This window comes from Vulpes lagopus, chromosome 5 (genome assembly GCF_018345385.1).
Source record: "Vulpes lagopus strain Blue_001 chromosome 5, ASM1834538v1, whole genome shotgun sequence".
NCBI lineage: Eukaryota > Metazoa > Chordata > Mammalia > Carnivora > Canidae > Vulpes > Vulpes lagopus.
The window spans coordinates 97607394-97751572 of NC_054828.1; the positions used below are offsets into that span (position 1 = coordinate 97607394).

At 38.7% G+C, this 144179-nt stretch overlaps 2 protein-coding genes and 2 pseudogenes across 4 annotated transcripts; 1 reads left to right on the top strand and 3 right to left on the bottom strand.

Moving 5' to 3' along the window:
• Nucleotides 1-1147: 1147 nt before the first annotated feature.
• Nucleotides 1148-106130, top strand: ANAPC1 (anaphase promoting complex subunit 1). 3 transcript variants are annotated; one of them, XM_041756891.1, is made up of 48 exons: nucleotides 1148-1393; nucleotides 3487-3723; nucleotides 4752-4913; nucleotides 7386-7437; nucleotides 7676-7776; nucleotides 8340-8422; nucleotides 9701-9774; nucleotides 11572-11717; nucleotides 11941-12161; nucleotides 12925-13131; nucleotides 15606-15701; nucleotides 17113-17203; nucleotides 17293-17358; nucleotides 21025-21159; nucleotides 24620-24760; nucleotides 25504-25564; nucleotides 27493-27680; nucleotides 33287-33361; nucleotides 35748-36016; nucleotides 37248-37339; nucleotides 38442-38590; nucleotides 41287-41365; nucleotides 42037-42073; nucleotides 42165-42235; nucleotides 44209-44387; nucleotides 47891-48105; nucleotides 50345-50463; nucleotides 54789-55060; nucleotides 57358-57592; nucleotides 60193-60284; nucleotides 61799-61933; nucleotides 62108-62190; nucleotides 63101-63179; nucleotides 63872-63946; nucleotides 74492-74568; nucleotides 75104-75194; nucleotides 75288-75341; nucleotides 76223-76416; nucleotides 81044-81130; nucleotides 83389-83506; nucleotides 84415-84492; nucleotides 84854-84921; nucleotides 86416-86554; nucleotides 89066-89152; nucleotides 90358-90453; nucleotides 92078-92276; nucleotides 100612-100746; nucleotides 105763-106130. In XM_041756891.1, the coding sequence occupies exons 2-48, from the start codon at nucleotides 3511-3513 to the stop codon at nucleotides 105876-105878; spliced, it is 5832 nt and encodes a 1943-aa protein (XP_041612825.1). In that variant the 5' UTR covers nucleotides 1148-1393; nucleotides 3487-3510; the 3' UTR covers nucleotides 105879-106130. The 3 variants fall into 3 exon arrangements, with proteins under 3 accessions (XP_041612825.1, XP_041612828.1, XP_041612827.1); XM_041756894.1 differs by having other exon boundaries at nucleotides 17296-17358; XM_041756893.1 differs by lacking the exon at nucleotides 1148-1393 and adding an exon at nucleotides 2286-2499.
• On the bottom strand, nucleotides 82274-82613 carry LOC121490934 (annotated as a pseudogene).
• Nucleotides 98378-98670, bottom strand: LOC121491714 (annotated as a pseudogene).
• Nucleotides 106131-113847: 7717 nt separating the features above from the next.
• Nucleotides 113848-117163, bottom strand: LOC121491860 (putative speedy protein E7). The gene is made up of 6 exons (XM_041756998.1): nucleotides 117007-117163; nucleotides 116642-116839; nucleotides 115101-115159; nucleotides 114704-114789; nucleotides 114001-114175; nucleotides 113848-113907 (listed from the first exon to the last, which is right to left on the bottom strand). Exons 1-6 carry the CDS (start codon nucleotides 117161-117163, stop codon nucleotides 113848-113850), a joined length of 735 nt encoding a protein of 244 aa, XP_041612932.1.
• Nucleotides 117164-144179: the final 27016 nt, after the last annotated feature.

Sequence of the window (144179 nt, forward strand, 5' to 3'; positions counted from 1 at the left end):
AAACTGCCTGGCGTATAAACAGCAAACTTTTATTTCTCATAGTTCTGGAGTCTGGGATGCCCAAGATTAGGGTGCTGGCAGATTCCGTGTCTGGTGACACCTGCTGTCTAGTTCACTGATAGCTGTTTTTTTTGCTGGGTTCTCACTTGGTGGCAAGGGCCAGGGAGTTCTGTGGGGTCTCTTTTAGAAGTACACTAATCCCACTCATGAAGGCTCCACCATTATGATCTAAGCACCTCCTAAAGACCCCATTTCCTAATACCATCCCATGGGGCATTAGTTTCAATATACGAATTTTGCTGGGACACAAACATTCAGTCCTCAGCAGCCTCTTTCCTGTTGGAGCGAAGGCTTCTGAGAAAAGGCATTTGAGCTAAACCCTGAAGGCTGACATTCCCAATAAAAGGAAGAGAATGAACCAAGATACCAGGGCCACGAAGTGCAAAATGTGTTTGGGGAATCCCAGAGGACATAAAGTTTCAGCCAACTTTACATTTCTGGTTAAATAACTTAAACTTTATTTTTAAGGCAATAGGATGCCTAACAATACTTTTAACCTGGAGATACCATGCAATGGGAGATTATAGCTCAAGAAAATTTTCTAGTTTTTGTTAAGTGTGGTACGGTACAGTTGCATCCACAGACACAGAGTGCGGGATAAAGCTGGCTTCTTAACCTGGATCTATGGATCACATGGGGGAAGTATGTATGAAGCTCAAAAAGTCACGCTACGTTTTTGTAGGAGCCTGCCTAACTTCAACTTTTCCAAGGCTCCGGAACCCAAAAAAGTTAAAGCGCACTGGCATATAGAGAAAAATCAGCACATCCCTTTCTGCCCCAAGCCTGGAAGTACATCCTTCCAGTTTGGGGGTCAGGAGGCTGAAGTGAAAGAGGCAGTTCACGCCTGTAATGACACCACCTGGAGAAGATCTGGACGCCAGGAGGGACCTCTCACGGTACACACTGCAGCAGAGACGGGAGCCTTCGGCGCCGCGGGAGCTTGCAGCGCCCTGGAAAGCCCGCCCCGCACTTTCTCCCCGCGGCTGCGCAGGCGCTAGGACCGAGGTACTACCGCCGCGCGCCTCCCGCGACGCCCCGCCCCTCCCCGCCCCGCCCCGCCCCCGCGCGAGGCAGGACGGGAAGGCTAAGATGGACGCGTTCATTTGAACATCTCGCCTGAGTGGCTTCTCCGCACGCCTGCCTGTCGTTGGCTGTCGCGCCAGCAGCCGCAGTCCATTCTTCCTCCGGAACAGAGGAGGGAGAGGGAATGAGAAGCTGCGGCGGCCGAGGCGTCCCCGTGACCGGCCCTGCCGCTGCCCTCGGGCCCCCTCGGCCCCGCGCCTCCGGGGAGCAGCCGGGGCTCGCCGCGCCTGACGCGTCCCGAGTCACACAGGTGCGGGCCGGGCCGGCAGCGGCCGGTGGTTCCCCGCGTGTCCCGTGATCCGCGCAGCGGCGCCGAGGTGGACCTCCGTGCGGTGACTAGATGGCTGGGAGCCCGGGGGCAGGCCCTGAGCACGCGTTTGCGCCTGGTGGTCCTTGGCCTGCGGACTGGGCTTCCCGGGGGCGGGGGGGCACCTCCCGCGCCGCGCCTCGCTGACTTCCTTCCTGAGCCGGACGCGGCGTCCCGTGGGGGCCTCAGCTTCCAAGTCGGCCCCCTGCTTCTCGGACGGGATTCTCCGAGGTCCGGGGGCTAGCTTGTTGGTTTCACCCAGCCCTAAGGAGGCTGAGGAAGCTCTGCCTTTTTGCGGAGACTCCACGCAAGATGCCTTTCCTGTGCACTTGGGTCTCTCTCTCTCTCTCTCTTTTTTAAGATTTTATTATTTATTCATGAGAGTCAGAGAGAGGCAGAGACACAGGCAGAGGGAGAAGCAGGCTCCATGCAGGGAGCCCAACACGGGACTCGATCCTGGGTCTCCACGATCAATGGGTCTCTTGAAGCAATTTGGTGGTTACTTTGGGCAGCGTCGTTTTTGTTTCTAGTAAACGATGCTGATAACTTGATTTATAGTCTATTTAATGTAATATAGTACTTTTATATGTCGCTTTTTAATGTTGCCCCTAATAAGTAAACACAAAAATTTGGGGCTGCTATGAAACTCTTATTTATTTATTTATTTATTTATTTATTTATTTATTTATTTATTTATTGATGAGAGACACAGAGAGAGAGACAGAGCACAGGCAGAGGGAGAAGCAGGCCCCATGCAGGGAGCCCGATGCGGGACTCGATCCTGGGTCTCCACGATAACACCCTGGGCCTAAGGCAGCGCTAAACCGCTGAGCCACCCGGGCTGCCCTATGAAAGTCTTCAGTATGTTTTAATCGTACAGAAGAATATTGCGCTGTTAAAATAATCACATAATAATGTAATTTTCTCAAAGTTTTAATAGAATAACATTTCGAAATTGCACAACTGAAGTTGGATAAAGTCGCAAGTTTAATGCTGGCTCTCCTGTTGACTAGGAAATAGGAAGAGCAGCAGAGTTTTGTTGTTTTCCTGTAAGTTTTATAAGGCACGTTATTAGTTATGTCCTAAATTCACCTGTTCTCAATTCTGAATTTTAGCAGGAGGAAATAAGTGCCACCATTTTGACATACAGTAATCTCAGGAATAATGTTAATTCACAGCAAAATAGCTTCGCAACTCTGGTTGCTGTATAGGAACTTGCGTAGGAACTACAGATGCTTAGTGCAGCAAGGAAAATGGATGCCAAAAACCCTCACATGAGAAATCACAGTCAAATTTAATTAAACTCCTGTCTGTAGTGCTGATACCAAATGTTTGTTTTGATTTCCATGTTCGAGGATTGCAGTTTAAATGTGATGCCACAAAGCCTATTTCTAATGTAGGTATTGTCTCAGACACAGAACCGGCATCCACCTTATATATCACACGGCAGAGCATCAAAATTTTATTAGCTGTTGATTACTGTATATAGAAATGTTTTGGAGATAAAGGAGCATTTTTCCACCCATAGCTCATCTACTAATGAACTGTATCTTCATAGATTGTACTAATGTAAGCTAGCAGTCTTTTTTTTTTTTTTTTTTTGAAGCTAGCAATCTTAAATTTACTGCCAGCATGACTATTCTGTGGCCAGGGTTATTCATGCATTGGTTCTGGTTTGACCAAAAATTTGGAATTGGTTGTAATTATATGTTTAAATGAATTGAAGTGTCAGAACTGCTGATGACATTTAATGGATTATTCGGTCTTTTGTGGACGGGTCAACTAAAAGCAGTACTCAATTACTGATGAATTAGAAGTAATATTTTTTTGTTTCATTCCAATATGCCATTGATCCTTTAGATATGCTTTTCATGGAATCTGGAATGCCCTTTGATACTATGATTACTTGTATACCTACAATATGATAGAATTATTTGACACTCATCTAAGGATTAATGACTTCTGTAAACTTTTATGGTATTTTTATTCTGGTTTTGACTTTAGAAGCTGACCAGAATGTGTTTGAATTCATGCAGAAATAATGTTGATATTTGGAACCCATGTCGAACTTCTATGAAGAAAGGGCAACGATGATTGCAGCCGGGGATTTGCAGGAATTTGTTCCTTTTGGTCGAGACCACTGCAAGCACCACCCTAATGCTTTGAACCTTCAGCTTCGCCAGCTGCAGCCAGCCTCTGAGTTATGGTCTTCTGATGGTGCTGCTGGCTTGGTGGGATCCCTTCAGGAGGTTACAATCCACGAGAAACAGAAGGTTCCATTAAGTTTCCCAGTACATTTTTTGAAACGTAGAGTGATGTGATCTGTTTATAATTTAAGGCTACTCAGATGCATCTGAGAAATGAATATGATGCAACTTGTAGAGTCAAGATTCTTATTTGGTAATTTCAATCAAGGAAGTAATAACATTGTATTATAGTGCCATAGTTATTTATTTTAGACATGTGTAAATCATGGTGTCATAGTAAGAGTCCAGTTTGGTAGTATGATTATGGTCTATTTTAAATCTCCTTCTCTTCATTTAGTATGTAGAGTCCAGATTTCATGTTTTGGGGAGTAGGTGGTAGAGTTAGAAATAGTCCCCGCTGCAAAAGATCTGCATGTTTCTAGAGGAGAAAAAAAATTCTGCACAAGTAGGTAGAGTAGTAATTCTTAAATAGAGGAATGAGATGTAAGTGTGTATCAGAAAATCAGTCTTCTTTCCTTCCTTATTCCTTTCTTGTATCCCTTTGGGTTACCAAAATCTCAGGGAAGGGAGGTTTATGTAGTTAGAAATCTAAACCTTTCTTGTTCTCATTCATTTAATGGGTAGGACAAGTGAAGGAAGGTGAATGTACATGCAGTTGTGAAATGGGGAAGTCTGCATTATTACCAGTAATTCCTGTGTATACCTCACTACTCCTTTTCCATCACCCTCACATATACTTAATATACCTTTTTAGTGTCCCGAGTATGTTGGTTTCATTTTTGTATCTTATAGATAAGTATAATTTTTGTTTATATTTTCGGCAGAATAATATAGTAACATAAGGCAGTTAATACAGAATTTTTGAGTAAATTCTCGTTCATGAAACCTGTAAGATTTATAATACACACCCACTGTCCGTTAATCAGTGGCACCAAACTTTCTGAGAGTTAGGTTTGGATTGAGTCTTACTCCATAGGCAGAGAGAGAGTAGGAGACTTGTATCTGGATGACTCTTTTACTTAATTAATAAATCTTGTTCCATACTATTGAAAAAGAGAGTGCTTTAACATGTCTTACATATGTTAATTTTTAAGGAAAGCTGGCAGTTAAGGAAAGGCGTCAGTGAAATTGGAGAAGAAGTGGATTATGATGAGGAACTCTATGTGGCTGGAAATATGGTGATCTGGAGCAAAGGAAGTAAAAGCCAGGCATTGGCTGTTTATAAAGCGTTTACAGTTGACAGTCCTGTTCAACAGGTGAGTTGGTTTGAATTTTAGCATTTAGTTGACTGTTTAACACTTTTTATAAAAAAAGCTTTTGTCTTAGAATTTAACAGAAATGCTGCCTTTAGCCCAGGGTGTGATCCTGGAGACCTGGGATCCAGTCCCATGTCTGGCTCCTTGCATGGAGCCTGCTTCTCCCTCTGCCTGTGTCTCTGCCTCTCTCTCTCCTTGTGTCTCTCATGAATAAGTAAATAAAATCTTTGGGAAAAAAAAAAAGAAGATAGAACTAACAAGTTAAAAAAAAAATAAACCTAACTGTTCTGAAATTGGTAATTAAAGGGAAAAATTAAGCATTTGCCATGCGGTTTTGGAAGATGTGCAGTTCATCTCCAGTTGTAGATGAAACAAGAATGGCCAAAGTTTAATAATTATTGAAGCTGGTGGATGGGAATTCATTGCTATTCTGTTTACTTAATATTACATTTGAGATATCTCATAATAAAAAGTTTAAAGAAAAAAACACCATGAGAAAACAATTAGGGGGACAGTTTATGTTCTGGTCTCTTTAAAATGTCAGGGAGAAAGAAAGAAAAGGTGAGGACTGTTGTAGATTAAAAGACTAAAAGGGCATTACCAAATGTAATATTTTTTTGAAACTTGTTAAATGAACTTTGATTGAATCTTGGTTCTAGAAAATCAGCTAAAAAAGACATTTTTGGGGGGACATTTGAAAAACTTGCAAATGGACTAGATATTAAGTGATGTTAGAAAGTTATTTTTTTCGGGACACCTGGGTGGCTCAGTGGTTGAGCACCTGCCTTCGGCTCAGGGTGTGATCCTGGAGTCCCGGGATCAAGTCTTACATCGGGCTCCCTGCATGGAGCCTACTTCTCCCTCTGCCTGTGTCTCTGCCTCTCTCTGTGTCTCTCATGAGTAAATAAGTAAAATCTTTTATTTTATTTTATTTTTATTTATTTATGATAGTCACACAGAGAGAGAGAGAGAGATTTTTTTTTTTTTTTTTTTTTTAAGATTTTACTTATTTAGGGATCCCTGGGTGGCGCAGAGGTTTGGCGTCTGCCTTTGGCCCAGGCCGCGATCCTAGAGACCCGGGATCGAGTCCCACGTCGGGCTCCCGGTGCATGGAGCCTGCTTCTCCCTCTGCCTGTGTCTCTGCCTCTCTCTCTCTCTCTCTCTCTCTCTGTGACTATCATAAAAAAAAATTTAAAGGGAATGAAGTCTTGATACATACTACAACATAAATGAATCTTGAAAATATTATGCCTAATGAAAGAATCCAGTCACTAATGGTGACATATTGTATAATTCCATTTATATGAAATGCCTAGAATAGGCAGATCTTTTATTTTTTGGTAAGATTTTATTTATGTATTTGAGAAAGAGAAAGAGCGCAGGCACTTGTGCAAGCTGGGGGAGGGGCAAAGGGAGAGGGAGAGAGAATCTGAAGCAGACTCCATGCTCAGCATGGAGCCCTACATGGGGCTCCGTCTGACGACTCTAACCCTAACCTGAGCTGAAATCAAGAGTTGGATGTTCAACCAATTGAGCCACCCAGGAACCCTGCCAATGATCTTTTTGATGATAATTTTTCCATATATAATCCATATGGTTAGTGTAGACATGAAAAATGGATTTGATGATGTCCAAATAATTCTTTGCTTTTGTGTTTCCATCTTAATTTCTCCCAAGAATGATTGCGTGTTTATTAGATTCCATAGATATGTGGTTAGACATTTTATCTCTTTTCTCTTACCTTCTTTTAAGATTGCTTGTAAATAGGGGTGCCTGGGTGATTCGGTCAGTGAAGCATCTGACTTTCAATTTCTACTCAGGTTATGATCTCAGGGTCGACTTGGGAGTTGGGCTCTGCACTGGGTGTGGAGCCTGTTTAAGATTCCCTCCCTCCCTCCCTCCCTCTCTCTCTCTCTCTGACCTTCCTCTCCCGCTCTCTCTCTTAAAAAAAAAGGAAAGAAAAAATAGTTAAAGTGGTAAGTTTTATGTTACATATATTTTACCATAATTTAGAGAAACAGAAATGCCACTAAATAATTTCAATAAGTAATTGTCAAGCATGCGGATTGAAGTCTAATAACTTTTCCTAGTTTTTATTTTATGAGAGGGGGGCCTTTAAGAAAGGAAAATGTTAGCTTTTCTAAAGTTTTTTTTTTCTAATGTGAGTCTAATACAGTCTGAGAATGATAAGATCATTAGGTAAGTCTGGAGATTATAAAATAGCTTTGTAGTTTTGAACACTTCTGATAACTCTTTAGCTTTCTAAAACTTATTTGCAAACATAGTTTGTCTCTCCTTACAATATTTATTAATTAGTCTAATTTTATTTTATCTTACTCTTTTTTGTTCCCATGGTATGATAAGGAGGTACGGGTATTACCTAGGTGTCATTGTTATTAGTCAGATGCCACTAGTGAATAGGTTATTATTTAGATAAAATTTTCTCAGGTAAATATTTTGTTTTGATTTTAGGCATTGTGGTGTGACTTCATTATATCACAGGATAAGTCTGAGAAGGCCTACAGTAAGTTTTTTTTTTTAAATTTTATTTCATCTTACTCCAGATGTTTATCTCCTTGGATTTTGTTGTTGTTCAAAATAAGTAGCCACTAATGATAGTGATTTAGCCTAAGCAGTTTTTTTATGGTACATAAAAGAATTTGTGCTATTGGGAATTGCAGTTTGTGATTGTTGAAAAATTTTTTTTTTGAAAAAACAAACAAACAAAAAACCATAAATCTTGTTGTATCCTTTCTTTTCAGGTAGCAATGAAGTAGAAAAATGCATATGTATATTGCAAAGCTCATGTATTAACATGCATAGCATAGAAGGAAAAGATTACATAGCTTCTTTACCTTTTCAGGTAAATTGAGTGTTTTACTGTTTTTGTGTTTAGTTGTATAATTCTTGAATTAATTGGTTGCAGAAGTATTGCTATCCTTATGCTTTGTAGTAATCAATAATGTCATTTTTATTCAGATAAAGTAACCAAATTTTAACAGCTTTAATTCTTACTGTTTTTCTATCCTTTGCATAAAAAATAAAATTTTTAATGAAGCGAATTATGGAGTTTTTTTTTATGAGAGTTTTTTTTAATAAAAAATAAAAAGAAATTGTAATATTAAAGCACAAGACCAAGATTAGTCTTTTTCCTGTTTCTCATCATCTTTTTTATACCTAGTGTTATATTAAAATTTTATCACATTGTCATTTTGGTACTGTTACTAGCCAGTGGCAGGAATTTCTGATTGAATTCTTTCTTAGGTTTGATTTTGTCTTGGACTTTAAAAAAATACAGTTAATGATCACATTGTTTTGTAAAACTTATTAAATTGGAACAAAATCTAATGTTTTATAGTTTCCTAAGCACATGTTATATAGAGTAATTTCTTTTACTTCTGTTTTTTCTTGTCCTTTACCTGATAGGTTGCAAATGTTTGGCCCACCAAATATGGATTATTGTTTGAACGAAGCAGTTCTACACATGAGGTACCTCCAGGTCCACCCAGGTATTCGTTTTACTCAGTTCAGTATATTATTTGGGCTTTTTTTGGTGTTGGTTTTGAGGTAAAATTACCTAAAAGTTCAGGATGATGGGGGCATCTGGGCAGCTCAGTGGTTGAGGGTCTGCCTTTGGCTCAGGTCGTGATCCCAGGGTCCTGGGATGGAGATCTGCAGTGGGCTCCCTGCGGGGAGCCTGCTATTCCCTCTGCCTATGTCTCTGCTGCTCTCTCTATGTCTCTCATGAATAAATAAAAATCTTAAAAAAAAAAAAAAGTTCCAGGTGATGATAATTTCCATGCTAACAGCGTAGATAAATGCCATTTTCTCTTATCTCAATATTGTATACTTATGAGCCCTACTTCTGTTTTGGCATTTAATTATCTACTGCTTCCCTTCTCCCTTCCATAGTAAAATTAAACAAGCACATACTGAAGGATAAAAAAGACTCTGTTATTAAAGCTGTCATTGTTTCATTGTGTTATTTTGGGCAAGTCATTAGAGCTTTCTTAGCTTTAGTTTCCTTATCTGTTACAAAAGTACTATCATTAACTTCTTGGATTTATGCAAAGATTAAATGAGCTAATGCACATAATCTTTGATGTAGGATTTAGTACATATCAGGTGCACAATAAATGGTAGATGCTTATTGGTGGCATGTTTACCTTGTCTCCCTAATAAATTGTGAGCTTACTGAAAGGCAGTAACATACAGTACCTGCCATAGTCTGCTGCAAGTAGTAGACACTGGTTTTAAAAATTTGCTTATAGATTTTAATCTTTCTGTGTTTAGGTAGAAGACCTATTTTTTTTCTCCTTTTTAATCATTCCTTAAAAAAATGCAGCCTTTTTATTTACTTGAAGTTTTTCTTCCTTTTTTGGGGGTGGGGCACTTTGTAAATGGAGGTAGGACTCTAAATTTCTTTCTTAGCTGCCAAAGACACACTGCCACTAAGAGAGGTTTTAAAAAAGAAGAAAAAGACTGCCTTATGGTTATTACTCCGTTGGTTCTGTAATGTGATGACTGCTGTTTGTAGAGATTTCCTGGGCTATATTGATTTCCTTGTGTGTGTGCATGCATGGAATTACCATGTACAAGAAGAGCGATTTCCAGGAATGAAATAGAAGATACTGTAAAACGTTTAGAGGCTTGCTTTGTGAGATGGTAGGTTTCTAGTTGCTTGTATATTCTGGAGAAGATACTTCTTTGCAGGAAAAAAGTGCATAATTTGCGCACAAATGGAATGATTCTGTGTTGGTGATCACTGATTATTTGTTTATTACTAGAGAACCTTTACCCACTATGTTCAGCATGCTGCATCCACTAGATGAAATAACTCCACTTGTTTGTAAATCTGGAAGTAAGTGTATTTTTATAAATTCTTTCACATAAGTTCATTTTAAGTTCTTTTTTTTTGAGTTTAGGAGATGGGAGGAAATGAAGGAGCTTTTTGAAAATTGAGTTGTTTTTTTTTAATTGGCTTGTTTTATAGAAATAATGTAGTTTGAACATTTTTATTATGAAAATTTATATTAAAGCAAGAACTTACTGAATACCAACTATTGAAACAGTATTATTGAAACAGTATTAACTGAAACAGTATTAACTGTTTTAATAGTTATTCTTTTATTAAAAATAGGGCCTATAATCAATCAGGAATATTGATAGATTTGCTAACCTATCTGTAGATGACTCTTGACTCTGTTCCTTGGTAATTCCTTAATAAGTAAATGAATAATACTTAGATGAACTAAAATTGTTTTTTGTTGTTGTTGGAGAAAAAAGTATAGGTTCATAGACTTCTGTGTAAATTTTAATCATTTTTGCTGTTCATAATAAACTAATTTGCTGAGATGCAGAACTTTTAGTATTTCCTATGAGTATTTCCAGATGCTTATCTTAAAAAAAATTTAAATGTGGCCAAATATGATAGGTAATTATAAATAATGAGGACTTGGAAACTGAAAAAAATACTTATATATATATATATATATATAAAATTATTATTATTTTTTTTTACCGGTTTCACTTGTAGAACTTTATCCTAAGCACATATTCTGAAATTCCACTGAGATTTTAATCTTCTGTATCAGGGCTTGGCAAACTGCAGCCCATGGGCTAAATCCAGCCAACAGCTTGTTTATGTAAGGCTTATGAGCTAAGAATGGTATTTATCTTTTTAAAGAGTTGTAGAAAAAAACATTATGCAGCTGTCAGTATGTGGTTCACAAAGCTAAGCTATTTATTCTCTGGCCTTTTACAAAAACGTTTGTTGATAATTCTATATTATATTGGTAATGATTACAGACTATCTAATTACACACATTAGACCCTGTGACTGAATGGTGTGAAGCCATTATTGATCATGCTTTTGAAAAATAATCTCAGGAATTGCTTATTCATAATGTTAAATAGAATATAAAACTGAATACAGTGTGATTCTAATTTTGTAAAAGCATAAAAAGTATGTATATGTGTAGGAAAAAAACACTACAAGGAATACTCCCTAATATAGTGGATATTTTGAGATGGTTGAATTACGAGTGATTTTTATTCATTTCTTTATAAAATACCTCTCATTTTATAAAATAATTATTGAAAATTAAAAAGTATTTTAACAGAGGGAAGCATTTAGGAAGCTGTCAGATAAGGTTATAGATAGAAATCATTTCAGGGTACTATAGAAGTAAAAGTTAAACTCACTAGGGAAAACTTATTTTGCATGTATGCTCAGTAAAAGGTGTACTGTTCAGCTGTGTTTGAATAGTTATTATAGAGGACAGATTTCATAGAGAAGAAAACAGTCAAGAGGTCAAACTTGGCAGAATAGTTGATTGCAGTTTACAGGTCAGCTGTTGGGTAGTCACGGACCTTCTGCCTGTGGCCGATGGGACATTGAGTGAGCATACATCTTTAACATGTAATTGCATGTGTGTGAGATTGAAACTGGTAATGTATTTTTATCTTTATCTTTACGTATCTTGAGGAAGTTGATGCCCAAAGTAAATTTAAAAATTCAGGGTAATTCTATGTTAATGGATTTTGTGTCTTAATTGGCTGAATTTCTCTTTAGGAATTACAGGAAGTCACTTCATAAAGAACTGTTTTTACAAAGTTCATTGTTCAATACCTGATCATTTCTGTTTTATCTTTAAAGGTCTTTTTGGTTCATCAAGGGTGCAATATGTTGTAGATCATGCAATGAAAATTGTTTTTCTCAACACTGACCCCTCCATTATAATGACCTATGACACTGTTCAAAGTTTGCATTCTGTATGGGCTCTCCGGAGAGTCAAAACAGAGGTAAGGATAAAGGCAAGTCACATCTTAGTAGGAAAGGATAGCTAACACTGAAAACTTTCACATGTGTTTGGGAGAATCATTTGTGAAATGCATTGAGCTTTATAGGAAAAAGGAAATATTGTGTCTTTAATAACTGGCTTCTACCCTGAATTCTCACCAGGAAATTACCCTTTTAATCTAATTATTGCCTTTTTTTCCCCCCTTCTCATCATTTTGACTTAAGGAAGAGAATGTTGTCTTAAAGTTCTCTGAACAGGGGGGAACCCCACAGAATGTGGCCAGTAGTAGCTCCCTCACAGCACACCTCAGAAGCCTCTCCAAAGGAGATTCTCCCGTGGCTTCACCTTTCCAGAATTACTCCTCCATTCACAGTCAGAGTCGCTCGACCTCCTCACCCAGTCTACACTCTCGTTCACCTTCTATTTCCAACATGGCAGCTCTAAGGTGGGAATTAAGTGTGGAAGTGTTTCCTTGTTTTAACAGGATCTCCCAAGAAAGAAATACCTTCTTTTCAAACTTTCTCTTATTGTTACGAAAGATTTATGATCTCTGTTGACAGCTCTTGGGTATTTTTTTATAGAAAATAGCAATTATCCCAGTTGTGTTACTTTTACTAAGTAAAAGCTAGTTTTTTTTTAAAATGAGTCCTATTTAGAAGCTGGCTGTGCTTGCTGTAGGATTGGTTGCCTCATTACCACTAAATGGCAGCAGTTTGATGAATATTAATTGCAAAAATATTTTGGTTTTCTTTCTTTCTTTCTTTCTTTCTTTCTTTCTTTCTTTCTTTCTTTCTTTCTTTCTTTCTTTCTTCTTTCGTTTTTGTTTGCATTAGCTTTTTCATTTTTATTAGTGTATACCTGGTAATATGGGGACATAGTTTTGTTGGTATGTACGTATCTGGATATATAAGAATATAGTTTGGACCTTTTGGAATAATAAAAACAATTCATGTTCTGAGGCAGAAAATGAACTAATTTTCAGTTTTAAAAGTAAAGGATGAATTCTAACAATAATTTTAAATCTTTGGAACGTAATAAAGCACATTAGCGTGAACCATTTAAGTAGTTTTTCCCTTAAAAAAATATTTCTGACTGGGATTATGCCATGAATGCACTTGGTACCTAGAGTTTTAGAAATTGTGATTGCAAAGTATGTTCCATCAGTCTGCCTTGTTAATTGTGATGCCCTTTCTCTGTTTGTTTTGCAGTCGTGCTCATTCTCCTGCCTTAGGAGTGCACTCTTTTTCAGGGGTGCAGAGGTTCAACCTTTCAAGCCATAATCAGTCTCCAAAGAGACATAGTATTTCCCACTCTCCAAATAGCTCTAATGGCTCCTTCCTTGCACCAGAAACAGAGCCAATTGTTCCTGAACTTTGTATTGACCATTTATGGACAGAAACGATTACTAATACAAGGTTTGGGATATATATTTTTATATTCGAAGAAAAATGTGGGTAAAAGTCTTAGAAAATATTTAGTGTTTTACTTAAGGTTTCCTATTAATCTTTTAATATAACTAATTATATAAAAACAGATAAATATTAAGGCTACCTTAGTTTCAATAGAGGATATTAATGATATTAAAGTGATTATAAAAGTATTCTCTTATCATTTCTTATTTCTTCCTTAGTAGTAAAAATCTCTCAGATTTGAGGTGTTTGATGTTTTAGGGAGAAACAACTAATTTCTGTATATTAAGAAACTTGGGATTTTCTAGTATTTTTAAAAAGTTTTATCTTTATGTTAGTTGAGTGTCAGCTGTTTTTGGGAAATGCAGCTCAGATCTCTGTTCTGTGTGGCCTTTCTCCTATTATTTTCTCTTTGATCATTCATTAATTCAGCCAATTCCAGTGTGTGTGATAGTGGCTGTGGGTTAATAGGTGTTCCTCTCCTGAAAAAGAGACAGCTGAAGGATGGTGACACAGAGGCACTGCCTACTTTACTGATAGGGTCTTGGGAAGATGAATAGGTATTTGTTGGGGAATAAAGGGAAGAAGAGCACAGTAGGCAGGGCGATCAGAAGTTTAGAAGTATGAGTGTGTAATATGTGCAAATACTCTCTGCTTATGCTGGAAGGAAGGGCAAGGTTTGAGAAAGGGGAGGCTTGAGAGAAAGATTGCCCTTTAGGGCTGCTGTATATGATAAGGGCTGTTAAGAGGGTGCTTTATATGTATGGGTCATAAACTCAGAGGAAAGAGCAGAGCAATAAATGTGGGAATTGTTGGCTTATAAGTGGTGATTTGGGCAAGAGAGGTAGATTGGAAGTCAAAGAGTGTGTAGATGTTGGTTTCCTGGAAGGCCTCTGGATGAGTTTGCAGTTGGCAGAGGTTCCAGTAACGTAGCATTATATAGTAATCATGTGCACGTGTGATGTATAGGACTTTTCCTAAGGAGAGGGTTTTAACATTCATTAGATTCTCATAGGGGATCTGAGTCCTCCAAATAATTGATCTGGTGGTTGTGAGTCAGAAGAGTGCTAGAGACTAAAGTCTTGGAAACTTAAGATTTTGGGGGTAAAAAGGGAAAAAGAGACAAAGCTGGAGAGGTCAAGTGGGAGAAGCAGCAGAAGTGTCATGGAACACTGGAAAAGAGAGCCTTTCAAAAAGAAAGCTGCCAGTATTACCAGGTGCTGATGGGGGTGGCACTAAGTGATGAGCTCAGGGAGGTGGTACGTAGGTGGCAGTGAGTTCACTGGTGACCTTGGCCAGAGCACTTGGAGAGGGGCTGTGAAGTGGAATGGGGTGGAAGAAGTGAATGGGGAATGAGGAAGTGAACATTGACATACAGATTATCTTAAGGATTGCCTTTGAATGGGGATGAGGAAACAAACTAGAGGGAGTCTCAGGGTCAAGGGAGAATTTTCTTGCTGAATTACATTAGAGAAAATTAGTCTTTGAGACTAAATATCTTGGCATGTATCTCTAAAATGTAAGAACTAACCACAAGGCCATTTTTATACCTAGCCAGTTAACAGTACTTTATATCATTTATTATTCAATCCATCTTCATATTTTAAGATTTTTATCTTAATATGAGAGAGTAGGCTGCAAGGACTATATCCAAAGTAGGGAAAGCATTGAAAATACAGGAGAGAGGAAATGACTGATAGAACTAGGAACCAGAAAGGAGCACAAGTGGAGAGATTAGCCTTGGGGAGAAAGATGAAAGTCAGTGGTGGTTATTAGATACATAGGGAAGAGGTTGGGCTCAAGACCAGTTTTCTCTGTGATGCAGAAGGCAAATGTATGTTGTTAGGGGATAGGTATAGTTGGAGGAAAGTAAAGCTCTGAATACAGTGTTGAAGTAGCTTCTCTGTTTTTGTTCCTCATAAATAAAAATTTCCTTATATTTAAAAATCATTTGTCTTTAAATATTTCTTGCTAAATTGAATATATTGCAGATCCTCATTTTACAGAATTATGGTCTTCTGTACCACTCCAGAAGGAAATCTTTGGAAATTAGAGATATGATTTCCAAAAAGGGGGATAAAGTAGAGCCTAATCTGAGAGAGAGAGGTTGGTTAGGTTAGGGTGGAGGTGACGTTATAAGAAATGTGAATTCTTACACCCTTTAAGGGATAGGAATTCAGGTTTGCAGCTTTAGCGGTAGGTAACTTTAATTATATGGAATTAAAAAGATCATTGATAATGATTAAACTTATTATAATATATTCCCAGAAAAGCTGTGAAATGGACTTCTCAGAATCAAAGAACTAGAAGGAATCTTAGAGATCAGGAAATTCCAATCTTAGAAGTGTTGTGGGGTCTTCAGTGTTACTGCTTGGTCCAAGTAGTTTTAAGATTTCTTGCAAGATATTTTCATCAGTAGTTAACGATGGCAGATTTTGGAACCAGTGTTGACAGTTATTTTATTAATGTATCTACTACAGAGAGAAAAATTCACAGGCCTCAAAAGTGTTTATTACATCTGACCTATGTGGGCAGAAGTTTTTGTGCTTTTTAGTGGAGTCTGAACTCCAGTTACGGTAAGTGCGTGCATATACTTCCCCTGATTCTTTGTAAATAAACTTAGGGCTGCTTATTCTTTTTTTCTTTTTTTGACTTAAGTAGCTTTATTGAAGTAATTTACATACCAAAAAATTAACATATTTTAAGTGTATAGTTAAATGATTTTAGTAAAATTACAGAGTTAATGCAACCATCAGTACAATCTGGTTTTATAACTTTTCTATCCTAAAAAGATCCCTTGTGTTTGATTTACAGTCAGTCTCTCTTCTGATTTCTAGCCTCAGGTAGCCACTCTGTAGGTTTTCTGCATAGTATATTTGCCTTTTCTGGTGGTTTTATGGAATCATACAAAATGTAGTTTTTTTGTGGCTAGTTTCTTTCACTTAGCGTAATGTTTTTTAGGATCCACCATGTTGTAATATGTATGAATATTTTATTTCTCTTGAGGTAGTCCATTATGTAGATACATACATCACTTTATATATTTATCCATTCATCTGTTGATGGACATTTGGTTTATTTCCACTTTTTGATTATTGTGAATTATGGCCCTGTGAACACTGGAGCAGAAGTCTTTTGTCTGAATATACATGATTACTTTTTTCTTGAGATATCTAGTAGTGGAATTGTTGCATTGAACACTAAATTCATGTTTAACTTTTTAAGAAATTGCCAAACTTTTCCAAATAGGCTGCATCCTTTTATATTCCCACCAGAAATCTGTGAGGGTTCCAGTTTCTTTATTGTGTTGTCATCTCTTTGTAGCTATTTCTAGTGGATATGAATTTGCATTTCCCTAATGATTAAGATGTTGAGCATCTTTTCATGTTTTTATTGGCCATTTATCTTTTTAGGTAAAAATGTGAATTAAGATCTTTTATCCACTTATTTACCTTTTTATTTTGAAATAATTTTAAAACATAGGCAGTTGCAAAATAGTAGGGGGGGGGGCGGTCCTATGTACCATGCACTATTTATCTCCCGAGGTAACATCTTATATAATTATAGTACATTATCAAAACATGGAAATTGACGTAAGTAGAATCCACATACCTTATTCAGATTTCATCAGTTTTATGTGTACTCATTTGTGTTTTTATGTGATTCCATGAGGTTTTCTCACATGTAGATTTCTGCTAACATAATAGTCAAGATACAGAACTTCTTTATTACCTCAAAGATGTCCCTCATGCTACTCCTTTGTAGTCCTATACACCATACCTACCCACCCTCATCCCTAACCCCTAGCGACCACTAATCTGTTCTCCATTTCTGTGATTTTGTCTTTTGAAAATGTTACATAGATGGAATCATAACAGTATGTAACCTTTCAAAATTGGCTTTTCCCAGTCAGCATAATACCTTTGAGATCACTGTAAGTTGTTGCACATATCAGTAGTTTGTTTCTCTTTTTATTTTAAAATTTAGCTGTGTAAAGTTTCAAGAGAGTAATGATAAAACTCAGCTCATCTTTGGTTCCATCACCAATATACATGCAAAGGATGCAGCGCCAGTGGAGGTAAATGCAAGCACATTTCTTGAAAAGTTGAAAATTACTATGTTTTATGATTTGCACAGATTGGCAAATAAAATTTTTGTTTCTCTCAGAAGATAGATACCATGCTGGTCCTTGAAGGCAGTGGAAACCTGGTGCTGTACACAGGAGTGGTTCGGGTAAGTAATAAATAGCATTTCATCCTTTTGTAGGACCACTTCCTTGATGATTATTTTTTAATGTTAATTTAGTTTAATATTAGTGACCACCTGGGTGTAGGATTTAGCAGATTTTTCTAAGAGCTGAAAATGAAGTCTCCAATTAAGGTTGGTCCCAATGTGGAAACCTAAGACACACCGCTATTATGGATTGGTGCTATGAATCTGGCACAGCTGGGGAACCATAATGAGTATAGGTAGATTATTAAAAAAAAAATAAAAAATAATTTAACCTGAAGTTTTATAAATAATGTAGTTTTGAAATTGATGTATGGGTAGCTTTGTTAGGTCTCCAAAAGTTTTTGTGAAGTTTCATTAAATGTGTAATATAGTGGCCATATATATATATATATATATATATATATATATATATATATACTTTTTTTTTTAAGATTTATTTATTTGTTTAGGATAGACATAGAGAGAGAGAGAGAGAGGCAGAGACACAGGAGGAGGGAGAAGCAGGCTTCATGCTGGGAGCCCGACGCGGGACTTGATCCTGGAACTCCAGGGTCGCGCCCTGGGCCAAAGGCAGGCGCTAAACTGCTGAGACATCCAGGGATCTCCAGCCATATATATTTTTTAACAGTTGTGAAATTTACATACATAATTACGTAAATTTTAAAGATTTAAACTATGAAATTTAAATACACACATACGCACACATAATTTGAAGGCTAATGGAGTGCCCCTTCCTATGACTACTGTCCAGATTAAGAACTAGAACATTGCCAGTATCTTTATAGTCTGCAGAGTGTTGTTTCCTTACTGCATCCTCATCTCCTTGCCTCCCCCTGGATAGACACAATTCTGACTTTTTTGCAGTAAATCTTTTTTGCAATGTACAACATGTTTTACTGAGAAGTAAATTTTTTAGTTTTCCTTAAATTTGAATTTTTATATAAAGGAAATCATACCATCTAGTCTTCTCCAGATGTCATTATTTTCTTCAACATTATTACTATTTTTAGATTTACCTATGTCCACATGTAGCTGTTTACTCATTCACTGTTATGCAGTAGTCTATTGTATGGTTATACCAAACTTTTACTGTTTTGTCATCACTGGGGGTATTTATTTTACTTCTGCTATTTCCTCTAGTAACACTTTTAAAAAAATTCTTACACGTGTCTCTTAACCTTCAGAGTATATGCATATTCATGGGCCAAATTGTCCTCCAAGGTGTAGGTTGTACCAGTTTACAACATCTCCCCTTACTCCTTATCTCCAGCAGAGTATGAGAGTTCTGAGTACTGCTTTACATTCTTGTGAATCTATATTACTATTTTTTTTTCTTCTTTTTCTCCCCCCAAATTGGCTTCTCTTTAAAGCCAGGTGAGACTGGAAGTCTAGGCACCCCACTTGGCCTTTGCTGACATGACTGAGAGATGGGACACAATTGTTCCCATGGTGTTTGTCTGGAGTAGGTTGCTTACTGCCTCAAAGTTTTTTATCTTGTTAGGCTATTCCTTTCCTGACTTTTTTGGCCAAGGAGAGCAGTATTTCTGGGGCCTATTTTTTTGTTTGTTTGTTTGTTTGTTTTTTTTTTGTCTGCTCTCTTAATGAGATTGTGGTCTGACCCAACTTTTGTGCTACCCAGAGGCCAGCCTGAGAACTGAATGGTGTTACAGATCAGTATTTAGTTCTCAGATCTTTTACTGTGTCATTGTTGGTCAGTTTCAACACGGCTCACTCAAGAGGCCTGCCCAGGATTTTATACACATATTTAAGAAATCCTTTTCTCTACTTACTTCCTTTCTATTCTTCATCTCACTCCCTAAATGGGACAGGGAGGGGTTACTGCCTTGTTATTGCATGGTGGGGGTGGAACACAGTACTCCACCAATAATTTCTGTGGAGGTTAGAAGGGGAGAGGTATGCTGCCTTATTATTTTAGAGTAAGGATGAAAGACCGTGTTCCTCCCCCTCCCTACCATTGGGAGGTTTAGAGGCGCTGCCTCTTGGCAATGAAAACAGCAGCACTCTGTCCATAGTCTTTGTACCTGCAGTGCCTGATGAGGGGAGGAGATACCACCTAGTTACTGCCGGGCAGCTGTGCAAAACAAGGTTGGCCCACAGTCCCTATGCCTAGGGAGGGATGCCACCTACTTCTCAAAAGGGGAATGATAGAACTCTGCCTGTAGTTTCCAGACTATAGCTCCAGAGGAAACTGAGGACTATGGCTTTTTTTTTCTTAGTGTTTCCTGGAATGGGGCAGGTATGGTGAAGATGTTTGTCTTGCTTGGTTCCTCTTTTTCTGCACTTTGTCTAAAAAGAACAAGGTTTCCGGGGCATCTGAGTGGCTCAGTTGGTTAAGTGTCTGCCTTTGGCTCAGATCATGATCTCAGGGCCCTGGGATCAAGCCCTGCATCAGGCTCCCTCCTCCTCAGGGAGCCTGCTTCTATCTCTCTTCTGGCTGCTGCTCTCCCTGCTTGTGCTTATGTGCACACGTGCACACATGTTCCCTCTCTCTGTCAAAGATAAAAAGAAGAGCAGAGTTTCTCTTGGTTTGTACCTGTGGCCATTTCTGGGTTGCAGGCCCTTTGAGAGCTCAAGGCCTGTTACGGAAAAGTGAAAGAAACAAAAACACCTAGGGAATTCTTCATAGGTTCATTCTTGGTTCTCGTGTCCCTAGCCAGTGTCTTCTTTTCCTCACCTTTCAGAGTCTTGCATTGCATTATAAAATCTGTACAGATTCTATTGTAAATAGTGGGAGGAATAGAATGAGATGTACTTACTCCATATTTTCGTTAACTGGAGGTCTCTGTAGCTTTTTAAGAACTTTATATATACTGGTTCTCTCATTTTGTTTTCTAATCCTGAGGATTTTATTTGGGTAACTTTTGTAATTTTATTAGCTTTTGGGTAGTATATGGACATAAATACGGATTTTGTTAGAATTTCACTTGAGTTCTGAATATTTCCTTTGAGTCTTCTCGGGAGTTTTCAGCTTGTGTGGGTGTGAACCTTTGTTGTTTCTCCTGAAGACCCCACAGATAGCCAAAATAAGGGGTGGTTAGCATGGGTTGTCAACTCCCTCTTTTAATGAAGAATTTATATAACGTTTCTTGAGGAAGAAATATTTGAGAGTTTATGAGGGAAGAAGGCAGATTATGAGCTCAAGAGCAGTTTGGATTATATTGGGATTTAATTTCTGGAGCATCAGTCAGTCTCATTTATTTATTTTTTTTAGCCCCGTGAAGGTAATTGATGTTCATTCTCTCTGTTTGCAGATATTGTTAAAAAGATTGTTGCTTATAGTCTCTGAAAGCTTAATGTCTCTGCTGTTTTTACCACTAATATGGTAGGAAAACGCATGATACATGGAATTTTGTATAATGTTCTGACTGTATTAGCATTCACCTACTTTCCTGCCAGAAATAAGTCTTTAGTAATGAAGAGAAGGAATCAAACCAAGAGAAATTATACCAAGACATTTGTAGTTGTATGGTTGGAATTAATAAAATTTTAATTCTTTTCGTTTTTTAGATGTGTTTGGAATATTTCAAAGCTTATTTAAAATTTGAAATATCAAAAGAAATTAATGCTTATGTGCCATAACATTTTATTTAAGGTTATGATACATTAAAGCCAATATTTTTTTCTGCATCTTTGTATTGCTTAAAGGTGGGAAAGGTTTTTATTCCTGGACTGCCAGCTCCTTCCCTAACAATGTCTAACACGATGCCTCGGCCCAGCACTCCACTTGACAGTGTCAGTACTCCTAAACCTCTTAGTAAACTACTTGGATCCTTGGATGAGGTGAGTAATGAATTAGGTATTGTCAAAAAAAATAGAGAGTTTTTTTTTTTTTTTTTTTTAGATTTTATTTATTTGAGATAGCAAGCAAGAGGATAGAGAACATGAGCAGTGGGGAGGGGCAGAGCAAGAAGCAGGCTCTCCATTGAGCCAGGAGGCCAATGTGGGGCTCCATCCCAGGACCCTGGGATCATGACCCAAGCCGAAGGCAGACCTTAATCAACTAAGCCATCAGGGGGCCCCAAAATTAGAGACTCTTTTTTTTTTTTTTTTTTTTTTTAAAGAAAGATTTTATTTATTCACGAGAGACACAGAGAGAGAGAGGCAGAGACACAGGCGGAGGGAGAAGCAGGCTCCACACAGGAAGCCCGATATGGGACTCTATCTCGGGTTTCCAGGATCATGCTCTGGGCTGAAGGTGGCACTAAACCACTGAGCCACCCAGGCTGCCCCTAGAAACTCTTAATCATAGGAAACAAAAGGAAGATTGGTGGAGGGGAGGGGGTTGGGGCGGTTGGGAACCTGGGTGATGGACTTAAAGAGGGCACATAATATAATGAGCACTGGGTATTATATAAGATTGATGAATCACTAAACTCTTTCTGAAATTAATAACGTACTATATGTTAATTTAATTTAAATAAAGAAATAAAAAATTAAGTAAAATTTTAAAAATGTATTAGTGTTTTAAAGAAGTTTGGTTCAAATATTAGTTCTTCCCATGGTTAACTCTTTTCTGTTTTAAAAATGACAGAATTGGGGGATCGCTGGGTGGCTCAGCGGTTTGGTGCCTGCCTTTGGCCCAGGGTTTGATCCTGGGGTCCCGGGATCGAGTCCCACGTTGGGCTCCCAGCATGGAGCCTGCTTCTCCCTCCTCCTGTGTCTCTGCCTCTCTCTCTCTATAATAAACAAACAAACAAATAAATATTTAAAAAAATGACAGAGTTGGAAGTTAGCTAATACTTGTAGGGTATACATATTTTCAAAACAAATGGTTCAGTGAACGTATTGACCTCCCTTGTGATGCGTAAGGTATTACAGAGATGAGAATGATACATTCTTTTTCATCTAGGAATTTCCTAATTGATTTGGGTGGAACAGATGTATTGTCTACATGAGAAGTTATAATTTAAGATAGACTGTTAAGACTTATGAATGAGGAACAGAGAGTACCACAGCAGATCCACTGATAGGAAGATATATCCTGATGGGTTGATGTAGCAGAACCAGAGGCTCATGTCTGAGGGGCTTGTCTGACTTGGTGTAGACCTTCAGGATAGTAGGCTGTCTGTAGATAGAAAGGGGGATTTGGGGCAGAGAGGAGGTAAGCAGGTAAGTACAGAACATTTCTTACGCATATTTATATTACCATTTTGTAGCATATAAGACTCAAGGTTGTGGAGTGAATGAACGCTTGTAAAAGTACAAGTAGCCTGTTGGGTGGGACAGGGCAGGGAATCGTTGACAATATCTTGTTTTTGAATGTTTTCTATGTGCTAGGCACTATTCCAAGTGTTTCATTTGTATTAACTCATTTAATCCCTTAGAGTGGCTTTGTTGGGAAGATACTGCTCCCCACTTTATGAATGGGTACATGGAGGTATAAGAAGGTTACTTGTCTAAAGTCATATAGCTAGTAAGTGTTAGAGCTGGGATTTATACTCTTACTAACATGTTCTTAAAGGCAGAGAGGATGAAAAGGTTTTTATTCTAAATGCTATCACCAGAACATTACAGGATTTTGAGGTTGGAGTTACAAATGCTAGGCTCTGTGTTTTATTTATTTTTTTTATTTTTTATTTTTCAAAGATTTATTTATTTATTCATGAGAGACACAGAGAGAGGCAGAGACACAGGCAGAGGGAGAAGCAGGCTCCATGCAGGGAGCTTGACATGGACTGGATCCCGGGTCCCCAGGATCACACCTCAGGCTGCAGATGGCGCTAATAAGCCGCTGCGCCACCGGGGCCGCTCAGGCTCTGTTTTAGATGTATGTCTTGGGACTTAGACCTAAGAGATTCCAAGTGTTTTCTGTGTTAATTCAAGAGATGCGAAGGGGATCTGAGTTATGGCAACAAATTGGAAAGGAGGGGAATGACACGAGAGGTCTGGAGAATTGGAAATGGCAGAGTCTGTAGCTGATTGATTTTGTGCTGTGCTGGTAGAAAGAAGTGTGGGTAACAAGGCTCAGAGTTCTTGAGCAAGCTAGGTGGATACCCATGCATACCAAGTTAGGAATCCTGGAGAAAAGAGTTCTGTATTTGAGACATTTGAGTGCAGATGTTGAGGGGAAGTTGAAAGTGGAGATTGGTGCAAGCAGTTGATTGTATTGATCAGTGTCTAGGCCCTGGTTTTATTTTTTAAATATGTGCAGCATTGAGTTCTTTCCCTTTAAGTCAGGACATTTGAAGAACTTTCAAATGGGAGCTGGAGAAGTGTCAGGGTTTTGTGTAATTTGGAAGAATTTTTGTGCTTTAAAATGTAAAATGGTTCCTAACTTTTTTAGAATTCCATTAACCCAGGAATGGTTAATATCTCTGGTAGCCATGGGATCACAAGATTATAGTATTACACATTGGCCAGTGGCTTTCTATGCTTCTGGTTGATTGTGCAACTAAGATTCAGGACCAGTGGAGCTCAGTTTTTTTGTGGCATCTGTGGGAGGTGAAGCTAAAACATAATAAATAATCTTATACTTGATGGGCTGGCAATGTCGACAAGATATTTACTTAAGAGATGCCCTATAATTTGAATTTGGGAATACAGAAAGAGTCAGTGGTTAGGACTGGATCTAAAACTGGAAGCATCTACATGTAAATAGTAACTAAGATCATTTAAGTTTTTTGTTTGCATATCTACAGTCAAGCACGTAAATGTTCTCATGTTTTCAGAACATAACAATTGCCTATAGGGGAAATACCACTATGTGCTTATCTTAATCTTGTTTTCTTGTTTCTTTTCTTTCTCATTACTCTCCTTTCTCTGGGGTCTTAAGATCCTCTCTACCTTGGCTGCCTCAAGTTATAGTTTATGTGTCTAGCTCTGTAAGATTGCCGGTTGTCTTCTTCCTCTTAACGTTGGCTTTCCTTGTACACTCACTGTATCCATGTTCCCTTCCAAATCCCCATTAAATATTGCACATGCCAAGACCAGGAAAAGCAGTGTAAGAATTTCCGGCCACCTCCCTATGACGCCCTTCTTTCTCTCCTAGATCTTGGCCCCTCGGGTTTAGGTTGTTCCATGGCTCTCCAGTGCTATTGATCAGAGGTTTTGCTATATTACTGGCCTCTTCTAGTTGCTTTAGGTGAGGGTCTTGGTCTGCTGTAAGGTACTTCATCACATCCGGAGAAGAATGATTTTAAATCATTACGTACAGTTGTTAGATTATGTACAAAAAGAGATTTCTTTAACCATAATTCATCAAAAAATATTTCATATGTGTTGTATATATGACTTTTTACAGGTGGTTCTGTTCTCCCCAGTTCCAGAACTGAGGGATTCTTCAAAACTTCATGATTCTCTCTATAATGAGGATTGTACTTTTCAGCAGCTTGGAACTTATATTCATTCTATAAGAGACCCTGTCTGTAACAGAGTAACTCTGGTAAGTATATTTATTTTTAAAAGATAAGGTAGTTCTCTAAGAAATATGACTATCAAATTTGTCAGAATGCAGAATTTGTCTGAAAAATGAAAAATATTTTTCATGATTTTTAAAATCTCTTGCAATGTGTCATTTTTTGGGTACTATTTTACTTTAGAAAATTTTTAAAAAAGATTTTATTTATTAATTTGAGAGAGAAAGCAGCGTGCCAGCACAAACAAAAGGGAAGGGTAGAGGGAAAGGGAGAAGCAAGCTCCCTGCTGAACAGAGTCCAACATAGAGCTCCATCCCAGGACCCCGGGACTATGACCTGAGCCAAAGCAGATGCTTAACTGGCTGAGCCACCTAGGCTCCCCCTAATTGTGCTTAACTTTTCTACAGTTGCTTTATTATTAAAAAATTACTGAAAACAAATCTTGTTATAGTTGAATTTCATATTGACAGAATTTTGTCTTTTCATTAGAAGTTAATCTTTTTTAGTGCTGGTGACTCTTTGTGTCTGTATAAAAATTAGACATTCATTAAAACAACTTTTGGAAATTTTTTTTAAATAAGCACATTTATAGTTTCTGAAATTTGAAAGTATTTAGTTCCAGTTGAAAAATAATTGTTTTTCATTTATTTTATTGAATTTTGCTTTGACAGACAGTCTTGTAAAGCATAGCCATTTTTAAGACATTCAAAGACTTAAAATGCACAAATTCTGTTTACTTGCTCTTGTTTATTTCCATTCTTTTCCTTAGGAATTGAGTAATGGGTCCATGGTTAGGATCACTATTCCTGAAATTGCCACCTCTGAATTAGGTATGATTGAGGTCAGACCTCACTTCCATTTATTCTCAGATTGTTAAGATTTGTGCTATTTGCTGATTTACAGTAGTAATTGGGATTTTAAAAAATCTGTTGTATTTGAAGCCATGGGATTGCAGAGAGGCTGTGAAGAGCTGGGGAGCTCTTTTTATTGTCTACTCCATGTGTGCTCAAAGGCTAGGCGTATACTTGGAAGATATGCTAGTTCTGTTTCCCTGAGATAGCTTATGTTGAAGAATGCTGTGTGGTGAGATCAAAATATATGGACATGCCTCTTGCAAGAAAATCTGAGAAACAAGGAAGCCTACGCAACTAAAATAGTTTTTGGCATATGTGATAGGTTTTAATCATACAATGAATCTCTCAATTGTTAGATAAATTGAGAAATTAACATAATTGCCTTAATTGAATAAAACTTAATATTGCAGCCAAAATACAAATCAGGTGTATTTCAATAAAATTAGAGTCTGCTGAAATTATTGAAACAATTTGGGAAATACTAGGTGGAAAATATTTCTGAATAGAGAATAGTAAAGAAAACTTTAATTTGAAAAGATTTGTCAACAATTGTAGTAAGTTAAGAATGTATAAGGAAATTCACAACATCTATTGGTTTCAAAATCTAAGTGGCAAAGCAAAGCATTGGTAGATTGTGTGATTTCTGGAATTTGATAAGTAGGGTAGAATGACTTTTCCATTTTAGGAAATATCTTTCTTGGTGTGGTAAAATGATGCTCTGAGTAGGTATAGAGATACCTTGCTTTTCTAAAAGGTGTTTAGCCAATAATTTCAAAGCCATGTACCTTAGAAGTATAAGCCTGAACAAAATATATAAAAACAAATAATGGATTAAATAAAATAAATGAAAACGGAAAAAATCTTACTCTCATCAAATAGAAGTCACATAAATTTCTGTCCTTTATGTATAAAGCATTCCTTGGCCCCTCAAGCAGTATCTGATTTACACTTATTTTGGATTCAACTGTGACAAACTTAGTTTTTTAGTTTTTTAACATTTATTCTATTTGACTCTAATCTTTGCTATATGTGTACACACATAGCAAATTGATGAGAGAAAGGATGTGCTGCTGAGGATAGGCCTGGTGACAGTGGCAGTGGGAAGTGAAGAAGAGAATCCTCCAAAGAGAAGATGTGAGAATACAAAAACACTGCAGTTTGGGACCACTTACTATAAAAAGCAGACCCAGGCCTCTTTAGGACAGTAGCCTGACAGTGTAGCTCTGTGACTGCTATTTGTACAATGGCACTGAGTCATTAAGGAAGGTAACAGTTATGTAGTATTGGCTGATACATTTCAGACAAGAGCATGTAAAACATTTATATGGTGTCAGAAATAAAAAGTGAATGGTGTCAGAAATAAAAGTTGTAAAGTTTTGGTTAACAGGAATGTTAACTCACTGAGAACATCTTTTAGCAATAGTTAAGCATTTGCTATTTGAGGTTGCATATATTGAATATTACATATTTACTGAAGTATTTCAGCAGTATTTTGTATGAATTTATTCATGTAGGCATTGTATATTTTTGATAGAATGACCTTTAGTTTATTGTCCAAACTAGAATATTTTTGAGAGTAAAATGGGATGCTAATAGTAATTGCTGGAGCAGTGGGTATAAATCAGTTCTATCTCAGGTAAGGCGGACTATTGGTTGTCTTTATTTCTGATCCAGAGTCAATGAGTGGAAACCTGCCTGAGACCTCCTACAAGCCGTGTTGAATTCAGTAGTGGTTTAAGTTTCAAATGATCGGCAGGGAATGTTTGCATCCTCCTGGCTCTGTAATGATAGTTCTCTTTTCAGAGTAAATGGCCTTTACACAGAAGTTAGAAAATCTTTCTTATTAAAAGGGGGAAAAATGGAAATATGGGAAGCATACTAAAATTAATCTTTGCTTTTAATAGTGCAAACATGTTTGCAAGCAATTAAGTTTATCCTGCCAAAGGAAATAGCTGTTCAGATGCTTGTTAAGTGGTACAGTGTCCACAGTGCTCCAGGAGGACCCAGTTATCATTCCGAGTGGAATTTATTTGTGACTTGTCTCATGAACATGATGGGTTATAACACAGACCGCTTAGCATGGACCCGAAATGTAAGTACATATAATTTCTTTTTTCTGAGTTATTCTTGTGTTACCAATGTAATGTTTGCATAATTGGTAGTACAGTATTTAGGGTATATAATGGATCAGTTTACTGAAAGGTATACCTTAATCAACAAAATGATATAATACTAAGGCTTATTCTATCTCTATGGTAAATCACATGTCATTTAATATTTAATAATAACATTTTACTACTAATTATAATTATTGAGTTTTATAACATGGGAAAGCATGTTTTGATTATAATTTCTCATTTCATCTTTATAAAATGACTGCAGGTTATGCTAGGATTAGTAGTAATCATCTTGGTTTTATTAATGAAGAAAATGAATCACAGAGAGATCACAGACTGGTAACTTGCTCAAAACAGGGCCTAGACTAGGTCTTCTGATTGATGGCTTACTGTTGTTCTCTTCAGCCCAGACTGTTTTCGCACACAAATTACTTGGTCTGTGGGGAGGAAGGTTTGATTTGAGGGCGATTTAGAGGGCTTTAGCCTAAGTATCTACTCTGCTAATGATGCAAAGGTATAGTCCTAACCCTCCACTCCAGAAGCTTTCTTACAGGTCCTTAACAAGTGATTTACAAAACCAGCAGAGTAGTGTCTTATTTTTTTTTTTTTTAATTTTTTAAATTTATTTATGATAGTCACAGAGAGAGAGAGAGAGGCAGAGACACAGGCAGAGGGAGAAGCAGGCTCCATGCACCGGGAGCCCGACGTGGGACTCGATCCCGGGTCTCCAGGATCGCGCCCTGGGCCAAAGGCAGGCGCCAAACCGCTGCGCCACCCAGGGATCCCCCAGTAGTGTCTTAAGTATTGGTGATTCCTTTTGGCTCTAGAGATGACTCCTAGGGCAACCTTGCTTGGGTCACTCTGAAGAAATCCCTCTAGAATACACTTAACGTTTGTCTGGGTAATTCAGCTGTACCTGTCTGTACATTTTAGTCTTATACTAGCAAATCCATTTAAAAAATCATTTTTTTCTTCATTATGAACATACGTGCTTACCGTGGAAAATCTTGAAAATGGAAGATTTAAGAAGAAAATATTACTACTCAGATAACCACTCTGAGCATCTTTATATTGCCTTTTAGATTAACACGATGTAAATGAAAAGTTCCAATATTATTAAAAATTCTTAGGAAAAAACCCCTCATTTTATCATCTTCATAATAGGCTGTCATGTGATTTTATCATTAACCAACTGCTAATAATAGAACATTATTATTATATATTATATAAAAATGTTAAATCACTCTCACTTTTTCTAATTAGGAATAACTTGAAGGAAGGCCCTAGTCATTTCCTGAGAATATAACCTTAGAAGAGGTATTATTAGGTCAAGTAATTTTCAGAACGGGTTTCCTGTTGACATTCTCACTGGCTTTATTTAGAAGTGCCCACTTCACTACAATGTTGATTTGTGGTTTGGTGAACCTTTGGAAATTAGACTTTTTTTTTTTCCTTTTTTTAAGATTTTATTTATTTATTCATGAGAGACACAAGAGATAGAGAGGCAGAGAGAGACACAGGCAGAGGGAGAAGCAGGCTCTATGCAGGGAGCCTGATGTGGGACTTGATCCGGGGAATCCAGGATCACACCCTGCGCCAAAGGCAGATGCTCAACCACTGAGCCATCCAGGCGTCTCATTTTTTCTTATTCCTAAGTAAATGGGAGCGTTTTTTTCATATTCTCATTGTTTGTTTATGTATATACGTATGTACGTATGTAGGCAGGCTCCATACCCAACGAAGGGCTTGAACTTATGACCCTGAGATTAAGAGTTGGATGCTCTACTGAATGAGCGAGTCAGGAGCCCCACTCATTGGTCATTTAGAGTCACTATTTTTTGACTTGCATTTCCTGTCCTTGTCTATGTTTCATTCTTTTCTCTGCCAGCAACCAAAGTAATCCTGTCTGACAAAGTCAGATCATGTCTCTGTTCAGAGTCCTCCAGTATCTTCCCTTCCCAGAGTAAAAGCCAGAAACCTGCAAGGTGCCATGTGACCCATCCCTCTCTTACCTTTCTCATCTTATCTCCTCATCCCTGCCTTGCTCACATTGTTCCTAGCTGTCCTCCTTCCGTTTCTCTTCTTGGAACACACCAGGCGTGTTCCTGCCTCAGGTTCTTTGCACTTGCTATTTATTAACTCTGGAGGAAAAGCCTTCCCCCAGATAAGAGAAGCTTAGGCCTTTTTCAGATAGCACCTCAGTGCAGCATGCTCTGTTCATTCCAGTGGAATTGTTACCTCTCCCCATGCTTTTTATCCCCTTTACCTATTTTATTTTTCTTTTTGTGCTAATTAAATATGCTGCATATTTTACTTAATTTATATTGCTGTGTGGAGTTGTTACCTCTCCCCATGCTTTTTATCCCCTTTACCTGTTTTATTTTTCCTTTTGTGTAATTAAATATGCAGCATTATATCTAAGCAGGAATTTTTGTTTAGTTTTGTTTTCTATCCCTAGGCCCTACAGTAGTGCCTGGCATAGATGGATGTTCAGTGAATTTGTTGAATGAATGCCCTTTTGCGTCTGAATGAGATATTATTTTTAAGAATTTGTGTTTATCATATGAAAGAATTTCCCTCTGAAATTTCCTTGAGAAAAACCTTCCTGGGAAAATAGAGATAATTTTTAAAAATTTTAAACAGTTGCATGAAAGCTACTTTATTCCATATTTTCCCATTCTTCATTTAAATATGAAGAAATTGAGCCTTATTAGAAACTAAGGATTTCTACAATGCTTCAGCTTTTTGCAGTTTGTGTGTTACTCTGCTGTGGAACTTGCTGATGAATACAGGTTGTTGTGCTCCATTCTCTAGCAGAGATCCAGGGCCCTCTTAGGTTTTCATATTATGGGGAAGACTGAGCAGCCACCATTTTTTCTTTTGTAAAATGTGGCTCTCTTACTTATTTATTGGATAATAGTTCTAAAAGAAGGAATGAGGAAATCAGTCCTGAGGCTGAGTTGCTTTCACATTTATTTATAGAACTGCATAATAAATCTCTTGCTATACTTTGGTTCCTACATCAAAGCTCAGGATGAAATGGTCTTCAGTGGCAAATGATTTTCATTTTGTTTTCTTCAAATATATCCTTTTTTTGTTTTCATTTAAATGGGTAGATAGGGTGCCTGGGTGGCTCAGTGGTTGAGTGTCTGCCTTTGCTCAGGTCATGATCCTGGGGTCTTGGGATCAAGTCCCACATTGGGCTCCCCACAGGGAGCCTGCTTTTGCCTCTGCCTATGTCTCTGCCTTTCTCTCCCTCTCTCTCTCTCTCTCTCTCATGAATAAATAAAAATAAAATCTTTAAAAAAAAGTAATGGGGTGGAGAGTAAGAAGTACAGAATTTTTCCCCATGAGTTACATGATTTTTGGCATTTCTTTGGGCCTTCCTTAATTTACTGATGTGTTAAATGAGAGCATTGAAAAAAAAATGAGAGCATTGGACAGATGATGTTTCCTTCTGGTTCTCACATTCTATGAATGGTTGTATCTGGGGTTAACATTTTGTATCCTCAGGATGCTCATATTTTTGTTAGGTAGAAGTTGAGCCTCTGCTGAAGGCCAGGTGTGTGATGCCAGGCTTTTCAGATTTGCATCAGGCAGGGTAGTTTCTCTAACGGAATTGACAGTCTCAGGAGAAGGCAGATAAGTATTTTATATCAGGTTGTGATAAAGGTCAGGGATCTACAAAAGCATATAATAGGGTTGGGTAGCTTGCAGAATATTAAAATAATGAAAATAAGATAGATCCATATATGCCACAAAGAAGTATCTGTATCAGATAATTTCTGTTGTTTTTCGTAACTCCAGGTCTTATAAATGTGATAACCATAGCAAGAACATTCTTTATGACATTTAGAATGTTTGTGAGAGAGAATGTGTATATATAGGCATGTTAGTATGTGCTAAATTTTGGTTGAAGGTAAAATAGCTAACAAATGGATTTGTTGCTTTGATTGTACTCTTGTCATTTTCTTTTTTGATAGTATTGTGTGTGAACTGGACTGTGTTTTCTTTGAATGCTTCACAAGAAAACCTTTTCTCTTGATCAGTTTTAAAATTACTCAGTTCTAAAAACTACTTTATTCCATTTTATATTTAATATTTAAATATGACATTTAAATATTCAGCACATTAAAATTAGTTTTTTGCTATGTTTACTTTTTTTTTAAAGATTTTATTTATGTATTCATGAGAGAGAAAGAGAAGCAGAGACACAGGCAGAAGGAAAAACAGTCTCCATGCAGGGAGCCCGACGTGGGACTCGATCCCAGGTCTCCAGGATCATGCCCTGGGCCAAGGCAGCGCTAAACCACCGAGCCACCTGGGCTGCCCTATGTTTAGTTTTTATATAGAAATCAACTTTCTTTTTTTTTTAAAATTTTTTAAAAAATTATTTATTCATGATAGTCATAGAGAGAGGAGAGAGAGGTAGAGACACAGGCAGAGGGAGAAGCAGGCTCCATGCCGGGAGCCCGATGCGGGACTCGATCCTGGGACTCCGGGATCGCGCCCTGGGCCAAAGGCAGGCGCTAAACCGCTGAGCCACCCAGGGATCCCAGAAATCAACTTTCATATGAGTGAGATTGATTGATAAATATGTACGTTTTATAAAAACTTTATTATATTATAAATAAAGCATAGGAAAGTAGCCATTGCCATTCATGGACTTATGGTTGATTAATTGGTAGTTTAGTGCCCATGTGAAGTAGCAGAGGTGGCAAAGGTGATGCAGGGGGGAACTGAATAAGATTAATTAGGATAGACTAAATATATTATAATGGAAAATTCTCAAAAGATGTAATGGCTCACACAATAAAAATGTAGGTCTTCCTCATGTAACAGTACTTAGGAGGTAAACAGGCTGCACAGTTATTACAGATCCAGGCTGATGGAGCATCTGCCATCTTCAACATGAGGCTTCAAAGATTACCTTGGGGTTGACTCCATCCAGTCAGGTACAAAGGAGAAAGAGATTGAAGGAGCACACACATGAGTTTGTCATGAACAGGGCATGGAAGTGGTAACATCTACTTTCATTTATAGTCACACTGTCATAGGGCCGTACATAACTCAGAGGGAGGCAGGGATATAAAGCCTGGCTGTGGGTCCAGGAGAAAGAGGAGAACTCTTAACTTTGAAGAGTAGCTATCTGTCTCTGCCATAGAATTGTTAGCCTGTCTACTAGAGTCTATTATGTAAACTCTAAATAAATGTCTACTTGGTTCTGACATTTGGCTAACATTGGGTTGTACTTAGTGTATTTGGGATATGGCTAATAGCTCTTGTTTTACTAAAGTAGTGGCGATCTGTGTCATCACAGAAGTCAGGAAGGAAAGGAAACCACCATTCTAGTGCCTGTGAGCCAAGGCACTGTACTAGGTGCTTTCCATATATGATTTCATTTCTTCTTCACAGTGACCTGAGAAGAAAAGTATTCCTACCATATTTTCCAGATGAAAAAATGAGTATTGGTGACTTACCTTAGTTTCGGTAATTGATGGAACTGATACCTGAATTCTTTAAGTTGATCAGTTGACTGATAAATTTATATGATTTTGTCTTTTTTGGGATTGTCTTTCAGTTTGACTTTGAGGGATCACTTTCCCCAGTCATTGCACCCAAAAAAGCGAGGCCTTCTGAGACAGGATCTGATGATGTAAGCATTATTATTTCTTGCTACTATAAATTAATTTGTGGGTGCTTGTACTAGAGTCTACAGAAGTGGTACTCTTGTTGATTTGTATTTCTAACATCCTTTATTTTAATACTGAATAGTATTTATTTTGAAAGTTGGATGTGTTATGTTTTTGTGGTTATTTATTTACTTTTGTCTTTAATAATCATTTAAAAATTACTGAATATACATAATGCTGCATGATTTGAGTTTGGATGATAGATGTTTTATTGCTAATTAATCCTCTGGTTTTAGGTTCTCAATCATTAGATTCTATGGGTATATTCTTTTTTTTTTTTTTTTTCCTATGGGTATATTCTTAAGGAGTTCAAAGAAATTTTTAAAAATTGAGGTATAATTTACATAAATGAAATGCTCAAGATCTGAAGTTTATAGTTTGATCAAACACTTATGTAACCCACACCCCAAAACACAAAACCTATCCATTATTCCATAAAATTTCCACGTGCCATTTTTAATCATTTCTTCCTTCCCTTCCTCTATTCTTGAAGCAGTCATTGATTTCAGTTCTATCACTATATGTTATTTTTGCCTGTTGTAGAACTTGTTATATATGAAATAATGTGGTACAGAATCGTTCGTATAAGGTTTCTTTGATTTAGCATGTTTTTGAGATTCATCCCAGGCATTGCAGATGTCAGCAGTTTGTGCCTTTTATTGCTGAGTAGGATGAATATACCGTAGTTTGTTTATACATTTTTCTGCTGATGGATAAGATACCTATGCCATTTCCATTATTTTACTATTATGAATAAAGCTGCCCTCAGTATTCAGTGACAAGTGTTTGTGGACATATATTTTCATTTGCGTAAATACCTAGCAGTGAAATTGTTAGGTCATTGCTGGTTCCCAAACTCATTGTACTACCTTACACTCTGAGAGTTCCTTTTGTTCATTTTGGCCAGCATTAGCTGTTGTCAATCTTTTTCATTTAAATCATTTGAGTTTGTATAAAGTAGTTACTCTTAGGTTTTAATTTGCCTTTTCCTCATGACTAATGATATTAGACACTTCTTTATGTGCTTATTAGCTACTTACATATCTTTTTGTCAAGTTTCTGCTCAAACCTTTTATAGTTTTTTATTTTTATTTATTTTATTTTTATTTTTATATTTTTTAAAGATTTTATTTATTTATTCATGAGAGAGACACACAGAGAGAGAGAGAGAGAGGCAGAAACACAGGCAGAGGGAGAAGCAGGCTCCATGCAGGGAGCCTGACGTGGGACTCAATCCCGGGTCTCCAGGATCACACCCTGAGCTGAAGGCGGTGCTAAACTGCTGAGCCACCTGGGCTGCCCACCTTTTACAATTTTTTAATTGGATTTTTAAAAATACTCATTGAACTATAGAAGTTCTTTATATATTCTGAGTATGAGTTCTGAGTTCTTTGTTGTATGTTTTCTCTTAGTATATGGCTTAATAGTGTCTTTTGATGAACAGATTTTAAAAAATTTTAGTTACTCTTCTTGCCAATGTCTTATGGTTTGTTTTTTCTTTATCTGTTCCAAGAGATTTTTTTTTTTAATTTTTATTTATTTATGATAGTCAAAGAGAGAGAGAGAGAGGCAGAGGGAGAAGCAGGCTCCATGCACCGGGAGCCCGATGTGGGATTCGATCCTGGGTCTCCAGGATCGCGCCCTGGGCCAAAGGCAGGCGCCAAACCGCCGCGCCACCCAGGGATCCCTGTTCCAAGAGATTTTAAGTTAGAATAACACACTGTATGTAGTAAACCTTTCAAAAGTGTTAGAAAATTCCAAGACCTGAAAATAGCGTAAACCATATTCTCTCAATACAATACAGTGAATCAAAACAGAAACCAAAACAGACTCAATACTTGGAAAATGGAGGACAATCAGTGTGAATATAAAATTCAGTTGATGATTAGATTGTAATTGCTAGCCCCAGCATCTTATAAACATAGATAAATATACTAACTAGATACAAGTAGACTTTTCTCCTTACCAAAACACAGATAAATATATTAGTCACTAAACTTGCCCATCTATTCTTATGACCTGTTATTCTTTACTTTTGGCTTCATAAGATATCACCTAGGATAATTTTAGTTTTCTTTCTTATTCTCTCTATAAGTAATTGGATTCTTCCCCCAATCTTTTTCCTAATAGGGCATAACTAAAATTTTTCAAATGGGTTTTGAAGTGGTTTATCTTAGTGTCTATTGTTGGCATCTGGAAATTGCCTAGCTAATTTGATATGGGGATCTGATTTTTAGGTATTGTGGTTGTTTTTTCAACTTAATGTGAAAATGAAACTTAAATTGTTCTAATGATGACATTACAAGGGGGCATTATTTAAAAAATTAATATCATCTTTATTTTTCTCAGGACTGGGAGTATTTACTAAATTCAGACTACCACCAGAATGTTGAGTCTCATCTTTTGAATAGATCTTTATGTTTAAGTCCTTTGGAAGTTTCACAAATGAAGGATGAGGATTTTTCACAGAATCTCATTCTGGATTCTTCTACACTTCTTTTTACTCATATACCTGCAATATTTTTTGTTCTTCACCTTATCTATGAGGAGCTTAAGTTGAATACTCTAATGGGAGAAGGAATTCGTTCACTTGTTGGCCTTCTTGTTCAGTTGGCAAGGTAAATCTTGTTTGTAGACTAGTAACTACCAAGAAGTCCTTAGATGACCTGATCTCAGCCATGAATATCATATAGGAACCTTGTAAATAAATTTATGAACTCTACCTTTTCAGAAAACCAGAATATTTTCTATAAACCACAGAAATGTTTGAAGGTACTGGCTATGTAAAGGCCTTGTGGGCTGTTATGGGGTTCTTAATCTTTGTCCTAAGATCAATGGGAAGTCACAGAAGTGTGTTAAACAGTGGTGGTGACCAACCTACTCAGCTCTTCATTTTGACAAGGTGACTTGGCTGTGCTATTGCGAAAGTTCTGTAACACCTAACTTCCTTGCAGTAATACCTAAATTCAAAGAAGAGGTATAGTTAACATAATCATAGTTTACATATATGAATTGTAGCTATTATCCCTGTATTAATGATGATGAAACTTATCTAAGTTTGTTTCTATGAACATGAGTAGTATTTGCTAGCTGAGGATTCTTTGTGCTGTTTTTGTTGTCTCAATCTGTCGTTGTCTCTGCCTTTGAGGCTTTTTTAGTGTATCCAGAATAAGAATCTGTTTGGCCCTGAATTCTGAAGGTCATATTTAGGTGTTGTTTCAGCCTTTATTGAGCCTTAGTGATAAAGAAAGTTGAATTTGAATTAAAATGTCAACCACTGACTTAAGATTATAGAACATTTTCTGATTTCTGTGATCTTCCTCAAGACTTAAATTCTCTTTTGAGGTGTGACCATTTTAATTGATGATCAGTTTCTCTTATGACAAATCATTACTGTCATGAAAATTCTTTTGTTATGAAATGACTTCCAAACTCTAATCATTATGGCTTTCTGAAATTCCATTTTTTAGATATTACATGTTTTAAGGTATTCTGAACACATATATCTTATTTAATTTTCAAAACTTCTGAGTGAGTGAATAGAAATTTTCCTATTTTCTAGAAGAAAATACTGAGGTTCATAGAGATAACTTGCTGAAGATCACTAAACTAACAAATAATAGAGCAGAAACTAGTTTTAACCCCATAAAATTTATCTAGCACAAGGAGTTTGGGTTGCCCAATAGGGCACTTCAAAGTCCAAAAATAGAATAAAAAGATTCTAGATTTGATGATCTTTTTTGTTATAAGTTTAAATTGAAAAATTGAACCGATGAATCCTAATTTTGTGAGGGAAATGCTTTAATACTTTCCTTATGATTTCTTTTTTATATGCTCTTACTGTTTTAGGGATTTAAAATTGGAACCTTATGTAGATCATTACTATAGAGATTTCCCAACACTTGTCAGAACTACTGGACAAGTGTGCACAATTGATCAAGGTATGTGTTTGTGCCATTAAAAATTTTCTTTTTCTTTTTTTTTCTTTAAGATTTCACTTATTCATGAGAGACACAGATAGAGAGGGCAGTGACATAGGCAGAGAGAGAAGCAGGCTCCCTGTGGGGAGCCCGATATGGGACTCAATCCTAGGACCCCAGGATCATGACCTGAGCCAAAGGCAAATGCTCAATCACTGAGCTACCCAGGCTCTCCATTAAAGATTTTCTAAACAGTGAGTGACATTTGGTTGTATCTTTCTTGGTGAATAGCACTGTATTTCTTACCTTTAGTCTCTAAGTTGGAAGTGGTTTCTTTCCACCGGTAGATTTCAGTTTGTAGTGTTTGCTCTCTGACTTATTGTAAGAGATAACATTAACTTCTTCAGTGTATGGGAAAAATTTTACCCATCCCCAAGTGCTAAGGATGCTTTGTTCTAGACCTGTCTGATAGTAGCTAACAACTATGTATTATTTAAATTAATTTATATAGAAAATTCAAGTTTACATTTCAAGTAGTAAGTAGCCACATGGGGCAGTAGTTGCCATATTGGATAGTTCAGGTATAGAACATTTCGATCACCACTCTATGGCATTAGACCTTGAGCTACAGGAACTCAGGGTCAGGGCCCAATGGTTAGAGGAGAATCCTAGGTGTCTCTTGTTTTCTTGCCTTTAGGATTAGGGCAGTATTTTGGTTAGATTCTTTATATGGCTTGAGTACAAGAATTTGCTAAATTTCCATCCAGGATGGATAAAATAGTAGTCATTTAGATGCTACATATTATAATATAGTCTGTTATTTTCTGTGGCAAAAAACATGAAGCATTTTGAATAAAAATTTTATTCTGATTGTTTCCAAATGGCAGACAATGATCATTTTCCCTTTAGAATAAAATGGCATTGCGGGATGCCTGTGTGGCTCAATTGGTTGACCATTCAACTCTTGATCTTAGCTCAGGTCTTGAGCTCATGATCATGAGTTCAAGCCCCATGTTGGGCTCTGTGCTGGACATGGAGCCTACTTAAAAAAAAAAAAAAAGATTAAAACAGTAGTATCTTAATGTATTCTTGTGTTTTTATAAATGTGTATCTAATTCTAAAGGTCAAACAGGATTTATGCATCATCCATCATTTTTTACTCCTGAGCCACCAAGTATTTATCAGTGGGTGAGTTCTTGTCTGAAGGGTGAAGGAATGCCGCCCTATCCTTACCTTCCTGGAATCTGTGAAAGAAGCAGACTTGTAGTATTGGTATGTATTGTCTACCTTGTTTATTTTTTTCTTTTTAAAGCTTCATTTTAAAAATTCTGCCAAAAAGTTAACTTTGTTTTGTGTACATTTCTGTGAATTTCAACAAATGTATAGATTCATGTAATTACCACCATAATTAGGCCACAGAATAGTTCCATCCCCCCAAAACTTCCCACAAGCTTTTGTGACTCTTACAGATTGTTGCCTGTGTTAGCAGTTTGTTGTATTTAATTGCCGAGTGCTAGTCAATTATGGGGATGTTTCATATTGGTTACCCATTCACCCTTTGAAGATACTTGGACTCGTTTCAGTTTTTAGCCATTATCAATACAGCTCCTATAAACATTCATGCCCTAGGTTTTTGTGTGAATGTAAATTTCATTTCTCAACGGTAGATACTCAGAGGTGAGATTGATGGTTATGTAAGTATTTTTCAGAGCGGCCATACCATTTTACATTCTCACAATCGCTTGTGAGAGTTCTGATTTCTCTACATCCTTTCAGTGTTTGGTGTGGTCGTGGTTTTTAATTTTTGCCATTTCTGTTAGATATGTAGTATCTTGTGGTTTTAATTTGCATTTCTTTAATGGCCAATGAGGTTTTGAGAGTTCTGGATAGGAGGTTTTGTCAGCTATGTGGATTGTAAATATTTTCTTCTGGTTTGTAGCTGTCATATCATTCTCTTAATATTTCTTCTGCAGAACAAAAATGTTTAATTTTGTTGAAGCCAGTTTATCCATTTTTTCTTTTATGGATAGTGCTTTTGGTGTCTAGGAATTCATTAACTTCAGGTCACAATTAGGGTCTCCTCTGTTTTTTCACAGAAGTTTTACAGTTTTTGCTTTATACTTAGATGTATAATCTATTGTGTGTGTATATATGTATACACATATGTATAATACATTGTATATATATAAATATACATATATTTATAAGATGTGAGGTTTAGGTTGAGGTTCTTACTCTATTTGGATGTCCAGTTCTTTTAACACCATTTGTTGAGAAGACTCTCCTTTCTCTCTTGCTTTTGCACTTTTCTCAAAAATTAATGTGCCACATTTTTGCGGGTCTATTTCTAGACTATTGTAGTACATTAATCCATATTGCTGTCCATACTGTGTTGATTACTGTAGCTGTATAGTAAGTCTTAAAATTGGTTAGTGCGATGACTCCTTTTGTTACTCTTCATTTTCAAAATTGTTTTAGCTATTTTGGTTCCTTTGCCTTTTCATTTAAATTTTATAATCAGCATGTCTATAGCTACAAAAAAATTCTTCTTGAAATTTTTTCCCTAAAAAAACACATCTTTCTTATTTTAAAAAATTAGTTAATTTTGAATAGTTAATACGTGTCTGAGGTCAAGACTTCAAATAGAACCAAAGGACTTTGGTAAAGGTGAGTTCCTTCATGCTCCCATTTCTTGGTCCCTTCTCCCAGGAGCAGGCAGCTTACAGGTCCTTTGTGTATCTTTCCAGAGATGAGGCCTTCCCAGGCTTATAGGAGAACCTCATGCTTTTATCTCCTCCATAAATATCATTGGACTGTAAAATGTTTATACCCACATGTCTTTTTCTTTATTATGTATTCTGCTTTGCTTCATGTTGAGAAAGGTTTCAGAGTCCCCTGTGGCTCTGAAACAGATATGTAGAATAGTCATTCTGCTTTTTAAGAATGGTGGTAAAATATGCATAATATTATTTTAACTATTTTTAAAAATACAGTTAATTCAGTGGCATTAAATACATTCACAAAAATATCAAGAGCAGGTTTGTCCCAGAATTTTCACATCCCTTGATGCTTGTGTCAAAACATTTAAGTGAAATCACCTGGTATATTGGTCCTGCCCTACTCTGCTTGGGGGTTGGGATCGGGAGAGACTTGGTATAGTATCTAGCCACACAGAGGAATCAGAAATATGAATATACCAAGTTGGTCAGCCTCCCAACTTAAATTATATTAGTCAACTTGTAGATATTCATATTATGACTTCTCTTTGTTAGATATGATGTCAGCTAGGTTCAGGAGTATGTCATTTGCAGTGGTTATATTGGTTTGGAATTTAGGATTTTTAAGATGCTCCAGCATAGTAGTAAAATTTTAATAGAATCGTTTTACCTTCTTAAAAAAAAAAAAAAAAGCTACTGCAGGTTCAGCTCTTGGTAGTAGTAGCAAGGAGCAAATATTCAAATGAGAACTTTGAAGGCCACAGGAAGAAATGTGTGAGTTAGGGTTCACCTAACCAGATACAATCCAAGTGTCTATCAGTTTATGAATAGAGAGAGTTTGGTACATCTGTGCAATGGAATACTACTCAGCAATAAAGAGAAACAAATCACTGATACATGCCGTAATGTGAATGAGTCTCAGAGGCTTCCTGAGTTAAACAAGTAGGACACAGAAGATTACATATTTTAAGATTCCATTTATTTGACATTGTAGTATAGGCAAAACTATGGGGAAAGAAAACAGGTGGGTTGTTTCCTGTGCTAGGTGAAGGAGGAGTGGGGTGACTACAGAGGGTATAAGGGAACTTTTTGGTATGATGGAAGTGTTCTATATCATGATTATAGTAGTGGTTATATTATTATATGATCTTTGTCAAAACTCAGAGCTGTACATGTAAAATGGATGAATTTTCCTATATGTAATTATGCCTCATCTGTTTAAAAAATAATGTTAATTTTCTTCTTTTGCAGAGTATTGCACTCTATATACTTGGTAATGAGAGCTCTGTTTCTGAGGAATCCTCACAGTATTTATCAAGAATAACTATAGGTAAGTCAGTGTAATAATGTTAGGTTTCCCAAAACAATTTTTTTCCCCAAAACAAATTTTTATGAATGTTGATATCAGAATTGAAATTAAAAAATGAAAAATTTCCTAAGTGTTTGCTTTAGAGGCCATTTCTTGCCTCATTTTATTTATTTTATTTATTTTTATTTTTTTTAAAGATTTTATTTATTTATTCATGAGAGACACAGAGAGAGAGAGGCAGACACAGGCAGAGGGAGAAGCAGACTCCATGCAGGGAACCCGACGTGGAACTTGATCCCGGGCCTCCAGGATCACATCCTGGGCTGTAGGCGGCACTAAACCGCTGAGCTACCTGGGCTGCCCCCAAAATGAAAAATTTCCTAAGTGTTTGCTTTAGAGGCCATGTCTTGCCTCATTTTAGAGGTGACCTTTTGTACTGTTACAGGCTGTAGTCCATAGCTGATTTTCAGAGACCAGTACTTCAGATCTAACAAATTTTATTTTTCATTGTATGTAAAAGGACTATTTTATAGCCTCAGGGAAGTTATTACACTTTCCAGCCTACCAGAGGACTGCTTATTTTGTTTTTTAGGAGTTGTTCATTAATGAATTTTTATTTCCAAATGTCTTCTACATGTGATATGTTTTCTTTGTGAAGATAACTATTAAAATTTCATTTTGTTGCCTTTTAGCCCCCCAAAAGTCACAAGCAGAACAAGAAGAAAACAGGTGACTTTTATTCAGATTGCGCTTATATATTAAAAATATAAAACACTATTATGTTTACTGTTTCATAACTTCATGTTTTATTCCCTCATAGGTTCAGTTTCAGGCATTCTACATCACTTTCTAGTCTAGCTGAACGATTAGTTGTCTGGATGACGAATGTAGGTAAGATAGTCCTTGTTACTTTTTTCATGTCTTTGAGATGCTGGTGAGAACCACCTGCTTCGTCCATTGGCCCTGTTTCCTCACAGTCAGCTAGAACAGAGAGGCAGAAAAGGAGCTCTCACTCTGTGAAAGGTCCTGCAGGACCAAGATCATGGCCCATCAAGCCACACTTCCTTTCCCTGTCACACCTTCCATATCATAATGCTGGCATACCAGCTTTTTATCTCTTGGCAGGTAAGAAATGTTTATTTGCTCTGCAGACTGGCCTCTTCAGAATGGAGACCTATAATCACTCCATGTTCAAACTTGAAGCCATTGTAATACTTAGGTATCAGAAGGGAGTATGTCTGGCAAAATCTAAAAGTAATTATACAGAGACTTCAGGGAATGCTTTTGAAGGATCTAAGCTAGTGATTTAGACTCCAAGATGAGGATGTAGCTGGGAAAGGGGAAGGGGAGGAAAGGAGTTCCTTATTCTTTTGCCAAAGCCAGTGCTTTTAGGCTTTAAACGGAGTAAGATACTAAAGACATTTTTTTTTTTTTTGAAAGTAAAGGACTAAAGAATTTTTTTTTAAATTTTGGATATGAAGATACAAAAAATGATAGATAGTATTATGTAATAGTATGTTATAAAGTAATAATTTGTTGAATGTGGTGTAATGAATGGTATAATGAATTTGGATTTCCAAATTCTTATTTAAGGAATATTCTAAATGATTTAGTTTTTCGCTTTTTTTTATATGCTCCCTTGAAAATTACAATAATTGTCATATAGTATTGCAGGTAGGACACTTCTGCTGAAAAATATTAGATGAGTTCTGTCCATTGGTATGTCATATAATATTTAATAAAAGTGTTATTCTCATATAAGGAAATGTTTTTACCTCAATAATTCCTCAACTTTCGATATTAAATAATAGAAAATCACTATAGGAAAATAAATGTTAATTTATTTGAGATTTGAAAATTTTTAAATATGAAGTTTGGTATAATACAACAGAATGTATAAAATATATGTTTAGAGAATAATAATAAAGTGAAACATTTTTGTGTACTAGTCACCTACCATTAGTAATAGAACATTTCTGGTGTACTAGAAGGCTCTGCATCTCTGCTTCAGGTGATAATCTTCCTCTCATATACCCTATTGCTACAGGTACTCTTGGCCCTACCTAAATTTTGTATTATCTCCTTTCTTTCATAGTTTTATCATCTTCATATATTGGTTGGTGTTATATGTCTTTGAACTTCATATAAATGGATATAGATATAAATTATTTTTTTTCACTCCATCCATGTTGATTCCTGTAGCAGTAGGTCATTCATTTTCAGTGCTGCATACTCCATTGTTTGACTACAGCACCATTTATTTATCCATTCTATTGGATGATAGCAGTGGGGCTGCTTCCTCCCTTCCCTTTTTGTCATAGTGAAAATATTCACTACTGAATATTTTAGTACTTATGTCCTGGTGCACATGTGCACAAGTTTCTGTGTGGCCGTTAATGGGCCACAGAGGGGGACCTATCTGTACATGTCACATGTTTTCCAAAGTGATGATACTACTACCAGCTGTGGGTGGGGATTACTGTTGCTCCATTTAGTTGCAAACATCTGCTATTGATTTGCTTTAATATTTATCAAGTGAGTGTGAAATTATATTTTTAGTAGTTTTAATTTGAACTTTCATAATCACTTTTCATATGTTTATTGCCCATTTGTGTTTCCACTTTGGGAAATGTCTTTTTGTCCCTCCTGTCTTTACAATTGGGTCGTTTCCCTTTTTCTTAAGGTTTTTAGGAGTTCTTTTAAAGGGGCCTTTTATATTAATGCTTGATGGCAGGACACTAGTCTGGTAGTAAGATGAATAAAATTGATTTCTGTTTTGTCAGGATAGATGTCGATTAACTTTAGTTAGGATAATTGGGACAGTGGCAGGTCTGAATGAGAAATATTCTCCCTTTCATTATAAGGTTTCACTTTAAGAGACTTGGAAACTCTTCCCTTTGGAATTGCTCTTCCTATCAGAGATGCAATTTACCACTGTCGAGAACAGCCTGCTTCAGACTGGCCAGAAGCTGTCTGTCTCCTGATAGGACGTCAGGATCTTTCCAAGCAGGCCTGCGAAGGAAACTTACCCAAAGGGAAATCTGTGAGTGTCAACATAGAAGTTCAAAGTTTAGCTTTAGTCTCAAAATCAAAGTAGAACTACTCGTTTTTTCTCTTGTCTTTTTACAAGTATATATGTTTGTCTTTTGTATGCCATATGGAGTTTATAATTGTGCAGGTCTTCTCCTTTATAAGTTGAACATGGGAACAAGGTTTATGAAGGCTCTGCCTTGCCTAGATATTTCTTTGAGTCAGGATAAGTGCTGAGTCAGTAGATCCACTACCATGACTCTTTCTCTACTTGTATCATATTGGTAATTAACTACTTTGTAACTATTACATAGAAAAAAGGTGAGTACATACATCCTCAATTTGAATATCTAGCTCTATTCTCTTTTATATATTTTTGATGTGTTGAATTTCTTGAATTTAACTTTTTTTTTTTTTTAAGATTTTATTTATTTATTCATGAGAGACACACACACACAGAGGCAGAGACACAGGCAGAGGGAGAAGCAGGGAGCCTGATGTGGGACTCGATCCCCAGATCCAGGATCACGCCCTGAGCTGAAGGCAGATGCTCAACCGCTGAGCCACCCAGACTCCCCGAATTTAACTTTTTAAATAGGTATAGATATATTTGTTTAATCATAGAAAACTAAAGCCCCAGGAAAGAATTTTTTTGGGAACTGGAATGGGGGATACTAAAGCTGTTTAGAAGATGTCTTAGGGGGCAGCCTGGGTGGCTCAGTGGTTTAACGCTGCCTTCAGCCCAGGGCGTGATCCTGGAGACCCGGGATTGAGTTCCATGTCAGGCTCCCTGCATGGAGCCTGCTGCTCCCTCTGCCTGTCTCTCTGCGTCTCTCTCTCTCTCTGTCGCTCATAAATAAATAAATAAATAAATAAATAAATAAATAAATAAATAAATAAAATCTTTAAAAAAAAAAGATGTCTTAGGTTATTTGTCCTGAAATTCTAGCCTTTGCCAGTCTTCCTCTGCTTTTATGAAGAATGGGTTCTAAGAAGCCTACAAATAGAAAATGAAATGCGTCATTATTCTCCAATTATCTCTTTTAATAATTAGCCTCTTTTAAAACTTAAAAATGGAGTTTTAACTACTTTTTCTAGAACTGTTTAACTTAAAAAAATGTAAATGGTAGCACTGCATTACTGTAAGGATCATAGAGGATGCAGGGATGGCTTTCCCACTCCTAGTGACTCTTGTACTTTTTTTTGAGAGGAAGCCAGCAGGGGTGGGGGTGGGGTGAGCAGGAATAGAGGGAGAGGGACGGAGGCGAGGGGAGAGTAGGGGAGGGGCAGGGAAAGAGGGAGAGAGGGAGAAAAAATCCTGAACAAGCTCTGCCCAATATGATGAAGCTGATCTCACAACCCTGAGGTCATGACTTGAGCCTAAATCAAGAGTTGGATGCCTAGCCAACTGAGCCACTGAGTTGCCCTGCTTGTAGTTAGTTTTTATATTCCCCAAGAGAACAGCACAAATTTGCCTCATCTCATATCAGCTTTGAACCAACACATATCAATCAAAATATTGTAACTTTGTAATCCATATTAGGACTTAGGCTATTAATGCTTCTTTGGAGCTCCAAAATCTATATCAAAATTTTATTCCTAACATCATAGTTGCCTACTGGATCTGTGAGAGAAGCAGTTTCCGTGGGACCTCATCTCCACCTCGATTGGCCCAGCACATCTCTTTTAACCCATACTCCTATAGTAGTTGAATTAGTATTTGTCCTACTTTAAACAGAAAACCTTTTTTTTTAATGCTAATAATATGATTATACTTTGCTTTACCAAGATAAATTTTAGCATGTAGACCTCATTTCTTACAGTGAGTGAGAGCAGTTGAACATCATTAGCACTAAAACCAAATGGTATTGATAATCTTTGATCTGTATTTATTTATTTATTTATTTTTTAAGATATTTATTTATTCATGGGAGGTACAGAGAGAGAGAGGCAGAGACACAGGCAGAGGGAGAAGCAGGCTCCATGCAGGAAGCCCGATGTGGGACTCGATCCTGGACTCCAGGATCATGCCTTGGGCCGAGGGCAGGGGCTAAACCCCTGAGCCACACAGGAATCCCATTTGATCTGTATTTAGATGTCATTTTAAGTAATTCTAATCTAAATTCAGTTTGTTCAGTTGTTTGAGGCTACCGTTTAATTTTATTTGAGGCTACCTTTTATGACTCATCTAAATTCAGTTTATCAGCTATTTGGATCTATACTTTATAGCTAACTCATACGGGAGAATAGTTTCTTTTAAGTTAAGTTATATTCCATAGGAACCATAATGAATATTTATGAACTAAATAAGAGGGTAAGTCATTATCTGCTATCATTATTTTTAGGCTTCTACATTATGTTACGAAACTTTGGCGTTTTAATCTTTTGTTAAAGGAGTGTAAAATTCTTTCCAGGGTGCCTGAATGGCTCAGTCAGGTAAGAATCTGCCTTCAGCTCAGGTCATGAGCTCAGTGTCTTGAGACTGAGTCCCACATAGAGCTCCCTGCTCCAGTCTGCTTCTCCTTCTGCTTCTCCCCCCACTTGTTCTCAGTCTCTTTCTCACATAAATAAAATCTCTATAAAAAAAGAGGAGTATAAAGTTCTTGAGGAAATGAGAAGATTTCACGCTACTCACATCTAGGTTGCAGTGTGATTGAATTATTTGGATGGGGAAAGCTCATAGAAAACACATGTTGAGCTTCTGAGGACAATGATAATCAAGGGATTAAACCTCTTCATTTGTTTTGCTGCAGCTGCTTTCTGATTAAGAAAATTTTAAGACATCTTTATTTAAAAACAAGGTGAAAATTGATCATGGTCCATTTAAAGTATTAAAGTAAGAAAATATTGTTCAACTTCCTCTAGTCTGTGACATATATCCTTCCAGGTTGTTTTTTTATGTTTATATTGATCGAATATAATATTTATGTTTGTGTGGGTTCTTTAGTGATAGTGAATGGGTTTCATATTCTGCTTGCAGTAATTTGTTACCTTTTTATGATATTTAGGATGAAGTTAGATTTTTTTTTAAATTTTTATTTATTTATGATAGTCACACACAGAGAGAGAGAGAGAGGCAGAGACATAGGCAGAGGGAGAAGCAGGCTCCATGCACCGGGAGCCCGACGTGGGATTCGATCCTGGGTCTCCAGGATCGCGCCCTGGGCCAAAGGCAGGCGCTAAACCGCTGCGCCACCCAGGGATCCCTACAGTTAGATTTTTATAATTTATTTAGAATGTTTCTCTCAATAGAATCAGCTTTCTGATTATTGTTCTGAATTTAATGTTTTCCGTTGGCTCAGTAATTTTCCGAAGTGGGCAATATAATTGTACTTTTAAAAAAGACTTCTAGAGTAGAGTCCTAGGATACACTGTGAACCCAAAACAGCCTTGCTTTAGAATACATATATTCTCTGTATGATAGAGTCACAGTACATCATCCTGTATATTCTAGTGATCAATAAGTGCATGGTGATTGGTTTTTAAGTTATTATTACAACCAAGTCTGTTACTCAGGTGCTCTCATCAGATGTTCCTTCAGGAACAGAAACTGAGGAGGAAGATGATGGAATGAATGACATGAATCAGGAGGTTATGTCGTTAATATGGAGTGAAGATTTAAGAGTGCAGGACGTGCGAAGGCTTCTTCAAAGTGCACATCCCGTCCGTGTCAATGTTGTACAGTACCCAGAACTCAGTGACCATGAGTTCATTGAGGAAAAAGAAAACAGGTGAAGGAAACACGTTGTTGTCTCTTGTCAGTGTTTTGTAACTCTAAAAACCCTAAAAGAATAGTTCAGAGTTAAAAGTACCGTGTATTTTAAGTTTTTATCCAACCTCAGTAAAACATACTGTTTTTTCAAAATGTTTTGGCATTTGATAACTTAAGAGTACCTGATGATATAAGTGACCCTACTCCTCTCGAATTATAGTTGTGTGCTATTTAAAAAAGATGACTCAGACTATTTTGCTTAGTTACCTTAAGAATTTACATCAAAGCAAAACACTGAGCTCATTCTTCTGTATTTTGATGAGGAAAAAAATGTGTGTATATGTATAAATGTTTTAGTGTAGTTTCAACTTGATATCAGTATTTTTTTCTGATATTATAGGGAATACACTATAAGTCTTCTCTATTGCCACTTTCTAACATATGTTATATCCCTTGATAATTGTAATATTCAGTAGTAACCATCTCATGAGATTCTAGAGTTGTTGTCTTAGGACAGTTCAATTTATATTTGAAAATTCTCTCCTGTCCTGTTACCTGTCTTGTCTCTGTCACCTGTTACTTTCCACTACTATTTTCTGGTTCTCCTTGCTTTGTTCACAGTAGTCCTGCTTTAAGAGGAAGGAGCATCCACACATAGCCACAGGGTGCCGAAGATCTGAGTTAGTCCTAATCTGCCTCCCTGTTTCCTCTCTGCCTCCCTGTTTCCTCTTCCATGTGTACCTAGGTGTTTGTCACCTGTAGCTGAGGAGGCTGAGGGACAGAGAAGTTGTGTGGGAGCATAGTGGCTAGCATGGGCTCTGGAGCCTTTCTTGGCCACTGGATGTCTTTGGATGAATTACTTAACTTCTTGCTGCCTCAGTTGTCTCAACTATAAGAATAGGCATAATTATAGCATTCATACCTCATATGGTTGCTCTGTGTGTAGAGTGAATTATATCTATCTAGTGTTTAGGACACTGCCCAGTACGTAGTAAAGCTCAGTGCATTAGCCATGATCATTAACTGAGCTCATTGATTCTGTGATGCTAGTTTAGTTTTTTTGTTTTGTTTTTATCTTTCTAATCATTGATATCTCAGATAGAAGGGATTACAGTATTATTGTTTTCATTACAGTTTTGTGGATTATGTTTAAAGTTTCTGCTAAAAAGTTCTTTGGCCTTGGATTTTTTTCTGATTCTAAATTAACATGGGGCAGTGTTCCTGAAGAATCTTGGGACAGCAGATTTTTCTCACCAAAAAAACTAGAAAAGCAGCTGTATGTATAGTTAGGGAGAGAATGTGCTTATAAATAGTTTTGTCTGCAGAGAAAATGTTAGCCTCTGATGGGATATTTCTGTGTCTTCAGGCATAAATTTTGTTAAGTGTTTTCCTGATTTTAACTGCCCCTATTTCCACAGTTTGTTTGATTTTGCTTTAAGTGGCTACATGGAATGTGATTTAACATAGAAAAAATTAAGAGTAGTGTACTAGTTTCAAAATATGGCCCATAGAAGCCATTTTAACCCTGAATATAGCAACTTATTGTATTATTAATCCTATAAGTCTTAGTTATTATATAAGTGAAACTAATTATTTTTCCCCTGGAAATACCAGGAACTTGTCACCTCCAGTATAGGGACTTACTTTCCTTTCTTGTGTACACGTCACATAGGCGGCACTCCTGAGACAAAATGAGGAAATGTAAATGTAGTATTTTCCTTTGAGCCTTTTAGCATCAGAATGGAATTTTTTTTTTAAGATTTATTTATTTATTTTTATTTATGAGAGACAGAGAGAGAGAGAAAGAGGCAGAGACACAGGAGGAGGGAGAAGCAGGCTCCATGCCGGGAGCCCGACGCAGGACTCGATCCCAGGACTCCAGGATCGTGCCCTGGGCCAAAGGCAGGCGCCAAACCGCTGAGCCACCCAGGGATCCCCCCAGAATGGAATTTTAGATTTTTCTTTTTGGTTGCCGAGGGAAAGTTAGCTTGGTTTATAGACCAGTTGGTTTTCACTCAAAGCAAATATGAAACAAAAGAAAGGAAATGTATCTCTCCCTTAGAGTTTCTAAGGGGAACAAGAATAAAAGTGAGAATAACCATGTTTGGATGATTCATCCACATCTTTGTGTGAATTTACTCTGATGTGATTTCATCTTACATAGAAGTTCTTCTTTTGGAATACTTAACTGTGAATTGCATTCCAGTTTTTCTTTTGCTTACAAATTTTTTACATGTTGGTTTTGATTTTAATTATAGATTGCTCCAGTTGTGTCAGCGAACTATGGCCCTTCCAGTAGGACGAGGAATGTTTACCCTATTTTCATACCATCCTGTTCCAACGGAACCACTGCCTATTCCTAAATTGAATTTGACAGGTATGTTAAATTCTGGTCTCAGTGAGAAAGGAAAATGATTAAGTATATTTTTAGTGAAGTTATTGAATTAGTTAAAACCAAAGAAATGTTCTTTCTATCCCCAGTGATTTCACATATCAACCACTCTAGCAGTTGTCAAAGCTCAAATAGCAAATCAAACTAAATATTGTGGGAAATAGCATGTAGCCCATTACTAAATTTGCTTTTAATGAGATCATTTCATGATATGGAAAGGCACTTGGGAAAGTTTAGAAAGATATTGATGATGGTGAGATTACTGAACTTTAGTCTTAAAGTATAATATGTAAAAACTTTGTATCTTAATGTGTCTTGTTATATGTTATTACGAATATATCATCTCCTCATTCAGAAACAAAAAAAAACTAAGCATAAAGAAAAAATGCTCATGTGTAATATAGTAGTCCTGTTTGCTAGAGTGTTAGCGTTTTGGTATATATGGTTCTCAGTTTTATTTTTCTAGTTTGTAATATTATATATTCTCGGAAAAATTAAATCTGTTTTAGACATTGTTTTTAAATTTACTGTAGAGTGAGCATCCTTTCATATCTCGTACACATAGATACACAATTATATTATGTATATGTGTAGGTAGGTATTGTGTACAGATATTTTTATTCAATAACTTAATTTTTATTTGCTGTATTTTACACAAATAGTTGTAAAATAGTTTATGTAAAGAATCTGATTTTGTTGGAAATTATCAGGTTTTTTTGCTATTATAACCATGCTGTCAGAGTATAGTTATTTAGGTTAGTTGCTTTAGAACTCCTAGGACAGCAATATTTTAAGGCTTTGATGTAATATACATTCATATTACCTTTCTGATTGGTTGTGTGGATTTTTACTTCTGCGAGATCTAAGTGTGCTCATTTCCTAGTATTGATTTCAATGGGTTTTATAGTGCATGTTCACCTGATGCTTGTGTGAATATGTTCTAAAGGTGACAGTTGTGTGCAATTGAAATTATTGAAAATCCCTGAAGTATAATATGTGTGGTTTTATGAGACTTGTACGAAATGTACATATCATACACACAGTCATGTATAGTATAATATATCAGTATAATTCCACAATGTCTTAAGTTTCATAATTTAAAAAAATCCAGGGTCCCACTCAGGTATGTGGAGAGCATATACTTTTAATAACATATGGAAAATGAGATCACATTTCATCTCCAAATTATACCTATTCTGGAGCACTAATCTTATTTAGAGACAGAAGAAGCAGAGTTACCTTCAGTACTTGAATGGTTCTCTCCCAGAGATGAAGCAGTGTGGCAAAATCTGAATAATAACTGAGTCTTCATGGTGAAAGGGGCATAGAGGTGTTCATTCTGTTAGTCTTTCAACTGTTAAAAGGTTTTTGTTTATAAAGAATTTGAATTAAAAAGAAAAGAACCTCATGCAAAACTGGCAAATGTTAATGTATTAAGTTTGGGCAGTGATAAGTGGATGGGTATTAATAAATATATATGAATCACTTTTTTTTCCTTGAATACATTTAGTTAAATTTGTATATTCAGAATGTGTTTCTGACATTAGTCCAAACTTTTATTTCTTTTAGCCATTCTGGTAAGCTCCCCTCCAAAAAACTGTTATTATCTTATTTTAATAATAAATTAATTTAGGACAAGATACTTTCTTAAGATAGCTCCTTAACTTACACTGGTATTAGTACTTTTGTATGTTATTCTTATTGAAGAAAATTTGCTTTACCCTTTGCCAGTCATTTTCTCTTGTGTAAATACTCTTGTTTTATGCACATGATGAATTGTTTTAGAAAGTTCACTTGTTTTTTCATTATTAATTTCTGCCTTTTTAGAAGTTAAAAGTACACCTCATGAACTTGTCACCCAGTGTGACACTGTCATATACCAGCATTTGAGTTAGCTCTTAGGTACTCAAAGCATATGGTAAAAGCAAATATATTGTACTTTGTGTGTGAGTATGTGCATACACACTCTAATTAAGACATTGTGGATCTATCTGAAATTTATTTTACATAATTTCAGAACTCCTTTAAAACCGTATTTTCAAACTTGTAGTGAACTGTATAATTTTATGCAATATTTATAGAATAGTTATTTTAATATTCATCTATGACCTGATGTAGTTAATACAGAGCATTAAAGATATAAAAAGAATTTGGTATTTGCCTGTACACAGTGGAGATCCAAAAGAGAACTAAAAGACTCAGGAAAAGGAATTCACAGAGCATGTAGAATCATGAACATTTAATTAACAGTGTTCTGACAGAAGTTGACCATAAAACTTAATTTAGCAAATACTCTTTATGGTTCACTGGGTAACTCAGGTCTATAAAATGATGCTTTTTTTAAAATAGGGTTTTCTGAATGCAATTTGGCATTTTTAACAAGGGCATATAATTACTTGTACAGAGGGAGAAACACATATAGTAAGAGAGCAAATTTATAAAGGTCCTCATCTCATTTTACAGTGTATTTTTCATTAATGTCCAGAGACAACTGTAGGATGGCATATATGAAATTCACATCAGTGTCATCAGTCACAGGTTGAAATTTATTATTCATATAGTTTAACTGTGATGTTAATCTTCACTTTATATTAATAAGCTTACTTCTGTGTGAAAGAAAGATTTTGAAGTAGTGGGTATCCTAGTCAGATCTGTATAAAGTTAAATTGGTATCAGTTATCTTATAGCCCCATGTATTTTAGCCAAAAGGAAAATGAATTATTTTATTCTTAAAAATTTTTTTATTTAAACATTTTATTTGATTATAGTTGATGTACAACGTTACATTAGTTTCAGGTATACAGCATAGTGATTTAGTAACTGCATGTTATGCTCACCGCAAGTATAGCTACTGTCTGTCACCATGCAGTGACTGTATTTCTAGTGCTGTACCTTTTATTTCTATAACTAGCTTGTTCCATAACTGGAAACCTGTATTTCCCACTCTCCTTTATCCATCACCTTACTCTTTTCTCTGGTGATCATCAGCTTATTCTCTGCATTCCTAGGCCTGATACTGTTCTTTGTTTACTCTTTTCTTTTGTTTATTAGATTCTACATATAAATGAGATCATATGATAATTGTCTTTCTCTGACTTATTTCACTTAGCATAACATCCTCTAGGTTCATCCACGTTGTTGTAAATGGCAAGATCTCGTCATTTTTAGCAACTGAATAATATTCCTGTGTGTGTGTTTGCGCGCGTGCGTGCACACACTACATCATTATTCATTCAACTGTTGATGAATGTTTGGGCCGTTTTCCTATATTGGCTCTTGTAAATAATGGTACAGTAAACATAGAGTGAATGTATCTTTTCAAATTAATGCTTTTGTTTTTGGAGGGTAAATAACCAGTAGTGGAATTATTGGATCAACTGGTATTTCTGTTTTTAAATTTTTGAGGATCCTCCATACTGTTTTCTACAGTGACTGTACCAATTTATATTCTCACCAACAATACGAGGGTTACTTTTTCCCCCCACATCCTCACTAACATTAGTTAATTCTTGTCTTACTGATTCTAGCCATTCTGACAGGTGTAAGGTGATATTTCATTGTGATTTTGATTTGCATTTCCCTGATGATGAGTGATGTTGAGCATCTTCTCATATCTGTTAGCTATCTGTATGTCTTCTTTGGAAAAATGTCTATTCAGGTCCTCTTCCCGTTTTTAATTAGGATTTTTTTTTAATGTTCAGTCATATAAATTCTTGATGTATTTCGGATATTAATCCCTTATTAGATATATGATTTTCAGATATCTTCTCCCATTCAACAGGTTTCCTTTTTGTTTTGTTGATGGTTTGGATTCCTTTGCTTTGCAAAAGCATTTTATTTTGATGTAATCCCAGTAGTTTATTTTTGCTTTTGTTTCCCCTGCTTGAGGAGACTTAGCTTAGAAACACATTGCTTTGGCCTGTGTCAGAGAAATTACTGCCCATGTTCTCTTCTAGGAGTTTATTGGTTTCAGTTCTCACATGTAGATCTTTAATCCATCTGGAGTTTACTTTTGTATATAGTGTAAGAAAGTTGTCCAGTTTCAGACAAATGAATTATTTTATAATTATGTGCTGCCGAAGCAAGCATCAGACAATGACTTATTTTGAACGAGGCTTTTCCACTTTGCATCAGATTTAATGCACATGTATTAAAGTCTAAGTACTCATAGTAACCTAATATCATTCCAATTATTATGGGGTTAAGGGTTTCGAATGTAGAAAAACTAATCTCTATTCTTAAAAATATAAATTGAATAATTTTGGATTTATGAATTATTCTGTCAATTTTAAATTTGTTTGCCTGAATAGGACGAGCCCCGCCTCGGAACACAACAGTAGACCTTAACAGTGGAAACATTGATGTGCCTCCTAACATGACAAGCTGGGCCAGCTTCCACAATGGTGTGGCTGCTGGCTTGAAGATAGCACCTGCCTCCCAGATCGACTCAGCTTGGATTGTTTACAATAAGCCCAAGCATGCTGAGTTAGCCAATGAATATGCTGGCTTTCTCATGGCTCTGGGTCTGAATGGACATCTTACCAAGCTGGCTACTCTCAATATACATGACTACTTGACCAAGGTGAGCCTCCCAGCTCCTGGCAGTGTGCCTCATTCTGGGTCACTACAGTAGCTCCTAATTGTTCTGTTTGTTTTTCCTTCTTCATTCTTGTACCCCTCAATCCATTCTTCCCATAGCAGGTAGAGTAATCTTTCTAAAGTATAAATGGGAATATATCACTTCTCGGGTCAAAACTGTTTAAAGAAGTACTTCATTGTTCTTGATACACATTCTGCATATGTGATCCCACTTACTTGTCCAACCTTACTTTGTACCACTCAGCTCCTTGTTACCCACACACCAGCCACAGGGACTGGCCATTTTAGCCCCTTGGCAAACCACATTCTTCCACTTCAGAGTTTGGCAAACCAAACTTTCTTGGCATAAACTCTTCTACCTTTATGCCATAAAAATTCACCACTTAAAGTATACAGTGCAGTAGTTTTTAGTGTGTTCAAAGAGTTGTGGATCTATTACTGCTGTTACATTTATTTTTATTTTTATTTTTTAAATATTTATTTATTTATGATAGACATAGAGAGAGAGAGGCAGAGACACAGGAGGAGGGAGAAGCAGGCTCCATGCCAGGAGCCCGACGTGGGACTCGATCCTGGGACTCCAGGATCGCGCCCTGGGCCAAAGGCAGGCGCTAAACCACTGAGCCACCCAGGGATCCCCACTGCTGTTACATTTAGAACATTTTTATCAGTCCATAAAGGACCCTCAAAGCAGTAGCAGTCGCCCTCCATTCCCTCTCCCTGCAGCCCCTAGCTACCACAGATCTCGTTTCTGTCTCTGTGGATTTGCTGAATCTGGGCCTTTCATATAAATGGAATCCTTCAGTAGGTGGTCTTTTATGACTGGCTTCTTTCTCTTATCATAATGTTTTCACAGTCTGTTTATATTGTATCATGTATCAGCACTTCATGCCTTTATATTGCTGAATAGATATTTTATTGTGTGGATATACTGTGTTTATCCATTCATCAGTTGGTGGATAGCTGGGTTATTTCTACTCTTTAACTGTTATGAACAGTGCTGCTATAAACATGTATGTTTTTGTGTGGACGTATGTTTTCATTTCTCTTGGGTGTATTTCTAGGAGTAGAATTGCTGGGTCATATGGTAGCTGTTTAAATTTCTGAGGAACTACCAAACTTTCTAGAGAGGCTGTAACCTTTTTACAATCCCACCAGCAATACATTCTAGTTTTTCCAGATTCTTACCAACATTTATCTGTCTTTTTAATTATACTCATTCTAGTAGGTGTGAAGTAATATCTCGTTGTTTTGGTTTGCAATTTCCCTGATGGCTAATGATGTTGAGGACCTTTCATGTGCTCATAGGCCATTTGTAAGTCTTCTTTGGAGAAATGTCTATTCAGATCCTTTGTTTATTTTAAAATTGGGCTATCTTACTGAGTTGTATTCTTTGTATACTGGATACGAAGTCCATTAACAGATAAAGGATTTGCAGAAATTTCTGCCATTTGGGTTATCTTTCACTTTCTGATGGTATCTTTGAAGCACAAAAGTTTTTAATTTTAATGAAGTCCAGTTCATTTATTTTTTTCTTTGTTATGCTTTGGTGTCATATCTCATTGCCTAACCCATGGTCCTAACCCATTAACACATGTGTTTTCTTCTAGGAGTTTTATAGTTTTAGCTCTTATATTTAGTTTCGTGGTCCACTTAGAGTTAATTTTTGTGAGTGATGTAAGAAAGTGGTCCAGCTTTATTCTTTTGCATGTGGCCTACAATTATCACAGCACCATTTTCTGAAGACTGTTTTGTTCCCATTGAATTGTCTTGGCACTCTGTGGTCACTTGGCCATTACTGTGAGGGTTTATTTCTGGATCACATCAGAGCCATTTACATGTTTTCTCTCATCTGACCTCATTTTCTCCTACTTTCTAAAGCTGAGTGCCTCCTTTTCTACCACTTTCCTGGCTAATTTATATTAATCCTTGAGGTCCTATTATATAAGTTTTGCTTCTTAGAAGAGTCCTAATAATTCTTCAGCTCCTCCTAATCAAAATAAGGCTTTTAAAAAATACTGCTTTGTATTATTTTATATTTTTCAATATATTGCTTTTCAATAATATGTTTGTGTATTTTTACTTCAACATTTTTTTCCCCATTGGGGGTCTAGCATCATGAGAGTAAGGATTGTGTCTGTTTAGTTTGCTATTGTATTCTTGGTGCTTCTCACTGTGCCTGTCAAGAGTACTTACTGAAAGTACTGGCAGGCAGTACTTTATTTAAGACTACGTATTTATTTGGTAGTGACTGATATTTCATTCTGCTTTCTACCTTAGGGTCATGAAATGACAAGCATTGGACTGCTCCTTGGTGTTTCTGCTGCTAAACTAGGCACCATGGATATGTCAATTACTCGGCTTCTTAGCATTCACATTCCTGCCCTCTTACCTCCAACATCCACAGAGCTTGATGTTCCTCACAATGTCCAAGTGGCTGCAGTGGTTGGCATTGGCCTTGTATATCAAGGAACAGCTCATAGGCATACTGCAGAAGTCCTCTTGGCTGAAATAGGTATGGCAATTGTAGTACTGTGTCTTTGTCAGCATAGATTGCCCACTCCATAGGGACCAAAGTAAAAATGGTAATAAAATTAAGGAAAAACAGTAGCTTTTGTTAGAATGTTCTGACCCATATAAAAAGATGGTATAAGTAATATTTTCCAAGGCTGATACTAGTGAGCAGATTATTAATCTGCACGTTTATTTGGCCAGCCCATTGTTGAGCTCCAGAGATCCTATTTAATGAGGTAGGCTGTGGTCTTTTTCTTTTTTTTAAAGATTTTATTTATTTATTCATGAGAGACACAGACACAGACACACACACAGGCAGAGAAATAGGCAGAGGGAGAAGCAGGCTCCCTCATGGAGCCCAATGTGGGACTTGATCCCTGACCCTGGGATTACGACCTGAGCCAGAGGCAGACTCTCAGCCACTGAGCCACCCAGGCGTCCCATCCTGTGGTCTTAATTATACGTGAGAGTGCTATTTATCCTGCTTTGTCTTTACTAGGCAATATCTAGCAGTGATCTGCACTTGAAATGCAAAGTTGAGTATTTTGATCCCTAGAAATGGTGTTCATTCTGTTGGACAGTAGTACTTCCAAGAGAAAGGAAGTGATTGACTCTTGCTTTTCCAAAAATCCTTTATGTGCTGGTGGGTATGTTGGTAATGAAATGGATTTTCTCTGTTTTTAATGGAGCCTAAACCTTTTGGAAATGTGTCTTCTGTATTATCTTTTTCTGACAATTGGAAATGCTTTTGGCATTATTATGTTCACTAATTTATATAGTTCCTTGCTTTGTTCAATCCTACTCAGGATCTTTCCTACATATATTTCAGGATGTATTGTTGAAGATATATTTTTCTTTGGAATGATTGTTAGTTAGCTGTTGCCACAATAATGCTACATAACAAATAGCCACAAAATTGGCCTAGCATCTCAGCTTTAGGCTGTAGATCTGTGGGTATGCTGCTCCAGCTGTACTCCAGATGACTTATTTTTGGCCCACACTTGTTTTATGGTGATAACAAACGGTCAAGAGGGAGAACCAAATAATGGAAGCACATTTCATGCCATTGCTTACATTATGCCAGCTAAGATCCCAGGCCAAAGCTAGTCATGAGTTCAAGTCCACCATAAGGCTATTGTCAAGAGTATGGATGTGTGTGTGTGTGTGTGTGTGTGTGTGTGTGTGTATATATGTATACATATATATATATATATATAAGCACTGTTGAGCAGTGAAAAATTGACACCAACAATATAATCTACTACAGTGTGAAATATTCACAAAACTGGGATTTTTCTATTACCAAGATATGTTATAGCATAAGTTGGTCTAAGAAACATTTATTCAGAAGAAACTCAAGATGAACCTTGGAAATAAAATATAAATTCTAAAAAAGAAAAAAAAAAAAAAAAGAAGAAACTCAAGAGTGGCTTTTAAAGCTTGTTCATCTGCAAGGTGAATCACAGCACAGCCTTTTCATGTTGTATATGGAGGATTTCATCTAGATTCATATGCGTATACTCTTATGTAATTACAGTCAGAATGTATATATATACTGTTTTTATATTGCCCTTTCCATATATCGTCATAAATGTTTTTAAAAATTAATTTCATATTGTGTAATATCTCATTGAATTGGTGTTCTGTAAATTGCTTCTTTTTTAATTTTCAGTTTCTAATTCTTTGCTATTTTTGTGTAATATTGGTTACATTTGTATAATATATGTATTTTTTTAATTCCTTTTTTTCCTGTGGGTAAAATGCCAGGACTATGAACTTTGTCTTTGACCGAGAGCTCTTTATGTATAATACATTTTGCTGCCCTAAAGGGTAGAGTTAGAATTAGGGGGTGCTTTTTAAAAGTATGAGTTTTGTATTAAGCCAGAGTTGTAGGATCCACACACACAAATTCTACCATAATAGAGTTCAGTATCATATAGATTCAAAATAAGTGTCTGAAACATAATATTTAGCTTAAAAACTTATTATCCTTCCTTCCCATTATTAATGTTTGAATATGTGTTTACCATAACTAGTGAGTAGATTGAAAATAGCAAAACAAAAACCAAATGTAAGATTTAAAAATTAAAACAGTTTGAGCACTCGTCCCTTTAAATATTTTTTTCTACTTCTTGATAATTTTTTTTGTTTTTCTCTAAGTAAAACCCAAAGTTTCACAGTGTCTAAAAGTCACTGCTTTCAAATTAGTACATTCAAAGAACCATATGGGGCTTTATTTTGTTGTAAACCAATAGTTGTGAATACCATTTGTGATAATGTCCTGTCTTTCTAGTGGGGTTGTATAGAATCCATGGTTCTTAGTAGAAAGCTAATTCTAGGGATCCCTGGGTGGCGCAGCGGTTTGGCGCCTGCCTTTGGCCCAGGGCGCGATCCTGGAGACCCGGGATCGAATCCCACGTCGGGCTCCCGGTGCATGGAGCCTGCTTCTCCCTCTGCCTGTGTCTCTGCCTCTCTCTCTCTGTGACTATCATAAATAAATTTAAAAAAATTTAAAAAAAAATTAAAAAAAAAAAAAAGAAAGCTAATTCTAAAACATACAATAGAAGGCCTGCTTGAACTGTGTTATTTTCTGTTTTACAGGACGGCCCCCTGGTCCTGAAATGGAATACTGCACTGATAGAGAGTCCTACTCTTTAGCTGCTGGCTTGGCCCTGGGAATGGTTTGCTTGGGGGTAAGTACTCTCTGAAACTTCAGATGCTTCATTTATGACATTTGCATGTTGAGACAAATGATATTAACATTTAACTCTGAATACCACTCTACCTCACTATGACTTAACCTGATTCTCGTCTTTTTTTCTTTCCTGGATATTCTTCAAAGTGTTAGAATTGTAGTGAAGAGTGGAGCTTTAAGATTTTTATCCCCTTGGCTTAGAAGTCAGTGTTCATAAATGAACCTAGGGAATGAAATATCTTGAAGAATTTAAGATATGAGATGAAGTGATAACGCCCCCCAGACAGGAAAAAGAAAACTGTGATAATGTATGTATGATGGGGAGCTTTAAGTGTCTATAGTAGTTGCTGGAGATAAACCATGACCTTCTTTTGGCACCCTGGTATTCACTGGGATCTCAGAATGTTGCCATACTGTTTGCTTTATGACAGAATACACTACCACCTTGATCCATCTTAACCATATCCATGAGACATAGTATAGAATTATCATAATTCATTATGAAATGAATTAACATTTCATTAAATGACTGTGTCACCTGGAATGTGGGTTCCTTAAGAGCCACCAATACAGTGTTAACACTGAAACTAAATTGTATAAAGAAAGTTCACCATCTGTTAGGTTTTTGATTCTTTGCATTTGACACATGAACTAAAGAGGCAGATGGTGCAATGGAAAAGTAGCACACTGGGAATTGGGATCTTGATTTGCTCCTGACCAGTGAGTCCTATCCATTAAGTGTTGTTAAGTGGTTAAGCAACTCCATGGATTGTTTTATATCCTTGTTTATAGCCAACTTTGCTGGTTATTAGCTTTGTAACCTTGGGCTTTGTGTGTGCTTTACTTTCTTCATCTAAAATAGTAGCTATTTGGTAGAATTATATTAGGTAAATTAATCCATGTTAAACAGACAAGTACTAGAAACAGTAAGTGTTCAATAAGTTTATTATTATAGTTATTGTTGCTGAAATACTTCATAGGCACAATAATAAAAGAACTCAGGTGTTTATAGTTCAGGTTTCATTTGCATACCTAATATTTTCTTTTATTGTTAGTATAATTAACTGTATTTTGAAGCCTTTATTTGTGAAATGAAAGTTTTAACTTAAACATATATGTATTGTAATTCATTTTTTTTTTAAGATTTATTTTTTATTTTAGAAAGAGAGTGTGCAAGACCAGGGGTGGGGAGGAGCAGAGGTAGAAGGAGAGAGAGAGAGAATCTCCAGCAGGCTGCCCACTGAGCATGGAGCCTGACGCAGGACTTGATCTCATAACTGAGATCATGACCTGAGTGGATGCTCAACCTATTGAGCCACTCGGGTACCTCTAAGTAATTCTTAGTGTGAATAATTAAGAACTTGTTTGAATATTAAGTCTTGGGTAATAGTTATTTTAATTTAAAAAACCCAAAATACCTTGCTTTGAAGTTAGTTCATTCTTTTGTCATGGGTATTATGAATCTTATTCCATAAGCTTTCCTTTTTACATGTTTGTTATTTCATTTTCCAGCATGGCAGTAATTTGATAGGTATGTCTGATCTCAATGTGCCTGAGCAGCTTTATCAGTACATGGTTGGAGGTCATAGGCGCTTTCAAGCAGGAATGCATAGGGAGAAGCATAAATCTCCAAGTTATCAAATCAAAGTAAGTCCAAAATAAAGCAACAAATCAAAATTCTGGAAGTTAAGTCAATGTGAAAGTAGTTTTCTTACCAACGTTTGTAAATCTGTTAATTTTAAGCATAGGCTAGTATTTAGAAAAACTTGTAACAATTCAGAATTCTTTTACATGAATAAACTTTTTTTTTCTTTTAAATAGGAAGGAGATACCATAAATGTGGATGTAACTTGTCCAGGTGCCACTCTAGCTTTGGCTATGATCTACTTAAAAACCAATAACAGGTATCACATCCCCTGACTCTATCCCTTGCCATGATAGTATGACTTCGTTTTTGACCTCAGTAGTAAAACTAAATTATCTGAATGTGTTTATTTTCCTTATACTAGATTAACCTGATTTTGATTCTCTTCAGTACTATAGGTTATATAGATTTTTTCTATAAACAATGTTTTACTATATTAGTCTTTGGCAATGTAATTGCCAAATTTAATTTATTTTTGTTTTATAGTTGATGTCACTGACAATTAAAAAATGCCCAAAATTTTTTTTATTAATTGTGCATGTTGTTTCAGGATTGGTTAAGCCAGAAACACTTAGCATTATTCTATTCTTGGTTACCATTTACAAAAATGATTTCTACTTAGTTCAAGAACTTTCCTAATAATCTCACCATCTTCCTTCCCAACTCCCAATAATTAGTGCTGGACACTTGAAACTAGACTTTTCTAGAATAAACTGGTGTTTATTTTATATTTTACATGGAAGAGTAAGTTGGGTAGGAGACATTAAACCATGTTTTAAATGTGAAGCCTTTTAAGTTAAAAAATATTCTAAGGTTCAGGAAAATTTTCAGTATTGTAAATTTCTACTATTAGAAAAAGTGAATAGATGCAAAATTAACAAGTGGTTAAAAACAGGTATTCATCTATTTTGATGAATATGTATGTCAATGTTTTCTTGGTAATGGAGATATTTCTGTGAACAAAACAAAAAATATCTCTTTTCATAAAGCTTATGTCATAGTAGGATAAACATTCATACATATCAAATACTGTATTAGAGGATATAAAGTACAATAGAAAGCAAATAGGGTAGTGGAGGGAATGGGGATAAGTGTTTTGAAACCTGTCTTGGGATTCCTGATTATTCTCTCCTTGAGCAATAATGCTTATTGGTATCCTCCACGAACAGATCCATTGCAGATTGGCTTCGAGCTCCTGACACCATGTATTTGCTGGATTTTGTGAAACCAGAATTTCTCTTACTTAGGGTATGGTACTTTGTAATTTTTTATTTCTGCTAACAGGAATCTATTGTGTTTTTCAAGTTAGCTTGTGAATATTAATGTTTCTACAGGGGAACCTTTTACTATTAATCCATTATCTAGTTGTAATTTGTAGTATTCTTTTGAAATTTCCCTGATGTAACTTGTAGGAACGCCAGGAAGCATAACCATGTTGCTATATAATACCTGGAGTTGATATTTCAACTTCTTGCATTATTCAACAAGCAGTAAGTGGCTGGGTCTTCATTACTGCCTTATTTTACATTCTTTATCAAGGATGCAGCATTACTATTAAGAGTATAATTAATGACAATAACTATTTGACATAATTACCTACATTTTTCCCTTTATTCTTTAATTTTAAGCTTGTATATTTTTAGCATATGAAAGCCTTTAGGTTATATAGACAGTGCTAAGATTCTTCTCTTTGATAAAGCAAGTTTTTAAAAGTCCTCTAAACTTTGATAACAATCAGCTCAATTTTAGGGTATTTTTTTGTGTTAGAAATCTTAATCTGCAATTTATTTTAATATGAATTTAGCTTAGGTTGATATTATGTACTGTATTTTTCAAAATTGCTGTCAGTGGGAACTGATTTTTACCTTTTAATACTACCATTTTTATAAAATCTGTGAACTTTGCCTGCTCTAATTAATTTTGTCTGTTACATTTTTAAGACACTTGCTCGATGCCTGATTCTGTGGGATGATATTTTACCAAATTCCAAGTGGGTTGATAGCAATGTTCCTCAGGTGAGTATGTATAATAAATATTGTTATACCTTTAAGAGCATAAGGTATGATTTCTTGTGGGATTTTCCAAAACCCTATAAAATACTTTTTTAAATAAAGGCAATATTGATGATATGATGATATGTCTTGAAAACAGGAACTTTCAGTTTGAGATTGCTGATCACAGTCTTCCCTTTTGGCCCCAGATCCTGAGAAATTGTAGTATTAAAAATTAAATATACCAAAGTACCCTAACAAGGTATTTTTTGACATTTTTATCCTTATTAAGCCCAGATTTATTTTAAGATACTATTTTATTTTGTGACAAGTTTAGATCTCATATATATTAACTGGTTTTAATTACTTTATAGCCTATTTATTTAATAAGCCAAATAGTTAAAAATAAGCAGACACTTTTTTAAAACTCCAGATCAAATATTGTAACTAAATATTGCCCTTGCAATCAGCTGTCCATGTCTGGTGGTTTCAGGTCCTTTTTCCTTATGAAATAAATCTGTTTATCCTTGAGAACACTGTAGTGTTTCATCCAATATTTTAATAAGAAAAATTTCAAAATGAAGGTTGAAAGAACTTTATACAACACTCATATCACCAGTTGGATTCTGCAGTTAATATTTTACTATGTAAACTTGTTTAATCATACATTCATTTATTCTCTATCCAATCCATCATTTTTGATGAATTTCAAAGATAGTTGCAGACAGTAGTATACTTTTCCTTAAATATTTTGGCATATTTCCATAAATATTTGGCATATGTATCATTAACTAGAATTCAGTATTTACATTTTCTTTTAAGATAAAATTTATATATGATGAAATCCACAAGTTTTAAATACACTATTTGATAAGATTTGACTAATGCATATGCTCATGTAAACAAAACTCTATCAAAATGGCCAGAAGTGGGCAGCCCGGGTGGCTCAGTGGTTTAGCGCTGCATTCAGCCCAGGGCCTGATCCTGGAGAGCCGGGATCGGGTCCCACGTCAGGCTCCCTCCATGGAGCCTGCTTCTTCCTCAGCCTGTGTCTCTGCCTCTCCCTGTGTCTCTCATGAATAAATAAAATCTAAAAAAAAAGGCCAGAAGTGCACTCCTTCCATGTCCCCCTCCATCTATACTCATCCCCCACTCCCAAGGCAGCTTATTTTCTGAAAATAAATTAGTTTGCCTTTTGTAGAACTTTGTATTAATGGGATCACATACAGTATATATCCTTTCATATAAGACTTCTTTCACTCACCATGATTTTGAGATACCGAGTGTATCAGTAGCTCATCCTTTTTAAGTAGTATTCCATTCTTTGAATAGTCCACAGCTTCTATTTCCATTGTCTTTTGTTGGATACCTGGGTTGGTTTCAAGTTTTAACTATTATGAATCAAACTACCATAAATACCCTGACACAGATATTTTTGTGGATTTATATTTTAATTTCTTTTGAGTAAATATTTAGGATTGAAATCTACTTAGAGTAGATATGTTTAGTTTGATAAGAACTGATAAACCTTTTTCCAAAGAGTTTATACCATTTTACTCTTTGACCAACAATTTATAAAAATCTAACTGCTGCATATTTTGTCAGTATTTGGTGATGTTAGTCTTCAATTTTAACTCTGCTGGTTAATATGTAATGATATCTTACTGTTGTTTTACTTTGCACATTCTGTCACTCCTTTCTCAAAAATTAGATGACTGGATAAATAAGGGTTTATTTCTGGGCTGTCTGTTCTGTTTCTCTTTAATCTGTTTGCTGATCCTTATGCCAGTATCAGACTGCCTTGATTACTATAGCTAAATGATAAGTCTTGAAGTCAAATAGTGCATATCTTCCAGTTTTGTTCTTTCTCATGATTTTTTGCATACTCTAGGTCCTTTGCATTTTGTGTAAAATTTAGAATCATTTCATCCTTACTGATTTAAAAGTCTGGCGAATGTAAGTGAAATTGTGTTAAACCTATAGATAAATATATGGAAGATAGATACGTAAGGACTGAGTCTTCTAATCCAAGAATATAGAAACTATTTAGGCCTTTTAAAATTTTTCTGAGAAAGGTAAAGGTCTTGAGCAGCTTTTACTGTGTACATTCCTAAGTATTTTATGTTCTTTCATTCTATAGTAAGTGGAATCTTTATGTAGAATTTCATTTTCCAGTTGCTTGCTGGTATACAATTGATATAAAATAGGAAATTGATATTTGTATGTTAACTTTTTGACCTTTGACATTTAAATGCATGTATTCGTTCTTATAGTTGTTTTGTAGATTCTGTGGGATTTTCCATGTAAATACTAATGTTTTCTTTAACATGATTTACTTTTTAATTTTTATGCCTTTTATTTCTATTATTTTAACTTAGTGAAATGGCTAGGATCTTTAGTAGATTGTTGAATAAAATTGAGAGTGAGCATTCTTGCTTTGACCCTAGTCTTAGATGAAAAGTGTTCGATATTTCACTAGTAAGTATTTTTCACTATAAATGTCCTTTATTAGGTGTTGAGGAAGTTTCCTTCTATTTTTAATTTTTAAAGAAGTTTTATCATGAATGGATGATGAGTTTTGCTAAATGCTTTTTCTATATTTAACATTTTTCTACATTTTCTGATATAGATAGATTTTCTCTTTTATTATGGCAGATTGCATTGATTGGATTTTGTATATGTGCTGCCAAAGTAAGCACTGCATTAATTGAATTTTGAACCAGCAGAAAAACACTGTATTCCTCGGATAAATCCAACCTGATCCTTGTTTATTATTATTATTATTATTATTATTTTTATATATTGCTTCATCTACTTTGGTAATAAGTCAGAAGTCTTGAATCTCTTTATGTATGCTTCTAATCTATAATTCTACTTTTTTAAGGAATATTTTTGTAAGATTTTGATAGTAGGGTTATATTGGCTTCATAAAACGAGCTGAGCCTATTTTATCTGGTTTTCTGAAAGAATTTTAATACTGATGTTATTTTTTCTTAAATTTAATGTTTGATGTTATTTTTTCTTAAGTTTAATGTTTAATGTTTCACTATTGAAACTAGTTCAGGTGTTTTTGTAGGGCAAGTCATGTAATTTGTTTTGCAAATTTGTAATTTTGGTAACATAGTTGATTTCTTTAATAGGTAAGGGCTATTCATACTTGTGGTTTAATATTTTGTCAGTTTTGTGGTCTTTCAAGAAATTTAGTTCAGCTAAGTTGGATTTGTAATAAAGTTCATACTACATGACTATGTATGAGAGAGAGAGAGAGGCAGAGACGTAGGCAGAGGGAGAAGCAGGTTCCTTTTAATGTCATTGGGATCTATAGAGATAACCTCTTCCATTCTTCATAGTAATAAATTCTTTATTGGTCTAACTAATTCATTTTGATCATGTTTTTAAAGAAGAAATGCTTGCTTTTCATTTTTTCTGTTAAGTGTTTTCATTTAATTTCTGTGCATACCTTTAATGTTTTTTTCTTCTATTTTTTTGGGTTGACTTTGCTTCTATTTTTCTAGATTCTTATTGTAGGAGCTTAGATGATTGCTTCATAGACTTTCCTTTTCTACCTGTAAAGCAGTAAATTTCCTTATATGTATTGCTTTAGCTGCATCTACAAATTTCGGTATACTATTTTTTTTTTTTTTTATCATTTAGTTGAAATATTTTCTAGTATCCCTGTAATTTGTTCTTGACTCATGGATTTCTTTAGAAATGAGTTTTTTTAAAAAAGATTTTATTTGTGTATTCATGAGAGACACACAGAGAGATAGAGAGAGAGAGAGAGAGAGAGGCAGAGACATAGGCAGAGGGAGAAGCAGGCTCCAAACAGGGAGCCCAGTGTGGGACTCAATTCCGGGACTCCAGGATCACACCCTGAGGTGAAGGCAGATGCTTAACCGCTGAGCCACCCAGGTGTCCTGGAAATGGGATTTTTAATATCCAACCATGTGGGTTTATTCTGACTTCCTTATTATTAATTTTGTTCAAATTTAATTTCATTGTGGTTTTACTGAAACTTGTTTTATGACCCAGCACATAACCTTCTTATTAAATATTGTGTATACACATAAAAAGAATGTGTATTCTGCAGTGGCTAGATATAATATTTTATATACTTGAATTCTTTAAGATAGTGGTAATATTTAGACCATTTGCGTTTTTACTAATTTTTAACTAGTCTTTATGAACTTACTAAGAGAAGGATGTTGAGATCTCTTAGTATGATTGTAGAATTATCTGTTTTACTCCCATTTCTTTAAATTTTGTTTAACATATGATGAAACTCTTACTAGGTTTATGTATATTTTTGATTTTTTAATGTTTCTGTTGAATTGACCATTTTACCATTATTAACTGGCCACCTTTTTCTCTGATAATATTCTTTCTCTTGAAGGAAATTTTTCTTATTTAATGATAACATAGTCACTCTAGCCTTTTCTGTTTGTTTCTATTTTCTTTCTTTTTTTTTTTTTTTTTGGTTTCTGTTTTCATGATCTACCCATTTCTGCCCATTTGTTTTGCAACCTATTTGTGTCTCTATTCAAGATGCATATTTTAATGACAGCATATAGTTGGATCTTGTGTTTTATCCATTCTGGTAATTTTTGCCTTTTTTTTTTTTTTTTAAAGAACTTTATTTATTTATTTATTTGAAAAGGAGGGAGAGGGAAGGGGAAGAAGGAAAAAAGAAGGGAGGGAAGGGACAGAGGGAGAGGGAGAGAGAATCTTAAGCAGGGCCCAGTGTAGAGCCTGATGTCAGGCTTGATCTCAGGACCCTGAGATCATGACCTGAGCTGAAAACGAGAGTCAGATGCTTAAGCTACAGAGCCACCCAGGTACCCCAATTTTTGCCCTTTTAATTGAAATTTTTAGCTTTCTTTGACATTTATATCTTCTTAGATTTTATTATATCTCATTATCTCCATTTATGTTTTTAAGGATTCATGTTTCCCTCTGATGAAATTTTTTTCAGGCTAAAGAAATTTCTTTAGCTTTTCTTACAAAGCAGATTTATTGGCAGTGAAGTCTGTTTTTCTTTTAGCTGAGAATGTCTTAATTTGAAATTTGTTTTGAATGGTTATTTTTGCTAGATATGGAAATTTGGGTTGATAAGTGTTTTGGAGCATGCCAAAAACACTCCAAGGTTTGGTAATTCACTAGAAGGACTCAGGACTTAGTATATAGTCATTCTCAGATGATATAATTCAGTGAAGGAAAACAAATGAAAATTAGCACTTGAAAAGTTGGGTGCAGAGAAGTCTAGAGAAAACTGGGCCCAGACTTCCAAGAGTCTTCTCCCAGTAGAGTCACATGAGACACAGTTCTTCTAGCATTGAATTGTGACAGCATATGTGAAGTGTCATTAATGAGGAAGCTCATTAAAGACTAAGTGCTCAAGATTTTTATTGAGAGCTGGTCATATAGGCATCCTCTGCCTACCATGAAGCAGACTCTTAGAAGATAGCTTGTGTCAGTGTAACCCACATTTTGTACAAATAGTTGAGACACAGGAAGCCTCTTGTCCTTTAGGGAAAGTTTTTTTTACAAGTGTCAGGTTCTCTTTGCCATTCAAGTTTCCAGATGCCAACCAAGGGCCAGCCTTGCAAGCAGGTCTTTCTATGGGTAGCAGTCTCAGGCCTGCTAGATGAACTGTTTACTGCACAACAACAAAACAGTTTTTTTTCTGAGCACTTAACAGATGTTCTTTGTTTTTTGTTTTCCATTATTTTTGGTGAGAAGTCATTGAATTTTTACCGTATTTATTGTGTCATTTCTTTAGCTGATTTGAAGATTTTTCTTTTTATATGTGGTTTTCAGCAGTTGATTATGATGTATTTAGTTGTGGTTTTCTTTGTATTCTTAAGGAACTTTTTGAATCTGTAAGTTTATGTCTCACATTAATTTTATATCTTCCAACATTTTTTTTCTCCCTCATTCTCTCTTTTCTCCTATTCTTAGACTCCAGTTATTTGTTTGTTAAAGCCTTTGGAAATCATCCTAGAGCTCCTGTTGTCTTCTGTTCTTTTTTTTCCTCTGTGTTGTGCAGATTGCTTAATTTCTGTTGATCTATCTTTATGTTCACTGACTTTTTTGGGCATTTCTATTTTTTCCTATTAAGTCTATGATGTGAATTTTATTTTTATTTTATTTTATTTTTCCCATCAAAGATTTTATTTATTCATGAGAGACACAGAGAGAGAGGCAGAGACCTAGGCAGAGGGAGAAGCAGGCTCCCTGCAGGAAGCCAGATGCAGGACTTGATCCCAGGACCTCGGGATCATGATCTGAGCTGAAGGCAGACACTCAACCACTGAGCCACCCAGGTGCCCCCATGAAGTGAATTTTGAAGTTTCATTTACTTCTTAGTTGCAAATTTTACATTAAAAAAAATAATTTCTACTTTTTCTGATGAGATTTTTGTCCTTTTATTTGTTATGAGCATATTGTTCTTCATATCTTTCTAGTTACAAGAGCTTCTTTAAAATCCTTCTAATGTCAACATTGTGGTCATTTCAGGACTGTTTTATGTTGTCTTCTAAGAATAGGTTTCATTTTCTTATTTGTTCTTATGTTAATAATTTTGAATTGTATCTTAGTCATTGTGAATGTTGTCTTTTGAAGATTCTGGATTCTGTTGTATTCCTCAAAGAAGTATTGATACGGGTGTGTATGTGTGTGTTATGTATACACAAATACATTTTGTTTAAAGCAGACAAATAATTTATTTGGAATCAAATGTCAAACCCTGTCTCTTGGGTGCTAACTCTAATTTCAGTTTAGTTCTTTTATTCTGTGGGCACCTGGAGTCTGCCCTGCTCACATGTGATTCACATGTTAGGCAGACATTTTCACACAATTAATGCACGGAATTTGTGATTTGCCCTCTGTAGCTCTCTCCTTTATAGTATTCCATTCTCACCTTCTAGTGGCCGTGGTTTCCTCAGCCCTGTATTCTGTTTGATTCATGCCAGAAGGACCATGGATTTTTTTTTTTTTTTTTTTTTTTTTTTAGGACCATGGATTTTTAATTGGAGTTTTAGCTGCCCTTTATAGCAGAGTAGGACCTGCCCTCAGGCCAGAAGCCATGAAAAAGGAAACTTATTCTCTGGTTTTCTGGTCTTCCAAGTGTTACCTCTCCTCTAGAAACTACTTGCTTTTGTTTAATATCTAGTGCCATTAGGTCAGGGATTGGGGAACTATAGCCCACCTGTTTTTATAAATAAAGTTTTATCGTAACAAACCATGTCATTCATTTACTCATTATGTATAGCTGCTGTTGTGTTACAATAGCAGAAATCAGGAGTTACTTTAGAAATGATATGGTAAAAAAAAAAAAGAAAGAAAAAGAAACGATATAGTCTACAACTCAGGAATGTTTACTCTTTGGCCCTTTAAAGACAAGTTTGCTGACCCCTGCCATGAGTTTGTTTTTTTATTTCCCCCAGAATTCATATTTCTTTGTAAGAGAGTCAGTCTGATAGTTTATTTTTACTCCTAGATTTATTTTTATTTGTTTGATTCTTCTGAATCAAATTTTTGATTCTGAAGTAGAACTCCTAAATTTATTTTTGATTCTTCCAGTTTGTTAACCACTAATTTGAAACAGGAAGAGTTGTTTTAATGGACTCAGCCATTTGTCACCAAAATTTTAACTCCCAGCACATCTGGATGTCAGAAATGTCAGTTCTTTCAGAAAATGCCCCTTAAAATATATATTGTAGGATAAAATTATGCTTTTTCCTTCCATTCCGTCTTTCAGTATGTATTTGTTGATCTTCTGTAAATGACCTCTGTAAATGCTAAACTCTAGGCTACATTTAACATGCATCTGACATGTAGGCTGTCCTCAAGAAACTCTAGTAAATTTACTAAGTTTAGTTTACAAAGTTAAACATGGACACAAATAATTGTATTCCAGAACAGAAAGTGTGAAAATCCGTGTCAGAGTTCTCTTTTTAATTTTGTGGAAATGTGATCCTTGGGCTTTTGATATAATTTCTTTTTTAGAAAGTTATCTTTCTGATATTTCTTTTGCTTCAGACCTAATATTTTAAAATTTGGCCTTGTTTACTTCAAGGATCCCCAAATGCATGTAACAAATTCATTCTTCTATTTATTGATATTTCCTATCACTCTCTACTTTTTCCCTAGTTTTACCCACTCATTTCATTAATTCTGTAGCGCAGGGCACCTTGTAGGGAACAACCTAGTGTCCAAAGAGATATTAAAAAGGTTACTTTGCTGAGCCACCCAGGGATCCCAAAAAGGTTACTTTTAAAATGGCTTTTTTGTTTGTTTGGACTTAAGGCGTATCTAAAATAACAGTGTCTTCAAAGCACTTTTTTTTTTTTTCATTATAAGCTTTAATATACAATCTTATGTTATGCTCTTAGGCAGTGCTGTACTGTGAGTTGTTCAAGTGTTGCCCTCAGATTATGGATGGGCACAGTGTGCTATTTTTGTTTATTATCAGTATATCTGTACACCCATTAGATTATGAACTCTTCAAAGTCAGCTAGAGCTACTGTTAGACCGTTACAATGTACTCTTAATTGAAAGAAGACAGACTGTCCAGAGTTACCCAACTATTAAGAGGTGAAGAAAAAGTGAAACTAGCTATTAGGACTTCATATCTTAAGAATTTTCCATTATACCCTGTTCAAGGCAGAGGAGTTTGGTGGTCTTTTCATGTTCACTTCCTGTGTGGCTTACCTTGCCCTTAAAGGGTTGTATTACTCCCTTTGATTACTCCTTACAATTTTGATTTTTTTTTTTTTTAAACTTAGGAGACCATAGGAAAGATGACAAGGACCATATTGAGGAAGGTTTCTCCCTCCTCTCCTCCCGTTATTTTACAACAACCGAAGTTCTTAGTGATGGTTTTAATGGCTTATGATCAAGTATAGTGTTACAATACACAGGTTAATGATATGGTGATGATACCAACCAACATTTAAGATTTAGTATGTAGCAGACATTAATTTAAAGAGCTTTGAGTAGATTGAGTCTTCTAATTCTCACAGGAATCCTTAAGGGTGGGGACTTTGTGCTCATTTCACAGATGAGACACAGCAGTCAAGAAAATTGCCTGAGGGGATGCTTGAGTGGCTCAGTTGGTTAAGCATCTGCCTTTCAGTCAGGTCATAATCCCAGAACCCTAGATTGAGCCCTGCAACAGGCTCCCTGCACAGCAGGGGGTCCCCCCCTGCAGCTCCCTCTGCCTTTGCTCCTGTGCACATGCACTTTCTCAAATAAAATCTTTTAAAAAACCAAAAAGAAAATTGCCCATGGTCACAGAGCTAGTGTGGGCCTTGCTGAACCTAGGCCTTAACCTCTAGGGCACATGCTCTTTTGAAGCCCGAGGAGCTTATAATTGCCTGTTGTCAAAATAGAAATATTCCATTCCTATATGATGTTATAATAGTATATAACTTATGATTAGGTTATCTATGTGTATATAAATTATTCACTTTGGAGTTATATTAGTTTTTCAGAATGTCATTCAATTTCTGAGTAAATAACATTCAAAATTAAAAATAAAGTCTGGAGAGGAAGGAAGGAAGAAAGATGGACGTAGTTCTCAGCCTGTATTACACAGCCAGCATAATTGCTTACCTCATTGAGATTATCAAAGATAAAAGGTTTCAAGTTTTTGGTTTGGTGATGTTCAGTACATAAGATTATATCATAAGTGAGTTTAGAATATTTTTTTGTTTATTATTGAAAGCATCCTGAAATGTTACTCTCCTAAAGAGTCTTCTAAAAAATTAAAGAATGATTTTTAAAATTTAAAATTAATTAAATGATTTAATTGGATAATTTAAATCTTATTTAAATCTGTTAAAGCTTTGCTTACTTATTTACACTATAAGGAAAGGGATGTGTTTCTAAACAGTAGTTACAGATTAACGTATTGACAATTTAGTTTAGCTTGGGTAATTTAGTGACTAATCTTACTCTGGTAGGCATAAGGCTAGAAATCCCTCATGAATAAAAAGTATATGTCTCTGATGAGAGTTCTTTCCAGTTGCTTTTTTTCCCCCTTCCCCACTGCTTTCCCGTATCCTTGCCCCAGCTCTATTCTACAATCATCTTTGTATTTCAGTTCACTAGTGTGAAATACTATCACCCTGTTATTGACTCAGAATATACTTCAGTCCTCCAGTTCATACATATTCAGTTCTATTCAGCTATTGTTGAGCCCATCTTAGATTTGAAATTGGATTGCATTCAATGTGATTAAAATATATGTATTTGAATGAAATGGCTTATGTAATTACGGCCGTGGAAAGCTGTATGTTCTTTTTCTTTTTCTTTCTTTTTTTAATGAGGGAGCTTGTGAGGAGGAGCAGAGAGAGAATCTTAAGTAGGCTCCACACCTAGTCTGGAGCCCTATATGGGGCTTGATCTCATTTCACTGAGATCATGACCTAAGCCAAAACTCAGAGTTGGATGCTTAACCAGCTCAGCCACCAAAGTGCCCCAAAAGCAGAATGTTATTTTTCAAATCATTTAATATTTGTAACTTGAATATTAATGTCCAGATATTCTTACTTTCTGTCTTGACAGATTATAAGAGAAAATAGTATCTCTCTCAGTGAAATTGAATTGCCTTGCTCAGAGGATTTGAATTTGGAAACTTTGTCGTAAGTCATGAAATACATATATTTCAAGTGAACTAGCGTAGCATCTCATAAATAAATAGAAGTATACTGTGGTAAAAGTACTGTCCTTGATTTAAATAATTCTGAATCCCCCATGTTTCTAATCATTACTTCTCAGATGCTTACAGAGTTGATTTTTATTTTTGTTTAGGTCACTGAAGTGTAGAGCTCTTGCCCTCAAAGTAGAGCTCTTGCCCTCAAAAAACAGTATCAGAGATTTAGCTTGTACATATTCCTCTTTTATCCTTTTCATTAAAAAAGATGGCAGTTATTTTTAAAAATTATCTTCTTTGCTGTGTGTGAAACATGCAGTCAAGAGGCATACTCTATCAACGAGGGCTGCATGATCCTGCTGAAGAAATCTGCTGATTGAGTAGAGGCACAATTGAGCATTCCCAAAAGAATATAAACTAGTTTAGAGAATGGGAATATTTATTATTTTTACCCTAAGAAAAGTAATAATGAATTTTTAAAGCCAAATAATGGTAGTATTAAATTTCTTATAATCTGTTTTCAGGCAAGCCCATGTCTACATAATTGCAGGAGCCTGTTTGTCTCTGGGTTTTCGATTTGCTGGCTCAGAAAACTTATCAGCCTTTAACTGTTTGGTAAGAAGTATTATTAGTTTACTCTATTCTCTTTTTTAACAAAGCGTTGATATACATCTCTTAACTTCAATTTGTTTTTCTTTTGTTTTCCAGCATAAGTTTGCAAAAGATTTTATGACTTATTTGTCTGCACCTAATGCTTCTGTAGTAAGTCTTTTTATGATTATTCTTCTTGGGAATAAAATTGAACTTGAAGAAAATTCACTGATAATTCGGTTACTTATGTGTTAAATATCTCTGCAGTTTGAGTTTAGAATGGGAGATTTGAAGTTTTGGCTCATCTTTGTATTTGTGTTCTGGGGTACTAATTAGGTGAAAGTATACTGACCCGTGAAAATCTCTAATTCTTGTGATAGCAAAAACCATATCCTTCATGAAATGTCATACTCTATGCCATTCTGTCGCAGGACTGATATTGGTAACTGCTCTTTAAAACATTAGCGCTTAAAAAAAAAAAATTAGCACTTAGTAGAACTGCAATTCCTTTTGAGGCACTGCTACTCTACTGACAGGAGATTATAAGATTTTATTTCCTAATGAAAACCACACAGATTTGTGCAACATTATAATATGAGAAAACTGAAAAATCGAAAAGTCTGAAAGTAATTAGGTAAATTTGCTTATGGTATATCTGTGTGTTGTTATACAATAGAGCTATCAAATCTTGTGCTGTAGGAATTTTTCCTGAGTGAAGATTGTTTACATATGATAGATTTTAAAAAGTTAAAAATATCATGTATAGTAATATCCCAATTTCACTTGAAAAGAGATTCATAGATAAAAGAAAATATTTGGGGAAAGGCCAAAATGTTTATGGCAGTTCTCTTTGGGTGTTAGTATCCCAAGGCATTGTTATTTCCAATGTTATGCTTTTTTTTTTGAATTTTCTACATTGAACTTAAATTTCATAATCAGAATTTTTTTATAGCTTTTTAAAAATTATAAATATTTGTAGTCTAATAGCCAATTTAATTTTGATAATAAATGTAATGCAGTAGTTGTAGTATGTCATCTTTTTGCATTTCCAGACAGGTCCTTACAACCTAGAAACCTGCCTGAGTGTGGTGCTGCTGTCTCTTGCCATGGTAATGGCTGGCTCGGGGAACCTGAAAGTTTTGCAGCTTTGTCGCTTCCTACACATGAAAACAGGTGGTGAAATGAATTATGGTTTCCACTTAGCCCATCACATGGCCCTTGGACTTCTCTTTCTGGGAGGAGGAAGGTAAATGAATATATATTTTTTTCTTCAATGAAGAGATCTCACGAACAACATCTGTAAGAGTGATTTATTTTGGTTTTGAAGATACTTATAATTTTTTGATCCTGACTAGCTGTTGGCATATCAAGGAACATTATTACTCTTTAAAAGGGCTTTTAAAAAATAGTTTAAACATCAATTTATGCCTTACTTAGTAGACTTACCATCCTCGCTCTGTATTTGTAGAAGAGTCAGTACTTAATTCTTCAGGGCATTGCCCCTTGTTCCCCACTGTTTAATGATTGCCCTTCTACTGAACTGCTCTCTCGTAAAGGCTATGAACACTATTAGTCATCAAGTCCTATGAGAGTTTCTTAGTTTTCTCTTCTTTTTTTTTTTTTTTTTTTAAGATATTTATTTATTCATGAGAGAGACAGAGAGAGGCAGAGACACAGGCAGAGGGAGAAGCAGGCTCCACGCAGGGAGCCTGACTTGGGACTCCATCCCAGGTCTTCAAGATCAGGCCCTGGGCTGAAGGTGGCGCTAAACTGCTGAGCCACCCAGGCTACCCCAGTTTTCCCTTCTTTGGTCTCTTTCCAACATCTGTCATTCCTGACCACTTCATCTTTTTATGACTTCCCTGTAGACTACTATGTAGATCAAGATAGAACTCAGAATACCTCTCTCTACCCCTGCTATGCCTCTCCTGTTAGCTATTACTTCACTTCTACCCAAAGATAATCACTCTTTAGTCTCCTAACACCTTGGACTGGCTTTGCCTGTTTTTGAAATTCAAATGGAATCATACACTGTGTATTATTTCATACTTACAGTTGACCCTTGACCAATATGGGTTTGAACTGTGCAGGTCCACTTACACACGATTGTTTTGGTTAAATAGTACAGTGCTGTAGATATATTTTTTTCTTCCTTATGATTTTCCTAATACTTCTTTTCTGTAGCTCACTTTATTATAAGAGTACAGCATATAGTACACATAACATACAAAATATATGTGTATCTACTGTTTATGTTATCAGGAAGGCTTCCAGTTAATAGTCGGCTAATAGTTAAGCTTTGGGGAAGTTTAAGGACTTTGGACTATGCAGAGTGATTAATACCTCTAACCCTCACATTGTGCAGTGGTTAATTGTACTTCTTTAACTCAACATTGTTTGTGAGATTCATCTGTGTTGCATGTAGCAGTGATGTATTCATGTTTCTGTGCTGTTAAATTCCATTGTGTGATTATACCACATTTATCATCTACTCTGCTCTTAACGGATGTGTTGTTTCTAGTTTAGGGCTATTATGAATATTCTTTTTTTTTTTAACTTTAAAGATTTTGTTTATTTGAGAGAAAGATGGCATGTGCACACAAGTAGGGGGAGGGGCAAAGGGCGAGGGAGAACATGACTTCCCACTGAACAGGGAGCTCGAGATTGGGCTCAATCTTAAGGACCCTAAGATCATGACCTGAATCGAAGGCAGATGCTGAGCTGACTGAGCCACCCAGGCACCATTGTTATGAACATTCTTATGTATAACTTTGATTTTGTTGTATATAGATCTGTGAGTATCTTATGAGCATATATGTATGCCTAACTTCATAGATAATGCCATCAGTGCTCCTGATAACCCATTAGTGTTGTGTGACGTTCCAGTTACTCACCATCCTTTTCAACACAGGTTTTATTGTTAGTCTTTTTAATTTTAGCCATCTGGTAGTAGTTGTGGTTTTAATTTCCATTTCTCTGAATAATGATATTTAGCACCTTTTATATCTTTAATGGCTAACTGGAAATCTCCTTTCATGATGTCTAAGTCTGCTGCTACCCATTTTCATATTGGCTTACTTGTTTAAAAATTTGGTTTGTGATAATATGCACATAACCTAAAATTTATCTTCTTAACCATTTCTGAATGTGCAATTCAGTAGTGGTAAGTGTATTCACCAATCTCCAGAATTCTCCCTTGCAGAATAGAAGTTTTGTTTCCTTTAAAAAGTACCTCCTTGTTGCCGCCTTCCGCCAGCCCTTAACAGCTCTGTTATACTACTGTTTCTGTTAATCTGACTATCCTATATTCATTTATCGGCACTGAGGGGGGCACTTGACAGGATGAGCACTGGGTGTTAATCTGTATGTTGACAAATTGAACACTAATAAAAAAAAATTTATTATTAAAAAAAATAAAAAACACCTCCTTGTTGCCGCCTTCTGCCAGCCCTTAACAGCCACTGTTATACTACTGTTTCTGTTAATCTGACTATCCTATATTTATTTATCATTATGATCCTGAACCACTTGTCACTCTTAATGTGTTGTACTTATTTTCTCTTGCTCAGTGGCTCACCTTTTAACTCTCAATGGTATCTTTTGATGAACAGTTATTAACATTTTTCTTTTATGATTTGTACTTTTTTGTCCTTCTGATGAAATATTTCCTTACCCCCCCAAAATGAAGATATTTTATTTTCAACAAGTTTTAACTTTTTCACTCATATTTGGATATAAAATCTACCTGTGCCTGATTTTTCTATATGATTTTTTGATAACTGATGCCTCACTATTATTGAAAAGTTCATCTTTTCTCCATTGTTCTCTGATACCATTTTTATTATAAATTAAGCGTCTGTATACAACATATATTTATTTCTGGGCTGTTACTATATTTAGCTGGTCTATTTTTCTATGCTTGTACCAATACCATAGTCTCAATGATTATAGTTTTATAATAAATCTTGATATCAGGTAGAATAAATCTTCCAAATTGGGATTTTTTTCTTCAGAGATGTGGTTTTCTGTTTTTGTTCTTTGAATTTTTATATTAATATTGGAGTTTATGATTTTCCATACTAAATAACCTCATAAAATAGTCATAATTGCATTGAGTCTATATATTGGTTTGGGAGGAACTGAAATGTTATATAATACTGAGTTTTCAATCTATGAATGTGGTGTATCCTTTCATTTATTTAGCTTTAGTGTGTGTGACCTTCATCAACTGATAAAATTTCTACAAGTCATATCGGTTTATTTTTCTCTCTTCTATAAGACTGACTTAAACATTGTAGCCCACTTTTCTAGAAGGATAAAAGGTAGAGATTATCAGAATGGTGTACATTTCCTTTTAACAGGTTTTGTAGAATTGTTCTTTCTTTAATTGTTTAGAATTAAGAATGATTAAAGAAATCTTATATTAAAATTCTTATTTTATAATTTTTGAGATTTTATTTTCCTTTCTAAATAAACCTTTGTATCTCTTTTTTACTTTATTCATTCTTTTTTTAATTTTAATTTTGTTATACTCTTATTTAATATTTTGTTTCACACTGTGACCCTACTTGCTCTGCTTTCATATTGAGTAGATTTTCTCCCACTCTGCTGCCACTTTTCTAATGATTCTTGACCTTTAAATGATTATGCATACTTTGTGACAACATTTAAATTTCTCATTACATATCCACATCCTATGTTTAATCTCAAAATTTTTAACATTAATATCTAATGTTTATCTTTGGATTTTGGCTTTGTCAAAATGGTAAAGAGAAAATGGCCTATTTTATGCCTATGTCAGAGTAGGTATATTTTCTTAGATTTTGAAATCTCTTCTTCCTAATTCACTAAATAGGTGTATATGTGATAAATGCTAAGTTCTTGAGGACATATATCTGTATATAATAAAATAAATATTTATATTGATTATCTACAACAATGGTTTTATATGATATCCGGTCTCATCTTTATTTCAAAATATTTCTAAGAAAAACTAGCATTTTAGAGTAATTTCCTCTTTGCCATGTAGAGTTTGAACAACATTAAAATATAAGGAAAATCTCAAAAGATTTTATTAAGAATATGTGGCCTTTATAAAAATAAGTTTATCACATTGATTAGAAAAAAAGCTGTTTGTACTTGGAAGGATAGTTGTTTATACATTAACTTTTTATGAAAACTTTTACCTTTTTCATTTAGTCCATCATTCTGAGGAGATGTTCAGGCTTTACAGAAACAGAATAAAAAATTGAGATACCCAGTCAAAAACCCTGTATTTTTAGAAGTGAGGTTTATTATTGTCTAAGGAAGTATGTGTAGAACTAGAGAAGAAGTGGTGTCCTTCATATGTGATTTTTTTTCAATATCTGTCATCTCTAGGATTACATTCATGGTCCTCACTACTGTGATATTTTAGGTTAAAAACTCATGTTTATTAAGTCAAGTTTTGAAAATTAACATCTGTGAGATGTTCCTTTCACTTTTAATAGTAGATGATCTTGAAATGGCTTAAAGACTCACTGGAAAGTGAAATGTTGACAGCATTGACACACTTGTATCTATCAAGGCGTTTTATAAGTGAGCCTTGCCACAGTTCCCCAATTTCCTGATTCTTGGGAAGGCCTTGGAGGTTTGCACAGTATAATTAATAATGTCTTTCTCAGGCAGCCCAGGTGGCTCAGCGGTTTAGCGCCGCCTTTGCCCCAGGGTGTGATCCTGGAGACCCGGGATCGAGTCCCATGTTGGGCTTCCTGCATGGAGCCTGCTTCTCCCTCTGCCTGTGTCTGTGCCTGTCTTTCTCTCTGTGTCTCTCATGAATAAATAAATAAAATCTTAAAAAAAAAAATAATGTTCTCTCTGCATTTGGTTCACAGGTACTCTCTGAGTACATCAAATTCTTCCATTGCTGCCCTCCTCTGTGCCCTTTACCCGCACTTCCCAGCTCACAGCACTGACAACCGGTGAGTCTAGTGATTCTCTCCTCAGTGTGATCTTTTGTAAGCTCTCCAAAAGGGGGTAATTTGATTGTTTTTTGGTTCCATGGACTCATTTCCAAATTAATTTATTTTCTTCTTGGACTTGGTTCTCTTTCTGACTAAGCCTTTGAAAATGTTTCTCTAAGTATTAGACCAAAAGAGAACTTTGGACATCTGATGGATGGATTCATCAGTTTTCCACCATTTTTCAATCAGTAGAACTGCTGTTAACCCAGAAGTGGGCCAAACAAGGTTATCTTTAGGGAAAAGTTCATCAAACAAAGGATAGTAGCCAACAGAAGCAAGACATTATGTTTTATAGTATAATTGTTTAATTCCAAGAGAGAAATTGGTCTGATTTAGTGACAGTGTCTATATGAATTCCTTTTTTCCCTCTTTTACATGAATGTTGAGAAGTTTTATATAAATGAAATAGAAGGGACACAAAAAAACAAAATGCAGCAAAGAATCAAAGACAACTTAGAAGTGGCAGTGAGCCATTCACCGTCAGATATGTAGGAAAGGTGTGAGAATACAGAAGCTCTGCTTTGAGAGCATGAAGAGCCATCAGCACTGCAGTCTCCCTGGCAGTTTTAGGCATAGTTGATTTCTGCTGCATGTGGAGGAGGGGAGAAAATAGCACCTTATTATTCCCATGACATCTGAGATGACCAGTGTGTTCAATTCATTATCCAAGAGAAGCATCAGGAGATGGAGCCACTGACTGTAGTAATTAAGCTGTTACGCTCTAGTGCAATGTAGCTTAAAATAGTAGTAATAAACGGAAGTTGTTGTTTTATAAAAGTGGACTGACATCCGAACTCTGATGATAGGCAGACAAGCGTATTCTCCTGTTAAATTAATGCATCTCTGACAAGTGGTCTCTTGCTTGTCATTTTAGGAAAGACTATTTGAGTTGTTATTGGTGGTTAGGGTACAACAAAGAGCCATACTCCTATATTGCTGGGAGAATCATTTGGTTTAGCTATTTTAAACAAAGCAATTTGGTTTTAAGCACCAAGAACCTTTATGTAACTGATAAATACCGTTTTTTTTTTTTCCTGGCTTTGATTGCTTTTAATTCTTTTTTTAAACAACATCTACACCTTTATTTATTTTTCAGTAAGGTTAAATCCTTGAGGGGTACAGTATCATACAGATTCTGTGCGCAATAACTTTAGCAGGAAGGCTGCTTCAGAATTTGGCACAAATCATGCCATTGTTTCTTCCATGAGTTACTTTTCCCCCAGATTACCCTGGTTTTGTTCACTTTGCCACCAGGAGTCACTGTGTTGTTCTTTGCTTTGTATATATAAGCATATCCCTTGCCTAGGGAGAATTCAGTTTCACTTCAAGCATAAACACTTTGAATTTTAAGAAGAGCTGTGTGCTCCCTATGGTTTCAGAGACCCTGCTTATAGTCAACAAAAATGGCCTTGGACAACAGCCTTCTAGACACATTTGTCATTTTAGGAGTCCTGTACTCAGTAGGCTCCACTTACTTGCACCTGGAGTTCAGCAGCAAGAGCTCCCCTCTGCTTTAATTCTAATCAATTTATAGGAAAGGGAAGGTTTGGATGGGAAGAGGAAGGCTACTGCTGTTACTAAAATTTAAAAAGAAAACTTTGAACTCTCATTTTATCCTTTTATAGCATCCTATAATGTAAAAGCTTTTTTGTGTCTAAATGCTAAAATATAAATTTTTTTTTGAAAACCCAGAAAAGCACACACACAGAAAAATATAATCTTACCCATTAGTTTTTTGTGTCCTGGATTCCAAGTGTGTATATTTGCGTACAAGTATGTATCTGTAGAATAGCTTTCCTTCTCTCTCTCCCTACCAGCCCTTGAGCCAAATAAACAAATAGCTAGAAGTAAGTTCCTTGGAAGGTAAATAGATGCCTGTGTGCGGTATTAAAGGATTATCTGAGAACTGATTTTATAAGGGATGAATTTTTCAGTAAATATTTTCATGTTAGGATAATTTTTACTTCATCTGTAAAACTTCTTAAATGTGAAATTTCAAGTAAGGAATTTTAGGATCAAGGCATATATCTTACGATTTTTTAAAGAGAATCATTCCATTTGTTTTTAATTGAATCTCATCTTCCTTTAGGATTGCTGTCATGGGAAGATAGCAACCCGAGCTTCTGTCATGGGTTAGTGTGTTAGCAGCAGCAGATTGTAGAGCTCACGCTGTCGTCATCTATTTGTCACCTCCTCTCTGTGTTTTCTGCCAATAGGTATCATCTACAGGCTCTGCGGCACCTGTATGTACTGGCTGCAGAACCAAGGCTTCTAGTGCCTGTGGATGTGGATACAAACATGCCCTGCTATGCCCTCTTAGAGGTTACCTATAAGGTAATTCTTTGCTCCTTTCATTTATTTGTAATTTTATTACCACTCATATGTCTTTGCAGGTCAAAATATTTTTAAAAATGCTGTCCTTTAAGATAACAGAGTGAATTAATCTCATCAAAATTGAAGCTTCTAAAATTTTTGTACATCCTGCCAGCCATTTGGGCTCATTTATAGTCTATGGAGGTAATATTTTAGAGATCAGCAGTTGCTCTTTTGTTCCTAGAGCCTATTGTTTGAAAATGTCCTTGTTCATTAACGTGTTCTTAAGAATGAGTTAGAACTATTCTTAGATTTGTTTGTAGAATGCTTTAAGACATATATTTGATGAGAGATCTTTGATTTTGATGCACAGATTATAAGTCATATATCCTTCATTTATTCAGAATATTAAGTACTTTCTGTGTATCAAAACTATGCAGAGGCTCTGGGGTACAAAATTACATCGTTGTATTCCTTAAGGACCTCTTGTCCATTGGGTAGCCAGGCATGGATGCAGTAAGAATAGAGTGTGGGGGTATGTATAGAATGCAGGGGGAGCAGAGGAGATAGGCCCCATCCAGCTGTTGAAGGTTGGGGAAGTTGTGACGGTAGGCACAGTGTTTGGGCTGAGATTTGCAAGCTGAGTGAAGGCACATTCCCAGAAGATGATATGTGCAAAAACCCAGAGGCCTAAGAAGTGCAGATGTTTTGTACTGCTAGCATGTGAGGTAAAAGGCTTGAAGTGGGTATAAGGTGATGCAGGCCCTTCAAAAGATTGTAGACTTGGCCCTTTAAGACTTGATACCAGAGAACATTTTATGCCTTTTGACAATCTGTGTAGAAATTGTTGGGAAGAAGTATAGAGTAGAGATGTTTCTTCTTTGTAGCTTCCCCTAATGAATTGTGGCTGTTCTTGTACATTTGTAAAGGGTACTCAGTGGTATGAACAAACCAAAGAAGAATTGATGGCTCCTACCCTTCTTCCAGAACTCCACCTTTTAAAGCAGGTGAGTGGAATGCGATTTAGGGATATCAGTGGAAGAGGTAAATTCAGCCAGAACAGTATAGCATCAAAGGTAACTAAGTAAAAGTCTATTCATTCTCTGTGTTCTATAGGAAATAGGAAAGCAACCCTTGGAGAAATTGTCATGAGAAACAGAGAAGGTCTTTACTTGATGATCTTTACTAATGGGTTAGATGGCCACAGAGCTTGATTCACATACATTTTTGTCTGGAAATGGAGCTTGTTAACTTTTCAGTTTTTCCAGCCCAGTTATTTTTATTTCCTCTGAGAAACTTGGGTTTTGTTTTGTCAAACTAGCATTTTTTTTAGCGTTGGATTGACTGTGTTCACATTTATCTTGGCAGATTAAAGTTAAAGGCCCACGATATTGGGAACTGCTCATAGATTTAAGCAAGGGAACACAACACTTGAAGTAAGTATATTGAATTTTTTAGATATATCTGTGAAGGGAATAGAAGTATATGGGAAAGTAGAAATTGCAGATTATTATCTAGTGGTTCCTTGTCACCCTTTTATCTCATGCAGGGCAGTAGAGTATATATTGAATAAAATGGTCTATAACTTTGAAATAGAGTTTTTATTAGAAAATGAGTTTTAGTTTATTTTTTTATTTTTTATTTTTTTAAGATTTTATTTATTTATGATAGACAGAGAGAGAGAGAGAGAGAGAGAGAGAGAGAGGCAGAGACACAGGCAGAGGGAGAAGCAGGCTCCATGCCAGGAGCCCGACGCGGGACTTGATCCCGGGGCTCCAGGATCGCGGCCTGGGCCAAAGGCAGGCACTAAACCACTGAGCCACCCAGGGATCCCCTGAGTTTTAGTTTAGGAAACAAACCCTAGGGCAGCCCCGGTGGCGCAGCGGTTTAGCGCCGCCTGCAGCCCAGGGCATGATCCTGGAGACCCTGGATCGAGTCCCACATCGGGCTCTCTGCATGGAGCCTGCTTCTCCCTCTGCCTGTGTCTCTGCCTCTCTCTCTCTCTGCATCTCTATGAATAAATAAATAATAAAATCTTTTAAAAAAAAAAAGGAAACAAACCCTATTATATATTTTTATAAATATAGTTATATATAAATATATAAATATAGTTATATCCATTGAGAAACTTGAGGTGACATAAGTTGGTACAATAATGGAATTGTCTGTTGGAGCAATAATGAAAGATCTTCAGTGTAAGAAAGTAAGGCTGGCAAAAAAAGGGAGTAAGGCTGCTTTGTATGTCCTTTTATTAAGGGAGCTTTATAACAATTGATGTTTGTCAGACCACATTTTTTGCATGTTTTTTCATTGTTTTGTTGGATTGTTCTCATAAATTTAAGGTTATGGTAGATTGCTTTTGAGTGGAAATAGTCATATGCAAGTAATTACTGTAATGAACAGTGTTGATTTTATACTTTGAGTAGTGTGTAAATTAAATCTTTAAATTTCCAGAAAGTTTAACAAGCCCATAAGAAATTTTATAGTTTGGTCCCAATTTATATTTTCCTTAAACTATTTATATAATAGCTATTTTCTGTATTGTTCTCTTTAGATTTGCCACATCATTTTTATTTTTTATGCTGCACACCAATCAATAGATATTGATATTTAGTACCTCCAGTGGGTAAAGGGAATGTGAAGAAGTGTTAGATAAAATATTGCCTGTGAAGAGTACACTTGAACAGACAGTGCCTTTTTACTTAGCAGGTTCTGTGAACCCAAGAAGAGTAGAGCTTTATTTTGGCTTTCTCATAGGGATTGATTTAATTTTAGGTACAGTAAATAATTGTATACCTTACTGGAAAATGATAAAGACTTTATCTGATGTGAGCATGATGTTGGGAGGCACTATGTTTCCACCCGAGAAATACAAATAATATCTCATGTAAAATTTATTCTTGTTTTTTTTTGTTTTTTTTTTTTTTTAGATCAATCCTTTCTAAGGATGGAGTTCTGTATGTTAAGCTCAGAGCAGGTCAGCTCTCCTATAAGGAAGATCCAATGGGGTGGCAAAGTTTGTTGGCCCAGACTGTTGCTAACAGGAACTCTGAAGCTCGGGCTTTCAAGGTAGTATTGATTGGTTAAAAAGTGAAGGATGTGATGGACTAATTTATAAATCCCATTAGCCCACTGGAGCATGTACTTCTGTATAACATTTATGATACCGTTTAGGTGAACCTACTCTCTCTCATCACTGCAGATTATAAAGACTGAATGGCCTTGGATCTCTTTGTTGTTTTATGTTGCAAATATAATAAAATATGAGTCATCTGCCAGGACTGTAAGGATGATTTACATTTAGCATCAGGAACAGTATATCTTAACTCTATAAAAATGTTTTAATATTTTTACTTATTAATCTTTAAATCTGTTAAGATTTGCTTAATTCGTAGCAGAAATAAAGATTTTTGCAAGGTAGCATTAATTAATTACATTAATAAACACTCCTATTTGTTGCTTAAATCTTGGTAAGGATGAAATGATGACAGATCTTTCAGTTTGCTTTATTATTTTCATAGTACTTGACTGCTAACACAAGAGTATTTATTTATTTATTATTATTATTTTTTAAGATTTTATTTATTTATTCATGAGAAACAGAGAGAGGAGAGAGAGGCAGAGACAAAGGCAGAGGGAGAAGCAGGCTCCATGCAATAAGCCCAACATGGGACTCCATCCCAGGTCTCCAGGATCATGCCCTGGGCGGAAGGCGGCGCTAAACCGCTGAGCCACCCGGGCTGCCCCCACAAGAGTATTTAGAATGAAAAAGTAGTTGCAGTTGGAGTGTATGAAACAATCTCATTCCCATCGTGGTCAGTATAAATTTTACTGCTCCTCACTCTAGAACTCAAGTTTCCCACACGAGAAATGTGTTCCATAAACTAACATTAAAATTTCTTAGTTTAGGGCAGCCCCTGTGGCTCTGCGGTTTAGTGCCGCCTTCAGCCCAGGGCGTGATCCTGGAGACACGGGATCGAGTCCCACGTCAGGCTCCCTGCATGGAGCCTGCTTCTCCCTCTGCCTGTGTCTCTGCCTCTCGCTCTCTCTCTCTCTCTCTCTCTCTGTGTCTCTAATAAATAAATAAAATCTTAAAAAAACACATTTTCTTAGTTTAAGTACAGTTTTCAGAAATTCCATGAGCAAATGTGCTCCTGCTGAAGATATACCAAGTGGCAAAGTAGTTAGGACCTGTAGGGGGTAGTGGTAGAGGCAAAAATGTGGCCAGTGGACTGGCTAAGTGGTGGCCAGAGGACTGAATTAACATCCTTTATTTTTCCACATTAGGAGATAGTATTTATTTTAATTTAACTCATATTTCATTTTAGACCAGTTACTTATGGCTGAGCCTTTTCTAATAGTTCCCAGGGTTTAAGTAGATGTAGTTGAACATCAATGAATTTTGTTTGGCAGTATTTGATAGGTTGTCTGTAAAATGGTTTTGAAGGACTTTTTTTTTTTTTAATTTTATTTATTCATAAGAGAGAGAGAGAGAGAGAGAGAGAGGCAGAGACATAGGCAGAGGGAGAAGCAGGTTCCATGCAGGGAGCCTGATGTGGAACTCTATCTCAGGACCTCAGGATCACACCCTGAGCTGATTGCAGATGCTTAGCCACTGAACCACCAGGCATCCCTTGAAGGACTTTTGGATACGGTTACCTTAACTTAAGCACTGTTACTTGTATGAATTAGAGCCCATCTCAAAGACCCTAATCTAATTTGTAAAGAAAATGAGAAGTTTATACTTGATTTTAAATTGGAAAATTATGTAAAGATTAAAAGACATCTCAATTTCCTTCTTGCTGGAATTCAGAAATAAAATATAAACCTTAATGGAAAATGGTCATACTTCTGTATTCCGTGTATTCCATATTCCATTTTCTTGAACTTTGTTCTTTTTTTCCCAATTTTTTTTTATTGTGGTAAAATACAAAATTTGCTGTTACAACCCTATAAGTGAAACCCTATAAGTGAATTCAGTAGTATTGTCCACTCATATTGTGCAATTATCACTACTATCCATCTGTAGGACTCTTTCATCTTGTAAAACTGATCATCTGTATCCACTGAACAGCAACTCCTGTTCCTTCTTCCTCGCAGCCCCAGTGCCCACCATTCTGCTTTCTGTCTCTGAATTTGATTATTCTAGGATCCTCATATAAATGGAATCATACACTGTTTACCTTTTAGTGAGTGGCTTATTTGAGTGGTAGGTTTTTTTTTTTTTTTTTTTCCCTTACCTCTTCAGTAACAGTTCTTGGTTTCTTGCTTATTTTTCAGTTAGTTAATGAGGGAGAAGGGAAAGCCTTTTGGGAATAAGTTATGTAAGAAAGACCTATTTATTATTGTCCTGATAAATCAGTAGCTCATGTTTGGTTTGTGCAAAAAAGTGTCTTGTAACTTCTCAGCAGAACAGGTTGGTGAAGCTCTAGAAAGTTTGTACAGCCTTGGGCTTTATGGGAACATTGTGTGAACACAGTGAAGTAGATTTCTTAGAACTGCATATACTACAACTTGAACAATAAGGAAAATAATCTCTAATATTACACTTCTATTTATTGCTGTTGTTTATTTTTTTAGCCAGAAACAATTTCAGCATTTACTTCTGATCCAGCACTTCTGTCATTTGCTGAATATTTCTGCAAACCAACTGTGAACATGGGTCAGGTGTGTATCACATGTTTTATTCAGCTACCAGACTACAATTTGTTAAATTTATCTGTGGACACCACCAAAAAATCCTGTAATATCCATACCTATTTATGAGGTTAGTGACATGCTTTGGGTACATTGCATGATTTTTGCTTGGCAAATACAGATTTTTCATAGTCTAAACTATTAAATTCGGTAACTGCCTATCTTGATAGAAGAAACAACTTAAAATTTCTAAGACATAGATTTTGATAGGTAATATTTTCTTACATGCATTTTTGTACTGATATTTTCAGTGTTTACTGTCTCTTATTTTTACATAATTTTATTATTTGTTTCATCTATATTTTATAACTTTTTTTTTCTATTGGTTATAAAGCTGTTCCCTTTAGAATTCAAAAGGTGCCCAACAGATCTTTTATTTACTCCAAAGCTTGGATGTAGGATTTGATATCTGGGAGTGATGGCCTGTTGGCCTATAAGTGTGTGTAGCTCTTGGAAAAATTTTTCAACCTCTCCAAAATGCAGTTTCCTTGTTTCTAAAAGTGGGATTATTATAGAGTTACCTTACGCTGTTGTTTTGAGGGTTAAGGGAGATCATTGTAACCTCTTTAACTTACTGAATCTTGACTACTTATTAGATACTTTGCTCAGTACTTTATGTAATTTTCTTATTGGATTCTGACTTGGAGGGTAGGTACTTTATTATTCCAGGTTTACAGATAAGGAAATTGCCACTCAGCTATCACATGCCTAAGATCACACAGCTAGTAAGGGCTGGGCATGCATTCAAGGCCGCAGGTCCCTGATGAAAGCCCGTGCCTGCCCGTAAGCGTAACTGGGTTCGGTTGTCTGCCTCCCCCATGCTTGCTATGCTCGGTGTTTGTACTGCATCTTTGTGGATTATGCATTTCCTTTTTGAATCTTGCCAGCCTAACCCAAAACACATCTCTAAGGTGTCCTGTCTGCTCATATTACTCCAGCTGATCTTTCCTCTCCTTGCAGCACTTATAGCCATAACTGTCCCTTGGGGCTTAATTTTATTATATTTTATTGATATTTAGTGTTATTCACTGTGATTTTATAAAGAGATAGCTGTTTTACCCTATATATCATTGACTGTAGAACTTAAGAATGGGTCATAGTAGTTGTTTTATACAGTCTTGAATTGATTTTAGAATATACATTGATGTGCTACAAAAGTTTCTAATTTTCTACAGAAACAGGAAATTCTGGATCTGTTTTCTTCAGTACTGTATGAATGTGTTACTCAGGAGACCCCAGAGATGTTGCCTGCATACATAGCAATGGATCAGGTATGGTTCCAAAAACAGTCCAATTCTGATTTCATTTATACTGTATTTTAAATAACATACCAACTGTGAGGTAAGGTTCCCCATGTATTCATCTTTTTCATTTCTCTTTTGCTTTTAGAAATTTAAAAAAGGAAACCTTATAAAACTTGAAAGCTCTATATATAACCAAAAAAGCTTAGAATTTATGATGGGAATGCCCCTTGGTGGACTGTCTTACTCTAGGGTTCCTATTCTCCCTTTTTTTCTCTTCCTCTGACTAGCAGAGAAAGAGCATGTTTCCTCCCTTTCTCCTCTAGCATCCTCACGTGGTTTCTTGCCTCCTTCCTGCTTCCCTCCTTCCTGCTTCCCTCCTTCCCTCCTCCTTTGCAGAGATATGCAAATGAGCAATAAGTTAACAAACAGTGCCCTAATGATGACAGTGATAAGAAATTATGCCTGAGTGATTTAGCTTGCAAGAGGTTATAGTATTAGTGTGTAGTGATTTAGCAAGCTGGAGTTCATTTTTAAATTTTTTGTGTTATTGCTGTTTTAAAAGAGCTTAAAAGTGGTAATGCAGAAAATGCTTAACTGCTTCCCTAAAAGATCAGACCAATCCATTCACTTTAGTAATATGTATGACTTTTTAATAGTATCATGCCTTTCAGACTCAAAATTGCAGTTAAGCTAAGCCAGTAGTTTTCTAACTTGGGTTAAATTTATATGAGGAATCTTAAAAATACAGATCTTCAAATGCCATTTTGTATTATCTACTGAATCAGAATTTCTGGGATGAGTTCCAGGTCTGTGATTTTAAACAGTTCTTTAAATGAATGTGATATGATGAATTCACAGATAAGCATGTGGGGCTCAGTGATTAAAGCCAAAGGAAGTTACCTCTAATGACAAAATAATCTCTATTGAAAAGTAGGAAAGTGACATTATTAAGTAATGTTCTTAATTAAAAGGCAATTTCTAATATGACCTGATAGGCCCAGAATAGCATTATTGTCTGGTATCCATCCACATTTTTTAATTAGAAAGTATGATTATGTGATGTTCACACTGACACTACTTCTCATAGGGACTCTATGTAGCAGCCAAGTATTGAGTTGTATTTTTCTTTTTTGGCTGAAAGTGTTCCCATTTTATGCTCTGAACCTTTATCCCTTCACAATCATGGGCAATTGTCTACAGAACATCCTTGCTAGTTGCAGCCATGGTGACTTTGCAGATGGGTCCCAAGAGCATTATTATCAGTAGTATTGTTTTGCCTTCTGCCTCTGGGATCCCTGGCCAAGTCATTGTACTCCACTTGAGTTTCTGAGAGGTAACTGACAGTAGACCTAGCAGGTCTTCATTTTTCAGAGCCACTGAGCCAAGAATGACCTCATTTGCCCTTGTTGCTTTTATCCAAAAGCTATATATGTGGCAACCATATTGAAGAGAATGGACATGCATCTGCACCCAGCAGAGGGCTTCTCTGTGGGGCTGACTGCATCAAAACATGGAATGGATTCCTCTCTGCACTTTATGGATCTATGAGGCATATTTTAAAAATACTCTATTATACAACTCTGAGGAAGAGACCATTGGAGCAATTTCATTGTTTTAATAAGTGGATTGCTGTTCCTTTTGTCTCTTAAAGGCTATGAGAAGACTAGGAAGAAGAGAAATGTCTGAGACATCTGAGCTTTGGCAGATAAAGTTGGTGTTAGAGTTTTTCAGCTCCAGGAGCCATCAGGAGCGACTGCAGAACCACCCTAAGCGAGGACTCTTTATGAATTCTGAGTTCCTCCCTGTTGTAAAATGCACTATTGATAATACTCTGGACCAGTGGCTACAAGGTAATAATAGCATTGTGTCTGGTGCTTTTTTATTTAAAAAAAGGTAGTTATTTATTTTATTATTATTTTTAAGATTTTATTTTATTCATGAGAGACACAGAGAGAGAGAGACAGGCGCAGAGACACAGGCAAAGGGAGAGGCAGGCCCTGTGGGAGCCTGACGTGGGACTTGATCCCAGGTCTCCAGGACCACGCCCTGGGCTGAAGGCAGTGCTAAACTGCCGAGCCACTTGGGCTGCCCCCTAAAATTCTTTATTTAAATTCAATTTAGTTAACATATAGTGTATTATTAGTTTGAGGGGTAGAATTTAGTGATTCATCAGTTGCATGTAACACCCAGTGCTCATTAGATCACACGCCCTCCTTAATGCCCATCACCCAATTTTACCCCATCCCTCAACCTACCTCCCCTCCAGCAACCCTGTTTGTTTCCTAGATTTAAGCGTTTATGATTTATCTCCCTGTTTTCATCTTATTTTATTTTTCCTTTCCTTCCTGTATGCTCATTTGTTTTTTAAATTCAGCATATGAGTGATATCATATGGTATTTGTCTTTCTCTGACTTATTTTGCTTAGCATAATACTCTCCAGTTCCACCACGTCGTTGCAGATGGCAAGATTTCATTCTTTTTGTATTCTGTGGTGGTGGTAGTGGTGATGGTGGTGTGTATACACACACACACACACACCCCACATGCATACATACCACATCTTCTTTATCCATACATTCTGTTGATGAACATCTGGGCTCTTGCCATATTTTGGCTGTTGTGGACATTGCTGCTGTAAACATTGGGGTGCATGTGCCCCTTCAAATCAGTACGTTTGTGTCCTTTGGATAAATATCTAGTAGTGTAGCTGCTGGGTCGTAGGGCAGTTCTTTTTTTAACTTCTCAAGGAACTTCCATATTTTTCAGAGTGGTGCTTTTAAGATACACTGGGACTCAGGGTTTTCTCTTGTAGCATTTTCTTTAATCGCTAAGCAAGGTAAATCTGAATATAACCTAGAATGGCTATGTAAATGTTTTCAGTTAGATGAATTGGACTCTGATTATTTACTTCAGCTTCCTTAAAAAAATACACTTTGCTTCATACACCATAAGGATGTATATATACATATATTTGTACGTATTTAAAATATACATATACACGTATTTTTAAATACCACTTAACACTTAGGAACTTGTTTTATTTTTTTTAGCATCCGATCCTGTTTCCTTTCCAGTGCCTCTCTCTGCTATTTCTTAGGGATGTGGCCTGTCACCTAGCTGTGAAGTCATTGGCTGTTTTCTTCCCTTTTTTGTACCCCCACATTGTGTACACTGAAAACTTGATGTGTGCTTAGAGTAAATGTTTGTCTTACCAGCTCTATGAGTTAGTTGGTGGGAACCTAGGACATCACGTAACAATGGCTTGGAAGTACAGACTTGTGATTGCAGGGGAAATGTGAAATTACTCCTAATAGTGTAGCAGTAATTATGCCTCATGTGAGGCAAGTGATGATTTTTTAAATCTTTTGATTTTTTAAAACCTGTAAATAGTAACAATTCTTGATGTCCTAAAGCTATTAGTAGCCAGTAGAACCTGCGTTTGAGTATAATTAACGTAAAACTATCTACTGTAATATTAGGGAATACATTTCTGAAAAAAAAAATGTAAACCAGATTGTGAGGTTTACATGGAAAGCAGCAATTTCAAACTCCTAGTGTTTGGTTAACACCCTCCATTAGAATTCAGAAGATTATATAATTTCCAAATTTTTAAAAATCTCATTTTTTCTCATTTTTTTGGGAAAAATACAAGTTATTACATAGGTTTTGATATTTTGTTTGTATTCAGCTCAGCATTTGATTATCTATGGCAGACCTTTCGTGTTGATAAGAAGTATGTCATTAAACCTTTGCAGAATCTCTGGTTTGCACATTTCATATCAGTAATGAAACTTTGGCAGTGACTAGAGCAGTCTTTAGTGCCCTGAATTGCTTTTTTTCTTATTGCTCTTTAGGTCATTTGGTAGTTTACAACATTGCTCTTTGCCAAATTTGACTTGCTACTATAATTGCCAGAAATGTACATTTATTTTTTAGTGAAGAGCCATCACTTTTAAATTGAGGTAAAATTTATTCCAATTTTGCATTGGTTTCAATATAATGCATTATATATTAGTTTCAGGTGTACAACCTCATAATTTGGTATTTGTATATATAGCAAAGTGATCACCATAGTAAATCTAGTTAACCATCCATCACCGTACATTTGACTCCCTTTACCTATTTACCTACCTCCAGCCCCTGTGATAACCACCACTCTGTTCTCTGTTTTGGTTTTTAGGTTCCACATATACATAAAATCATACAGTATTTGTCTTTGTCTGACTTCACTTAGTATACCCTCAAGGCCCATCCATGTTATTACAAATGACAAGCATTCTTTAATATTGCACAGTAGTATTCCATTGTGTATATATACGATATCTTTATTCCTTCATCCATTGATGGACACTTAGGTTGTTTCCATATTTTGACTATGGTAAATAAGGCTGCAACTAACTGAATATCTTTTTGGTTTAGTGTTTTTGTTTTCTTTGGATAGATATCCAGCAGTAGAATTGCTGGATCATATTGTAGATCCATTTTTAATTTTTTGAGGAACCTCCATACTGTTTTTCATAGCTGTTGTATCAGTTTGCATTGCCACCAACAATGCAAGACAGTTCCCTTTTCTCCACATTCTTTACAACCTTGTTATTTCCTGCCTATTTAATAATAGCCATTGCAGCAGGTGTGAGGTGATATCTCATGTGGTTTTGATTTGCATTTCTCTGATAATTGGTGATGTTGAACATCTTTCATGAGTCTGTTGGCCATCTTTATGTCTTCTTTGCTAAAAGTGTCTATTTGGAGTCCCTGCACATTTTTAAAAATTCTTTATTATTTTAGAGAAAGCATGTGTGAATACGGGGAGGGGCAGAGGGAGAGCGAGACAATCTCAAGCTGACTCCCCACTGAGTGTGGAGCCCCATGTGGAGTTTGATCTCATGACCCTGAAGTCATGATTTGAGCTGAAATCAAGAGTCAGATGCTTAACTGACTGAGTCACCCAGGAGCCCCTCTCTGCACATTTTTGAATTGGGTTTTTTGTTGTTTTTTAGTTGTTTGAGTTTTTAAAATATATTTTGGGTATTAACCCCTTATTGGATATATGATTTGCAGAATTTGCTTTCATTTAGTAGGTTGCCTTTTCATTTTGTTGATGGTTTCCTTTGGTGTGCAGAAGCTTTTTATTTTGTATGTATTTATTTATTTTTATTTTTATTTTTATTTTTATTTTTATTTTTATTTTTTATTTTTTTTTTTAAATTTTTATTTATTTATGATAGTCATACAGAGAGAGACAAACAGGCAGAGACACAGGCAGAGGGAGAAGCAGGCTCCATGCACCGGGAGCCTGATGTGGGATTCGATCCCGGCTCTCCAGGATCGCGCCCTGGGACCAAGGCAGGCGCCAAACCGCTGCGCCACCCAGGGATCCCTATTTTTATTTTTTTAATAAATTAATTTTTTATTGGTGTTCAATTTACCAACATACAGAATAACACCCAGTGCTCATCCCGTCAAGTGCTCCCCTCAGTGCCCGTCATCCATTCACCCCCACCCCCCACCCTCCTCCCCTTCCACCACCCCTAGTTCATTTCCCAGAGTTAGGAGTCTTTATGTTCTGTCTCCCTTTCTGATATTTCCCACACATTTCTTCTCCCTTCCCTTCTATTCCCTTTCACTATTATTTATATTCCCCAAATGAATGAGAACATACACTGTTTGTCCTTCTCCAATTGACTTACTTCACTCAGCATAATACCCTCCAGTTCCATCCACGTTGAAGCAAATGGTGGGTATTTGTCGTTTCTAATGGCTGAGTAATATTCCATTGTATACATAAACCACATCTTCTTTATCCATTCTTCTTTCGATGGACACCGAGGCTCCTTCCACAGTTTGGCTATTGTGGCCATTGCTGCTAGAAACATCGGGGTGCAGGTGTCCCGGCGTTTCATTGCATCTGAGTCTTTGGGGTAAATCCCCAACAGTGCAATTGCTGGGTCGTAGGGCAGGTCTGTTTTTAACTCTTTGAGGAACCTCCACACAGTTTTCCAGAGTGGCTGCACCAATTCACATTCCCACCAACAGTGTAAGAGGGTTCCCTTTTCTCCGCATCCTCTCCAACATTTGTTGTTTCCTGTCTTGTTAATTTTCCCCATTCTCACTGGTGTGAGGTAGTATCTCATTGTGGTTTTGATTTGTATTTCCCTGATGGCAAGTGATGCAGAGCATTTTCTCATGTGCATGTTGGCCATGTCTATGTCTTCCTCTGTGAGATTTCTCTTCATGTCTTTTGCCCATTTCATGATTGGATTGTTTGTTTCTTTGGTGTTAAGTTTAATAAGTTCTTTATAGATTTTGGAAACTAGCCCTTTATCTGATACGTCATTTGCAAATATCTTCTCCCATTCTGTAGGTTGTCTTTTAGTTTTGTTGACTGTATCCTTTGCTGTACAAAAGCTTCTTATCTTGATGAAGTCCCAATAGTTCATTTTTGCTTTTGTTTCTTTTGCCTTCGTGGATGTATCTTACAAGAAGTTACTGTGGCCAAGTTCAAAAAGGGTGTTGCCTGTGTTCTCCTCTAGGATTTTGATGGAATCTTGTCTCACATTTAGATCTTTCATCCATTTTGAGTTTATCTTTATGTATGGTGAAAGAGAGTGGTCTAGTTTCATTCTTGCAGAAGCTTTTTAGTTTGATGTAGTCCCACTTATTTAATTTTGCTTTTGTTGCCTTTGTTTTTGGAGTTAATTCCAAAAATTCAACACTAAAGAATGATGTCAAGGATCTTACTGCCTAGGTTTTCTTCTCAGAGTTATGGTTTCAGATCTCACTGTCAGGTTGTTAATCCACTTTATTTTTTTGTGTATAGTCTTAAGATGGTCTAGTTTCATTCTTTTGCATGTGGCTGTCCAATTTTCCTATCCCTATTTATTGAAGAAACTGTCCTTTCCTCATTACATTTTCTTGACTCCATTGTTATAGGTGTGTGTTTATTCCTGGGCTCTTTGTTCTTTTCCATTGATCTATGTGCATTTTTACTGATACCCAACTATTTGGCTACTATAGCTTTGTAGTATTATTTGAAATCTTCCTTTCCAGTTTGGATGCCTTTTATTTCTTTTTCTTGCCTAGTTGCTGTGGCTGGGACTTCCACTACTATGTTGAATGAAAATGGCAAGAGTGGATATCCTTATCTTGTTCTTTATTTTAAAAGAAAGAAAAGCTGTTAGCTTCTTTTTTTTTTTTTTTAAGATTTTATTTATTTATTCATCAGAGAGAGAGAGAGAGAGGGAGAGAGAGAGAGAGAGGCAGAGACACAGGCAGAGAGAGAAGCAGGCTCCATGCTGGGAACCTGATGTGGGACTCGATTCCAGGTCTCCAGGATCATACTCTGGGCTGAAGGCAGCGCTAAACCGCTGCCATCTGGGCTGCCCTGCTTCTCATAGTTGAGTATGATGTTATCTAATGACTTTGTTATATATGGCCTTTATTATGTTGAAGTACGTTTCTTCTGTAGTTGCTTTGTTGATTGAGTGTTTTTATCATACATGGATCTTGAATTTTGTTAAATTCCTTTTCTGTACCTATTGAGACAATCATGTGATTTTTATCCTTCGTTTTGCTATTGTGCTGTATCACTTTGATTTGCAGATGTTGAATCATCCTTGCATTCCCAGATTAAATCCCACTTGGTTGTGGTGTATGTGTGATCCTTTTAAAGTATTATGTTCTGTTGTTGTTGTTTTGAGTAACTAAAAAAGAATTTGAGGGCAAGAGGATGCAAGCAGTATAAAAATCAAAAGCCTAACCAGCTTTCACTGACTTTTCTTTCTCTGCTTGTCAAATGGGGATTGGATTTTACTTGTACATTTTCTGAGAGTCCTGAACTGCTCATGGACTCCTTTATACAAGGTGAAGCTATGGGGCAGATTCCTTAAGAGACTCCTTAAGAGACATTTTGGGAGAACTCTCATCTGGCAGAAATGTTGTTCATGCTTCCTACTTTTTTCCCTTCTGCTTCATGTATACTACAAAATAGTCATTATATGCAATGGTAAGCCCAGCAATTAGTAAAAAGAAGCTCTGGAAGTCCACTTTGCCATCTCGGCTCTGGTCCTGGTCCTTCGTTATTTTGTCCACAGCCAGAGGGTCTTCTTGTTTTTCTGAAAATCTGGGAACTCTTTTTCCATGAGTACTCTCAGGTCCACCTTTGTTAAGTAGCTTTTATCCCCAGCAAACTTGTAAGACATGAAGATCACGGTTTCCATGGTATGTCCCATTTGAGACTGCATTTTGGTGAGGTCTTTTGAAACCTTGGCCAGAAGTACAGTGGGGACCCCTTTTGATATATTGTTGAATTCAGTTTGCTAATATTTTGTTGAGGATTTTTGGATCTATGTTCATCAAGGATGTTGTTGTGTCTGTAATTTTTTGTGTGTGTGTGTGTGTGTGTTTTTTTTTTTTTTTTTGATGTTAGGTTAATACTAGCCTTGTAAAATGAGTTTGGAAGCATTCTCTTCTCCAGGTTTTGGAAAGAGTTTGAGAAAGATACATGTTGAATTTTCTTTGAATGTTTGGTAGAATTCACCAGTGAAGCCATTGGTCTTGATCTTTTGGCTATTGGGAGGTTTTAGATTACTAAATCAGTCTCTTTACTAGTAATCAGTCTATTCAGATTTTCTATTTCTTCATGTTTCAGTCTTAGAAGACATATGTTTCTAGGACTTTGCTCTATCCATTTCTTCTAGATTGTATAATTTGTTGGTGTGTTCATACTAGTCTCATAAGATTTTCTTTTTTATCAGTTGTAATTTTTCTTCTCCCTGTTCTCATGGGGCTGTTAAATATACTGCTATCCCTCCCTAGAACTTTTTCTTTCCTTCTCTGCCTACTCAACTTATATTCATTTTTACAGCCTCAATTTAACTGCCCCTTTCTCATAGGCCTTCTAAGACCACACCACTTCAAGCAACATTCCTGCCGTTTTTATTTCATCCTTCTCTCCTCTTCCCCTCCCTTAGCTTTTCTTTATGTATTAGAATGCCTTAGTCTACTGGTAATAGAGAGCCTAACTCAACCTGGCTTTTTGTTGTTGTTGTTTTGTTTTTTCAACCTGGCTTAATCAATAAGGACACATATAAGCTTACATTTTTGGAAGGCTGCTAGTAAGGTGGTCTAAGGGTCATCTTATTTTAGTGCCTTCAACTCCAGTTCCTCTGAGGTTCCATTGTTTATACTCTGTGCCATGGCTTTATCCTCAGAGTGCTTTTTCTCATGGTAATAAAATGGCTGTTCCTTGCCTCAATCTCAGCATTCTGCAGAGGAAGAATAGAGTTGCTTCTGGGAGCTTTGCCATAACAATGAGGAAATCTCTTTCTTAGAAGCCTCTCACAAATATGTTGTCAAGCATATTCTCATGTCTTTTTTTTTTTAATTTTATTTATTTATTCATGAGAAACAGAGACAGAGAGAGAGAGGCAGAGACATAGGCAGAGGGAGAAGCAGGCTCCATGCTGGGAGCCCAGTATGGGACTCGATCCAGCATTCCAGAATCATGCCCTGAGCTAAAGGCAGACGCCCAACCACTGAGCCACCCAGGCATCCAATGTCTCTGGTTTGAATTGGAATTCATGCATATTCCTCAGTCAGTCCTTGTGGCAGAGAATGTCTGTTACTGAATAGGTTAGGTCTGTCAGTTCCTGAACCAATCACACTGTTGAGAATGGGATTGCCCTGATTGTCCTGGACCAGTGGTTCTCAAAGTGTGGTCTCTGGAGCAGCAGCAGCATCACCTGAGAACTTCTTAGAAATGTAATTTTCCTGACTCCATCCAAAAAATTTTGGGGATGAGGCCCACTCATCTGTTTTAATCAACCCTGTCAGGTGATCCAGATGCACCTTAAAGTTTGAGGAAGTCTGGCTAATAGTAATTAAGACCCAGTTCTGGAGCTGAAGTTAGTCCCCTCAAATGTTACATACTGCAGAGAAGAAGGATCATAAAATGGATATTTGGAAAGACAGCCTCAGTGACCACTATCCTTGTATAGCACTCATCACAATTTCTAATTATGCATTTGTTTGTGTAATGTCTCTGTTCCTTACAACACTTTATGGTGACAGTCTGGTTTACCACTGTAGCCCTAATTCCCAGCATAGTACCTGTCTAGTGTATGTTAAGTGCTTAATGAGTTCTGGATGAGAACCTCATTTCCATTTGTGTGTTTCTCTCACAGCTGGGGGAGATGTGTGTGTGCACGCCTACCTCAGTGGACAGCCCTTTGAGGAATCTCAGCTGAGCATGCTGGCTTGTTTCCTTGTCTACCACTCAGTACCAGCTCCATGGCACCTGCCATCTATAGGACTAGAAGGTAATTATTGATCTAAGTCCTCTTCAGTACCTGTATTATTGACTCACTTATTTTTTAAGTATCTTGGTAGGACGTAATTCTAGTGAGTTAGGTGTTGGTTTTCATTCGTGTTTGGGTGTTATTGTTGAGAACTTTTTCCTCAAAACATCTGAACTTTATACATCCGTAAACTTTTATTTACATTCAGAAAAGGATGGGTTCTTCAGAGAGCCCCAAGCACCAGTAAATACTAATAAATTAAATATTTATATTGTTTTTCTTTCTTAATTTTTATTAAAGTTATTTTTATCTTTATTTTCTGGGTTTTTAGTTTGGATGTTTCTTTTTAATCAGATAATCGTAATCTCCAATATTATAAAGTTTTAAGATGACCAGGTACCTGATTTTGTGTGAATTTGAATGTTTTTGTAATACAGAGTTTGAAATATTAGCACTTCACTATATTTTTCAGAATATGTAATCAGATATGGAGTTTTCCCAGTAACCTGAAACAAAATATAATTCTAAGCACTTTTATTATTATCACTTTCAAATTTCTGCTTATCAACTGAGTTTCAAAATGGCTTTTAAGAAGAGGAAAGATTGCTCCATTTAATCATTTAAAATTTAATAACATTATAATTTATTGCTGTTTTGAAAACCTCAGATAAAAATGTACTATCTAGAGACTTCTAGTTATAGACATGATGGAATTGCTTATATTGGACTGACTCTCCCACAAAAACAAATATAAAAATTTGACAGACTACATAAAACAGTTCTTTAAAGAAATTGGTAGCAACCATGCTGGCCAGACTTGATTGAGGCCACAGTCCCCACAAGAAGGGAAGCATAGTGAGGAAACTCAATATTTACTCTGGCTTTCTCCCAAAGGCATTTGCTAGTTCATAGCAAAAGAAGTAGAGTCCCAGCAAAAGGCAGTAGTGCTGCTGGGCAGGGTAGCCAGAGTTTGGGTTAACAATTGCCTGAGAATCTAGAACTTGAGCTAAATCCAAAGTAGGATGGAGAATAAATAGAGTAAAACTGGGATGTACCCAAAACTCAAAAACCTGGAAGTACTCATTTCTTGAGACACATACCAAATCTTAACCTATATGTGCATAGGATAAGACTTCAAGAAATCTAGCAAAAGCCAAGAGACTAAAAATGTAGGCAAATATTTCAACAACATAATGCCAAGGAAACAAAGGGTAGAGTTCCAGGGCTGCCAAAGTGAAGTGGCTCTGACAAACATCCCAGCCATCTGATGAAACCACAGTAAGACCAAGCCCTAGGAGTAAAGTAAAAAGTGAAACAGAAGACCTAAAGTTAGCCTCAAGAAGAACAAAGGAAATCTGTTTGCATTCTACCTGCCTTATAACCTTCTTAGGAGGAATAGAGTATATGCCTTTATAGTTTTTAATACATAGTATTTGGTGTTGAATAAAAAATTATAATAAAAAAGGTAACAGAAACTGACTTATATGTGATCTAGATATTGTAATTACTAGATTTGGACTTAAAATTGCTGTAATATTTCCAAGAAATTAGATGAAAAGATAATTTCACCAAAAATCTAGAATCAGTAACGGTTAAATGGGAATTCTAGAACTGAAAAATATAACTGAAATTAAGAATTCAGCATATGGATTAAGTAGTGTATCAGACATTTAGCACCTGCCTTGAGCTCAGGGCGTGATCTTGGAGACCCGGGATTAAGTCCTGCATCAGGCTCCCTGCAGGGAGCCTGCTTCTCCCTCTGCCTGTATCTCTGCCTCTCTCTCTCTCTCTCTCTTTGTGTGTCTCATGAATAAATAAATAAAATCTGATTTCCCCAGTGTATAATCTTGGGAGATCCCAGGCTGTGGGGAGGAAGCGAGAACCTAAGTGGAGCCTGGGAGACTTCTTGAGTTGAGGTGATGAAGCTGAGAGTACAGGGAGACCAGAGGAGCTAGAGTTTTACAGGATGAAATGCCAGAGAGGAGAGAGCTACACAAAGAGAGAATGCCAGACATCTGCATAAGTTCCCCCTCAGCTATCAGAAGAGTACTTACTGGTCAGCACATGCATGTGAAGAAACTGTTTGTGGCTAGGGGAGGAACTGTCTACATGGATTAGAGGACACATTACCAGTTGTTTATACAGGTTCAGGAATTGTGCCTCTTCTCACAACTTCATAATTTAAGGGACCTTAGATACTCAGAATGGTCTTGCTTTAGTAATGGGAAATACTTAGCTCTAGACTAAATAGACCTGAGTGTATTCTGGTCCCACCTTACAAAGCTCAAAAGTGTGGCACAAAAGCATCAAATTGTTTTTCAAGAAATGTAATTCTAGAATAAAGTCCAAGAACATAGAAATACAGAAATATCTGGCACCCAACAAGGTAAATTCACAATATCTGTTATACAAAGAAATAGGAAAATAGGGCCTATAGATGAGATGAAAAATCAATTAAAACTGATCTGGAATTGACATAGATGTTCAATTAGCAGACAAGGACATTAAGACCATTCTTATAACTATTCTGTATTTCAGAACATTAAGACATATAGAAGATATAAAATACTATAATTGAACTTTTTGAGATGAAGACTGGAGTGTTTGAGATGAAGAGTACACTGAATGGGAATAATGGGCAGGTTAGACATTCCATAATAAAAAGTTACCAAGTGTGAAGACATAGCAATAGAAACTGTCCAGAATTAAATGCAAAAGTACAAGAAGGAAAAAGGAACAGAGCATTAATGAAATAAGCTGTGAAAAGGACCCAATTTACATGTGATTGGAGTCCCTGAAGAAGAGAGAGTCCCTGGAGAACTGAGGGGGGAGGGACACAACAGAAAAAAATATTTGAAGAAATAATGGCTGGAAAATTTTCCAAATTTGATGAAAACTGTAAATCCCACAGATTGAAAAATTCAGTGAATCCCAAGCATGAGAAATATGATTAAAGTTACATTAAGGCACATCATAACCAGATTGCCCAAAACTGGTGGTAAAAAAAAAAGCCTTAAAAGCAGCTAGAGGAAAAAACACATGCTACACACAGATAAAAATAAGAGTAACTTTGTATTTCTTGCAGGAAGCAAGGTAAGTTATAGATTAGTAGAGTAGAGGATGCAAAGGAAAATTAAAATGTCTAAGAATTTTATACCCAGCAAAAATATCTTTCAAAACAATCATGAAATAAAGCCTTTTCCAGACACACAAAAGCTGATAAAATTCATTACCAGCAGACCCACACTATTGGAAATGTTGTCTATTAACTCTTTTGGGCAGAGGGAAATAATGTTAGATGGAGATAGGGGCTACACAAAGGCATGCACAATATTGGAAATGGTAATGACATGGGTTTATTTATGCAAGGCTTCTTCTAAAAATACTTTTTTAAAGACCATTGATGGAATGAAAATAATAACAATGTACTATGGAGTTTATAAAACATGAAAAGTGAAAAGTATGGAATGGTAGTTCAAAGGCTGGGAAGGGAGAAATGGAAGTGCTGTTGGAAGGCCCTTATGCTAGGGGATCCCTGGGTGGCTCAGCGGTTTAGCGCCTGCCTTCGGCTCAGGGCGTGATCCTGGAGTCCTGGGACCGAGTCCCACATTGGGCTCCCGTCATGGAGCCTGCTTCTCCCTCTGCCTATGGCTCTGCCACTCTCTCTTTCTCTCTCTCTCTCTCTGTGTCTCTCATGAATAAATAAATAAAATCTTAAAAAAAAAAAAAAAGGAAGGCCCTTATGCTAATATGTGAGGTGGTATAATCTCATTTGAAGGTAATCTTTGATAATTTAAAGGTATATGCTGGAAGTCATAAAGCAATTACTAAGAAGACAGAGTCAGAACATACTGCAACAAAGGAGCTATAGTGGAAGCATAAAAAGTAATCCAAAAGAGACAGAAAAAGAGGACAATGGGGAAAAGAGCACAAATGGAATAAATGGAAAACAAAGATCAAGATGATACCTTTCACCCTAACCATTTTAGTGTCACATTGAATGTCAGTGGTCTGTTAGATTCCATAGTGCATTAGTATGTTGAAGTTGTTTCATATCTTCCTGGATGTTTTTATTCTGTGTGCTTGAGTTTTAGCAAGGTCTGGGGAACACCGTAGATTATCAGTTAAATAGGAAACTTGTCTTAATTTCTGCTGAGGTATATTAAACATTTAATTCAGCTGACTGGCAGAGCCCACTCAATCAAAGGAAATACTTAGGAGAAATAGTTTTCTCCCTTATATTCTGTGTAGCACAACTCTTTCTTGTGTTAGTCATGCCTTAATCAGCCACTTGATCATATTGATCTGTCCATCTTCATGAGCTCCTGTGATCCTGTCCCCTCTGTTGTCTGCAGGTCTGCTAGGATGCTTGCTTGTGGCCTAGAGTTGCAGGAACTTTATATACATATATGTTGAGGCTAGGAGAGAGGGAGTAGTGGACAGCTGCATGTAGTGGGATGGAGGCAAAACGGAAGATGATGCTTAATAGGAGTTTCAGGTTATATACCTCCTACTTCCTTTAGAGCAGTGGTTCTTAACCTTGGCTGTGCATCAGAATCACCCAGGCAGCCTTCACACTCCACATGTCCAGGTTGTACTCTATATGAATTACATTGGAATATCTGTGGGACGAGAGTTGAGAACCTTTGCTTCTTAGAGGGTGGGGCAATAGATTAACGTCCATGTATTTAAGCCTATGTTCTTTTCTTGGGTACATATTGGGGTATATAGATTAGGGTAATTGAAAGTAGATGGGCACATTTATTAATTCTATTTAAGTAATATATAATTAAATATTAATAGTTTCAGATGTCACAGGTCACTTTCTGAAGTACAAAATGGATACATTTACATTTTTATGTCATTTTACTGTACATTTGGGAAATTCATAGATTAAATATTATCTTTGGGGAATTGTTTTCAAAGGGAAGAATGTCATCTTTAAATGTGATTGCGTCTCTGAAGCTTCCGTGAAAGGGGTATGCAATTGAATTTATTTACAAGAGTGACTTTTTCCCCCCATTTCCATTTCTTTAGGGAGCACAAGCTTTGCTGAACTCCTCTTCAAATTTAAACAGCTGAAAATGCCAGTGCGAGCTTTGCTAAGATTGGCTCCTTTACTTCTTGGAAATCCACAGCCAATGGTTATGTGATCATGTCTGTTGGTAAACCTACCCTGAAACGTGACTTCTGCACAAAAACATGACCAAACAACAAAGCTAAAGAAACATTTATAAATTTTATAATATAACTAGGGGGAAAATAAGCTGCACAAACCTCAATGTATTTTAAAATTTAAGTGTTTTAAATATTCCAGAGGCTCTGTTGCTGTCAGCATTAACATTATATGATATATAAAAGTGAGTTAAAATTTACTTTTGTAAATAAAGTTTTTTGGTTTGTTTTCAAAACTCTTGATTATTTTAGTTTGGGATTCAGAGAATAGAGCAGTAGGCACTAGGGTGGAAATTCATTTAAAAATCTTTCAACTGTGGTGATTCAGATAAAGTGATTATGTTCAAGTTTGCAAGGTTTTTAAAGAAACTCTGTCATCAAGTTTTACTCTCCACAGCAAAAAAATGGCTTTTAGCATCTCCTAACATGTCACAGTTTTCCAGTCTAAAATTAGTGTGCACTTTCTGTGATGGTGCCAGGCCTCCTCCAGTCACCTTAAGTGGGAAGACATTTATACCCTAATGAAGAATTGCTCAACGTGAAGCCTGTTGTAAATAGAGGAAATATGCAATTTCCATTATAGAGAGGTATTCAGAAATAGCATTTTAAAATAAATTGCATTTCCACTCAAGATTTAGAGAATGAACATCTGTATCAAGAGTTTTAGACTAAGTAATGATGAAAGATAATCACGTAGAGGTGCCTCCAGCTTCAGGTCTCCCATACAGGAAGAAGAATACTCCCTGCTATCCAGATTCTGACATATGCCCTGTGTTACCTGAATGGCCAGTGGGACCCTAAACGGGTAGAAGCAGCAAGATTCATTCAGTCATTCCACATTTCCACATCCTTAATTTTGCTCTTTAGTTTTAAAGGTAAAAATCAAATAGAAATGTTTCCATTGAGATTTTGGCAAAAACCTATGTGGCAATTGCTTCTGCAGGGTGGGCTTGCATTTACAAGGCACACTTCTGGAGGCAACTCATTCTCTCTAGACTCAATATTCCATCTGCATGCTTGCCTCAAGCACTTGCTCTTACATATAGAACATAGGCAAGATGTGGCTGATTGGGAGGGCGAAATGTGTTTCCCTTTCACACTTAGCTAGCTTTTCTTATAATTAAAACTAAAAGAAAACAATTAAAATGGTAGATTACAGAAATTCCATTTGAATCAAGATTTAAAGAACTCAGTATCTAGGCAACTGTTGGTATCTTCAGTCTCAGTTGTTATAATTTGTATTCTTTTTTCTGAAGGATGACTTGAGAGGGTATCTTGGGCAGCCTTATGAGCAGACATGCTAGAATCATCAAAGAAATGAATGCCATCTATTTATGTGTTCTGGTAGCTACCACCATTCAGAGTATTTCAGCCTCCTCAAAGTTAAGACAAGGGAAGAGCTGGAGAAGTGCATCTGGTTCCTAAGGGTTTTGGCCCAGAAGTGGCATGTGCCACTTCCAGTTACAGCCTATTGGCAGGAAGTAGATCTTGATCTGCCTCCTGTGACTCTTCCATGTGTCCACGAAGGGGAGGAGAACCTTGATCTGCCTCCTGTGACTCTTCCATGTGTCCACGAAGGGGAGGAAAACCAGACGCTGCTGAGTACTGGTTCCTTAATGTCACAGTATGGTTCCCAGCTTACTCATAATTACCCACATTCATCCTTTCTACTTACCCAGATATAAATGCTTCCATAGGTTGGACATAATTAAAGAAATAGTTACACACACATACATACTAAGAGAGATTATTGCCTCTCCGTTGGGGCCTGACATCTGTGCTCCCCCCTCGAGTAAGAGGTCCTGTAAAGAGTGAAGGCATGAACTTGTGGGTAGCTCTGAGGCACGGACACCAGACCCTAGTAGGAGTGTCCATTGAGTTAAGCTCTACAGAGCTTCCCTCGGTGCTGCCCAGTCTTGAGTAAGGCTACTTTTTACCATTTGTCTAGAAATCAGCTGACTTCACAGTTAAGAGATCTTCTGACAGCCCAGAGGAAGTACACAGGAGGGGTCCTCTCATCTCTGAGCTTGATGATCCATGTACAGACCTACTTGGTGTGGGAGGCCGGTGTGCCTGTATGGCAGATGGGTCGGGGCTTGGGCAGAAAAACTGGAGCTTGGGAACCAGGATTCTGAGTAGAAGCCAGAACATGTGGAACCAAGGCAGGAATTGCCAGAGGAATGGATTTGTGTTGATTCTGAGGAAGGCCATGTCAAAGTCCAGTCTGAGGGACAGGAATAGGCCAAAGTCCGGAGATGATGTTGGGAGCTGGGTGAAACTGGAAGGTCATGGCCAATTTGAGATCCTAACCAGGGAGACTTTGTTGCCTCCTGCACATAAAGTTGGGGGCTTGGTTTATGGGTTCTTCTATCTTATACCGCATTTTGTAGAAAATGCCTAGCCATATAAAGATCTCTTCCGATTCAGCTATGGGGGAGGGGACAGGATTTGGTCACCCCTCTGTGCTCAGTGTCTGCAGTTTTCAACCAGCAGTGGAAGGAAGCAGAGGAGAGGTGGAGGGGCTATTTAGAGAGAGTACGCAGGCTGGAGGCCTCTGTTACCACTTAGCAACCACCTTGCAGATACCCATGTGGTTTACAAAGGTTCCCAGGTGACTGGCTTTTCCTGTTTCCAAGGGCCAGCTGGGTTTCCCCAACCCTGAAATACATCAGTTGCTTCTCATTAGTCACCTGTGGGAAAGTCTTTTTTGCTAAATTGAAAGAAAAGCTTCTAAAACCATATCCTTGGGATCCCTGGGTGGCGCAGCGGTTTGGCGCCTGCCTTTGGCCCAGGGCGCGATCCTGGAGACCCGGGATCGAATCCCACGTCGGGCTCCCGGTGCATGGAGCCTGCTTCTTCCTCTGCCTGTGTCTCTGCCTCTCTCTCTATCTCTCTGTGACTATCATAGATAAATAAAAATTTAAAAAAAAAATAAATAAAAATAAAACCATATCCTTAATTCTTGCCTGTGGATAAGGATGGACTTGCCTGTTAGCATCCTGTTGCTTTGCTCCATGTTATGTGCTTGAGTGAAATGGAGGCCAGGATGGAGAGTAGGGGTTGCCCAGATGGCAAGACCTTCATTCTTCAGGCACTACATAAAAGGCCAGCACTGGAAGATCTTTCTACCCCTCTTTCCACAGCTGAGATCCCTGAGGCTCAGGGAAGGAGGTGGCTGGCCCAAGGTTGCACTGCTCCCGTCCCAAGCCTGGGCTGTCAGACCATACTGCTCTAACTCCTGAACCTGGGTCATTACTGCCTCTCCTCTCAGTGTTGAGAAAGAGCCAGAGTGACATTGCACTTGGCAGTTTGTGGATCCTTCCTTTCTCTGTGCATCTTTAGTAAAACCAAGGCCTTTGTGTTATTTCTTGGAATTAGATTGAGTTAGTCTGTGTGCTGCTTTCTTGGTCATAGAACTACCATCTTAGTTTAAAATGGTTCTTTTAGCTAAAAATATTTCTTCTATGGTACATTCTAACATGAAATAGGAAATTTATTTATTTATTTATTTTGAAATAGGAAATTTAGAAAAAATTTATACTAGGTTCAATAAACTCAGTGAAAATCTGTAAGTAACTGCATGTTAATAATTTCCACTGCTTTTACTCCAATACATAGGTGTGAAATCTGTTGCCTTGTCTCTGTAGTTAATGAATCTGTCCCTGTCTTTCACGTATGCTGCCTTGTGGGGCTGTAGTCAAGCCATGGAGTTCCAGAACCCAGATGCGTTAGATCATGATCCTGGTAATCATATCACTGGGGGGCACTTATCACAGGGACAGTGTTTAGAAGCTGGTTAGTGCCACTCATGTTCTTTCATTTGTCTTATGTTCATATTTGTGCATATTTTTCATTGAATCAAGACTGTTTTGTTCACTTACTGTGTACCATTCCAGAGATTAAGAAGATAGTCTCATCAACTGGAAATGTAGGGAAATGTACACAGCTCTTCAACAATTGAAGAACCATTAGTAAATGCATTGTAATTGCTTCCCTAGCTGCATCACTCTGCCCGGGTAAGATCTAGATGAGATGAGCACCAGCCTGTTTGATGAGATGTCTGCAAAACCCCGGGGTGGGGAGTGGGGGTGCTGTCTTGTGTCATCTTGCTCCAAACGCCCTCTCTGCTTCTCTAGTTAATTTGTGGGTCATCTCAACTGTGCCCTCTTCATTGGCTGGTTGTCAACTCAGTATCTTTACTACCTCCTCTTCTCTTTGCTCCCCCTCCAGCTGTTTCCTGTGTGGGGCTAGGTAAGTGTGTGCCACTGTGAGGAGCTGGTGAGAGATGCCCACTCGAGGCTTGGAGGTGGAAGAGGTGGCCAAGCTGTTGCTGTCCTTCCCTGGTCCCAGGCAGACACAAGGGCAAATGGTGCTCACCTGGCTGTAAGAAGCCAGTACCAGCTGTGACAGGTGCCCCCACCCCTGGCTTCTGTAGTTTTGCAGAGGCTTCTCAGTCCTTTCCTCCCCAAAGATTTCCATCTATTTCCCTTATCCACACCCTTTCTGTTTGGGTTCCTGAGCAAACCTTGTGCTGCTGCATGGGATACAGTGACCCAGGTATGAACTTAGCCCCATCCCCAAGTCCCATAAAAGCCACATATCACCACTTGGTCTCCCCTGGTTTTGCTCATGGACTTCCCAGTCACTTGGCTATCTCTTGAGCTCCTGATGCTGTTCACTTTCCTTTTCCATTATCAAACCCTCAGGTGTGTTTTGACACTTAAGATTTTGTGATAATCCTGCAATCCATGTGCCAACTCATCTGGATGGCACCAACCTCAAGTCTCAGTGGCAGTGACACTCCCCACCCCCGCCCCCCTGCCCCGAGTGGCCTTGAGTTTCTCCCTAACACACTGAGAGGACTCACTAGAGGAGGAACGAATGCATGGTCTTTATCAGCTGAGTAACTGGAACGATGTGGGTTGGTCCTGTTTTGTGCCAGACTTCCTTTGACTGAGTCACTAGATACATGAGTGAGGAGAGAAACAACCTCTTAGCTTGTTTCTGCCTTGGCCTTCTGGGGCTGCAAGGACGAGGTGTCATAGACAGTAAATACTATGATTATTTGCAACTGGAAAGTTCCGGAGGACTAAAGAAGAAAATGCTAAGCCCTCCTGGGATAGAGAGGGTTAAACAGCAACTGTATTGCTTCCTGAAAGGAGTCAACTTTTTACAAGACTGGCTATTCTGTCTATGCCTGACCGTGAGAGGTTCCTGGGAACCTTGTCATCATCAGCAATTTCATGGCAAAATCAGTCATTTCCATGGGAAAAAAGTGGCAAAGAGCTAAACAGTTTCTGATAACTGCAATTATTGTCCAATTAGATTTCTTCTCTAAAATAGCTATATATATATCTATATATCAGTATACCTATATATCCATCCATCCATCCATCCATCCATCCATTCATCTGTTGGGAGTGCTGTAAAATCTATGAGCATCACTGAGCAGATAGAGCTGTGTGGACCAACCCAGGCCTGTGGATATGCCTGTAATGTTGGGCACCTACCCTCAAAATCTTGCCCCCATCCCAAGTGTCCTTCCTAGTCTTTGAAGGGTTTTGCACCTAAGTGTTCCTTCCCTTGGTATCCCTATGACAATCCCTACTGTCATTTGAGGGCATCTGCATGGTGTACCATGAGGTCTCATGTTATTGTTAGTACCTCTGAATGATTTAAGGATAATCTCACAGAGAGCTGGGTTTTGCTTTGTGAATCAACCAGAAAATCTTTGAATAGAGAGTTTAGATTTATTAATGCAAATGATATGACTGATCTCAGTTGAGTCTCATTTTTTATATTGTTTCTATATTATATTTCTACTCTTTCTTATATTTACCATGTGTCTTTATTTGGTGTTTGCTCTCTTAAAATTTGTCCTTTCTTTGACATTCACATTTAACACTAATATCCTCATAGGATTCTTCTAGTCGTCCATGCCCCCCACCAACGGCCTTGTGTCTGACCTTCATGGCACCCTGGGATCTCCCCACCTGCCCCCCAGGCAGCCGTTCATGACCCTCTCCCTGTTTCCCTCTCTTCTCATTTTGAAAGTTGAAAGTTGGGTCATTTCTATGATGTCAGAGCATACACAATGGCACAGGAATCCCCCCCTCTTATTCTCTTGTTTCATCCTTAGATCCACATGTCATCACACTCAGTACCTTCTGCTCATCTGCTCGCTGGACTATCCCACCGTCTCTTCATTCAGTTGTAGCAGATTGTTGGGAAGGGTTCCAGGGACAATTGTCCCCAAGATGCTGATTGTCCTGAATGGGCTGGCCACATCCTGTATCCTCTGTCCTCATGTGTTTCTCCTCTTCCTGTCTCCTCTTTTCCTCACCATCTTCTAGCTGTTTCTGTGGCCTCTTCCTTCAGGTTCCTCCTCAGTGATCCAGGCCTCTTCTAAGACTTTCTGTCCTTTCTCTCTCTGCCTGTCCTCTGTCTCTGCAGAGGCTCCTGCTCTGGTCTCTTGGCTTCTTTGGTCCCCCCCACCCCACCCCTGGCTCCATGTTACTATACCCTCCTGGATTATCCAGAGCGCAGGGCCTTTACTGGCTGACACCCGTAAGAAGGTTGGGGGGCATTGTGCTATTTGGGCTGCCATAGTCCTGGCTGTCCCTGCACCCTCCCTTCCTACAGGTCTGAGGAAAGCTGGAGGCCCAGTACTGTCCCTCTGGGGCTCTGGGAGCCTGGGAAGGGAGCAGCATCTTGGTGTTGGGGTAGGGGGAGGCAGGGGATGGGCAGGCGGGTGCTCCAAGGAAAGAAAGCGGGATCAGAGCAGAAGGCAAACCATAGGTGTGTAAGGGAAAGGGACTCCAGCAAAATCAGCTGCCGCCCTCATTGCTTGTAGAAGTGACCAGACCCAAGAGCAGCCCCTGTTAACCAGGATTTCTCTCTCTCTCTCTCTTTTTTTTTTTATTGTGATAATGCTGTTTTCTTTGGAATTTGAGATTTGGGGCATGTACAGTAGTTGTTGGTCCTCAAATAAGAAGCCTGTGGATGAATTAAACTTTATCCCAAACATGCATGGTTATTACAGAGCACACTTGACCTTTTTTTCTTCTATGGTCAGAATAGGCTCGGTCACACCCTGCAAAGAGGCGGGGGTGGCTCAGTTCACAAGATTATTCTGGTACGGCTATCTCTCCAGGCAAAGGGTTCCTTCTGCATTTCACCGAAAGTCTCCCTCAACTTCAAGTAGAACGAATTACAGAAACCAAATTTAAACGAAAAAAAAAAAAAACACATTCTAAAGAGTATGATGCTGGTCAAGTGGTAGTTTTCTCTAACTGTGTCATCTATTAGGTACTTCCTCACAGTTCTCCAGGTGCTTGTGTTCTTTTGTGCCCCAGTGATCTGATTTTTGCAGAGACCAGGAGCACTAGGAGCTTCTGTTTGTGACAAGACCCTGACACATCCTGCAGGGACCTAGCTACTAAGCTTGCTTCATGTGGGAGCAAAACACATACCGCTTTTGATGACGTGTTGGAATTAATGTCTCTTTCCTCCCAAGAGCCATCAGGGTAACAGCCCCCTTTCCAGAAAGGGTGACTTCAGTGTCTTCCATTTATTTGTTTAAAATTTTCAACTCAGATCAAAACCCTACAGAGGTTTTCATTACTTAGATCTGCATTTCCAAGAGTTTTCCTAAAAATTTTTTTGATATGCAAATTGGGATCTTGTGTTACATACATAATTCCATAATCAAATTCATTTGGGGAATTTTGATACAAACACAGGTAATTACTTTCTTTCTCATGGGAGTTCTTGGAGCCCTTACTATGCTAATATGCTTGAAGGGATGCTGTATTGCTTCTTCTTTATGCCCACCATCCCAGGAGGTGCCTACCCAGCATGGGGGTGGGGGATGTCCAACCCTGCGGAGCCCCAGGGCACCTACACTCACCTGGACCACCTGCAGCCCCCACTATGTTTCCTGGGGACCTAGGGGGCGCATTGGCGCGCCCGACTCCAGACCCAGTGATGTGGGTTCTGGGCCTGAATCTGAAAGGGAAACAAAGCAACATGAGTACCTGGAGGACAGGCCCAGCTCCACCACTTCTGGGGTGTGCCCCCTGGCCCTCATCTCCAACAGACCTCCTCACACAACTCAGGAGTGACCCAGGCTCGGTGCCCCATTGCATGGAAAAATTCCACCTTCAACTTCAGGAACTCCTTGTAGAGGTCTGGCCAGTGTTCCCTGCCCAGCAGGAACTGGAAGATGCTCCGTTTGGATGTGGGGTTGTCCTCCTCCATGTCGGAGGCAATGTAGCTGCCATGGGAAAAGACAGGAAGTTTGTCAGGCTCCAGTGATGGTTGGCAGCCTCAGGCAGCGCCACGGGGAGAGGCTGCACTGGTCACATGGGAACACCCAGTACCCAGGGCAGTCTATCCAAGGGGAAGGGTCTGGGAAGCTCTATCTGCAGAGAGCCTGGGTCCAGAAGGTCAGCAAGACCATCCTTCGGACTAAGCCTGTGGGGCTTACACTATGCCTGGCCCAGGTCAAGGTTCTGGCTGCCAGCCATCTCCCTGGGACTTCTTCCTTCAGGTCACTCGGTCTCTCTGAGCAGCAAGTGATGTTTACTGGCTACTTTCATAGTCTTAGGACCTTACCTATTGCCTTCCCCTCCCGAATGACCGTGTGACCCCCTGAAGGCCTTATCTGCTCTGTAGTCAAGAGGAACAACTACTTGAGGCTCACGGGCATGACCAAGCCATCCCGATGGGGTAATGAGGCCATGGGATGGGGAAGTGGTGGTTTGGGGCAGAACTGAGAGCAAGTCCCCAAGGAGGCACTCACAGGGCCAGGAAAAAGTGGATCCTGTTGTAGAGGTGTCCAGGCAGCCCAACACGGCCGAAGTACTCCACCACCATGGAGAGCAGATACTGTGTGGACACGGAAGGCAGGTGAGAGGTGAATGGAAGGGGCGAGTGTGTCCCACATGGTCCCATCCAATGGCCACAGTGGGAACCCCTCAGGGTGGGCTGTGCTGAAAAGAGGAACTGACAGGAGGCCAGGAGAAGATGCCCAAGGGAAGGGCAGGCCATGGACGGTGTGTCCTTTCCTTCTCCGCCCCTGAGAGCAGGTCTCTCCAGGGCTTCTCCCGCATGAGCAGAAATCTGGTTCTCTGTTCCTGCTCCCATGGGATGGTGACTGCAGACCCCTCGGTCCCTCATCGTTTTTGTGCTGCAGATACCTTATCAGACACTTTGAGGAAAATGTCAGCTTCCAAGAAGCTCTGGATAACAGGATCCTCTGCAAAGGAAGGGAGAAGTGATGAGGGCCTTGGAACAGCCCTTCTGGGAGAAGTGAGCAAAGGGCTGTGGGACATTCCAGAGGGACGGAAGAAAGTTGGAGCCTCCCCAAGTTCCTTTGTCTCCAGGAAGTGGAGGCAGCCTCCTTTCTGCCAGGAGGGTTGTGAGTCTTAATGTTACCAATAGCTGCAATTCCTTCCAGTGAGGCTCTGAGTTTCAGCTGTGGGGCGTGGATTTCACTATTGTAATTTAAACTTCCCCATGAAGGGCAGGGATGCATCTGTTGATCACAGAGATGTGGTCCTGCTCTCAAAGCTTAACACATTTGCCCCAAGCCAGGAGCTTGGATGTGGCCATGGGTCTCTGTGACACGGCATCCTTGTCACTTTATCATGCTGTGACCATGCAGAGCTTCCTACTGCCTCTGATCAACTGAGTGCCCTGAGCCTGTGGCAGATCACAACTCCTGGGCATCCTGCCCTCTCTCTCCTGGATCCCCTCACTTCCTGCAGATAATGACCTGGCCTCCCCCACCTCAGCAGACTTGTCTGGGATTAGAATTGTCCCCTGGAGGTACCATTTTCCAGGGGTGCCCTGAGAATGCAGGGTGCTGTCTAACTGTGGCTCCTTGCCTGGGACAATGACACTGCACACCAGGAAGGATAGGATCATTTCATCCTCCTCCACCCTTCTCCAGTCAGTCTGGCTCTCTGCAGTAGAACTTTCTGTGATGATGAAAGCATTCTAGATCTGCATTGTTCAGTATGGTAGCCATTAGCCATGTGTGGCTACTGCACACTTGAAATGTGGCTGATACTGAAAAACTGATTTTAAAAACCTTATTTAATTCATTTAAAATTAAATAAATGTGGCTAAAGAATGCTGTATTGGACAATGTGATCTCAATGTTGTCCCCAAACCTGTCACACTCAATCCTGCCACTGGTCCCGATGGCACCTTCTTTTACAGACATTCCCTAAGCACCCTATTCTGAAGAGTTCCCTTGTCTTTGCTCAAGCTCCATCTCCAAGCATCATTGCCTTTGAAAAACATTACTTCTCTGCATTTGTCACTGGCTGAGAGCAACTTATTTCTGTATGAGTTTGTTTTTCTGTCTCCTCCCACCTTGAACAGCAAGATCTACGTTGTCTTTTCATTACTAATCCCTAAAATCTTAATTCGTGGGAATACATCAATGTATCTCAGTAGGCAGAGGCTGCACCCCTTGGTTTATTCTGAAATGTCTTGACAGTTGAGCTCTCTACACTGTAGCCTCCTCCCTATCTCTCCAAGAACTTGTCTCAAAGAGGAAGAACCTTCCAGCCACCCAGCAGAAGCAGGGTCACTCTGTGTCTGTGCCTCCTGGACGCCTTACAGCTTAGAGCCCAGGGGGAGGTTTGGGCATGATCCCAGAGCCACTGCTTCCAACATGATTCTCAGCATGGCGAGGCCCTGTAATGCTCCATCAGCTCAGAGCACACACCCAGAAGTCGGTAGAATGCTTCTTGGTCTTCAGGGCGGTAACTTGGTCTTCTCCTCTTATTCATCCTGAGTTTCATTCCTTCAACATGATCAACAGTCCATATGTTTTTCTTCTGTCCCCTCTTCTTCCAGGACCTCAGCTCAGAGAGAGTTTCTGAGGCAGTGGAGTTGGAGGTCAGGGTGCTACTCTCCTGCACAGCTGTAGAAACAAAAGATTCCAAGTAAGCATGGATGTGATCCACCTGAGAAATGTAGTTCTTTCCTTGCAACTCACTCTGAACACTGGACCTGGACCTAGTCTTGGGAAGACAAGATGACAAGTGGTCACTCTATAGTAACACTCTGTGCCGGGAAGCAGACACATACCTGCCTTGACATCCATTGATTTCCTCTTCTTCTGGCCTCTCATTCTCTTGACTTTCTGCTCAGAGACAGCCTCTGAAGAGGCAGAACTGGAGGCTAGAGGGCTCCTATTCCTATTCCATGGAGCTGCAGGGAGACAGGAAGGACCCTGTGTCATCATGGTGGGAGAGCCCACCTGGGAAATGCTAGGCTCTTCCTTTCCCACTTGCCTTGAGAATTTTGCATATGACATCTGGAGGGGTAAGAGAATGACCATCACCCCTTTGCACTTGTCTGTAAAAGAGGGTAGGAATGGAGTTATTATTTCCCTTTCTTTGCCAGGCAAAAGCTGCTCTCCTGTGCATCTTTCCATGGACCATTCTGCCTGGAGGATACCTCTATAGAGACAGATGTAAACTTCTCTCGTCATAGATGTCTTTAATAGTCACCAAAGTGAACGGGATAGTGACCTCCCTATCTCACCCTGAAAACCCTTTCCCTTGCCCATGAAGACCCAAACACATGAGAGTCAAGAGTAGGAAGGAGAAGTAATGTTGGAACCATGATATTCTGTAAACTTCAGTCAGAGACTGTGGGTAGAAGCTAGATGACCACACATATCTGCCTTCCCTTCCATGCACACTCTTTTCTTCTGACTCTTCTTTGCAGGTCCTGTTGACTTCAAGCAATCTCTGAGGCAGCTGATGTGGAGCCCAGAGAGATCCTGTCTTCTCTATGTACGCGAAAATGGAAGGGACTCAACCTAATTCTGGCTGGACCACTTCTATTTGCTTAACCTACTCCTCATAAAACCTAATAGTAATTAAAATGGCAAAAATAGCTAACAGTTATTGATTGCTTATTGAACTTCCAATATTGATCAATGCATAAAGAATGACTTCATTCAATTCTTATAATGATCTATGAGGTAAGGTGTATAACTTAGATGATTTATAGATGCAGAAATAGCAACTTGTCTAGGATCTGTTCCTTAACTGTGGCTAGTGCACTTTGGATTTGGGATTAAGACCTGTATCTGGCCAGTGCTCAAGGAGAGAATGGCCAGGAGCAGCGAGAATTGAGCCTCAGTCACCTTTCTATGAGGGCTAAGCTGGATGGCCTTACATAATCGGTCTAGTACAGGAACGAGTGACACTCACCCAGAGTTCACTTCCTGGCTGTTTCAGGATCTAGGCCCCTCACACTTACCTGGAGCACAGCCTCAGAATAGTGTGAGAAGAACACTGACTATAGCCAGGTCTTTGGGAACAAATGGCTTCCGAGATTCCAGAGCCCTTGACACAAGTCACTGATGACATCACACCATTCCACCAGGAACTGGTCTTTGGTCTGTACAAGGTACTCAAGGAAAAGATGATAGGCCTCAAGGACAGAGCAGTTAGTGTCCCAGCCTGAGCACCAGACTCACCTCTTCTTATCCCAACACTATCTCTGCTTTGAAACTCATCTTGTATTTAATCAAATCAATTAATAATTTAAGATGAAAGCAATACACCCACGTATCAAAACACAAACTTAAAAGCCGACTAATTCCTCATTCATAATACAAGTAACTCATGTAGTTTATTTTTACTGTCTTCTTACTTCTGTTTAGCTATTACCATATTAAGACTAAAAAAATTTTAACTTTTATATTTTGAGATGATTGTGGATTTACATGCAGTTGTAATAAAACAGAGATTCCTATATAACATTCACCAAATTTCCCCCAAACTTGCATAATTATAACACAATATCACAACAGGAAATCGACATTGGTACAATCCACTGATTTTATTCAGATATCAGTTTTACACACCTTTGCTTATGTGTGTCTTTAGTTCTATGCAAGTTTTTCAGATGTGTATCCCTGTGTGACCACCACCAAGATGTATAATAGTCAAGATTCAGAGTAGTTCCATTATAAGGATCCCTCATGCTAGTCTTTTAGAGTATCCTCCTCTAGCCCCTAGTAACAACTAATTTCATCTCCATCTCTACAATTTTGTTATTTCAAATTTATTATATAAGTGGAAGCAGATAGTGTATAATCTTATGTTATTGGCCTTTTTTTCACTTAGTATTTTCCTTGAGAACTATTCAATTTGTTGCATAAATCCACAGTTCATTCTTTTTTATTGCTTTGTGGCACTCCATGGCCACATGGTAAAGTGTGTATTTTGTTTTGTGAGCATTTGCTATGCTCTTCTAAAGTGGTCCTAATTTTGCATCTCTACCGGCAATGTCTGAGTGGTCCAGTTTCTCCATGCCATTGCCAGCAGTTGGTGTTATCACTAGCTTTTATTCTGACCCTATCTCATCATGGTTTGAATTGGCATTTCGCTAATAGATAAAAATGTTGAACATCTTTTTGTGTGTGTTTGCCATCCATATATTCTCTTTGGTGAAATGTCTGTTCATGTCGTTTCTAATTGAATTGCTTCCTTCTTTACTGTTGTGATTTCAGAGAGCTTTTCATATATTCTAGGTGCAAGTCCTTTGTAAGATATGTGGTTTGCAAATACTTTCTGTAGTTTGTCTTTTCATCCTCGTAACAGGGTCTTGATGCCAAGGCTGCTTGTCCTCCCAGTGAGGGTCTCCTTAGTTTTGCTTCAGCTACTTCATCTTGTTAGGGAGACAAGTTGAATCTTATTAGAATTTCAAGCACCGCTGTGACCAGAGCTCTCAGACCAGTAACAAATTATTTTTAATTCTTTTATTTAGTGCAGTGCATTTGAGACCAAGCCACACTCAATATCTCAACCCAAACTTGCTCTGAATGATGTTTCCCTTGTGTTTGCTGCTGAAATAGCCATCAATCTGTAGGAAACGCCCCTCAGGACCAAGTGAAGAAGCTCACTCTGCAGTCTGGGGAGATGGCGCCTCTGACTGCTGTGCGTGTCCCAGGCTAGCATGGGGAGTGCACTGCAAACCTCAGCTTTTGTCAGGCTGCAAGCCACAGGCTAGCTCCATATTTCCAGCATGGGGAAATATACCCTGCCCACCATGAGGCCATGACAAGGACATGGTTGTGTGACTACAGGAGCAGGAAGGGACCACCATCGATCTAGCACACACATTAAGCACAACTATGTGTTGAGGGGCTTGAGAGCTCCCGTGACCGGGGAGTGTCTCCTCTGTGGTTGCCAGGCAGAGAGTCTATAGCTTTATTCTCAGACGTCAAGAATCACTTCTCTGCATCCCTGCTTCCACATAAGTGAAGTAATAGGGACTTAATTTACTCTCCCACCTGAGATAACTAGAGGACAAAATATATATATAAAAAAAGTTGGATTTCAAGACACCAGACATGAGGCAGTGCAGAAGAGTGGACCCTGAGGGAAAGGAAACAGATGAAGTGTGGCCTGTGATTGTCCCAGATTATTTCCTAGAGAGCTTCCAGACGTGGGGCTGCCCATGTGGAGTCACTTCGCAGAAAAGCCTTTATTGTTGAGCAGCAACATTTTTTTTTTGGTAATTTTTCTAACACCAAGTGTTATTTTCCTCCATTGTCCAAAAGGATGCAGGGATGACTGTTGTACTTGGTCATGCACTGTGTTTTAAATGAGGGTTTTAAAATATTTGTTTTTATGTTTTTTAAAATGATATTAAAAAACTAAGTGTAAGGAGCCCCCAAAACTAGTAATCTGGTTTTCTCTTAAAATCCGGCTTCCATTTGCTAGTGTCGTGTGGGCTCTTTCTACAGGCTGACTGTACATCAGACTCCCTGCCTCAGTCGAGTGGGTCACATGACAAGGAGGCAGTGCCACCCTACCTCATATGAGACTGGAGGCTGCCTTCCTTCTTTGGAGTAAGACATGCTCTTAAAAATGCCAATGAGCGGGGATCCCTGGGTGGCTCAGCGGTTTAGTGCCTGCCTTTGGCTCAGGGCGTGATCCTGGAGTCCCGGGATTGAGTCCCATGTCGGGCTCCCGGCATGGGGCCTGCTTCTCTGTCTGCCTGTGTTTCTGCCTCTCTCTCTCTCTCTCTTTGTGTCTATCATGGATAAATAAATAAAATCTTAAAAAAAATGCCAATGAACAGCAGTGGGATCATAATGCATTTTTTTTCCTTTTTTTCAGGACAGACTAGGACATGTAAGATGGCTATGTGGGACCATTTAGGAAGGAGGGAGCGGAGTGGGGCTTGGGGTCAGGGAGAAGAGAGTTTCTAGAATCCTAAAAGGATGAGTCTTCTGCTGTTTCTAGAAAGGCTGTTGTGACAATGAATTCTTTTCCTAAATGTTCAGTGTGGCTCTATACAGGACAGTACTAATTTTTTTTTTTTAATGAACACATTAGGACACAAACTTTCATGTGTGTGTTTTAAGTAGTCACTCTTGGAGATTTTACATACGTGTTCCTATTATTGTTCCAAACTCCTTGTGAATAGGCTTTAGAACATGAATATCCTCAGTAGTGGCAAGTTTCCATTTTTTAAAATTAGTTTTTTTGGCATCAAGAGTGCCCCTACCGTAAGGTAGGTGATGAAGTAGTTTCCACCAGCTGCTCTGCTGGGACCCAGAAGGTGGTCAGTTCATATTTGTTGAAGTGAGCCAAGAAATGAGGCAGTGGCTGCAATGCTGGGGATGTTCATTTGCTTGTGGAACTTTTAAATAGATCTTCCAAACTGTTAAGACAACACTTGGATATCTTTATGTTGATGTGTTTGCTTTGGAAAACAAACAAAAAAGAACTATTATGTTATAGTTCCACTTCTCAACAGGTACCCTGCCCTTTCCCTCTCTGTGTTAGAAAGGTATTTAATGTAGTGACTGAACCTCTGGGTTTCTTCACGTCTAAGAGTAGTAGAATATACCTCATACAACTGTTATGAGGGTCAAAACATATTTGTCAGATGTTACCTGGCAAATGCTATAGCTGCAAGCCATAGTGAGATGTGTTTCTTATCTCCAAGTCTGAATACATGCATGTATAGAGTAATTCCGCCTGAAGTGCGCTCCTGGGAGCAAGAGACTCAGTAGGCTGTTGCCCTAGATATTATCTCAGGTGATTGGAGACTTTTGTTAGGGAGCACAAGTATGGAGCTAGGTTGCAGTGTGGAGCAGTTGATTGGTGGCATTTTACAGTCACCTCCCATCTTGCAGGGTGGGTAGGGCCATGCTTCCGGTCAGTCCATTGGTAGGTGGAAAAGCCCGGTCCACTCTTTTGGCGTTTGCTATGTGATCCCCACTATGGCCAGTAGGTGGTGCAAGCCACACACCACTACCACCGCCACCAGCTTCAGTCTTTTCAGCCCTTCTCAGAAGGGAAAGGTCTATTTCTAACTCAGCCTGGGCTTTATGGCAATGCTTAATCACATGGAAAGGAACATGCAATAACTACTGGTATTTCTGTAAACACACATGCTAAGTGCAGCTGCCAGTTGGGGATGAGGACAGAAGGAACACTCAGTGAGAGGTCTCCTGAGGACAGTCTATAAAAGGAAAACCCTGTGGGTTTTTAATTCAAGAGCCTCCCAGTTAACCTTTGTGACTCATAGAAAGAAACATTTAGAACCCGGAAGGACAATGATACCACATTTTGTGGATTGTAACCTGGTCCTCCCTGCCCCCCTCCCGCTCCCCACCCCCCCAGTGGCCAGTTTCAGGAGGAAAGGCCGGTGCCCTAGCACAGGGCAGGCATGCCCACCTCCCAGGCCCCCTGCAAGGTCTGGCTGAGGGCAGAGCCAGCACCTTCTGAACGGACTGTGACTAGTTTTCCTTATCTTGGGTCCTGCCAAGTTGCCTGCTTCTTGTGTTCCTCCTGTCTCTGGAGAAGAGTTGATTCGAATCTCATCCTATCATTAATAAAATTGGCATCAGATGTGAAGCTGAAGAGGCGACACCACGCAACAAAAGAATAAGTGAAATCTGGTCGACGACGAAGCAATAAAGACTGGATGCTTTTAATTTTAATACATGGACACTTGAAAACATTGTACACATAACAAAATTGGCTATCTTAATCATTTTTAAGAGTATTTAACACATTTGTGTTGTGCAACCATCACCACCACCTGCCTCCGAAGTTCTCCTGTTGTAGAACTGAAACGCTGTTCCCATTAGACACTGACTCCTTGTGGTTTCCTCCCCATAAACCCTGGCAGCTGCCATTGGACTTCCTGTCTCCACAAACATGACTATTCCATGTATCCCATGTACGTGGAATCATATGGTACTTGTACTTCTGTGACAGGTTTATTGCACTGAGCACGATGTCCTCAAGGTTCATCTGTGTTGTAGTGTGTATCAGACTTTCCTTCCTTCTTAAGGCGGAATGATATACCATTACGTGTGCATATCAGATTTTGTTTCTCACTCATTCATCCATAGACTATGGGGTTGCTTTCATGTTTTAGTTATTGTGAATAGTGCGGTGATTACCATGGTGTACAAATACTGCTTGGAGACCTGCTTTCTCTTCTTTTGGATATGTACCCAGAAGTGGAATGGCTGGATCATGTGGTCATCAATTTTCAAGTTTTTGAGAAACACCTCTATTGCTTTCCATAGAAGCTTTTACATTCCTACCAACAGTACACAAGAGCTCTAATTTCTTCACATCCTTGTGTAGTTTCTGTTTTGTTTCATTTTTGGATAGTAGCCATCTGAATGGGTATGAGATGGTGTGTGGACACTTAAGTATGTTTTTTCTAAGACTTTCTCTTGAGTGCACTAGGCAGCCTGATACCTTCTTATGACAGTGGTCTTCAGATAAAGATCTCTCCCAACCCCCACTCTCTCCTCAGAACCTCTGCCCACAGAGCCTTCCATGGGTGGGTACATCTAGGACCAGCCCCTCCACCTCCAACCCACTTGAGAGCAGCTTCATTTGGACCAATCTTAGGTCACCAGAATTTCCTGAGGTGTTACCAGGTCACACAGCTTCAGATCCTGTGACGACAGGAGCCAGACTGGTTGATTTGTTAACTGCACTGTGTTGCTCTCCTGTCCCACGAGTGGAAGGTCTCAGAAATCTCTCCTTTTGCAAGCATCTCCCTGGAAGGAGCGTGGGGAGGCTGGGAAGCTTGAAGTCCTCAGCCTGCCTTTGAAATATCTCATAGTATTGCCAAGGGATATGGCACGGGCACATTTACCCAAAGGTGGGGGGGCAGGAGTCACCCAAAGTGTCTGCCCACCTAGGCTTCAGTGGCCCCAAACATTCTCATGGGGTCAACAGCTATATATCATTGTAGGGCAGCCTCTTAATTATAGATTCATTTCATTTTAAGAACTTTTTGAAAACAAAGTGAAACTTTCTTGTGCATCTTATGAGAGAGACATTCTGTGGCAGATATAAGTCGGTAAAAGGCAGTCTGTTCCCACAGAGCTGAGACTCGGGAGGAGGGCCAGCCAGGATTCAGGGTGAATGACCAAGTGCTAGGGTCTGTGGGGATGCTGGTGTGATGCCCTCAGGTAAGTTTGTGCCTAAGTCCTGGGTTGACACTTGTTTGTTCTGTGTCCATGACAAAAACAAGCCTAATGATAGCTACCTTTGGAGTTGCCAGGAGGTTTAAAATGAGGTAATGATGCATCCACTTAGAAGCATCTGGAATGGGGAAGTGCTGTTAGTGTTCTTCCTCTTTTCCCCCTATTATCTGCTCAGCCTAAGAGGAGAGTGTTGATGAGCCCAAGTTTAGTCAGAGAGGAGGAAGATCAGGGAGTAAAAGCAGTTTTCGGTGGACAGCTGCCCTGGCAGACGGCAGACAGACAGAAGGATGTGCTCCCTGCAGTGGGGAGAGGAAGGAGGAGGAGGAGGAGCTCCAGCTCAGGGATTCCCGGACCACTCAGGCCAAGGATGAGGTCCCACACAATAGCTACCCCTTTCTGGTTAAGCTGGGGTTTGACCTTTGGAAGGGCTCAGCTTTCCAAGTGAGGACTTTGCCCAGATTCCTGCTTTCCTGCTGCAGCTGATGGCCCAGCTGCCCAGAGGCAGGTACAACTTACAGAAGTGCAGGAAAATTCTAGTTTTGCTGTTTTTTTAAAAAAAGAAATCTCATCATTTATTGAGCATTGAGCTTATGTTTTGAGATGTTCGTTGGCTGGTCACTAAAGGGCTATTCATGGATAAGGGCTTTTTATTAAATGGAAGGTAGTAACTTCTGTGAGGCCGCTCCTGGAACCATCTTAGTTAACAGTTTATATTTTGCCTTTTGCTGATCTCATCTCATTCTTTCCTTCAACAGGCCCATGTGGCAGGCAGCAGGGTGCCCCTTTTACAGACAGAGAGACAGGGAGACAGACAGAGACAGAGAGAGAGACAGAGATACAGGGAGACAGAGGCTGAGACTGAGGGCCCAGGCAGGCTTGAGGGAGGTGGCTGGGGCACTCCTGAGGCATCTCAAGGGCGTCCTCATCTTGGTCATGGCTTCTTCCCCCGACCCGATCAGTTGATCTCTCTCTTTGGCTGTGGTTCTGGGGCACACTTTCTGGCATTTGAGAAGCTCCCTTTTCAAGAGAGAAGCTTAGTTCCTATTTCAGCTTTAGGCAGGTGATTTAAAACACCACCTAGTTATGTCCGGGGTGTGGACATATGGAGAAGGCTGATTGAATACGGGAGAGAAGACTGATCAAATGCAGATCCTAGTTGGCCACTCATGAGCTACCTGACCCTGGAAGTTTCACTTATAGTTTATATCTTGCTTCTTATCAGGGCTCTTCGATTAACTAACCAGGGGCTGGATATAACCAACCCTTACTTCTCCTGGAGAGGCTAAAGGGCACAGAGAATGGCGAGGAGCATAGCCATTGGGAGGAAAGGGGGGCAGAGAGTGGGGCCAGCTCATTTGACAAGGAGCCCTGGGAAATGTGAAGGTTGTATGTTCTTTGCTGAGTCAGAGCATTCGCTGGCCTCCTCTGTTTTTTGCAGATTCCCTGGAATTTGGTTGCAAAGGGCCCGGCACCTTCCTGTGGCTTTTGAAATCTGGAATGTGGGCAGCATTGAGCAGAGACTGAGGTCCACAGCTGGGGGTGCCCTCACAGTCCTTCCATGCCTGGCGGCTGCAACCTCTAATTTGGAGTCTATTGTGGTATTGTTGGTGTTATTCAGGGTTTTGGTTTCAATAGCATCTGTGATGATTGCTTTGTTATTTCACAGAAATTGGTACCAATGGTTGGCATGTAATGTGGTAGCCTTGGTTCTCTTGCTTTTGCCCAACACCTTCCAGAAGAGCAAGGCAGTAGGAAAGGGAGCGCGGTTAGTTTGCTGAGCTGCAAACATCAGCAGTGGTGGGTGCCTCATACTCTTGCTCAAGCATTTGCCCAGGCATGGTACATTTGTAAATTTGCAGAAATAATATCATTCGCCTTTATTATTTGCCCCCTAAATATGAAGAAGCTCCATGGCTTTTGTTTTCTCCCTAGTGAGAAAGAAAGAATTTTGCTTTCCTTGAGTCTGGCCAGATTATACAGAGGTCATGCGTTTTAGTACTTACATTTGCTGTGTTCCTGTCCCTCTGACTTTTACAGACTTGTCTTATTCCTCTGAATAGCAATGCTTGTTGGTACATACTCCTTGGGATCCTTCACATTGTTTCTGGCAAATTTCTAAAGATCACACTGGCTTTTTCTCATATTCCAAGAACTCACAGGATTGATCCTTCAGGCCAGTGTTCTCTCTGGACATCTGGAATACCCTGCTCTGACTTTGCCTGTTCTCCAGATGGTGCTACATCACCTTGGACACAGCTCCCTCCTCTGTGGGGACCCCTCTTTTGTGAGGTGATAGGATGTGATATCTCTGGGGTGGAATGCTTTAAGTCTGCTTTTCCTGGGATATTTGGTGGCCAGGCTGTGGACCCCATTCTGGCTTTTGGAAGGTGTGCCATTGTCTTGATGTAGGCCACCCTATTTTAGAAGGCACAGGACAGCAAGGATCCCTCCCAGCCTCTTGTTACCTGTACCCACAGCTTTCCATAGGGACAGAGGCTTAGTAGCAAGTAAGGTAAAGAAGGATGAGATTAGTTTGTGGACTGATTTTTTTGAAGTAAGTAGGTGGGATCTTTTAAAAATATTGAGATATTATTTATTTCATAAAATCAATCCATTTTGATTAATCTGTTGCACCCTGAATGAGTTTTGATAATTATATATAGTCATGTAACCACTGCCACAGTTGAGATACAGAACATTCCAGCACCTGGAGAAGTTCCCTTTAACTTCTTTGGAATAACCCTCCTTTATGGCCCCAGGAACCAGTGACCTGTTTTCTATCACTGTAATGTTGCCTTTTCTAAAATTTCATATAAACGCAACCAAACAGTATGTAGTGTTTGCATCTGGCTTCTTTCACTCATCATAACTGATTTGAGACTTGTTCACATCCTCGTGTGTATCAGCAGTCAGTTTCTTTTTACTGTGGAGTGGTTTTGCATTGCCTGGATGCACCACATTCAACTTCCCATTTACCAGCTGATGGGTATTCGAGTTGTTTCTAGGTTTTGGTGATCACGAAGAAAGCTGCATGAACATCATGTACAGGTCTTTGGGTGGATGTCTGTTTTCATTTCTTTTGGGTGAATACCCAGGAGCTGGTTCTCTGGGTCGTAGGATGGTTGTATGATTTGTAAGATACTGGCTAACTATTTTCCAAAGTGGCCATACAAGTCTCTTTCCAAAAGGGGCACTTTCAGCCCAGGACATACCACTGCCCTTCCTGGCATCCATGTGTATCTTTCCGTGCAATGATTTTCAAGAAGTTTGTTGGACATGTAATTAAGATACATGGCTTTTAGGCAGAAGACGATTGCATATCTGTGGATGAGATGAGCCCAGCTTTGAACTCTGGGTGCTGTAGAAAGGTTTGCATTGTCGCCTTGAGGAAAGCAGGTACACCCTGACACAGTACAGGTGGGAGTCACGTCTCCCGCATGTCCTCTTGGCTCTCATGTGTCAGTTTTGTGGGCGTGCCTCAAATGGCAGTTCCAAGTTCATCCTGAGTTGAGATAACGCCTGGAGGCAAGAGGGAAAATATCTGGGGCTGTCAAATCTGGTGGGAAGTGATTAATCATGGAGACTTTTCTGGCACACTGAACTGACCTTTCTCCCACGTGCAGCAGGGGCAGACAGGGTCAAGTTTAAATCCAAGATGACAAGTGTCTGGATTAAGGAAGGTTGTTTCTGCATGCTTGGCTTGGGGTCAGTGGTTCTGTGTCTCACACCTGGTGAAAACTGACTCTCAAATGAAGAAAGAGTTATGGGGGCTGACTGAGCTTTGGGCTGGAACTTCCTGCAAGGTTTTCATGACTGACATGCCCTTCGCATGTGTTGGGGGTACTGGTTCCTGGCAGCACCCAAATGACTGTTTTACCTTGGAAGTCATCCTCTTGCTCACCATGTGTCCAAACCTTCTGAGTGCAAAATGGGTTGCTTCTCTTGGAGCCCTTCGGCTCTCTCCCATAGAGGGGGTCTTGGGTTAATCCAAGCTTGCATGTTTCCTGGCAGGCACCTGCTGCTGTCCATGGGCCTCGAAGTAGCTCCAGATCATGTGATCTGTGGCATTTAGACAGTGTCATTTATTTATTACCAGGTAAAATTTGACCTCTGAAGAAAAGGCGCTCCCTCTCGCATTGTCTAAGGCTGTGGTTACTGTGGAACCCTTACTTTATTTATGGTTCAGAGGTGGGAGTCCAGGCATCAGGTGGAGAGGACACATTTGGAGGTTAAGGCCCAGGGTCAAACTTGGGTGAGGTACACTCCATCCAAAGCTTTGGTTAAGGGGGGGGTGTGTCTCGATTTTCTTATTGAGAGCAGTGACAACACACTAGATGATGTCCTGTCATGAACTCCTGGACTAGAACTCGTCTTTTCAAAAGGTAAGGGCATCCTGTTCCAATGTTGGAAGCCCCTGTGAGGCCCACCCTGCCAGCCCGGTCAGCAGCATGAGGCCATCTCCAGTACACAGCCCACTGAGTCTTTCCTGGGGCTCTGCTTCTCCTTATGGCTGGTCTCAGAGACAAGGTCTCCGCCTGCCTCAGTGTGTGATCTGGTGTCCCTCACCTACTTTAAGACCAGACTTTCAAAATCTCTCTGAACGAAAGCAGCAGGCAGTATTACCTAATTTGTCTCTAATCCGATAGTCCTAGGATAATCCTGGAGGGGCAAGTGGTGTGCTGAGCACTCCCTGGCTTACTCAATAAAAAACACATTGGGAAACAGTGGTATTTTTCTGTTTTAAAATAGGTAGGTTTGGAAGGAGCTGGGAAACTGTGGGGTGGAGTTACAAAATGACTATAATTGTGGGAGAAATATTTTCTTTCAATTTTGAAACACATTAAACGAGATATACAATTTAGAAATAATTTACTGTTGGAGGAAAGCTCTTTCATCCAAGGGGGGGACATTTCTTCTGGTTGGAGAGGCCATGGGAAGGGGACCCCAGGGTCCCTCACCCCCCCATCTTGTTCTCTTTCAGTTTCATTATGGCCAAACAGAGCAGAAAGTCACAGTGTAGGAGGAAAAAGCCCCTGCGTTTTTCTCTCACAGGAAACAGGAGGATGCAGGGCTGAGTACGGATTATCAGAAGGAGAAAGCTCACCCTGTTGACACAGATGAGAGGCTGCCTGTGGGCCTTGCTGGGTGCCACGGAGAGGCACTGATCACAAAAGGCACTGTGATGGTGGCACTGCTCTGCCCACACAGCTCTCATGGGCATCCTGAATGAATGTCTGCTGAATGCCACTCTATATTGGGTACCATGCCAAGCACTTGGGAAGCCAGGACAGACATGGAGACATTGCCCTTGCCCTGGTGTAAGACAACAATGATTGGTGCTGGGGTAATGGTAAAGGTCTGGAGCCTAGGTCTGGCCAGGGGAGAGGATGTCATGGGGGGCTTTAAGGGGGCAGGGCTTATAGCAGTGCTTGTGGAGAGGATGAGGGTTGGACAGTCTTGGATGGCATAGTAGGAATAAGTCAAAGAGAAGGGAGGGGCTGGAGAGACCCTCCTACAAACGTCAATGGTGTGAACTGTGAACAAGCATTAAGTCAAAGAGAAGGGAGGGGCTGGAGAGACTCTCCTACAAACGTCAATGGTGTGAACTGGGGTGCTCAGGAAGTGGGCATGCTGTGTGAGTGGGCAGTGGGCTTGGGAGGAAGGACCAAACTCTGTCTCGAGGAGATCGGTACAAAGTGTTTGAATGATAGGCATCTTGGATGGTTCTAGAGCTGACTGTGTGATGCTTTGTGTCAGGCAGACATGCTAGATGGCCCGAGGCTCATTTTTAGGGCTTTTCCTTGTTTCTCTCCTCACTCTCTGAGTAGCTGGATCTGGCTTTTGATTCCTTCCAAATGTGTCAATCTTCATGTATCTGCCGCCAAACATCTATCTATGTTCTGTCAACTGTCTGATGTCAAACACATGCATGCACTACCACGCATGCAAACATGTCACATACCAACTGCATGCTCTCCACTGGTCAGTTAAGTTCTTGATTCTTCCTGAACTCCATGTATGTACAGCCAACTGTGCACTTCACGTCTCCACTGGGATCTCTCTTAGGTGCCTTGAACTTGACATAGCCTGAACTGAACCCTTTATCCATGCTCCCTTTCCAGCCTGTCCTTTCTCCAGGTCTCCACCCTCTCAGTCTCTGCAAAAGTCTACTCCTTTCTCCAGCTACTCAGGGTGAAAACCCTGGAGTCATCTTTGATTTCTTTTTTTTCCCTCTCACTCCTGATGCTTCATCCATCAGGAATCCTGTCAGTTCTTCCTCTGGAGTATATCCAGAATCCATTGACTTCTCTCTGCACCAGCATGCACAGCTGCCATTGTGCCTCATCTGACACCAAGGGTGCTACTGCCCCACTAGACCCCTTTCTCCTTTTGCCCCGCTGCAGGCTATTCTCTGCATCCCGTAAAAACAAGTCAGATCATTCCATTCTCCTGTTCAGTACCATTCCCTTAGATTGATATTCCAAGTCCTTTTCTCAGCCCACAAAGCTCTCCATGGTCTGGTCTGTGGTACCTCTGTATCTTTTACCTCTGACTCAGTTCACTCTACTCCATATTCTCCTCTTTACTAGACTCCTTGAAACCCTTTAACATGTAAGTATGCACCTATCCCAGGACATTTGCACTAACTGGTTTCTCCTGGAGAATTTTCCTTCTGATATGTTCATGGCCTGCTCTTCCATTCCTTTCAGGTCCCTTATCGTAGAGGCTTTCCTGGGCCACAATGTATAAAACAGCAGCTTCCTCTCCATCAGTCTTTTTTCTTATTTAATTCCTAGAAATAAGCCTCATATTATGTGGTCTTTATTAAAATACTAAAACACAGGAAAACTTTTAACAAAACATTTCTATTCCAGGGACTTGCCCAAGCATTAAAAATATTTTTTTCTAGTTCACTTGAGTTTACAGAAGGATTTCATCTGCTTTTGTAGATTCACTGGTTGTGATGAGAATGTTAAGAGGCCAGGTGTAAGTCAAGAAATTTCATGAGCATTTGCAATAAAATAGCCCTCCATCATTCTTTGATCTCTAAACTAACTCTGCTTGTTTCTCGGTTTTACTTATCACCACTGGGCATTAATTTTGTTAATTGTCTCCTTGTTCTTAAGGAAATACACGAGAGTAAAGAACTTGTCTTCTTTTCTATCAGCAGAACCTAGAACAGTTTTGGCATTTGTTCTCTAAGCTGTTCATAAATATTTGCCGAATGAATTGAATGAACTAATTTTTTAGCGGGTTTGGAGGAGCTGACTTGGGAAGACCCTGCATACTATTGTGGTGATCTAGGTGTGGTGTGATTAAGGCCTAGACTAGACGGGCGGCCTCTGGGATGTAAAGGAAGGGACGAATGAGGGAAGAGTCTTTAGATTGGATATTGCAGGAGAGGGATGCTCACTTGGCCATGCTTTGGATGACTCTTTCTAAGGGCTGTGTTTCAGACTCAAGGTATGAGTTAACCGTAGGTATTTAGATGCCTCCTGGTATCTGGTCTGGCCCCCTGCCAGGCCCTTGTTTTGTGATCCTGGCCTCTGTCCCAGTTCCTCAGCTCTCACCCCATAGCCTTAACTCAAATGGCTAAGCCTGAGGTTGTAGACTGACGTTTAGAGAAAAAGATTAAGAGCCTCATCCAAGCTAAGTAGAAAAGATAAAAAATAAGTTGACCTATGATGTAAGAAAATGTAAAGATGTGTAAAGGTATCAGGTTGTACATGGGTGCTTGAATTTCTTTAAATTTTGTACATGGCCATTTGAAATTAGTAATTTAATATTATGTTTCATTTTTAGCATGGAGCTCATTTTCATAGAGGAGTGGAATTGGCTGATAGGTATGGCTTTGGCCATGAGGCTATAACCCAGCTCTTATCACTGACTTGCTGGAAGCTGCCCAACCAGGAGCCTAGGAGGTGTAAAGAAAAATTATCCCAAACTTGGAATTGAGGACAAGGATGTCTCCGTGTCCTTTTAATGTCATACCTGAGCATTGTCTACTAGGTCCACTGAAGGGTCCCTAAATCTCTAGGGGTACATATGTTTGTTCCATGTACTATTTACTAGATGTTAGGACTCAGACTCTGTGAAGTTACATGCTAACTTATCCTTACGAGAAGGCAAATCTCACGTACCTTTTGCTGCATAAGAATGCAAACCATTTCTGTCTGGTTGAAAAGGTAACCACAGATGTTACAGTTTTCTTGTGGCATAGAATGTTAACTAGTTTTATATGTAATTTAGTTCAGTGAACTGAATGTTTGTCTCCTCCACCTCCAAATTCATTTTGAAATAGTAGTTCCCAGGGTGATGGTATTAGAGACTGGAACACTTGGGAGATGACTAGGTCATGAGTGAAATTAGTGCTTTTATGAAAGAGACCTCAGAGAGATGCCCTGCCCCTTTGCCATATGAGGACATGGTGAGAAGATGCCCGTCTATGAATCCAGAAGTAGGTCTTCACCAGATCCCAGATCTGCTAGCACTCTGATCATTTGGACTTTCTTGCTTCCAGAACTGTGAGAAATGAATTTTGGTGGCTTATAAGCCACTCAGTTCTAGAGGATTCCGTTACAGCAGCCCAACTGGACTAAGACAATATTTATGACAGAGTTCTTCCCCAAACTAACTGTCCATCTCTGTTTCTCTAATACTGATTCTCAGCATTAGAGATTCAACTCATTGACAAGTTGAATAAATGTGCTTAATATATATATATATACATATATACATATATATATATATATATATATATATATATATATATATGACAGTATGAGGCCATGTTTCATCATTTTGAAAATGATGCTTTGACAGAGGAGATAGAATGGCTCATGTGCTAGCTGTGTAAACCCAAACTTACAAAATGATGTCAGTGTCTTTGAATACATATGTAAAGGACTTAACCTACTTTCCCTCATCTTATTTCTATTAAAAAAAAAAGTCTTTTTAGTAGGCTCCATGCCAGGTATGCAGTCCGTGCAGGGCTTGAACTCATGACCCTGAGATCAAGGCCTGAGCTGAGATCAAGAGTCAGACACTTAACTGACTGAGTCCCCCAGGTGCCCCCATCTTATTTCTATTTTTGAGTGTGCATTTCTCATGGACCATTGGTCAAAAGATGGGGACAGAATACGACTCTGGCAGTTCAGGATAAACCAGCTCTTTTACTCTGCTCATTCACCCCTGTTTTCTTTTTAATAAATTGTCTTTAAAAAACAGAGAGCATGATCCAGCAACAAATGGGGGCCTGTGCCCTGCCAAGTCTAGATAATTAAGACTGGGGGGTAGGCTCTGCATAGCACTTTCTCCATCATCATCTGAGGGGCTCTAAACTAGATCTTGCAGTTTGCTTGTGGAGCGGGGGGGTGGGCTGGGAGTTAGACGTATGGTCTTGCATCTCATATGTGTGGTGTGGTCCAGAGGCTGGGTTGATCCTATATTTTGCACGGCCTTGCCTTGCTCTGGCATCACTGCCCCCAGAGGCACCCCAGTTCTGCCCTGGCTCTAGCTATGTGTGTCATTCACTGATGTTGCCAATAACTACTTATTCCCATGGGCTTGATTATCCCCTAAGGGCCAGTATGGAAAACTCACCTCCTTACTCACCTCCTGGAGGTGTGGAGGCAAGGGAGAGAAAGAAAACCCCCCAGAATGGAAAAGTGTGATCCGAAAGTTGGAAATATGGGTAAAAGATGACTCCGTGTCCTTTCAGTGTCACCCCAGAAAATACTGCTTTGTGCGGGATCATTATTCTGGATGGAAGAAATTATGGGGTGCTTTATTCATGGGGTCTGTGTCACTTAAGACTGTCCTTTTATCTTTGAGGTGGATGGGAGTGAGGGGGGACAGGGGGCTACAGCATTCCAGGAATCACCTCATTTTGCATTTCCTAGGTCCAAAGCTGAGACAGCTTTCTGTTCTAAGAATCTTTGAAAGTGGTTCTTGTTTTTCTAAGACCATTAACCAAAAATTAAAAAAAAAAAAAAATCACCAGGAAGAAAACTAACCTGAAGATTTCGGGTTATTCTCAGGTATCAGGTCACTGAGTCTGTGGCTCCAGACTGAGCAGCCACACCTAAAGGTGGTGGTGGGGGGTAGGAGGGAGGTGGGAGGGGCAGCTGTTGGTGCCCCAGGTGGAGCTCGCTTCAGGAGGAGTGGATTGATTTTCCTGGTGGGGAAGGCCTGTAGCTGAGTGATCATATTGCAGGACCAAGGGGTGGCTCAGGGTTACTCTGTGAGTTCACAGATGGATTCTGACCTGAGAGCTGGTCTACCCTGAAATTAGGAGGAATCATGGAACATGCTGCAATGCACAGAAGCCTTCTTTTTCTCAGGATTGTGACTCCTGAAAGTATTCACCTCCTTGGTCTCATTTAAAATGCTTGTTTTTACAAGGTGACTTTATTAAGAGTGATGTCCATGGATGTTGTATTTCTAATCTGCTATGTTGTTTACCTCAAGGAAAAATGGGTTTGCTTTACATTATTGACTTAACTTGGTGGAAAATATTACCCTGGTGGGGATGGAGATGGGGCTGCCATTTTGAAATAACTACACAGGTTACCTCTTCAGGTAGGATGCAGCTTCTTACATTAAGCACAAATGGGTTTTGAAAATATACACATAATGTGATAAGTGCAATGGGACGTGTTTCTCTCTCCTTCTCCACTCTATCCTTGGGCTTACATGTATCCATAACACACACACACACACACACACACACACACACACACACAAGCATGCACACATGAGGATTTTTTGAAATATGACTCAACAGTATAAAGAGGCCCTTTTAGCATCAGAGCACACAGGAACTCTGCTATGGTGACTTCAGTTCTGGTAGTCTGATTGTCTTGTGGTTACTCTACCCTGAGGCCAGACCACAGTGAGGGCCTCCCCTGTCCCCACCCAACCACACCAAAGTGGGGGAAGGGGCCATGGGGAACACAAGAAGAACTTTGCCCCATCACCCATGAGAGGGTGACCACAGGAGCCTCACTTGAAGGTCTTGGGATGGGGGTGATTATCCCTGTGGATTCTGTGAGGGTCGGAATATATGGCCTGATATGAAGTAAAAGATGGTCTTTTTTTGATGATCATCTTTTTACCATGCTCATCCATCCAGATTCTGACTGTATCTGATCAGCTATCAGTAAACCGTTGAAAATGGATGGTTGCCCACCGTCACCTACTATAGAAGGCAGGGTGCTTGGTGACATTGCTAGCCAGCTGGATACATTTCTTACCAAATAGCACTGTGGACAGGGAACATTTCTTTGACCCTACTCTAGCCATTTCTCCTCTCCCACCTAGTTTCCTGTCTGCCACCACCTACCACCCATCTAGCAATCGATTAAATAGGATATTTTACAAGAGCGTCCCATGAGGTTTTGTTTTGGAAACTGTGGATTCAGTGAATAAGGCAGATCCCAGTGGTTTGGTAGTCTTTCTCTCTCGTTATTCAGAAGGGATGAAATAATAATATGATGGGAGCTAGCAGGACTTCTAGCTGTAGCTTCTATGGTCGAAGTGGTAGATTTAAGGGAGGCTTTACTGCCACATGGCTCAACGCCAGCATGGATTCCAGACAGACATGGGCTGGAACAGTGGCTGTGCCTGTGGCCCTTGCTTCTTGTGGAAATTGGAAATGATTGTGTCTGCTCCACAGGTTCTTATAAGGATAATGTGGAAAGCACTGAGCCCTGTGCCTGGCTCCTGGAACAGGAGTTCTAGTGACCGAAGGTCATTATTGTCACTGCTGTTGGGGAATGTGCCTCCTTGTAGGAGGAACTGGATGGAGCCTTCATGGAGAAAAGAATGTTCCATGTTGACTTCTACACAAGAGAGCAGGAGTGAGCCCCCCACTGGCTAAACCAGGAAGACTGTAGGACTGGGGCACCCTGGCCGCCTGGGGCTTTCTGGAAGCTCTGCCCCCTTGTTACAGATGGGTTATCTGCCCCAGACTCAGCAGGAACTCTGTGGCAGATGATGGCTCAGAGAGTGGCCCAAGGTAGACACTCACAATGGGCAAGCACTGGCAGGAATAACAAGAGGGGGAGGGGAACACAGACCCCTATGCAAAGGAGTAGGTTTTGAAATCAGTGAGTGCACTACTTCTTTTTTTGAGATGTGTCATTTGACTTTGTGTCTTAGAAAGCCAGCCCTGCCTCTCTCACCTCAACTGACTCTTGGACTTCGTAAGTGACCATCTCATAGTCTTCTAGCAAAACACTTCTGAGGTAAACCCCTTACAAAGCCTTGTACAGGATTCAAAGGAGGGTGGGAGGCAAGGAGCAAGGGATTTTGGCTCTGGAAGAGCTCTCGCCCACAGCAATGCATCCAGACTGACCCATTCATTCTGGTGTCTCCATGGGAGACACAAAGCTGAGACCTGCCCAGTCTCTCTAACTGGAAGCATCTGCTGGTAACTTAGCCCTGAAGGGAGTTACAGAGAATCTGACAGGAAAAGGGGTCACTGGGTGATCTGGCTTCTCTCATCTTCCCCTGGTCATTTCTGAACTAAAACCTGGCCTCAGCCCTCAGGCATGACCCCCTTCCCCCAATCCCAGACACCTGCAAATGGTGATTTCCTCCTGGGGTTCTGGGTAAGTAGTACAGTGGAGGTGGCCAGCATTTAAATGAAGCCTCTGACATGGCTTAATTTATGACACCCGACTAAAAAAGATGCAAAGACCTTTTGACTAAAAAAGATGCAAAGACCTTTTGACAAACTGTTACATAAAGACTGCAAGTTGTGGAGTGATACATGTAGCAAATCCTTATTACATATGTATGTAAATGTATAAAGTTCTGGAGGGTTGTGCCCTAAACCACTGGCAAAGATTAAGAGAAAAGGAGAGAACTTTAGCTTTTTACATTAAGAACTTCTTTTTTTTTCCTCCAGAAATTTCAGGTATTCTTGAAAGCATGACTTACCATATAATACACACTCTGTACTTTCCTTGCCACCTGACAACCTCAGAAAACACAAAACCAGTTCTGTCTTTAAAAACTTCTGTTGAGGGATCCCTGGGTGGCGCAGTGGTTTAGCGCCTGCCTTTGGCCCAGGGCGCGATCCTGGAGACCCGGGATCGAATCCCACATCAGGCTCCCGGTGCATGGAGCCTGCTTCTCCCTCTGCCTATGTCTCTGCCTCTCTCTCTCTCTCTCTCTCTCTCTCTCTCTCTGTGACTATCATAAATAAATAAAAAAATTAAAAAAAATAAAAAATAAAAAAAAATAAAAACTTCTGTTGATTGCACACACTCTGCCCCTTCCAGTTCTCTCCGAGCGCTTCTAGTCCTCGTGACGCCGGTTCCCATCACTCGGCTACGAGTCCTCATCACTACTGTCACCTGCTAATTTCCTTCGAGATCATGGGCCACATTTATTGGCAATTTTTCTTAATCAAGTTTCAAGTTCACAAAACCATCCTTCGCCTTGTGGTGAGGCAATGTGGGGAGCCCTCTTCCACAGCACAGCGGAAAGAATCTGGGTCAATACAAACTCAGAGCCCGTTCAAAGCATCTCGCAATGCTTTAGACTTTCTTCTTCCATTTCTTCCTTGATGCTTTTTCATGATAAGCTTCCTTTGTTTTCAACTGTGCATTGCCTCATTCTCCTATACTTTGATTTCTTTAAGAAACCAAGCCACTAGGCTGATGTAAGGCTGTCCCGAATGCCGCGGTTCTCTTGAAGTAGTTTCATCTCTTAACTGTGCTCTGTTGATAAACTCATCACAACCAGGTTTTCTTCTATCAGAGGGTTGGTGAGTTCAGATGCAGTCAGAGCTGTAGGAAATGTGAAAATATCACAATCCGTCCTCTGAGAATTCTGCGGATCCCCGGCATCAAACGCGGCTTCCCCTGCTCTGCAGGCCTCCACAGATCGCCTGCGGCCTCCTTCAAGCTTCCGGCTTCTGCCTGGAGCAATCGGGTAATTAATTCCTCAGACGCTAAGTGGGTGATGGAGGCTGGGATCCAGCCAGCAGCCCGGCCCCCGCCCGAGCGGTGTGTTCTCGCACCCTCTTCCTCCGGCCTTTGGGGCTTCCCTGTCTCTGCCGTTGGCCTCCTCAGGCTGCCCCCGCCTCCTTGTGCCGGCTGGACATGACAGTCTGCAGGCAGCTTGGACCTCAGGGTGGGCTTGGCCTGTCCCAGAATGATCAGAATAAGAGAGCTGTGTGAATGTGGGTGTGCATGTGCCTCAGCACATCCCTTCAGACGGGTAGGGTGTGCACGAGTTAGGATTTAGGTGTTGCTCGAGTATTTATCAAATAAATACAAAGAAAACAAAAGTACAAGTATAAAGAAAGAGATTGCATGTGGCAGGGCCACTGGCGGGTTGTGTTCCCCTGGGTGAGTCCCCTTCCAGAGCCTGGTCTGGCCTCTGGGGAAGCCACTCTGCCTAACTCCCTGCTGGCGATGCAGGGCTTGCAGCCACTGAGAACCTGGTGCTCACTTTTTGCTGGGCAGGATGCCATCCCGGATCTCTTTGAGCCTGGCTGAGGAGCCAGGGGACACCTGCTCCCTAAGGCATTCTCCTTCTCCTCCCAGACTTGTCCACCTAACCAGGCTGGCCCCTCTGAGAACCTAAGGGAAGGCTGGACCTGCCATCAATGAAAATACACTGACAGGACAGTTTGCTTGACATCTTAGGACTGGTGCCCTGAATTAAGAGCTTTGGTCTTAGGAAAGTGTCTGCTTCTTGTGCAATGGGGTCTGCCCTCCGTCCTCCCTCATACAAGGACTTGGAACTGTGAACCTCCAGCCTCTGGAGAAAGAGGGAGTGGTGATGCTCAGGATGAAGGCAAGATGGTCCTGGGTTCCAGGAGTGGCTTGAGCTGCAGTGGGATTGCAGCTGGCTGGGCTCCAGGAGACTGCAGAGTCCTGTGCCCTACACCCCACAAACCCAGCTGAGATGGCTGATGGACCCAAGACATTTTTTTCCCATACACTAGTCACTTCTGCAAAACCTTCCAAACCTGCCAGAGGCAACTAGTGAGCTTGTGGAGGTTATATGACAGCTGGGACAGGACTCTGGGAGACAGCCTGTCCCAGCACGGCCACCCTTCCTCCTCTCCTCCTCTCTTTCCCTCCCCTCTGGGTTGGTTTGGCCTCAGAGGAGTGGTAGGAACTAGGGGGTTTGCACTTAACAAAGTCCACCAGGGCCTCGTTGATGTTTTGGCGAACAGGGCCTAGAATGCACCTTGCATGGTTGACCTCCATTCCCAGCCATGCCCCTGGCATTTTGGAGTGACAAAACCCTTTGGTGAGCTGCCACTGCAGCTTGGATTCACTCTGTGCTGAGCTTGTGCATCTGGCCCGTTCCAGTCCTCACTCGACATTAGGGTGAGGCAGTGGCTGCGACATTTCAGGGCAGGGGGCAGCCAGGAGCCTCGGTTTCAGAGTTGGTCAGGCCCATGCCCAAGTTCTAGCCTGTCATTTATCTGCGGAGTTGACCACGGGCAATTTCCCATCCTCCCTGGCACTCTAGTTCCTTGTTGGTAAGTGAGGATAATTACACAAGCTATTGGTGGGGATGGGGGTGGGGTATAATAATTACGTAATTACATTACAGGGTCACAAGATGAAATGAGGTCAGTCTTACAGAATTTAGCTTAGAACTGGGTACACAGAAGACTCAGAGTTATCAGCCGTAGTGTAGGATGGGATCGGCTGCATTTCTCACCTACTTCTCTGAGCAAAATTGTTTCTGCTCCCTTCCTCACATTGCTTGACATAAAGTTTTCCTTTAAAACTTTGAAGTGTGTTCTGTAGCATTAGAAATGCAGTCCGATGAGTCAACAACTTCTTTACAAAGTGATGACGGCTAGGCCATGGTGGCTGTTCATCCATGGACCCATCACTTCTCCAGCAAATGCCCACTGCTGGCCGGTCCTATTTCCACACTTGGCATGAGGGGGACTGGGCCTTTCGAAGGACTCTTTCAAAGAGTACTCAGTTCAGCAGGCCCGAGTCTGTAGCACCTTCCTGGGGAGAGGTAGGCTTGACCCCTGGGCTGGGTGGGAGGCAGCCACCTGAGGACTGTGTTCAGACTCATGTGATCTGAGCCTCCTGCCATCACACTTGCTGGGGGTGAGCCTTTCCTTTCCCTGGAAAGTTCAAGTCTTAGAAATGGAATGAAGACTTTGTTTACATGTTTTCCCCCTAGCTGAGTCACCTGTGGTTTTTCGTTCCCAGAACCCGTTCTGCTGTGTTTCAGTTGAGGGGGAGTCGTGTGTGTGCCTCGCTTCTCCCACAACTGAGCCAAGCCTTGCCTCACCCCTTCCCACACCCCGACCTTCCAAGGAAAGCTTCTGGGTGTGTGGTGAGCAGTTTTCTAGTGGTTGAGAAGAGAAATGGAGAGTGACATGCTTGTTTGCATCATTTTGAACATTTTTAGTTCAGTAAAAACAACACACCAAAACCAACCTTCCACTTAACTCACCTTTTAGAAACACCCCGTGCCCTCTTGAACTCAGTGGTCATGGTCCCTGCTCCGGCCTCTGCTGGGACAAACTCTGCTCACACCCAGTTCTCAGACCGGTCTTGCCTACTCTGTGTGTCCTTCCCAGACTGCCTGGAGGCAGAGCTTCTTTTCCCACCGCGTAGGGTGGACTTTTTACCTTTCTTCTTTAGGATTTGACAGCAGATTGCCCCAGCTTGACGGTGAGCCCCTGAGCAGTGGGAAGATTCCTGTAAAAATCGTAGTCACTGTAAAGGAAAACAAACACAGCAAAGCTCCAAGAAGGTCAATTTCGGTTGAGATCCAGCCCTTCAGAAACAACAACTGGCCACATTTGCTGCAATGGCTGTCTGGTTAGTTCACTCTATACGGCTCCCAGGTGATGTTCAGGTGGTGTTACATAAACGGCATCACGTGAGCCATCGCTGTTGGGAGAACTGGCTGGCACTGCACTTCTTTGTCATTTCTTTTCCACTCCTTCCCCTTCCTGGCCTGGCATCTACTATATTTCATAAGAAGTTGGTTTCTGAAGGGTCTTCACTGATGGCCTTGGCTGATTATTCAACATACTTTTCTTGAGAGGTAGAATGAGTGGTTAGGAATAGACTCCATACCTCCAGCCAGGGTGGAGGCTGGAGGATAACTGTACGACACTGCACAGGTCACAGAAAAATCTCTGTGCCTCGGTTTCCACATCTCTATAAACGGGGATGAATAATAATGCTTACCTCACACATTTGTGCTGGTGCTTGATTATGTTTTTATTATTATTCTCTTAATCGAGGTATAACTGATATATGACATTACATGAGTTTCAGGTGTATATGATTCGACATTTGTATATACTGTGAAATGATCATTGGAATAAGTTTAGTTATCATTTTCATCACACAAAGTTACACATTTTTTCCATATGATAAGAACTTTTAAGATTTACTCTTTTAGCAACCTTCAAATCTGCACTACGATGTTATTGACAATAGTCACCATGCTATACATTACATACTTATACCTTATTTATTTTCTAACTGGAAATTTGCACCTCTTGACCCCCTTCACCCATCTTGCCCAGCCACCAACTTTCCCCCCCTCTGGCAACCACTAATCTGCTCTCTGTGTTTATTTGTTTTGTTCATTTGTTTTTTCAAATTCCAGGATAATTAACATACAGTTTTATATTAGTTTCTGGTGTACAACATAGTGATTCAACAATTCTATACATTTCTCAGTGTTTATCACGATAAGTGGGTTCTTCATCCCCTTCATCCATTTCATCTCCCTCCCAAACTTCCCTCTGGTAGCCACCTGTTTGTTCTCTGTATTTCAGTCTGGTTTTTTTTGTTTGCATCTTTTTTTCCTTTGTTTTGTTTAAGTTCTCCATATGAGTGAAATCAGATGATATTTATCTTTCTCCGACTTATTTCACTTAGCACAATACCCTCAAGTTCTATTCATGCTGTCCCAAATGGCAAGAACTCATTCTCTTATATTTTTATGGTTGAGTATTATTATATCTATATATCTATATCTTTATCTACATCACATCTTCTTAACCAATTATCTGTAGGATATTTCCATGTTTTGGCTTTTGGCTACTGTAAATAACGCTGTAACATAGGGGTGCATATATCTTTATGAATTAGCGTTTTTGTTTTCTTTGGGTCAATACCCAGTAGTGGAATTACTGGATCATATGGTATTTCTATTTTTAACTTTTTGGAGAAAACATCATACTGTCTTCTACAGTGGCTACACTGATTTGCATTCCTACCAACAGTACACAAGGGTTTCCTTTTCTCCGTATCCTTGCCAACACTTGTTGTTTCTTGTCTTTTTGAAAATAGCAATTCTAACAGGTGTGAGATGAGATCTCCTCATGGTTTTGATTTGCATTTTCCTGATGTTTAGTGATGCTGAACATCTTTTTCATGTGCTTGTTGGCCATCTGTAGGTCTTCTTTGGAAAAACGTTTATTCGGGTGCTCTGCTCATATTTTAATCAGATTGGGTTTTTTTTTAAAGACTTTATTTATTTATTCATGACAGACACACACACACACACATACACACACAGAGGGAGAAGCAGGCTCCGTGCAGGGAGCCCGACGTGGGACTCGATCCTGGGTCTCCAGGATCACACCCTGGGCTGAAGGCGGCACTAAACCACTGGGCCACAGGGGCTGCCCTAGATTGGTTTTTGTTGTTGTTGTTGAGTTGTTTGAATTCTTTATATATTTTGGATACTAACTCCTTATTGTATATATGATTTGCAAATATCTTCTGTCATTCAGTAGGCTGCCTTTTCATTTTGATGATGATTTCCTTTGCTGTGCAGAAGTATTTTAGTTTGATGAAGCCCCACTTGTTTATTTTTACTTTTGTTACCCTTGCCTTTAGCGTTGGATCCAAAAAATCATTGCCAAGACTGATGTCAAGAAGCTTACTCCCTGCATTTTCTTCTAGGAGTTTTACTTATCTCTGTTTCATCAAGGTTTTTTTCTTCCTGGGGTTTTATCTTGTTCTTTCATTTGGAATGTATTCCTTTGCTTCCTCATTTTGCTTGGCTCTCTGCGTTTGTATCTATGTATTTGGTGAAATGGCTACTCTCCCAGTCTTGAAGGAGTGGCTTTGTGTAGGAGATGAAACTTATTGTACAACATGGCCCTAGCTCTTGGTTGTCTCTCCAACCTCTGTGATTATTGAAGCAGGCTGATTTATCCTTGGTAGGTCCCAGTTGTTGAGGGTGTGCCAAGACCTGTCAGTGTTCCAAAGGGAGGGATCTCAGTCAGCCCCTCATTTCAGGCTGATTGGAAGCCAGACCTTCTGGCAACAGCTTTTTTTTTTTTTTTTTTAATTCACCCACTCTTTTCTTTTCTTTTCTTTTCTTTTCTTTTCTTTTCTTTTCTTTTCTTTTCTTTTCTTTTCTTCTTTCTTTCTTCTTTCTTTCTTTTTCTTTCTTTCTTTCTTTCTTTCTTTCTTCTTTCTTTCCTTTCTTTCTTTCTTCTTTCTTTCTCTTTTCTTCCTTCTCCCTCTCTCTCTCTCTCTCTCTCTCTTCTCTCTTTCCTAGAGGGAGAGGGAGAGCAGCAGGGAGTGGGGGGCTAGGGGCAGAGGGAGAAGGAGAGACAGAATCTTTAGCAGACTCCACACCCAGTGTTGAGCCAGATGTGGGGCTCGATCTCACAACCCTGAGATCAGGACCTGAGATGAAATCAAGAGTCAGACGCTTAACTGACTGAGCCCCCCAGGTGCCCTAAAGCAACAATTTTTAAAGTATGAAAACATGTACAGTCTTA

Excerpts from the sequence above, each read along its gene's own strand:
- ANAPC1 (XM_041756891.1), top strand. The coding sequence starts at position 3,511 with ATGTCGAACTTCTATGAAGAAAGGGCAACGATGATTGCAGCCGGGGAT. Across the intron at positions 81,131-83,388 it reads GCTCACAGCACTGACAACCG|GTATCATCTACAGGCTCTGC; the intron begins GTGAGTCTAGTG and ends TTCTGCCAATAG. Across the intron at positions 89,153-90,357 it reads CAACTGTGAACATGGGTCAG|AAACAGGAAATTCTGGATCT; the intron begins GTGTGTATCACA and ends AATTTTCTACAG.
- LOC121491860 (XM_041756998.1), bottom strand. The coding sequence starts at position 117,163 with ATGATGACACAGGGTCCTTCCTGTCTCCCTGCAGCTCCATGGAATAGG. Across the intron at positions 114,790-115,100 it reads TCCTCAAAGTGTCTGATAAG|TATCTGCTCTCCATGGTGGT; the intron begins GTATCTGCAGCA and ends GTGTCCACACAG. Across the intron at positions 113,908-114,000 it reads CTCCTGAGTTGTGTGAGGAG|ATTCAGGCCCAGAACCCACA; the intron begins GTCTGTTGGAGA and ends TTTCCCTTTCAG.